The sequence below is a fragment of the Canis aureus genome, chromosome 28 (assembly GCF_053574225.1).
Source record: "Canis aureus isolate CA01 chromosome 28, VMU_Caureus_v.1.0, whole genome shotgun sequence".
NCBI classification, from domain to species: Eukaryota; Metazoa; Chordata; class Mammalia; order Carnivora; family Canidae; genus Canis; species Canis aureus.
In genome coordinates, this window is record NC_135638.1 from 30825130 (window position 1) to 30969308 (window position 144179).

A 144179-nucleotide genomic window follows, 5' to 3' on the forward strand; every position below is an offset into this window, starting at 1 on the left:
ATTCTGTTTCTCGTCATTCTTTTGCCCACATTTAGCATTCATTAATGACTCCTATCTCTAACAATTCCTGTGGTTTTGAGGATTTTCTGTTTACATTATGCCTTCCAGCTCTACTAACTGGTATTCTACTATAAGGAAAAAGTGCCGCTTTCTCACATTTCTTTATGCAATTATTCATTTATATAATGGATGTTTATTTTATCCCATAGTTTACAATCCATTACTAGCATGAATTATTTTTTGCAAAGCATTCCAGATTTGGCCATCAGAAGCATTAAGTTGGCTCCTGAGTACATTTTATGAGCACTCTTTTTTTTTGTTTTTTTGTTTTGGCATCACAGATGTTCCAGACTTGTTTTAAAATTTCCCTGCCCCGGCCTTAAATCAACCATTTCTCCAAGGAGCTTCGGTTCCTTTTATAGGGGAAGGTATTTAGAAACCAGTATCTGTACACTTGGTGTGCTCACTGCTGCTGGGGTGTCTTTACTTTTAGATCTTCCTTTCAGTAGACAAAACTAGGAAAGGTGTACACATATTCTCACTCATCTATCTGTATTTCTCTACACACCCGTACATATAAAAACCATGAGTTCCGGGATCCCTGGGTGGTGCAGCGGTTTGGCGCCTGCCTTTGGCCCAGGGCGCGATCCTGGAGACCTGGGATCAAATCCCACATCGGGCTCCCGGTGCAAGGAGCCTGCTTCTCCCTCTGCCTGTGTCTCTGCCTCTCTCTCTCTCTCTCTGTGACTATCATAAATAAATAAAAATTAAAAAAAAAAAAACAAAAAAAAAAAACAAACCATGAGTTCCTAACACCTTGAATATCAATCCACTACCACATAGTTCATTCTAGTCTTTCCCAACCTTTATTTGTAACTCCTTTTTTCCATAATGAAAACAGATTTTCATTATGGATTTTTCATTATCCACAATACATTTATTTGCTCAATCTAAATACACAAAAGCTATTTTTATAATTGCTAACCCATATCTCTTTACTAACTACAGTGTAACTGTGTATAGTTCATTATGTTTTTAGCTTTATACAGCCATATCTTTTCCAAAGTTGCTGGTTGTTCGCTAGTTTTCTTTCCTGTCCCCTTCATGGTGATAATGTCACTCGTTTATAATATAGGCAGGTTCATTCATTACTTTATATTCCATTTTGAGTCCCCTGAACATCATGGTTGATTTTAATTATTTTTGGAATACTAGAAATACTACTATGGTCCTGAGTCAGAGCTAAACAAAAATGTATACTGAAAGAGGGGGTCACTTGTCCCAAATACCCCATTCCCAATCCTTACTTTCCACACTGAACCCACTCACCCTCTTTTGGGTAACCAGTCTCATTAGTTTCTAGTTTATTCTTGCTGTTTTTTTTTTTTTTAATTTACTTATTTATTCATGAGAGACACACAGAGAAAGAGAGAGGCAGAGACACAGGCAGAGGGAGAAGCAGGCTCCATGCAGGGAGCCTGATGTGGGACTTGAGCCCAGGTCTCCAGGATCACACCCTGGGCCAAAGGCGGTGCTAAACCACTGAGCCACCCAGGGATCCCGATTCTTGCTGTTTCTTCTGCACAAATGAGCAGATACATGCCATCTTTTTATATTGCCTTCTTTATTACAGGATAGTAACCTGTAGACTCCCTTGCACTTTGCTTTTGTCACTTAATATATTCTGGACATAGTGACATCCATTCACAGAGCTCTTCCTCATACTTTGTACAGCTGTGTAGGGCTCCCTTGAGTAAACATATCAGTTTCTTCAATCATCCTTATGTATAGACATTTAGGTCATCTCCAATTATTTTGCAATTACAACCAATATTGCAGTGAGCAACTTTGTGCATATGTGCTTTTGTACTGTTGGAAGGGTATTTTTCTAGAAGTCAGATTGCTGGGTCAACTAGTTAAGTGTATTTTGATTTTATTAGGTATGGCCAAGTTCCTCTTCAGAAAGGTAGTACTTGTTTGCACTTCCATGAGCAACATCTAAGAGTGTTTCACCAATAGAATCTGTTGTCATACTTTATTAAAGTTCCAATCTCATAGGTGAGAAATGATATCTGCTTTAATCTGAATTTCTGTATGTTTGAAATTTTAAATTATATTTTGGGAAATTTAAAAATCCATTTTGGGTGAACTAAACTGGCCCTTTAAAGTTTTCCATCATGACTTCAACCAAGTACTATTATCTAGTAAATACCAATGCATGGGGTTAGGTTCCACTTTCATTTGACCACGAAAGCTCATGTAAACTCTTCTAAGAAACACAGGTTGGTATTTCAGTTTGTCTCTGTATAGTCAATTCTTGTTTACTTTGAAACAAGATTTTCTTTGTATTATTTTTTAGCTCATATAGTCAACAAACCCTATGCTGTCAACCTTAGTACTGAGTTTTGATAGGGTTCAACTACCTATGAGAGAATGAATAATGTATTCCAAAGCCAGACATAAATCACTGCTTGAGTGATTATTAGGCACATTTCATTATCATTTACATTCCCACCCTTTTTACTATGAGAAAATAAATGGGGGCTATTTTCCTGCTAACAAGCTATTTTAAAATTAAAGGCAAACTGTGTATGAAGATTCAATTCAGCTCCCATGTTGTTTGAATTACATATCAAATTACATGTCACTCTTTCAAAAATGTGCTCCTGGTTCAGTTGTCTTAAATTCAGAAGACAAATAGTAACACTGTCTTTATGAAGATTAGAGCTTTGGAATGTTACATGTTAAGACATTGAAAGTTGTATTTAGGGCAGCCCGGGTGGCTCAGCGGTTTAGTGCCGCCTTCAGCCCAGGGCGTGATCCTGGAGACCCAGGATTGAGTCCCACGTCAGGCTCCCCGCACGGAGCCTGCCTCTCTCTCTGTGTGTGTGTCTCACATGAATAAATAAATAAAATCTTTAAAAAAAAGTTGTATTTAGCTTTTTAGTGACTGATTTCCTAGCTCTTAAATGTCCCACAGATGCTGCAAAAATTGATCAAAGATGAATTAAGGACTCACAGCATTAAAGATTAAATACAGGTGCCAATATTATAGTATTTATGATAGGGATGATAAAATAAGCAAAGAGTACAAACCAGACACTAATACTGCTTTGTCAACTGACATAAAGGATTCATCACATGTACTCTTTAATGGTAGATGAGATTTGTTGAGAAAGTGGAAATGAATTATCAAGACCCCTGCAACCAAGATGGAAGCAGATTAAGGTTGCTGTGGTAGGGGCTGTAGGAGGGCTCCATCTTTTCTTAGGGCATTAAAATACATACGATAGACTTTTTTTTTTTTTTTTTTTTTTTTACCATTAGCTTCTCCTCCTATACTTGATTTTTACTTTTTTAAAAGATTTATTTATTTATTTATTTATTTATTTATTTATTTATTTATTTATTATTTATTTATGAATGATAGACACACACACACACACATACACAGAGAGAGGCAGAGACACAGGCAGAGGGAGAAGCAGGCTTCATGCTGGGAGCCCGACGCGGGACTTGATCCCGGGACTCGAGGACTGCGCCCTGGGCCAAAGGCAGGCGCCAAACCGCTGAGCCACCCAGGGATCCCCTATACTTGATTTTTAAAAGAATTAGGGGAGAGAGCATGGAAAAGAAACATTAAACTTCTGGAAAAGTTAACAGTGGCTTAAAAATAACAATTTCCAAAGAATCCTCCCCTTCCTGGTATAGAGCAGAACAAGTCATAGCTGTCCAAGCCTTTTCTACTCATCATTAATGACAGTGGTAATATGGTAAGATAGTGAATTTTATATAACCACTTTAAGGAAAGACAGGTTTATAATGACAATACTCTTGACTTCCTCTCACCTTTCCCTCTGGCCTCCAGGAGCTAGTTAAAACAAACCTAAGATAACATTAGGTGACTTTCCACAAGAGTAATGTCAAAGCTTTGACAGAGTATTGCTGAATCTCTAGGGAAGATCCACAGAAGGTTGAAGTTGGTGGGTAAATTGAAAGTAGTTTCACACTTAGAACTTCTTTATAAACGCTTCTTCTCCTTTTTCTTCTTTTTTGTTAAATATTTTATTCATGAGAGACACACAGAGAGAGAGGCAGAAACACAGGCAGAGGGAGAGGCAGGCTCCATGCAGGGAGCCCGATGTGGGACTCTGGGACTTGATCCTAGGACCATGCCCTGAGCTGAAGGCAGATGCTCAACTGCTGAGCCACCCAGGCGTCCCTATAAACCTTCCTTATAGTCTAAATGCAATGTGCTCTTGCGCTCTTTGAGAAGTAGGAAATACCTGCTTACATCAACAGTAACAAAAAAAATTTCAGTATTGTGAAGAACGCGATCACATTTAAGGAAAATTTTTAAAAAGGGTGTTAAACATGCTGACCTTTAAAAAAATATGCTCAAATAAATATATGTGAAAGCTGTGGATGGACTAAAAAGGTACATTTAAAGAAATGATGTGGTCATAATAAAAAAAGAACACTTTTATACATAGGATTTTATTTTGCACTGCTGTAACAATTTCATTATAGACCAAGGGAGAGAGAGAGAGAGAAAAAAAAAGGATAAAACCATCACACTGAGTAAATTACTAAAGCTTTTCTACTTTTGACAGGATTTTCCATCTGGTAGATTTATTGTCATATCCCCTTCAAAACAGACAAGATGCTTACCATATTTTAAAGATTATAGGTTGCCACTGAAAGAAAAATTTTACACAGTCACTGTACATCAAGGTTGAAAAACTGTCCTGCATGAAAAATATACTTAGAAATCATGTGAATAAAAGCAAAAGAAAACATTATTGTGTTTAAGGAAAGATTAAAGTCCTCATAATGTGCCATCTAAATGTGGACATTCATTCTTCTTGGAGTCGCTTAGGTGTAGGGAGTTCTTGCTTCTGCCCATTTCACTCATTATACTGTGTTTCTACCCAACAGTATTCATTAAGGCAAACAAATCCTTTTCTGAGGAGGTCTTAAAGAAACTGTGGACATATAGCAAACTTTTGGCATTAAAACAGGTTAACACATACATAGCCTTTAGTAATGTACATTAAGCATATTTTCTTGGACTAGTGACAAGAAAAGATGAACATGCTTGTTAACAATGTCAAAAAGTTTAAAATTCAGTGTCCAAGCAATTCCTAACAATGCTTCTGTAGCTTTAAGCTCTAAACAGTATAGAATTTATGCAAATGCATTAAAGAATTCAAGCTTGGCAAATTACACCCAAGCAGGTTAAACTGTATATACAGAAAGTAAATGATAAATACAGAATTAAAAGAGTCCTTCTGGTTTTCCTTATAGCCTTGAAAATTGACAAACTTTTTGAGGACAGTTCTAGAATATTAAACATTAGGTCCACAGGTGTCGGGAAACCTAACCACACAAACTGATTTAAAATACTCAAGATGACTTTGTAGTGTTTAATACAGTTCAGTTCGTAGGTAAGGGCACAAGACAACATTTAACAAAAATAATCACATCAATTGACCTAGAAATCAAATGCAAATAGATATGAATACAATCTCCAAAATCTGTCTTTTTTAAGTGAACATTAACCATTTATTCAAAGTTATACAAGAATTTCGAAGGATTAGAGTCTCCTGTGACATAAAGCCATTTCAAATAGTTTCATGTCTCAGCTGAGCAGGAGAGTGAAAGAGGAAGTGAGGAGCCACATTTGGGCAGCGAGACGGTAAAAACGGACTCAACAGCAGCCTCCCCCGGCCTGCTGTCCTCCCTGATTGCCCGCGTGTGTGGCATTAGTAGCAGCGTGCTGAGGGCCAATTTTAATGCCGTTTGCCTGAAAGGAGGAAGGGGAAAGGAATAAAAAAAAAATGTTAAAGGGACCCGACCAGTGCGGTTTAACTAAATTTAAAGAATTCCACTGAATTCTTAATGACATAATTTTACCGAACAACTTCAGAAAAACATACATGAAACAGATGTATACGACAATTAAAGCAGTGTCTCTTAGGGGACTGTTCCTTTCTTTTTAAAAAATAATCCCGTGGAAATATTTCTGAAAATAATTCTTTATCACACCAGGTACTTAGGAGGCAATGAGACCCAGGCAATGCTGCTTTCCAGGGCATTCTCACTATGGAGAAATTGTTTAGAACAATTACTGCAAGTAATCTTTAAAAGATAAAAACATGCACAGCCCGGTACTGCTCTAATACAACGTAAAATCTTTTCTCTAGACAGCATTTCTGTTCCATGTTGAATCAGCTGTACAGGCTAAAGGCATATGAGTGTTCTGTGTCATCAATAATTTCTATGATCCCCAAAGACATGGCAGCTTGCCAAGAACCCACACACAGAGTAGTTCTTTCATTCATCAAACTCACACTTCTGTCTTAACCCTCACTCCCTCAAGTGGATTTTACCTAAAAATACAACACTTTGAGAAAAGTAATACAGTAGCTTCAGAAATTAAGCTCTTAAGGAAACTTTACGTCACAGTAAATCTCAGATTTATAGTGCTTGGCAGTTGTTCTGCAACAGTAGTAGCCTTGGGGTTTCTGGCACTAGCTCAGTATTGACAGCAGCTGATGTGGTTTCTTTTCGCTCTTTTGACTCCTCTTTAATAAAAAGCATGCCCTATGGCTCATTGGTTTTGCCCCCTCTGGGCTGGTAGCAACTTCTTGAGGAATCAAGGAGTCAGACTTGGCATCGGGCCAAATAAATCGCACGGCCTGTTGGCTCCTGACAGCACATTACAATCAAAGCTGCACCCAGCCCAGTAAAGCAGTCAGCTACTATATGAAACCAGACAGAAACGATGAACGTGCCCTTTTAAACAGAGGCCCAATTACTGTTCAATTTATATGGCATTAGTCTCTGAAGGGCGTTGTCTTTAACTCAAAATCTACCGCCATAAGGCTAGAGGACAGGATTTAGAAAATATATTACTCTAAATGAAAGAGAAATGAGAATATCAAGTACTTTTTGGAAACCTTAGGCAAACGGTTGTCTTAGCAGAGAATATCGAGGGAGATATAGAAGAGCCTCGTTTATGGATAGGCCGAGAGGTACATGTGCAATAAAGGATTCCTAACAACGCTTTCCTAATTGCAACTGTGGGAGGAATAGGGGTTTTTCCCTCAGAAGCACAAAGTCTTAATATGGAATGGCAAAAAAATTTATGTAAAAGTAAATAATATACCATACATCCACATAAACATTCTGAAATAAGTAAATGCACAGCAGGGATTTAGGTCAGAAATAATAACCTTTGGTAAACACTCTGAATTACATGCTTCAAAGCTGTTTTATCCTAATCATATTCATCAAATAATTTTACAAAAAAGACAGAAACAAAAACAATGCCAATTGCTAATTATATATATCAGTCTCCTGAAAACATGCTATACTGAGAGTAATTTCCAAATTGGGTATTTTCTCTCTTTCATACTAGACAACAGAGAGAGCATCTTGCATCAGTAACATAGTTCGTGCATTTACACACTAGAAAATTATTCCCCAAAGCAGATGACACCATATGGACATGTGGCTGAAAGTGGATTTTCTTCTCTCTTTGGAGGGTTTATTTTTTTTTCTTTTTGCATTGCTTGCAATAAATGGTCACTTATTTTCACAAAGTGCTGCTCTACTAGAACATAAACATTTATCTATTACAGAACATACAACAAATTTTCAGTTAGAGGATTATCAATTAATCATACATTTACTGACCTCATAGACTCATTTTATGAATTAAAAAAATGTAGAATGACGAATCCATGTAGTAATTAAAATTCAACTCTAATATTAGCCAACATTTGCTTATCTATCTATCTATATATATATATATATATATATACCTCATTATTAATGTCAAAGACTCCTTCTTGGATTTTCTCATAAATTTCTTTTGCTGTATTAATAAATGCCTGAAATATAAAGTAGAGAAATTGATTAGAATTATTTAAAACTGCAACAGTAAAAGAACATTATATAAAAACTGTAGAATATCATAAGGTTCTGTATAAGAACTCAACAAATATAATACAGAATATTAATTAATAAGGACAAAACTGTATGATCACTTCAATAGAGGCAGAAGCAGCATTTAACAAAATCCAACAACCTTATGATAAAAACACCCCACAAAATAGGACTAGAAGGGGACTTCCTCAACAGCATTTATGAATAACTCACAGCGAACATCATACCAAGTGGTGAAGACTGAAAGCTTTCCTAAAGATCAAGAACAAGGCAAGGACGTATACAAATGTTCATTATTAGCATCAATAGCCAAAAAGTGGAAACAACACAGATGTTTATCTACTGATGAATGAAAACCAAAATGTGGTTTAACTTTATAATGCAATGTTAGTCATAAAAAAATGAAGTATTAATTCATATTAAAATGTGGATGAACCTTGAAAATATTATGCTAAGTCAAAGAAGCTAGATGTAAAAGACCACACATAGTATGATTCTATTTATTGAAATATCCTGAAGAGGTCAATTCATAGAGAGAAAAAGTAGATTATTTGTTGCCAAGGGTTAGGGAATGAAGAGTGACGACTAATGTTATGGGGTTTCTTTTGGGGTGATAAAAATGTTCTGGAATCAGATAGTGGTGATAATTGCATAATGCTGTGAATACACTAAAACCCACCAAACAGTACTCTCTAAAGCGTAAATTTTATGGTATGTGAACCATATCCCAGAAGAAAAATTCATCACTGGAGGGGGTGGGGGGGAGAGGGAACGGGGCAGGGATACCATAATGTGAGAACAGCACACATGAGAAAAAGATGTCAGGTCAATAAACTTCTGTGTTGAAACTAGCTTACTTTTAGAGGCTACTGTTCCACACAGGATCCTTTTTGCCAGGACAATGTATTACTTAATACACAGTTTAAGGGGGAAAGACTCAAAGGATGCTTATGATAAAGAAATAAAAAGCAGCCAAACTTCTTGCCATGTTGAATAAAGGCTTATCCTTTTTCCATATAGCATACTACTAGATTGGCAAAACAAAACAAAACAAAATCAGTATTAAAACCTAATCAGGGATCCCTGGGTGGCGCAGCGGTTTAGCGCCTGCCTTTGGCCCAGGGTGCGATCCTGGAGATCCGGGATCGAATCCCACGTCAGGCTCCCGGTGCATGGAGCCTGCTTCTCTCCCTCTCCCTATGTCTCTGCCTCTCTCTTTCTCTCTCTCTCTTTCTTTCTCTCTGTGTGACTATCATAAATAAATTTAAAAAAAAATTAAAAAAAAAAAACCTAACCAAATTAAGCTTCTAAATATCAAATGAATCCACAAGCATTCTCTATGTAAAATATAAGCTATTAGGGGGTGCCTGGCCTAGTCAGTACAGCATGTGACTCTTGATCTTGGGTTCATGAGTTCTAGCCCCATGATGAGGGTAGAGATTACCAAAAACACAAATAAATAAGAATAAATATTAAGATGTTTTATACAAATATTGCCAATGTTATAGAAGGTGTTTATAAACTCATGTTCTGATGATCCCATCTGAGAGATCACAGGTAATAGCATTAATATTACAAATCAGGTCCTCTTCAGTGAGCACTGAAAATTCACAAAATAAGGCTATTCTCCACTAGCACTGATAGTTGTAATTCCAAATTTAAAAAGTAAACAGGTTCATGGAGAGGAACCAATCATACCTTGCGTCTTTTCCACACTGGAAACATTTGACTGCTGAACTTGCCACCAGAGCTTTTGTTTCCTAATTAACAGGACTGATATGTTTCCACCTTTAAGGGCCTTACAGCTCCCCAGAGTAATCAATCTACTGCAGCTCAATTACTGCACCAGGAACATACCGGTCAGCGAAGGAGACGCGCGACTGCGGCAGGAGCGCAGAGATATGAATATGCATAAACTCTAAGTGGCTGATCGAATCATCAGAGAGGGTCATGAGAATTTGCAGCAAAATAATGAGAAGAATTAATCACTGCAGATTCACAAGACACTTAGGAGGTGAGTGCGCTTTTCGTGTGCGCAGGAGTTACAGTGAAGGAGAAATTGGCTTCCAGCCAGCTCTGAATTGATTCACGTTCCTCAAAATTGAAGTTATTACCCTTATAAATAAGGAAAAACTTAACTTTATTTCCAATAACATGTCAATTACAGTGATGGCCTTAGAAACCAGGCTAACTAAATATTGAAGTCAACAGATTCATAAATTCACAGGGCTTGAAATCCTTAAAGGGGCACCTGTATGTGTACATCTCCCTAGAACATCAGACGGAACTACAAGATCCCATAAACGAGTTATAAACTTCATATATACAAGCACTTATATTATAAAAGCCATTAAACGTGCCGATTTATGTAAACAGACTTTTTTTGTTAATTTGTTGATGCATCATTTTAAAAAGTGGCTCAAGAAAGCTATGCTGGGGGCACCTGGGTAGCTCAGTGGTTGAGCATCTGCCTTTGGCTCAGGTTGTGATCCTGGGGCCCTATGATCAAGTCCAGCAGCACTGGGCTCTCGGCAGGGAGCCTGCTTCTCCCTCCGCCTGTGTCTCTGCCTCTCTGTTTCTCACGAATAAATAAATAAAATCTTAAAAAGAAAAAAAGAAAGAAAGCTATGCTGCATGAAATTTTTTAAGTCACTACTAATTTTATGACTTGATAGTACTTAATACTTTATTAAGCGCCTTTAAGAACAGTTGTATCCAATGGACTTAAGATGTATTTTGTGGGGATCCCTGGGTGGCGCAGCAGTTTAGCGCCTGCCTTTGGCCCAGGGCGCGATCCTGGAGACCCAGGATTGAGTCCCACGTTGGGCTCCCGGTGCATGGAGCCTGCTTCTCCCTCTGCCTATGTCTCTGCCTCTCTCTCTGTGACTATCATAAATAAATAAAAAAATTAAAAAAAAAAGATGTATTTTGTGTCTGAAAAAACATGTAATTAATTCCATTACAACTGAAGTACATAAAATGATTTTCTTTTTTTTTTTTTTTTGATAAAATGATTTTCTTTCATAATTCTTATCATCTCCATGAAATAGTCTTTGGACAATGCTATATTTACTTGCCATCCAACTGAGGATTATATGTTGAAAACACTGAAATAAAAATATCTTCCATTCTCTGGGCATATTATAAAGAGAATATTATATAAGTGGGTTATTTTATGTATCTGATGGCAAAATTAATTATATTTAATATTATCAAATAACTAACGATCAATTTTAATGACTCCTCAGTTTAAAACCCAATGTGACAAATGCAGACATTAGTTCACATGTTTTAAAAGCCCATGGCTATCAACTGAAACTACTGAATTCCCAAAAATAATGAACATTAACCAAATACTGTTAAGGCTTATTAGAGATAAAATGAAACTTCTAAGATAAGAACCTTGGGTGTTACAGACAATATCTTTTCCCTAAAGCTGCAAGCATTTCAAGAACTTGGAAAGACTAGAGATATCTCACAATAACTGGCTAGAATCTTAATTGCTCATTTCACTCTAGTCACTAAACTCCTCAAAAATATTTTTAATGTAGAGACCTAACAATGTGAAATACCTCTAGAACACAGACAACAATGATGAGCAACAATTTAGCTCGATACAAGGCCTTTACATTAAAGCTATCACGTTTTCATAGGACAGCTTGAAATTCCTTCCAATTCTATTTTTTTAAAGATTTTATTTATTTATTCATAGAGAGAGAGAGAGAGAGAGAGAGGCAGAGACACAGGCAGAGGGAGAAGCAGGCTCCATGCAGGGAGCCTGATGTGGGACTTGATCCCGGGTCTCCAGGATCACACCCCGGACTGCAAGCAGTGCTAAACCACTGTGCCACCAGGGCTGCCCTCCTTCCAATTCTAAACATAAAATGAAACCAGTTTCATTTTTTCTATTTCCCAGGCTACAGAAACAAATTCTGAGAAGGGGGCAGGAGAAAGTAAAGGGGAGGAGCGCTTGGGTGGCTCAGCCAGTTAAGCGTCTGCCTTTGGCTCAGGTCATGATCTCAGAGTCCTGGGATTGAGCCCCGTATCAGGCTCCCTGCCCAGCAGGGAGTCTCCTCCTCCCTTTCCCTATTCCTTTCCCTCTGCACTCCAATCCCCATGCTCTCCTTCTCTAATAAAATAAATAAAATCTTAAAAAAAGAAAAGAGGGATGCTCACTGGGTGGCTCACTGGTTAAGCATCTGCCTTCGGCTCAGGACATGATCCCGGGGTCCTGGGATCAAGTTCCACGTTGGGCTTCCTTTGAGGAGCCTACTTCTCCCTCTATGTCTCTGCCTCTCTCTGTGTCTCTCATGAATAAGTAAAAATCTTTAAAAAAAAAAAAAAAAAGGAAAGGAAAGGAAAGAAAAAGGAGCACATGTGAGGGCAAATCTGTTTTGAGTGGTAGGTGGGGATGAGCATGTGTAGTGTTAGGGCAGTGGCAATGGGGGAGCCTGCATATGGTGGCAGCTGTGGGGATAGCCAACTAGGGGGCATCTCACAGCTCCTGACATGGAGTACAAGCACTAGTGACAATGGTCCGTATCATTCAGGAGAGAGGCTGTAACCTGGGAAATTAATCTATCTAGAATACTTATTTATTATCAGAAAAATGAAGCAAGTTGATGGCACACCTACAGGAAATTGTTAGCATTCGTGCAATACTGTCAAAGCATGACAACCTAAAGATTATTGTTTGTGACACATAAGTTAGAGCTATAAGCAAGTACGTTATATACTTCTGTATTCTACAAATACGGTCAAATCTGAACATTAATAAATAGGTTATAGAATAGGAAAAAACATTTGCCGGAAAACCAGTATCAAAAGATTTCATTATTAGCACTGTGAAACTTACAACATCTAGGCAGATCCACAATTATGAAGTATAAACAGATTTCCATGTAGCCAACTTAATTTGGTGAGCTGCTTACTTTCCCATGCGGGAATCCACTCCAGTATCAGAGGCTGGACTTCCTGACTCCCTCTTCATTTTACCATTAGCTCTCCCCCTTTGCCCTCCTTTGATTAATTGCCATGATCGGTTCTTTACCTTCATTAGCCATTAACTGCCTTCCACCTCAGACACTAATCTTTTAGCCCTTGGCAGTAGTTATCTGAATGGTCCTAATACCTGAATTTAAGTCAGTCTTCAACAACTTCCCTAGCAAAAATGAAAATAAATATAACTGGCTAAGAACTATATACTCATTACACACAAGCTGATGCATAACCTGTCATTTGTCATTCACCCAAGGGCACCTCTTAAATTGTTACCTTAGACTCAGCATTCCCCTAGGTTCAATGGAAGACACAGGGAAGAGGCAGATATAGTTCTTACTGCTGCTGAACTAAAACAACTTGGTGGGAGAATCTAAGCACAGGACTTAAATCTCTGTTGAAGAAGCAGGAAAAAGAAACTTTCTGCACTGGCAGAGGGAGACGGCATGCAGGGCAGGACTGAAGCAGGTCTGGATGGAGGCCAAGGACAATGTGCTAAGAGGGGCCTGCCTTTGCAGCCCATGAGGGAGAAGAGAGGCAAGGGGAAACCCAGAACAATGTTTCTCTTTCTTTTTTTAAAAAAAGATTTTATTTATTTATTTGATGGAGAGAAAGAGAGAGAGGGAGAAGCAGGCTCTATGCTTAGCAGGGAGCCCTGATGTGAGACTCTATCCCAGGACCCTGGGATCATGACCTGGGCCAAAGGCAGATGCTTAACTGACTGAGCCACGCAGGCGCCCTCAGAACAGTGTTTCATTTTTATTATAGTTTATCAGTTTTTAAAACAAAATACTGAAAATGGTCTACAATAAAGATTTAAATTATTTCTTTATGTCACATGCTGCCACCTGGTGGCAAGAGAAAAAGTGTAACATCTAATAGGTAAGAATTCAAAATACATCCAAGTACCTTAGTTTTATCTAAACATCTTGAACAGACGGGCACCTGGCTGGCTCAGTTGGTGGAGCAGGCAACTTCTGCTCAGAGGGATGGGAGTTCAAGCATCATGTTGGGTGTAGAGATTGCATAAAAATAAATCTTAAAATAAACAAACATCTTGAACAGAGAGATGCTACACAGTAAAGTACCCTGATTTCACAATCAGTGACTCTTCAGTTTTGCTCTTAGAACTAAGAAACATGAGGTAACTTAAATGCTGTTTAACTGTCTTCTAATTTCCTAGTCAACGCTATGAACATCACATGTGTCCAGATGACAAAGCTATTAATAACCAATATTTACTAAGTACTCACTAATGGGCCAGTCTATATGCTTAGTTAATTTGCAGAGGTATTCATTATTTCTGAAAGAAATTCAAAATATGTATAATAAGGAAATTAATTTTTTCATTTGCTTCCAAGAAAATCTGTGGGATGAAGTTATGCCTGTAAGATTAGCAGAATGGCCAAGGGTAGAGTTCTAGAAACAGACTGTCTAGGTTCAAACTAGTTCTACCTCTTACTAGATGTGGTGCTTTGGACTCCTACTTAATCTCTCTGTAGCACAAGGATAACAATGGTGCCTACTACACTAAATCGCTGGTAGGATGAATGTGGAGCACTGAGAGCAGCGCTTGGCAAGTAGTAAGCGCTCACACTTGTTAGCCTTCCTCATCATGAATGTGGAAGTGCAATGACGTGTGGGGAACAGAAGAGGGTACACATGTGAAATGCGAATGTGCCCTGGAACACTGCAGACAGAGTAAAGGAGAAAAATGGTGATCAACACTGACTGGTAAGTGAATTAAAATACCTTGATTAAGTAAAAACTAACTATTAAAAAAAGTAAATTAACAACATAAAGCGTGTTACAGTAAGCCCTGAAGAATAAAATACATTGAGATAGGCTTAATATGATGCAAAGAAAGAAAAGTCTTGTGAAAAGAACATCAGACTAGAATTCAAGATTAGGCTGTTTAAACACAAACTCCTTCAAATTCTATGGCTTTAAAATGTTCTTCGCCTATTTGGTTTAGTTTCAGTAAGAGAATTCCTACATGTATCATCCAATACAATGGCTTTCAAATTGTATTTCACGGACAAATTGTCAGGACCACCTCTTGGGATGTGGTAGGTAATAGGAAGAGCCCAGTGAAAAGGAGAATGAATCTCTTCTTTCCCCCTCACTTTCCATGGCATCCCATTCTACTTTTCTTTCTTTTAGTTTCCTGTGTTTCGTTAGAAGAAAGAGAGCCGCTGCTAAATCTACTCATTTTATAGATTGGGCTGAACTGCAAAAGGAGAAATGACTTGTCCAAGACCATGCAAACTGCAGCAGAAGCAATGAGCAGGATTAACATTCTGCCTACCACATTTATCTTTCCTTTATCAGGATCACTTACTTCTAACACAACTCAGGAATTTTCATTTATTTTGTTTTCAATTTATTTTATGATGAATTTTATAAGGAGGCAAGGTTGGCAACAGGGATACCTGTAGAGAGGCTAAAACAATAATCCAGGTAAGAAATGAAGACCTGAGAAATTAACAGTGGCAACAAGAATGGAAAACAAAGATCAAATTTAATATCTACTTTGGAAAAATTAAAAGGACGTGGTAAATAATAGGGAAAGAATGGTAAGGTGTTTAAGGGTGACTCCATTTTGGCTGAAGTGATTGATATGGAAAGGTATACTGTGAATTGATATAAATAAAAAAGGGGGACACCTGGGTGGCTCAGTCAGTTAAGCACCCAATTCTTTGATTTCGGCTCAGGTCATGATCTCAGGGTTGAGATCAAGCCCGAGTCAGGCTCTGCACTCAGTAGGGAGTCTGCCTCTCTCTCTAAAATGAATAAACTTAAAAAAAAAAAACAGAATTATTCTCTCCCTTCAAAGAGAGAATAAAGATATTTTAAACACATGAATTCTAATGTTTATGTCAAATACAAGTGGAAAAGCCTTGGTAGTTGATCTAGATAACTGTGTGCCTCTATACGAGTATGAACTATAGAGTAAGTATGTGATGTGCACATATCAGCATGACTTTCTCCAGTAACATTTAACTACTTTGGTTTAGTAGAGAAAGTGGATGTAACTTTCAAAGTTAGTTAGGCTTGGATGACCCAAGTTCCACTGGGTGATGGCCAAATAAAGGGTGGAAAAATTGATCCTAGTCAGCAAAATCTTCCAATTAGAGAAAGGGAGTAATAAGTATTTATTAAACACCCCTTCAAGGATGCTGGAAACCTGATTAAGGTCAGGTCAAATTTCCAATGAAAAGTTGGTGGTATCCTTAACACTGAGAACAAGGTTAAGCGGACAAGAAAGTCTTCAGTTTGTATCACATTCCAGCTCTACAGGAATACCTGTTCCACCACGTAGAATATAGCCCAACGCAAGTTAAGATGTCCTCTCAACACAAATTAAATCTGGAGGTTTTCAAGTACTGGGACAGGACACAAACATTAGCAAGGGGCCGTGAAATTGGTCTTCTTAGTTACACAAGTCACATGTTTTCCCTAAGAAACAGACATCCACCTATCCTGTCAGGTTAGATGGCTTGGCAAGCTATTGCAATCTGTCTTAGGGCTAGTTGACTGTTTTCAGCTATTATATTCAGTATATCTTTTAGTACTTTAGCAGCTAAACCAGGAATTATCAGCCTTGATTTTTCAATAGTTAAAGATGTTTAAATATTTTGTTTATTTAAGTCATCTCTACACCCCAACATGGGGCTTGAACACATGACTCCAAGATGAAGTCACATGCTCTTCCAATTGAGCTAGCCACGTGCCCCTAAAGATTTTAAATAATCTCTATACCCACTGTGGGGCTAAAATTTAAAACCCAGAGATCAAGAGTAGTGTGTTCCACTGAATGAGCCAGCCAGGCACCCCAAAAGTTTAAGATTTAAAAAAAAAATTCATTACAGACACACATAGGGGGCAGAGACAGGCAGAGGGAGAAGCAGGCTCCCGTGGGAAACCTGATGCAGGACCCGACCCCAGGACCCCGGGGTCACGACCTGAGCCGAAGGCAGATAGATGCTCAACCTCTGAGCCACCCAGGCACCCAGTTTAAGATTTTAAAAAAAGATATTTTAAATTACTAAGACTTTTGCCTTAAAAAAAATTTTTTTTAAAGATTTTATTTATTCATGAGACACAGAGAGAGACACACACACACAGGCAGAGGGAGAAGCAGGCTCCATGCAGGGAGCCCGATGTGGGACTCGATCCTGGGTCTCTAGGATTGTGCCCTGGGCTGAAGGCAGCACTAAACTGCTGAGCCACCTGGGCTGCCCACCTCAAAATTTTTTGATGTTTATGTATTTTTCTGGTTTTCCATAAATTTTTAATTTTAAGTAAAATTTATGAACACAGGGAAAAATAACCTGTCAAATGGCTAAGAGAGTGAGAATATTTGATAAAGAGACAATTGTTAAGCAAATGGCAAATTTAACCACAATTCACAGCACAATCATCTTTAGTTCCTAGAGGGAATATAATACTATCAGTTTTGATAATGTACAACTCTGAGAAAATGGAATTTTATTTTATAGAAAAAAATACAGAGAAAAGACGGAAGGATATATATAATTTATATAGTTATAACTACATACACACACAGTTACATGTATAATTATAAATACAATCATGTATCACTTCTGTGGCATTTTGAAATCTTCATAAAGTTAGCATGAAGCTTTTGGGAAGAGGTCTTTTTCTTAGCCTGCTGTAATCTTTGTGACATTCATTCCTGAGTCTAAAAAAAATCTTTTCAAACTACTAAGACACTAGGTCGCTACTGAAGGAAACTCCTGATCAAAGGACGAGCCAATCTGTTCTTTTGGGTTTTCAAAAAACTCATGGGTTTTAGAACGCTTAGGGCAAAGACGGTTTAAGACAGAATTTCACCTACATTTAACAAGTGGGACCAAAGCATAATTTGATTAAAGACTGAGGGAAAAAGTACAAGATTGAAGTAATTAAATAAATATGTAACCATCCAAATATTTTGTTATTTACTATGCAGGGGAGAAACTGTGCTAGGTGCTGGGGATGCAGAGATGAAAAGATAGTCTGTGTTTTCAAGGAATGCTGCCCTTATGTTGAACCAACATGAAAAACAAGTGTCATGCATAAGAGTGCTAAGATAAATTTCCTGCTCAGGAAGATACAGGAATGAACACAGAGAAGAGAGCATATAACTTCTATGTGTGCATATGACGCGTGGTGAGTGGTAGATGGGGACACAGAGGGTGTGTTGTGTGTCACGGCATTCCAAGAGGAGGTATGAGACTTCGTTATAGGTAGGAAGAAAGGGCATCTTAAGAGCAGAGAACACTTTCTGTGGAAGCCAGTTTAAACAGTACTACCCAGATGATGAGCTCTTATTTTAATATAGAGAGCACGTTGTATGGAGTTGGCTAATAAGGGAACTTGTCTTCCAAGCTGATGAGTTTGATTCTGAAGCTGTGGGGAACCCACTACACAGGGTTTTAATAAAATTGGGGAGTGACATTCAATTTTCATTTTTTAAAAAATTTATTATTTATTTATTTGTTTATTTACTTATTTACTTACTTACTTATTTATGATAGACATAGAGAGAAGGAGAGAGGCAGAGACACAGGAGCAGGGAGAAGCAGGCTCCATGTCGAGAGCCCGACATGGGACTTGATCCTGGGACTCCAGGATCGCGCCCTGGGCCAAAGGCAGGCGCTAAACCGCTGAGCCACCCAGGGATCCCCTCAATTTTCATTTTTAAGAAGATCTGAGAGGCAGCAACACAGAGGATAGAAAAATGAAGGCAGAGAATCCAATAGCAATGACAAAAGAGAACAACTTGGGGAGGTAAAAATAACAAGACACAAGTGAGAGCAATATGTATTTACTGAATGTGAAGGGTAGGGAAAAAGAATCACTCTAGGACATAGGCCACTGAAGAGTCAAATATCCCTATGGCCTGTTAGGTAAGAACAGAAAAGCATTTATTAGCATAGCAATTAGGAGGTCCAGGGTAACCTTGGCCATGGTAGAAGAAGTCAACCTGTAAACTGAGGTGTGGAAAAAAAAAAAAAGAGGAAATGGAGATGGATCTTACTAGACGATAGAAGAGAACAAATTCAGAACTGGGAATGACAGGTTTTTGTTTTTAAAATGGTTGAAACTGGACAGCCCGGTGGCCCAGCAGTTTGTCGCCGCCTTCAGACCGGGGTATGATCCTGGAGACCCGGGATCGAGTCCCCCGTTGGGCTCCCTGCATGGAGCCTGCTTCTCCCTCTGCCTGTATCTCTGCCTCTCTCTTTCTCTCTCTCTGTCTGTCATGAATAAATAAAATCTTAAAAAAAAAAAAAAAAGGTTGAAACTCGATTATGTAATTATATGCTGAGAGCTAAGAATCACTAGAGGAGAGGATGAGATCGTTTAAAGGATTGTTTCTGAGGAACAGAAAAAGATAGCAGTCTCCCAGGTTGTTCTGTTAGGTAACAGAGCTGAAGGAACTTCACGGTCTCTATACTCCTCAGAGCCTGCCCAGGAGCAGCAGCATCAACACTAGACAGACAGTTCCAAAGGCAGGTTTTCAGGCACACCGTGGACCTAAAGAATCAGAATCTGCATTTTAACAGGATTCCTAGGTGATCTGAGTGCACATTAATGTTTGAGAAGCACAGTTCTAAAAAAAAGAAAAAAAAAAAAAACTTTTTTTTTTTTTTTTTTTTTTTAAAGTAAGCTCTACATCCAACGTGGGGCTTGAACTCATGACCCTAAGATCAAGAGTCATATTCTCCACTGAATCATCCAGCCAGGTTCCTCTGGAAAAAAATGTTTCTACAAGATATTGTGAGCTGGGGCACCTGGTTGGCTCAGTGGTTGAGTGTCTGCTTTTGGCTCAGGTCGTGATCCTGGGGCCCTGGCATCAAGTCCCACATTGGGGTCCCCACAGGAAGCCTGCTTCTCCCTCTGCCTGTGTCTCTGCCTCTCTCTGTATCCTTCATGAATAAAATCTTAAACAAACAAACAAAAACCAACCAAGATATTCTGAGCTAAGGAAAAAGCAGTCTCCACACCCTCAACTGCAACCTATATGTTACCATGAAGAGAATAAGCAAAATAAAAAAGACCTTAATCCTTCAGATACCACATTTTCCCTACCCCAATTCCATTTTTGGGGAGAATGATTAAATCATACTGGGACACCTCGGGGTTAAAAGTGCCCAAGTTTCTTAAAAGGGGGTTCTCAGGGACACCTGAGTGGCTGAGCAAGATCATGGTCTGGGGATTGAGTCCCATATCGGGCTCCCTGCGAGGAGCCTGCTTCTCCCTCTGCCTATATCTCTGCCTCTCTGTCTCTCAAGAATATATAAATAAAATCTTTTTTTTTTTTTAAAGGGAGGGGTTCTCAGAAACTAATAAACTATTGTGAATTCTGGTTATCTACAAGGGGGATACATGCAGATCCTCCTAAACATGTTTGACCATGGAATCCTATGCAGAGGTGATCATTTTAATTAATGCTCCTCAAAAGACAGAATAATCTTCAATACTGCTATTCTCTACTGTGTGGCACAGTAGAAAGGGGATAACATATGAGAAAGAACTTTGACAACATGCCATACAAATATACAGCAGCATTATTTCAGGTACTTGGCATGTTTTAATTGCTTGCAAATTCTTATGAAACACATTTTCTACTTATGGGACTCTCTTCTAAATGCTGACATCACATGTGTGCAATCAACATCACTGGATTCCAGTGACAGAAGGAGGTTCTTATAATCTTCATTATCAACTCCTCAGTTTGTCAGAGGCCAGATTTTCCTGGGACACTGCAGAGTAGGACACTAAACAAATCTGTGGTTCTATTTTTTTTTTTTTTAAAGATTTTATTTATTTATTCATGATAGTCACACAGAGAGAGACAGAGAGGCAGAGACACAGGCAGAGGGAGAAGCAGGCTCCATGCACCGGGAGCCCGATGTGGGATTCGATCCCGGGTCTCCAGGATCAGCCCCGGGCCAAAGGCAGGCGCCAAACTGCTGCGCCACCCAGGGATCCCCAAATCTGTGGTTCTAGAATGAACTGCCAGAGGGCGGCAGCTGGAGAGGTGTTTCTGTGAGGAGCCAGCACAGTTACCAGGTCACATGATATCTTGGTGTCCTCAGTGGCCTTCAGGTCACTTGTTGAAAACAGAAGTTAAAACTAATATTCAAAAATATTTACTGCTGGTCACATAGTTGATTCTTATTTTCCTATCAGTAAAATCTTTAGTAAAATGGAAGTCAAAGTATTTTTTTCTTTTTTGTCAGTCAGAGGTATAAAAGAGCCTAAATCTCATTTTCCTAAAATGTAATGACACTATAAATGCTCTGCATACTCAGCAGAAATATTACTTGAATAAATGATAGGCAACTAAATGGGTTTTCCCCTCTATATGCTATGCACTCAAATAGATGGGTATAGCATCCAAATATCATGTTTAAGAGATCACTACTAGAAACTGTAAATGTAAAGAATTAAGTTCTGGTCTCCTATTACTGTGGGAATACCATCCAGACAAAACTATTTCAGTTGAAATTGTCTATTTGATTTCATTGACATTTAAGGAGATGAATTATGGGGTGTATTTCTACTATCACATTTATGGGTGTATTTCCTCAGTGAATAACAAAAAGGATAAATGATAATAGCACGTTTAGAGCCATCCCAAGTTGTATAAAAGTGATTAAAATCCATTTCATAGGAAGGATGAAGTCCTTTATTATAACTTGTAACTCAGAAATTATAACTTGCAGTTTGGAAACCAACATACTTAAATGTAATACTATGGTAGTTTGCTAATACAGAAATGTTTTACATGGAGAAAGCTTTCTATCTTTGTGTGTAAATAACAAATGTTTATATGTGTGTGGTACTGTTATATATGATTTTATAAATAGATCTTGTCTGAGGAATTCTCATCTTTGTGGAGTAATATCCAGTTGAGGCAGACTAACATAATTTTATCTTTATGCTCTCTAGAAAATAATTTGAATTTTTTTTTGGGGGGGAAGGGAGGGGAAGGGCAGAAGGAGAGGGAGAGAAAGAATTCCAAGCAGGCTCCATGCTCAATATGGAGCCCGATGTGGGACTCAATCTCATGACCCTGAGATCATGACTGGAGTCAAAATCAAGAGTCAGATGCTTAACTGAGCCACCCAGGTGCCCCCCAAAAATAATATTTGAAAGTATAGTCTTGGTTTTGTTTTAAATTTAAGATCCCAGCTGAAGATCAGTAGAATAAATTCAGGTAAGAGCAAAATAGAGGGTACAGGAGAGGCTAGAGTTAAGGAAAATACAAAGTTCAAGATACTGTAAGTAGAGCAGTGCTGAATGATGGTGACATGGAAGGAGAAGGTCATTAGGGTTTAGGGATGGATGAATTGGATCTAGGTGTCAAAATCACCAGAAAGATGTTGAAAACAGCTGAGGATACTCACTGAAGAATTCACAGCTTAGAAAGAGCCCATCAAGTAGAAGTGGTGTCATTTCCTAATAGCATTTTCCAGTCTTCCCCCTCTCCCCTAGATTGTCATTGAAATAAAGCACTTTCTAAAGAAGATTTTATTTATTTTAGAGTGAGCAAGTGAGAGAATCTCAGGTAGATTCCTCACTGCATTTGGAGACTGACGGAGGGGGTAGGCCTCAATCTCATGACCCTGAGATCATGACCTGAGCTGAAATCACGAGTCAGACGCCCCTGAAATAAAGCATTTTTAAGGTCATCATACACATCCCACCTACTTCTAAATGAATAGAGAGGAGGCATGTACTATGTGGAGTTGCTGGTGCTTCACTTCACTGATTTTAATTGTATCCTGTTACTCTGGCTCGGTGTTTTTCAATCTCAATACTACTGATATTTGCATCAGATAATTTTTTGTTGTGGCAAGCTATTCTGTGCACTTTTCTCTAACACCAGTTTGGCTGTTCTTCCCCTCAAAAGATCCTTCATGGATGAAATCATTAAGCCAAGTAGTAAATCAACCGATCCACAGATAAATAGTAAACTTACTTCCAGCAACAGCTCAATAATGCTGGAAAAATGCTGTCATCTGATGCTGCAAATTAACCAATCTGTTCCAGGGAAGTTCAAAAGTTAAAAATTTCATGGTCTCTATTTGCATTATAGTAACTAGAACTTGATTAAAATATAAAAACAGATTACAGCATAATAGCAAAAGCCAATAGGTCTAGTAATAAACATTAAGGAAGCATCACTCTATCAGGTTTAACCTTAATGAATAATCATGTAGTTTTAAATTTCTAAAAAGAACCTTTATTTTTTTTTAAAGGTCCTTCCTTTTTATTTTTTTTAAAGATCTTATGTATTCATAGAGATACACACACACACAGAGAAAGAGAGGCAGAGACACAGGCAGAAGAAGCAGGCTCCCTGCATGGAGCCTGACGTGGGACTTGATCCCGGGGCCTCCAGGATCACACCCTGAGCTGCAGGCAGCACTAAACCGCTATGCCACTGGGGCTGCCCCTCAAGAGAACCTTTAGTCAAATAGTCCATGATCAAGACAGTGGTATTGTATAAATCATTTTTTTAAAAAAGATTTTATTTGTTTATCCGTGAGAGACAAGAGAAAGAAAGGCAGAGACATAGGCAGAGGGAGAAGCAGGCTCCCTTTAGGGAGCCTGATGTGGGATCCCCACGTCCCAGGACCCCGGGATCACGACCTGAGCCAAAGGTAGATGCTCTACCACTGAGCCACTCAAGCATCCCCATTCTTTTAACATACTGTAGTCTCCCTTTATCTGTGGTTTGGTTTTCCATGGTTTTTGTTACCCTCAGTCAACCATGTTCCAGAAACAGATGATCCTCCTTTTGATGTATAGTCAGGTCAATAGCAGCCTAACGCTATGTCACAATGCCTAAGTCATGCATTTCATCTCATAACACAGGAGTTACATCATCTCACATCATCACAAGGGTGAGTACAAGATGATGTTTTGAGAGAGACCACATTCACATAACTTTCTGTATGTTATACTGTTATAATTGTTCTATTTTATTAAGTTATTGTTATTAATCTCTTACTGCACCTAATTTATAAATCAACGTTCACTGGTATGTATATATAGAAAAAAACAGTGTTATATAGGGTTTAGTGCTACTTTGCAGTTTGAGGCATCCACAATTAAGAAGGGGAGACACTACTGTAATTCTCTATTTTATATATATAAAAAAAAGGCTTTTAAGAGAGTTGTCTTTTAATGCAGGGGCTCTCCAACTTCCTCTCTATACACTATAGTCTAAGACTGGCTAGGAATTGAGTACTTCTCAATAGATTATACAAAAAAGGTTTAGCGGGAATGCTTGGGGGCTTAGTCCATTGGGCATCTGACTCTTGATTTCAGCTCAGGTGGTGAGCTCAGGGTTGTGGGATCAAGGCCTGTGCTAGGCTCTGTGCTCTATGTTGAGCTGCTTGACATTCCCTCTCCCTCTCCTGTTCCTCCCGCTTGAGGATGTGAGGGCACAGACTCTCAAATTAAAAAAAAAGGTGTGTGTGTTTGGGGGGGGCGGGGGGAGAGGATAACGACCTTCTGTGAGCTGCCCAACAACCATTCTCACTGGGTGAGTAGGATATGTCATTAGGATAGCTGTCTTACTCTTAAGCCTGACATGATCCACTCTCCCAGAAATGGGTCCTCTAAGGTTAAGCAGTAAGCCGAAATAAATTCTGTCTGAGCTCAGAGTCTGAGATGCTACCCATTGTGCTAACCTGCCTCTCCCATGGAGGATGGCATGACAAGACATAGTACTTAGAACATATCTCCCTGAAATTAATTCCTGTGTGCTCCAATGCCAAGTCTAAGCCACTGAGAACCTATAAAACTAGCATATTTACCTCTTATTCTTCTTTGGATTTAATTCTAGCAGGCTAATTCTTGCTTAATTCCTGGAGATCATAGATTCCAATTTTATGAGCTGTATACTTTCCCATTGAGGTACTGGCTCTCCTACCCAGCACTGGGCACTGGTGCTGAGTGCCCATTACAAGGCAGATGCCTAAAATGCTGAGCTCTCCTCCTTTCCTCTTCTCAACGCAGAAACAACACCTGTTAGTCATTTCTGACCTCAAAGAAACTAAGTACTTATTTTCCAACATTAATTGCTGAATGAAATAAAAAAGGGGATGCTACTCATACTTGATATCACATATAATTATGGAATTACTACTAAGTTTGTTATGTATAATAATGGTATCATGGCTGCATGTTTTTAAATTATTGCCACTGACATATTTATAGGTAAAATATTTCTGGAATTTACTTAAAAAACAGAGGACATAATAAAAAGAGATCATCAAAATGTCAAAATGGTGATAACTTCTGAAGCCAGATGACGGATATATAGGTTTACCTTTTTTAAGCGGTGACAACTGTTTAAACTGATTTAAAATAGTTGCACCATCAATTTTATTGTGAGCTGACCAAAATAGCTTTAATACAGATAATGTAGAAAAATAAACTAATGGATAAACATATACAGTCATAAAAATGCTCTTTGCTTAATGATGTACTTAATTGGGTTTTAAAGTCTGACACACACAAAGGTCATAAATGAACTCAGTTGTTAAAAAAAAAAAAAAACTAGTTTATATGGAAGTGCAAAAAAATCTAATGTTTAGCTCAATTTTAGAATTCTCCCCTTAGTTACTCTGCTACATGTAAAACTCATCCTTACCTAACCAGGTCTTTCTTATTTCATATAGCTCGGCTGTCTCTTTTATGATTAACAGTGTAATTTCGAAGGAGAGGAAGAAAAAGACTCCATGCTGAAGAGGGAGCCCGACACAGAGCTCAATCCCAGGACCCCGGGATTATGACCTGAGCCAAAGGCAGATGCTTAACTGACTGGGGCACCCAGGAGTCTCTAGGTTTGTCATTTCAAGAAAGTGATATAAATGGAACCATACAGTATGCAACCTTTTGGGATGGACTTTATTCACTAAGCTTAGTTTTCTGGAGACTCATGTAGGTTGTTGCATGTATCAATAGTTCATCCCTTTTTATGCTGAATAGCATTTTCATGGTGCGGAGGTACTATATTACTTTGTGTAACTATTCATCTGTTGAAGGACATCTAGGTTGTTAACCAGTGTTTGGCTATATTGCGAATAAAGATGCTATGAACATCTGTGTATTGGTTTCTGGGTAAACAGAAATCTTCGTTTCTCTGGGATAAATGCTCAGGGGAACAACTGCTAGGTAGTGTGGTAACTGAATGCCTAGTTTCTTTTTAAAATTTTACTTACTTACTTATTTATTTCATAAACTCTAGCCTCAATGTGGGGCTCCAACTCACAACCCTGAGATCAGGAGGTTGCATGCTCTGCCGACTGAGCCGGCCAGGCGTCCCTAAAAGATAAATAGCTGAATGTTTTACATTTAACTCCATGATCTATTTTGAGTTAATTTTTGTATAAGACTCAGGTTCATTTTTTTTAAAAGATTTTATTTATTTATTGAAAAAGAGAGAGAGAGAGAGAATGAACTAGCACAAGTAGGGGGAGTTGCAGCAGGAAAGGGACAGGCAGGATCCCCACTAAGCAGGGAGCGTGATATGGAGCTTGATCCCAGGACTCTGGGATCCTGACCCAAGCTGAAGGCAGATGCTTAACTGGCTGAGCTACCCAGGCACCCTGACTCAGGTTCCTTTATTTTGTCCATGAAAGTGCAATTGCTAGAGCACCATGTATTGAAATGGCTATCTTATTCTAGAAGTTGCTTTTGTACTTTTGTTAAATCACTTGGGCATATCTGCGTGGGTCTATTTATGGATTCTCTGTTCTGTCCCACTGCTGTTATGTATCCATTTCTTTACCAATATCACACAGTCTATATTAAAGCTTGAAATCAAAGAGTGATTCACCTAATTTATTCTTTTTCAAAATTGTTTTAGCTATTTCAAGTCCTTTGTCCTTTGTATTTCCTAATATTGTCAAATATCTACAAAAAAATCTTACTGGAACTTTGATAGGAATTGAGTTAAACCTCTATCAATCTGTGAAGTGACATCTCTATTAGGTTTACTCCAAACAATGAACATAGTATATCTCTTCATTTATTCAGATCTTTTTAAACTTCTGTCAGCATTTTTCAGTTTTTAGCATATATGTCCTATCCTGTACATGTTATTTTTAGATTTATACCTAGGTATTTCATTGTCTTTTTGTGTGATATAGATTGTATTGTATTTTAAATTTTGGTGTTCATTGCTATATACAGAAATATAATAGTTTTTTTAAAAAGTAAATTCTGTGACCAACATGGGGCTCAAACTCATGACCCTGAGATCAGGAGTCACATGCTCTACTGACTGAGCCAGCCAGGAGTGCCATAAATACAATAGATTTTTATGTATTTGTCTTGTATCCTGTAATTTTGTTGAACTCACTTATTAACTAGTTTGTGTGTAAATCCCTTGGGATTTCTTACAGAGATAATCACGTCAGCCACAAATAAAAAGCTTATTTTTTCCTTTCTGAATTGTCTGCCTATATTTGCCTTTCTTGCTTTATTGCACTAATTAGAACTTCCACCAGTATCTTAAATAATGGTGAGAGCAGACATCCTTGCCTTATTCCCAGATCCAAGGGCTAAAGCATTTAACCTTTTGTCGTAAGCATAATGTTAGCTGTGGGTTTTTAACAAGCTGAGAAAGTAGTCGTCCCCCCCCGCCCCGTTTTTTTTAAAAAACATGTATGGGTGTTGAATTATGTCAAATGCTTTCTCTGCACTGCTATATTGTGGTTTTATTTCTTCACCTAATTAAAATGGTAGATTATATTGACTGGCTTTCAAATATTAAACCAGCCTTGCATCCCTGGAATAAATTCCATTTGGCCATGATATAATAACGTATTTTATGTAGGTACATGTGTAGGATTTCATATACTGTTGAAATTCTATTTGCTAATATGTCATTGAGAAATTCTGCCTATATATCCTATATATTAAGAGGCATCAGTCTGTACTCTTCTTTTTTGGTACTTTCTTTGGTTTTGGTGATCAGTGTTACCTTCATGTTACCTTCATAAAATAAATAGGGAAATGTTAAAATTATGAAATGAATTTCCTTAATAACTATACAGACTATTCAAAGTAATCTATCTCACACAAGGTGAGTTGTAGTAGTTTATGTTGTATTTTTTTATCCATTTTATGTAATTTATTATATTTATGTATTGTTCCTTTGAGGTCTACAGATCTGTAGTTTTATGTTCTCTTTTGTTCCTGATATTTGTAACCTCTGAATTTTCTATTTGCTTCTTTGTCAATCTTTTTTTTTTTTTTTTTTTTTTAAATTTATTCGAGGGGGGTGCAGAGACACAGGCAGAAGGAGAAGCAGGCTCCATGCAGGGAGCCCGATGTGAGACTCGATCCCGGGTCTCCAGGATCACACCCCGGGCTGTAGGCAGCATTAAACCGCTGTGCCACCAGGGCTGGCCGCTTCTTTGTCAATCTTGATAGAGGTTTGTCAGTTTTATTGACCTTGAAAAAACAGTTTTTTATTTTTCTCAAATGTCATTTTCCTGTTTTCAATTTCACTGATTTCTGCTCTTACCTTTATTATTTCCTTTCTTCTACTTGCTTTTGGTAGGAGCTAAGATTCTCGACTTGAGACTTTTCTTCTAATGTATGCATTTAATGTTATACATTTCCCTCTCTGTACTGCGTTACCTCTTACCTACAAATTCAGGGAAGTTATAGTTTCATTTTCATTCAGTTCAATGTATTTTTAAGTTCCTTTTAAGATGTCCCCTTGAAACATTATTTAAAAGTGTGTTGTTTTAGGTTCCAAGTCTCTGGAGATTTTTCTTCCCCTGTTATCGCTTACTGAAAACCAGAACTAATAGAACTGAAAAGAGACAAATCCATAATCATAATTGAAGACTATTACTGATTTCTAGTTTAATTCCATTGTCTAGTTTATTTCCAGTTTTCTGTTGGTGTTTGCTTCACGTATCTTGCAGCTCTATTGCTTGATATATACACATTTAGGATTGCTAAGTCTTCCTGGCAAACTCTTTTTTTATTACTATACAATGTTCCACTCTGTCTCTGGCAATTTTCTTTGCTCTTAATTTTACTTTATTTGATATAAATAGAGCCACTCTTGCTTTCTTCTGATTGTTTGCATGATATATCTTTTCTATCATCCAGTTCACTATTTTCCTTTGTCCCTTTCATTCTGCTGTTAACCCTATCCACTGAGCCTTTTTTATGTTATTAAATTTTTTCAGTTCTAAAATTTCTATCTTGTTCTTTTTACTTATATTTCTTCTGTTGAGACTATTCTTCACTTGTTTCAAGCATGCTAATTGTTTTTGAGGCATTTTTATGATGGTTGCCTAAATAATCTAATAATTTTTGTTAGTTCTAACATCTCTTGTCATCCTGCTCTATGTATCTTTTCTTTTTCTTTTTTTTTTTTTTTTTTGCATTCGGTTTGAGATCTTCCTGGTTCAGGGTATGAAGAATGATTTTCTAGCGAAATCTGGAAATTTTGAGTACTGTGTTATGAGATTCTGGATCTTATTTAAACCTCTACTTTTGCTGGCTTCCTCTGGTATCAATACCACAGGAAAACAATGAATGTGGGAAAACTTGTTAAAGCAAAATGACGGTAGAAGTAGCACCATAATTTTTTCTGCTATGTTTGGCTGTAGTAGAATGGTTATTTTCTAAGAACTTTCTGTCTTGTTAGGCTTTCTTGGTCCTTTGGCTAGAAAGTAGGCTTTTTTCCCCCCTGCACCCGCTGGCCTTTCTGGATTGCCAGTTTTGCTAGAACCCAATCTGAGGAAAACCAAAGGAAATCACTGCTATGTCATTTTCCTCAGATCCCAAGGTCTCTTAAGCTGGTTGGCCTTCTTTTCCCTACCTTTCAGCCCTCTTTTAATTGTTTTACACATAGTATTCAGAGTTTAACTGTACTTGGTAGGTGGAAGAGGTGAAAGGAAGTCTACGACATTTTCCTAGATATTGACGCCCTTTGGTTATTGCTTTCATGTTCAATCAGTTCCTAAGTCATGCAGAGATTCAGATTTGACTTTGCCCTTTGTGGATCAGAGAATGGTCCCTCTGCCTTCTCAAAATACTTGATCATGAAATATTTTTAGCTTGTAGATAAAATCTTATGGATGATTGTTATGTAATGCCTGTCTATGAATCTTTTAAGAATGGAATTTAAAAAGATTATTTCTTAATATCCTTGGTTTCTAGAAGCAAATTAATATACATAATTAAGTTCTCTCATGAATATAGGAAATTCCTGCCCAGATCAAATTTAAACAATTTATTTTTATTATTAACACAGATTTTCTGTAATAAGTGCTAATAGAACATTAATAGAAGTGTTCAGCAAATGACAATAGTAATTTGCTGCTTACACATAAATACCTACTGTTTAATTATTTAAAAATAAGGAAAATGAACACAAATGAATCAGAAAGAGAACTAAAGGGGCGCCTGGGTGGCTCAGTCAGCTAAGCATCTGCCTTCAGCTCAGGTCATGATCCTGGGGTCCCGTGTCAAGCTCCCTTCTTAGCAGAGAGTCTGCTTGTCTTCCTCTCCCTCTGCTCCCCACCACCTCATGTGTGTGCACTCTCATGCATATAAATAAATAAATCTTAAAACAAACAACCCTCCTCCCCCACCCCAGAACTAGAAATCTAGGATTACTTTCCAGTATTTGATTCCTTGTGATCTGACTTCATAGTATGTTTTTTTTTTTTTCTGGTAAATTTTATTTTATTTTTTTACGTAGTCTCTATACCCAACACGGGGCTTGAACCAATAACCCAGAGATTAAGAGTTGTAGGCTCTTCTGACTAAGCCAGCCAGGCACCCCATAGTATGGGTTTTTTAATTAAAATGTACACAATTCTGGCTTTAGGGTTTTCAAAATCAATGAGAAAATCAATAATCAGTAAGGATATGTTTGAGATCGTGAAATCTTCACAACACATTGGCTCTTATAGTTTCCAAATACAACACCTCTAATAAAGGAGCGCCTCCTGAAATAGCTTTATCTGTCTATTTTAGGTTGAACAAAGAGGCAGAACAAATTTCTCTCTGGGTTCACTGTGCAAAGTGCAGTATTACTCTTGTATGTTGTAATTACTGGCAACGAGAAGTAAAAAGCATTAATTGGTGGCTGTAGGAAATGCATTAAGGGCAGTCACAGAACACCTCATTAAATATAGGTAAGTATAATATCTTACCTAACAAAGAATTTTCCAGTGAAAATATTAATGTTGCTGAATTACTGTAGTCAATTTCTGGCTTCAAAAGTTAATTAAAAGAGCTCCAAGTACATTCTTAATAATATTTACTCACTGTTTAATATGTCAAAGTCATAGTGTTACCTGCTGCCTAGCATCTTATTCTTGGCTATCCTTAGAAAAATGACGTTCTTAAATCATTTATTTTCTAGAATAACTTTTTGTAGCTGCTGCTAAGATTCTCACCCAGAAGGTGGGAACTACAGCATTACCGTAGGCAAACTACTTATTTTCTTAGCCTCTTTCCTGCCTTTTATAAAATAGAGTGTAGCAATACTTTTAGAGAGAATTAATCATCTAACTCATCTATGTATAGTACATAAACACCATACCCAAATACAGAAAGCATAAGAAGAACATGATGTGTTCACAAAACTTGTAGCAGTTTAGGCTGAGCAATGGAAATAATTGAGTTATTTTAAATTTTATTAAAGATGGTAGAACTCCCATGCTTTGTGTAATGATACACAGAAAGAATACCTTCCCTATTTAAGTAAAAGTAGATACAAATAGCTACAAATGTTTTGTATCTTGATACATTTCCAAATTTCATTAGTGTTCATTTTTCCTCTCTTAGGATAAATATATACAAAGATGTGTTAAAGCATTTGGCTTCAAGAGAAGGCTCAGAATACAATTTAAGAGTCTGATTTAAGATGAATGTTATAAGGCAAGGTATTTCAAACAGAAGAAATCTTCCTACTCTATGATAATCAAAGACTAAAGAGCTTATGGAAGATAAACCAGTTAATGAATATTAAAGTATATAATACATTTCAATTAAGTAAAAAGATGATGAACATTTAAAAGGACCTCTTATTTACCTCTTCTACATTGGAAGCAGTCTTAGCAGAAGTTTCCATGAAGATAAGTCCATGTTCTCGTGCAAAAGCTTCACCTTCTTCTTTTTTTACTTCTCTTCTTGATTCTAAATCACTAAATATGGGAAATAAAAGGCCATATTATTAACCAACACAGTATAAATACAGGCATCTGTGCAGAGTGTACAAAAAGATTCAAAGTTGGGGGATCCCTGGGTGGCGCAGCGGTTTGGCGCCTGCCTTTGGCCCAGGGCACGATCCTGGAGACCCGGGATCGAATCCCACATCGGGCTCCCAGTGCACGGAGCCTGCTTCTCCCTCTGCCTGTGTCTCTGCCTCTCTCTCTCTCTCTCTCTCTCTCTCTCTCTGTGACTATCATAAATAAATAAAAATTAAAAAAAAAAAAGATTCAAAGTTGTGCTATTTTTTCAATTAATTTTTAACACATAACAATCAACTGCATTATTCTGGGTATTATGAAGGTCAAATGGTTAGTGCACAGTGCTTTGTTTCAAAGAACAAACAATCCAACAGGAGAAGACTCTGAGTTAAGAGTCCTAGAACACTAGAAGAGAAACCAAAATGGAACATTTACCTCACACCCTGCTTTTGAGGATACTGGGTTCCAAAGAAGGGAATTGTTTAACTCAAAATAATTCAAGAGAGTAGAGCTACACTAGTCTAATCTTCCAGACTGAGTTTCTATGAATATGATTAAAAAATAAATCACATAATTTTCAGAAGCTCTAGGAAACTGCTTAACAAAATCCAACAAACTAAAGAAACATTAATTAGATTATTAATCTCACTTGGTTTGATTCCTAGTAAAACTGTGAATAAAGAGAGGGAGAAAAACAAGTCTTTTTTATTTTATTTTATTATTTTTGAAAAACAAGTCTAAGAAGGTTTGGGAGGGAAGCATGGTATTCATTTTTATTTTACAGGAACTGTATTAGTAAGGTGGAGAGAAAGTAGAGGTCTCTTTCAAGTGTGTTTTATTGTAAAAATTTTAATACCTTATTATGATTTTATTACTATAAAATATTTTAAGCACACAGAATAGGAGAATGGAGAATAGAATACCCATGTACTTCCACCTACCCCTGACATTATCTTGACACATTTATATCAGACTTTTTCACTGAGAAATAAAATCAAGTTATAGGTGATTCACCTCCTGTGTACCCATCTATTCCTAATCTCATTCTTTCCTCTTTCACCTCAAAGGTAACTTCTCTGTATTTGGTGTTTTCACTCTCATGCATGTTTTTTATATGTAAATTCATGTTTTTAGCCATACAGTAGTTTTTGCATATTAAAAAAATTCAGATGTAGTTATTCTGCAACTTGTTAATTTTGGTCAACATGATATTTTTTGGATGTACCAACATAATATATAGATATCAAGTTTTTAAACATTTTATTGCTATATTACATAGTCTACTGAATGAATGCAACACTACTTTCAACTTTCCATTTCACAGAGTTGTAACTTTTCGTTATTATAAACAATGTTACAATAAAAATTTATATGGCTTTTGGTGTACATGTGCCAAAAATTTTCCAAGGCAGTATTTTTCCAACTGTACTGTGACTCAGTGAATTAGAAAAAGGAATAGAATAGAAAATATCAGGGTGTATCACTTACTGTTTCATAGACTTTGTTTTTTTAGGTAGGTATACATATGTGTACTAGGACATTATATAAAAATGTATTTATTTTAAGTCAAATCAGAAAGCTCAAAAGCCATTGCACCTGAATATATACTTAGTACAAAGGTGCTTTCCAAAACAGCTGTATAATTTATACTCCTAGCACCAATGTTTGAAAGTTCCCATCACATCACAACCTCACCAACATGTGATAAGATCACACTTGTTAATATATGCCACTCTGATGAATGTGAATGGTATTGTACATTTATGTTAATTTTCCTTTAGCTTAATATTAGTTTCATAAATGCCTATTATCATCATTATTACATTAGAAATACAGAAAAAAAAACAAGAAAAGGAAGTCATTCCTTCATTCAACAAATATTTACTGAATGCCTTTCATTAGCCAGGAATTTTAGTAAGCACTTGGGATACATTAATGAACAAGTCAGACAAAAAAAGTGTACATTCCAAAGAGGACAGACAATAATAATGAGTAAAGAATATAGTATATTAGAAAGTGGTAAATGTGGAAAAGCAGAGTAAGCAGAATCAAGATTGCCAGGGAGAGGAGGAAGGTTACTCTATTAAGTGGCACAGTCATCCTAAACTTGACTAACTTGTAATTTCTTCTTAGTCCTGTTTTTCTACCCAAAGTCACCTTTCTCAGATATATGCACAACCCATGCTATATCTGCAACTCTGTGTCTGAATTTTCTTCACTTAATATTAGAATCTGTATCATTACATCCTTTCCACAAATACAACTTTCAGTGACTAATAATATCCCATCACAATTCACTTAACTAGTTCCTTGGATGATGAGTAACAGAATAAATCTAATACTGTGTGAATTATCTCACTGAATGCACTTGACTTGAGGAAATGGAGGAACAAAGAGGGTAAGGAAAACAACCAAGTTCACAGTCTAGGAACACCTGATGGAGTTGGGATCACCACCCCAGATCACTGTGCTATATAGGGATGGCTTTTTCTTTTTTTTTTCTTTTTTAGATTTTATTTATTTATTCATGAGAGATACAGAGAGAGGCAGAGACAGGCAGAGGGAGAAGCAGGCTCCATGCAGGGAGCCCAACGTGGGACTTGATCCCAGGTCTCCAGGATCACACCCCGGGCCGAAGGCAGCGCTAAACCGCTGAGCCATCCAGGCTGACGAGGATGGCTTTTTCTGATAATAATTGAAGAGGTTTTTGTCAAATATGGAAAAATGCAAAGAAAAACTACCCATAATTTCACTTCCCACAGGTTATTAATGTCTTGAATACAACTCTATGTTACTCCTTTATTATTGTCTATTTCTTCTTACTGGAAGATGCTCATACCCACTTCCATATTTTGCCTTTTCTTCACTCAACTGTATATTGTGGACCATTTTCCCATTTTGCAGTCTTCTACAATATTATTTTTATTGAGTGTACAGTAAAGAATGGTGGTACTTTATGCAAAATCCACATCACATGAATTAGGGATAAAACCAAAGATGTTATCCACCTAATGTAAAGTCTCATCTACCTAATATCACTGTTTCAGCTTTACAAATTCAGCAGGAATTAGATACCATTAAAGCTGGCTGACCAGATAAGCTGTCAATTATGTTTACAAAGTTGTAACTTAGCTCATTATCAGTAACTGCTGTTTATGAAATTGAAACTTCTGAGTGATTTTGTAACTTTCACAATTGTTATGCTTTAAAAATAATTTATAACATGTCATCCAAGCATTTAGTGGTGCAAGTGCTCAAAAAACACTCCTAAAAATCTGAAACCTAGTTTGATATAAAATATTACAAACATGGGGTGCCTGGGTGGCTTAGTGGTTGAGCTTCTTGCCTTCAGCTCAGGGTGTGATCCCGGAGTCCTGGGATCCAGTCCCGCACTGGGCTCTCTCTGCAAGGAGCCTGCTTTTCCTTCTGCCTATGTCTCTGCCTCTCTGTGTCTCTCATGAGTAAATAAGTAAAATCTTAAAAAAAAAATTAAAAAAAAAATTAGAAACAGAACCACAAGGACGTGTCATGCTGTTTAAAGGCCCATGCTATGAAATATCAGTGGTAAAATGAGCATAAAAAAGGCAAATTAAGTTTACATATATTACTTTTTTTTTTTTTTTTAAAGATTTTATTAATTCATTTATGAGAAACACACACACACAGAGGGGGGCAGAGACACAGGCAGAGGGAGAAGCAGGCTCCATGCAGGGAACCCGATGCGGTACTTGATCCTGAGACTCCAGAAATCATGCCCCGGGCCAAAGGCAGGCGCTAAACCAGTGAGCCACCCAGGGATCTCCCAAGTTTACATATATTGGAGCATAGGCAGGGATAACATATCTAACTATAATCTGAGGGCCTTCTGTCTGCCAAGCCCTTTCCTACATCTGGGGAGAGGCCACTTGTAAAACAGACAAAAATCCCAACTTTCCTGACCTCGTGGAGCTTACATTCTAGTAGAAATAAAAAATGGGGAGAAAACACTAGCAATATTGATGTGGTTACATGCTCCTGGAATTCAGCCCCCTTATCTGACAGTCTTTCTTAAGGGAAAATCAGCTTTTAATTACTCAAATTCTTCAAGAAAACACCTTTACCCTTAAGTATCCCTTATCCCCTTTTAAGCATATGCCACATCTTATTTAAACAGTATCTTATTTGGGGATAAAATTACTGTTTTCTACTAGCACTATCTCTGATTATATTTGCATTTGCAAATGTTATTTTAGGAAAGAGGGTTAAAGATATGTACCTTTGAGGGATTGTTAAAAAAAAAGGGGGGGTGGGCAGCCCGGGTGGCTCAGCGGTTTAGTGCCTGCCTTCAGCCCAGGGTGTAATCCTGGAGTCCCGGGATCAAGTCCCATGTCAGGCTCCCTGCATGGAGACTGCTTCTTCCTCTGCCTGTGTCTCTGCCTCTCTCTCTGTGTGTCTCTTATGAATAAATAAATAAAATCTTTAAAAAAAAAAAAAAAGGAAATGGCATTTAGAAATGCATGGTTTTTCTTGTTATATACCCTTCTTTATTTTGCTTGTTTCCTCAGTTTTCCAGGCATAAAAATCATACTGTTGTCTTTGACTTTTCACTCTATTAATCCTCTTTAAATTGTTTTCATTACTTAATTATCCTTCTTTCCTAAACCATTCTCTTAATTCACACCCTCTTTTTGTTTAGGGTTTGTATTATAATCCTTGACTATTAAGACTTTTTCATCTTTGTAGAGTCTGCTTCCTATTTCTTGTACAACCAATTTAAAATGCCATAGTAAGAAAAATTTGTGTCATCTGTCACTCTGACTAGGTCAGTGCCCTTCTCAAATCCCTTCACTGGCTCCCTACTGCTTAATGCATCTAATTCAAAAATTGCCTATTCCCTGTTTCCATGTCTACCCCAATTCACCTCATCTAATAATAATCACCTCATTTATCTCTGTTCATCCCTATTCACTCTTTGCACGTCATACATTCTTTGTTCCCTTCTCCTAGTTTCTTCCTTAAAATGTCTTTCCATTGCTACTATGCTCTTAATTATAAGCGCCACCCATCTATAATCATTAGAAACACCTCTTGTATATAGTGTGCTTTTCCTTTTCACATTTAGACTATAAGCTCCTCATGGGCAGGAACAAAATTTAAGCCACCAGTAAGTTGCCACCCACCACGTTTGAGACACAAGGAAAACATTAGTAAGATTAAAAGTATGAAATTCTCTTTATTCTCCAATAGTCTCCTCTTATTTTTTCACACATCACCACTGAATGGTAGTATGAATACTTCTGTATCACAGAGACTAAAGTTTCCCTAACAATAGCTTTAATCTTAAAAGCCTTGAGATAATTTAAATGAGGAAAGAGTAACAATGAAAGGTCTTAAGCAAAGGCCAAGATGACAGATCTCTAGTTACAAGGAAGTAATCAATAATTGGCCTTTTATAATCGAAATATTACAAGTAAATATTTTCTCTTAACAGCAAACTTTGATTTCTATTAAAATAACTCTTTCTAGGGCAGCCCTGGTGGTGCAGCAGTTTAGCGCCACATGCAGCCCGGGGTGTGATCCTGGAGACTGGGGATCCAGTCCCATTCGGGCTCCCTGCATGGGGCCTGCTTCTCCCTCTGCCTGTGTCTCTACCTCTCTCTCTCTCTCTCTCTCTGTGTCTCTATGAATGAATAAATAAAATCTTAAAAACAAATAACTCTAAAATTAAATCTATACAGTATGCTACTTGCTATCTTACTATTTTTACAACTTTACTACAACATAATTAATCTAAAATAAACCACACATTTAATATAAAATGATGAGTTTGACATGTTTACTAGTGAAGCCATTCACCTCCTATGGATTTCCTCACACTCCACTGTAATCCATCCTTTCCTCCCACTTTACTGCTAGGCAACTAATGATCCGCTTTCTAAATTTTCCAGGATTTTATATAAATGGGATCACATGGTGTATCTTCATTTTTGTCTAGGTCTTTTCACTCAGCATAATTGTTTTGAGATTTATCCATTCTGATGCATAGTATCAATAGCTCATTCTTCTTTACTGAGTGGAATATATTCCACTGTATGACTATATCACAATTTACGCATTCACTTATTATTTGAAATGTGGGTTGTTCCCACTTTTGGGTTATTACAAATAAAGCTGCTAGAATATTTGTGTGTAATTCTTTGTGTGGCCCTATGAAAACATGCTTATGTTGGATAAATACCCAGGAATGGAATGCCTACGTAGTACGGCAGATGTATATTTATTTTCTAAAGAAACCACCGAATTGTTTTCAAATGTCATTGTATCATTTTACATGCCCCAAAGCCATACAAAGGTTTCAGTTCTTCTATATCCTTGCCAATACTTAGTATGTTAATCTTTTTAATGTCAGCCATTTTAATGAGTGTGTAATGGTATATCATTGAGGTTTTAATCTGCATTTCCCTCATGACTAGTGGTGTTAAAATATTTTTTATGTGCTTCCTTGCCAACTGTATATATCTTCTTTAGTAAAGTGCGATCCAGACCTTTTGCACATTTAAAAACACTGGGCTGTCTTTTTATTAATGAATTGTAACATTCTTCATTATTCTAGATATAAACATTTTGTTGGATATAGGTTTCATGTGTTATAATATTTTCTCCTAGTCTTTTGCTGTTGTTTCTAAGATTTTATTTATTTATTCACGAGAGACACACAGAGAGAGAGAGGCAGAGACATAGGCAAAGGGAGAAGCAGGTTCCTCCTTGATCGAGTCCCACATCGGGCTTGAGTGGAATCCAGGACTCCAGGATCACGCCCTAAGCCTAAGGCATACACTTAACTGCTGAGCCACCCAGACTTCTCTGAAACTGTCTTTTGAAGAGCAAAACTTCTCAATTCTGTTGACCTTGAGCAACATGGGTTTGAACTGTGAAGGTCCATTTACATGTGAATTTTTTTCAATAAATACAGGACAGTACTGGGGTGTGCCTGAGTGGCTCAGTCAGTTAAGTGTCTGACCCTTGATTTCAGCTCAGGTCATGATCTCAGGGTTGTGAAACGGAGCCTGCTTGGATTGAACATGAAGCCTGCCTAAGATTCTCTCCCTTCCTCTCCCTCTACCCTAATCCCCTCAAATTATAGTACAATACAGCAGATGTATTTTTTTCTTCCTTACCATTTTCTTAATAAGATTTTCTTTTCTCTATTGTAAGAATACAGTATTATAAGATATACAACATACAAAATACATGTTAACTGACTATTTGCTATCAGTCAATAGTAAGCTATTAGCAGTTAAGGCTTTGGGGAATCAAAGTAACATTAGTTTTTGACTGTGTGTTGTTTAAAAGTCAAGTATATAGTTATTTTTTCCCCCTTTATGCCTTTTCTCTGTCCCATGTAAAAAAAAGTTTGACAAATCAACAAACCTAAAGGGAACCAATGGAATGGGAAAAGATACTTGCAAATGACCTATCAGATAAAGGGCTAGTATTCAAAATCTATAAAGAACTTACCAAACTCCACACCGCAAAAATAAAAAATCCAATTGTAATATGGGCAGAAGACATGAACAGGCATTTCTCAAAAGAAGACATACAAATGACTAACAGATAATATGAAAAATGCTCAATATCACTTATCATCAGGGAAATATAAATCAAAATCACAAGGAGATACCGCCATACACACTGGTCAAAATGCCTAAAATTAATTACTCAGGAAAAAATAGATGTTGGCGAGGATGTGGTGCATCCTCTCTGCAAACTGGTGCAGCCATTCTGGAAAACAGTATGGGGGTTCCTCAAAAAGTTAAAAATAGAACTACTCTATGACCCAGCAATTGTGCTAGTCGGTATTTATCCAAAGGATAAAAATATAGTGATCCAAAGGGACATATGCACTCCAGTATTTATAGCAACAACGTCCACAATAGGTGAAATATGGAAAAAGCCCATATGTCCATTGACAGATGAATGGATAAAGAAGATATGATATACACACACACTAAAATATTTTTTTTAATTAATTTTTTTTTTATTTATTTATGATAGTCACAGAGAGAGAGAGAGAGGCAGAGACACAGGCAGAGGGAGAAGCAGGCTCCATGCACCGGGAGCCCGATGTGGGATTCGATCCCGGGTCTCCAGGATCGCGCCCTGGGCCAAAGGCAGGCGCCAAACCGCTGCGCCACCCAGGGATCCCACACACTAAAATATTAATCAGCCATCAAAAAGGATGAATCTTGTCATTTGCAATGAGGATGGAACTAAAGGTTATTATGCTAAGTGAAATAACTTAGTCAAAGACAAATGCCCTATGATTTCTCTCATATGTGGACTTTAAGAAACAAAACAGATGAACACAGGGGAAGGGAAGGAAAAATAAAATAAGATAAAAAGAGAGGGAGACAAACCATAAGAGACTCTTAACTACAGGGAACAAACTGAGGGTTGTTGGAAGGGAAGGTGGGTGGGGGGATGAAATAAATGGATGATAGGCATTAAGGATGTAATAAGTACTATATTCAAGTGATGACTTATCAAATTCTACCCCTGACACTAATACTACACTACATGTTAACTAACTTGAATTTAAATAAAATCTTGAAAGGAAAAAAAAAAGATAAACAGTGTCTGACAAAACCAAAGTCACTAAAATTTTGTTTTCTTCTAGAATTTTTTTTTAATAGAATCATTTACATCTTTTTTTTTTTTAAGATTTTATTTATTTATTTATTCATGACAGACAGAGAGAAAGAGAGGGGGCAGAGACACAAGCAAAGGGAGAAGCAGGCTCCATGCAGGGAGCCTGACGTGGGACTTGATCCTGGGTCTCCAGGATCCGGCCCAGGGTTGAAGGTGGTGCTAAACCACTGAGCCACCTGGGCTGCCCTCTTCTAGAATTTTAAAATATTTTTTTCTCTTACACTTAGGTCTATGATTCACTTCTAGTTAACTTTGTATATGGTGTGAGGTAAGGGTCAAGGTTCATTTTTTTGATACATGGCTATTCAATTGTTCTAGCATCATTTGATGAAAGGATTATCCTTTCCCCTAATTAACTGTCCTGGAACCTTTGTCAAAAAATTGACTATATATACATATATATATATATATATATATATATATATATATATATATATATATGATTATAATAAGTTCACTCTGGTATTGGCATAGGTAGACATAGATAGGGAACAGAGTAAAAAGTCCAGAAATAGACTCATATATATATATATACGTCTACCTATGCCAATACCAGACTGAACTTATTATAATACCTTTACAATAAACTTTGAAATCAGTAGAGCGGAGCCAGTAAATCCCCCAACTTTGGCTACTCTATGACCTTTGCATTAAATAAATTTTTTATTTATTTTAAAAAGAGAGAGAGAGAGAGTGCGTGCATGCCCATGAGTGGGTGGATCAGAGGGAGAGGGAGAAACTTAGGCAGACTCCATACCAAGTGCAGATCTCACAACCCTGAGATCATGACCTGAATCGAAACCAAGAGTTGGATACTCAACTGACTAAGCATCCCAGGTGCCCTGATCTTTGTATTTTCATACAAATTATGAAAACAGCTTATTAACTTCTACCTCCTTAAAAAAAGCCTAAAGAATTCTGATTGGGATTAAAATGAATCTTGAGGCAATTTGGGAAGACCCACCATCTAAAAAATATTTAGTTTTCAATCAATGAATTCAATATATCTCTCCATTTACTTAGGGTTTTATTTTGGTTTTTGTTTGTTTGTTTTGACTGAAGACTCTACATTTAAGAAAGTAGTCATTTCACAAAGGAAATTCAGGAAAGCCATGTTAACTAGAGCTTAGAGTTGGGGATCAAATAGCTATGAAGAAAATACTTTCTTAAAAATTGTTTAGGGATTATTTATTTTTTATTGAGATATAACTGACATATAACATTGTGTAAGTTTAAGGTGTACAATGTGTTGATACATTTATATAACACAATACGATTACCACCATTGGTCTTAGCTAACACCTCCATCATATCATGTAATTATCATTTCATTTTGTAGTGAGAAACACCTTTGTACATATGCTTTTTCATATTGGGACTATAAGGTCCTCAAGTGCAACAACCAGTTTTAAGCCACAGTAAGATGCCACCCACCATGTTTCAGTCACAAGGAAAACACTGGTAAAAGTATGAACATTTGAAAGTGCTCATTTTAGTTGTTTCTACTGTAATTTTCTTTCTTATTTTTTTATTTAAAGATTTTATTTAGGACACCTGGTGGCTCAGCGGTTGAGCGGCTGCCTTTGGCTCAGGAGTGATCCTGGAGTTCAGGATTGGGTCTCACATCGGGATTTTATTTATTCATGAGAGACACAGAAAGAGAGAGGCAGAGACACAGGCATTGGGAGAAGCAGGCTCCATGCAGGGAGCCCGGTGAGACTCGATCCTGGGACTGCAGGATCATGCCCTGAGCCAAAGGCAGGTGCTTAATCGCTGGGCCACCCAGGCATCCCTCTACTGTAATTTTCGACTAAAATTAGTGAAAACTTTCCTACATTCTAAATTTAATGTTCAGAGAAGGTATGTCCAAGAAATTGTTTTCCCATGTTCTATTATTTTAAATGTAAAGCACAAGGGACAGTCACTGCAAATAATGGTCCCTAGAGAGATTAAAAAAAAAATCAACATTAGGATGACACTAATATAAAGCCTTAGAAATAAGCTGAGGAACACCTGGGTGGCTCAGTGATTGAGCATGTGCCTTTGGCTTAGGTTGTGATCCCAGAGTCCTGGGATCAAGTCTCACATCAGGCTCCCCAGAGGGAGCCTGCCTTTCCCTCTGCCTATGTGTCTGCCTCTCTCATGAATAAATAAATAAAATCTTAAAAAAAAAAAAAAAAGCTTAAAAGTATTAATGTGATATCTAGTAAACAATACTAAAAATGTTTCAGGACTTTAAGTGGAAATACACTTGATTAATAGATGTATTGCATGAACTTGTAATGAACATTTAGTCATGAAAAAGAGAAAAAATATTTTTCTGAGTTCTGTACACATATTTATTTCTACTGTAAAGTATTTAAAAAATTTGGATTAAAAAAATTAATTTGGATAATTATTTTTTTTATTTGGATAATATTTGACAGTGATTCACCCTCCAAATAAATCAGATTACTGATTAGTCAATAATTAGTAATAAATAATTACTAAACGATTTCTCATGATAATAGTAATGATGATTATAACAATTTCCAACAAAGCTTAATATCTGTATTTTAAAAACCAAAAGAAACAGTCTTAGGATTTTCAAAATTTTGTAATTTAAGAAACCAATAACTTACATTTAGACAAACATGTAAGATGAGCACTTTAACAATTATCACATAAACAGCTATCCACAGCCTCCTTCATCATTATTGCAAAAAAGCTTTAAATTAGTCTTTTTACCTTTTATTTCCAATAAGCATAATGACCATGTTGGAATTGGAATGCTGGCGGGCATCTTCTAACCAGGTTGTCAAGTGGTTGAATGTATCTCTCCTAAATAGAAAAGAAAATTTGATCACTATTTCCAGTGTGTTCCCCTAGCAGTGTACAACGAACAGTATACATTCCATTAAAGGTAACTATTTTCAGCCATATCCACTTATGTAATGAGAAACAGCTCTCAAGTACAGTATCTGGAAATAAAGTGTAACCTCACTTTGGAAAATTCCAGTGTATAAATAATATTACCAAATTGATTAACCTGGAGGTGCTTATTTATAGAAGAAAATAATTTAGTTGCAGATTTCTGCAGTAAATTTAAATTTAATTAGAGACACACAAGTTTTAAAGTCAAACACCCAGGGCATAAAGGCAAAACCATACTTTTATAACTGGCAATCAATGTTTATTTAGAGAAAGTCTCTGCATTGACCAAACAAACGGATACATTTCCAAGTTCTCACCTTGTAATATCATACACTAGTAAAGCCCCTGCTGCACCTCTGTAATATGACCTTGTGATGGAACGAAAGGACTCTTGCCCTGCCTGTGAGGAAAGAAAAGGTTGAGAATTTTCTTTAATAAACTGTTCTCTACACATTTTCTTTTTATTCATATAGAATGTGGGGAGGTAGGGAATGAGCATGTAAAGGAAAAGAAAACTTCACCAGTCTTAGGAAAAAGTCACAAAATACCACTATTGCTCAAGTCAACCAGACACACACGTACCCCCCCCCCCCCCCCCCCCCCCCCCCGCCACACACACCCCAGACCTCTAAACCTTTTTTGGCAATCCCTGACAACCCAATTTACTGAATGGCTTCACAATACATGAATCATTATTAGAACACAGAATGGACTCCTAGCAACTAAGCTCTGAAGACAAATTTGAAAGGAAGCAAATAACCCAGAGCCTCACATTTGAATTCAATAACCCACTCCCTGGGGCAGCTGTTGACACTAGAATAAATAAAGTCCATTGTAAATAAATGATGAATGACATCTTTACGCCCACCATCTGCTGGTGTAAAGGTTGTTGGAAGGCCAAGGATGCAGATTTTATCAGTTATATCATAAACTGCAGTGAGCTTTCAACAGTCATCAGATGGAATTCTTTGAGCAATCATTTTATTATGAAAAACAGAAAATGGTTCTGAATTTAATTTATATAATTTTTTTCTCCACACTTAATCAATTTCCTCTGTATGTGATATATAATGCTTGTCAAACAGCAACAGGATGTAGAAGTCATCTTTATATCCACTTGTGAAAACAGACTTCAGAGATTATGCAAAATTAGTTCATTTTTCTCTCTTACTGGTGCACTAATATTCTGGTTTTTAAGAAGGCTGGTGAGGGATATACATACGGCCTCTGAGTTTTAAAAATGAGAAAAATGAAAAGTATTATCAGAAATACTTGTGCATTTTTGATCACTTCTATAGCTTCTGAGGAAAAAAAAACTATCTAAATTAAATAAACACCAAGCCAGTTTTCACAATTTCTGTATTCAAAATCTACTAACTTGAACAATATTCTTGTTTGTATGCTGAGTTTTGATCTTTCAGTGTAACTATACTAAACCTCAGAATTCACACAGACAGCTTAAGTTTTGCCTTGTTCTAACACTCCACACTACAATTCCTTGTACTTCTTGGCCCTCACAATATATATATATGGGCCCTCCCTCCCATGCTCTCCACTCTGAGTGCCTAGCACTGGGTCTGGCACACAGCAAACATGCAGAGAAAGCCTTTAGAATAAAAGAATGAATCCTAATGTCTTAATCGAGTGCACAAAACGGTCATTACTCCATCCCACTGAAATAAGTAGACATCAGTAAATCCTAACATGCTAAAAGATTCAGTAAAAATAACTTCTATGTGGAAACTAAAGATTAGGCCTTCTCTCGGTAACTTGCAAGCAATTCTAGCACTTTGAATGTCTTTGGCCAAACTGAATCCTGAGAAAGCCATCACACAAAATAACTGTACAAATAGCTGATTAATTTCATATAGTTCGAGGTTAAAACATTAGATAATACTAGTTGGAAACATGAAATTCATTAAAATTACTTTTATATAATTTATTGAGATGTATCTTTCCAAAAAAGTTCTTTTAATAAACCAAAATATAAGCATAATGGGAATTTTTAAAACTGCTTAGCACAGGAAAACTAAGGACTATATATATTTAAAGATTTTATTTATTTATTCATGAGAGACACAGAGAAAGGCAGAGACATAGGCAGAGGGAGGAGAAGCAGGCCTCCATACAGGAGCCTGAAGTGGGATTCAATCCAGCAACTCCGGAGGCAAAGGCAGATGCTCAGCCACTAGGCCACCCAGGCGTCCCCAGGACTATATTTTTGAGAGATTTCTTTCACTTTCACTGTGAATTATATATATCAAGGAAGGAGTCTTGGTAATAATATAAAAAAGATATATATATATATTAGTTAAAAATCAGGTTTAGAGCTCTAAATATTGAGAAAAGGCAAAAGTTCTTTAGAACAATCTTGCAGGGACTTTCTGTGGTAGGAGTTAAAATGAATATACCATTAAGAGGAACACCACTATATGATTTAAAACTTCAGGGTTAATAGCTCAGATAAACAGTAAAAGGGAAAACAAATTTTTACAAAGGAAAAAAAAAACCCACATGCCTGTACACCATTCTCACTCCCTTTGTATTGTTTTACCAAGAACAACATGTTATAATATGGAAATACTGTTTTTAATGCATCGCTTTATACTGAATCCATTCAATCAAGTTTTGCCTACCATTACAATTAAAGACTCAAGCAAATAAAAACCCAAACATTCCAAGTGAGGTCTATGAACATAACCATGCATCTTAAAACCTATGCTTACTTTAAAGATCAGTATTTAGTATTTAGAATAGTTTCCAAATTCTTGAGATGTCACTGGTAAAGACATCTCACTCATTGGCCTAGTCTCTGTTAATGGGATTCATAGCCTTAAAATAAATCTTGCCCAATTAAGTTTTTTACTATGACTTCTTTATACACAAACTGTCCAACAACTGCATAAAAAGCTAGTCCAATGTTAATTATCTTGATCACATTAAAGCAATCTACTTTTTAAAAAAACACCTTAATATAAACATGGCCAAATGATGGTTAACCTGTAATGTTTTACATGAAAAAGAATGTCAACTTAGGAAGTATAGATGTTATCTTTGATCATCTTCAATACAAAATGTTGGCTTAAGGAGTTTTAGAAGCTTGAAACTCAACAGTATAGAGAATTACCTGCGGTAAGAGATTTCTAATAGTGGCTGAGGGTATTAAAGCAAAACACATTTAATGAAAGGAAAATGACTAGCTAAGTGAACAGCACCAGAGAAACCTGGTTAGGAGAGACCAGAGTGGACCATAAGCTTATCAGTTCATAATATAACTGTTCAAGTTCTGCAAAAAATCAGCAAGATACCCAGAGTGCAAAATGTAAAAGACAGCAAGTCAGCCTTGCCAGATAATGGAACATGTTTGTTCTCAGTGATGCTTTGTATTTGAACAATCAAGTCATAAAACCTCTGTGAGAAAAGAAGCTTTATAGACCTCTGTTTTCCATGTGGGGACTGCTAAATCAAATAAATTTGGTTCTTTAGCCCATCATTTGCTTATTTGTTTATTTTAAAATTAAGTACAATATACCCCTAACATGGAAATCGAACTCATGACCCCAAGATCAAGAGCTGCATGCTCTACTGACTGAGGCAATCAGTCACCCCTAGCCCATACCTTTAAAAGTGACTTCCAATCGCCAGATGAAATACCCTGACTTGACTTCCCTACGTGCCTAAGTCTTTCTGTTGCCAATAGTTTTTGTGATAACCACGCTGGGAATTTAATTCCTCTTTCTCTTCTGTTACCTCCATAACATACAACTTTACACACAGTAAGCTACTGCTCAAACATTTCTAAATACCCTGGTTTTAAGTCTTAAAGCTTTTGAGAATCTGATCTCTATTTGTTTCTCTAGAATTTTATCTTCTTATTCAAGAAAAGTCTTGTTCTTATAGTCAGTTTTTTTTTCCTGCTGATATCCTGACCATATTCAGAATATTCTTGCTTTTGTGCCTATGTAACTTTGCCTGAAGAACTATTTTCCTCCAGCTACCCAATTTCCCTTCCCTTTGAGGACCTGTCCAAACCTCCAGATTCTCTCACAAAGCTAGGAAGCTTGTCTACCATAGCCCATAGTTATCCATTTCTCCTCACACACCCAAGAGCACTTCCATGTGATCATATGGTTCTAGTATTATTGATTATATAAAAGGTACATACTCTGCTCAAATGCTGGTTTGTTTCCACCTTAGTTCTCTTTGAGGGATAGCCTAACTCGGAATACTGAAGTATATACAAGTATGCACTCACATTATGTTATCTTGACTAATCTCAAAAGACCAATAAAGTTAGAAAATTCAGATCTGTGAGAATCAATATTACAGTAATACCTCTACTTTCATTGTTAGTCATTTATCTAACAGTTCCCGCTATATAAAACTCAGTAAAGAACCAAAAAGAAGAAAAGGATTACTAAGTAGCCAAAAAAGTTGTCCAGTGTCCAAAAATGAAATCTCAGGTACTTACTAAAGATTCAACTTAAAAATCTCAACCTGTGATCAAGGAACTACCATCAAGAAAAAAAACAGATTCTGAAATCTACATGCATGAACAAGACTTCTGTTTTGGATGACAGTAACATCAATAAAAATCAGAGTGATTTTTAAGGCTGTCTCAGTGTCCACAGCAAGGACACTGAAAAAGTCAATCTGGACTATTTAAGTCTAGGCTTTTTAAGGGAGTCTCCTAGAGAAATGAAAGTAGATCATCTTGAGAAGAGATACAGGGTTGTAAATATCTAGAAAGAAGAGGGATGTTAAATTCCTTAAGAAATTAAGACTATTTACTTTGAAAAAGAGAGGATTTCAGATTCTTTTAATGCTGCCATATAGGAGAAACTGGAGACCACAGGTGGGAGGTAAATATTAGAGTAGAATGAAATGTCTAACATAGCTTCCTGGCCTTGTAGTTATTCAAGAGAAGGTTAATGAACAGCTGCCATAGAAGGCAAAAGCCTCTCTACTCCTGGGGTTGTGGGGATGAGAGCAGAGAGGAATGGAGGCAGAACTGTTTCCTGGTACTTGGTTTCAGCCCCTTTCTTTGCTCCCACTGAATTGGAGGGTCATCCATCATTATACCACCCCACTGATAAATAAAAACACTCATTTGGGTAAGAAGTTGGTTATAAGAATGGACACATTTTACAAAGAACCAAAAAAATGCCTGTGATTTGCTGAAAAGGTACTTTCAGCATGTAGGCTGCATGTGAGTGTTTTTTACGTAGTTCCAATATCTTCCTTGGGGGAAAAATATTTGTGAATTTAAAACCTCTCGAGGGAAGTTGAGCAGAAACATGGACTTAAAACACCCATACTATAAATTTGGGAGGAAGAGAATAAAATTTATTTGGATCAACTGGGAAGGCAAAAAGCAAAAAGAGGAGTAAGAATAAAAAAAGGAAGGTAAAGGCTGGATGAGGGTCTAAGACTGAGAATGGACTTCTTCTTACACTTCCCTTTCCATCAGTCAAGGAATAAGAAGTGGCAGCAAACTGTTTTCTTGACTCATCCTGACAGAGACTAAAAATACCACATATTTGACTTCTGACAAAAGAAAAAAAGTTACACAGGGCCAAAGGAAAGTGCTTTCAGGGCGGTTGTGACACACTGTCATCACTGCTTGCAGCAAGGCCTCTAGGGAGTATCTGTTGGCAACTATACTTACTATTTTCAAAACAAGCAAAGATGCTGGATGGTAGATATGGAAATTTTTAAAGGAAATTTCCTTATTTTTATTTTTTTGTGAATGGAAATGGATATACAATGAATGACAAACATCCTAAGACACTGGGTCTTGGGGGAAAAAATAATTTCTTTAAGGCTGATGAAACAAATAATAATAATATTTGGCAAATTTTTTCCTGAAGGACTCTAGGATGGTTTTGTAAATGGCCTGGGGCAGGAGAGACATGATCCTTGCTACTAAAAATGTAGTTTCCTGCACTGGGAGCCTTTCCCCTAAGATCAGGAACAAGACAGGGATGTCCACTCTCACCACTGCTATTCAACATAGTACTGGAAGTCCTAGCCTCAGCAATCAGACAACAAAAAGACATTAAAGGCATTCAAATTGGCAAAGAAGAAGTCAAACTCTCCCTCTTCGCCGATGACATGATACTCTACATAGAAAACCCAAAAGTCTCCACCCCAAGATTGCTAGAACTCATACAGCAATTCGGTAGCGTGGCAGGATACAAAATCAATGCCCAGAAGTCAGTGGCATTTCTATACAATAACAATGAGACTGAAGAAAGAGAAATTAAGGAGTCAATCCCATTTACAATTGCACCCAAAAGCATAAGATACCTAGGAATAAACCTCACCAAAGATGTAAAGGATCTATACCCTCAAAACTATAGAACACTTCTGAAAGAAATTGAGGAAGACACAAAGAGATGGAAAAATATTCCATGCTCATGGATTGGCAGAATTAATATTGTGAAAATGTCAATGTTACCCAGGGCAATATACACGTTTAATGCAATCCCTATCAAAATACCATGGACTTTCTTCAGAGAGTTAGAACAAATTATTTTAAGATTTGTGTGGAATCAGAAAAGACCCCGAATAGCCAGGGGAATTTTAAAAAAGAAAACCATATCTGGGGGCATCACAATGCCAGATTTCAGGTTGTACTACAAAGCTGTGGTCATCAAGACAGTGTGGTACTGGCACAAAAACAGACACATAGATCAGTGGAACAGAATAGAGAATCCAGAAGTGGACCCTGAACTTTATGGGCAACTAATATTCGATAAAGGAGGAAAGACTATCCATTGGAAGAAAGACAGTCTCTTCAATAAATGGTGCTGGGAAAATTGGACATCCACATGCAGAAGAATGAAACTAGACCACTCTCTTTCACCATACACAAAGATAAACTCAAAATGGATGAAAGATCTAAATGTGAGACAAGATTCCATCAAAATCCTAGAGAAGAACACAGGCAACACCCTTTTTGAACTCGGCCATAGTAACTTCTTGCAAGATACATCCACGAAGGCAAAAGAAACAAAAGCAAAAATGAACTATTGGGACTTCATCAAGATAAGAAGCTTTTGCACAGCAAAGGATACAGTCAACAAAACTCAAAGACAACCTACAGAATGGGAGAATATATTTGCAAATGACATATCAGATAAAGGGCTAGTTTCCAAGATCTATAAAGAACTTATTAAACTCAACAGCAAAGAAACAAACAATCCAATCATGAAATGGGCAAAAGACATGAAGAGAAATCTCACAGAGGAAGACATAGACATGGCCAACATGCATATGAGAAAATGCTCTGCATCACTTGCCATCAGGGAAATACAAATGAAAACTACAATGAGATACCACCTCACACCAGTGAGAATGGGGAAAATTAACAAGGCAGGAAACAACAAATGTTGGAGAGGATGCGGAGAAAAGGGAACCCTCTTACACTGTTGGTGGGAATGTGAACTGGTGCAGCCACTCTGGAAAACTGTGTGGAGGTTCCTCAAACAGTTAAAAATAGACCTGCCCTACGACCCAGCAATTGCACTGTTGGGGATTTACCCCAAAGATACAAATGCAATGAAACGCCGGGACACCTGCACCCCGATGTTTCTAGCAGCAATGGCCACGATAGCCAAACTGTGGAAGGAGCCTCGGTGTCCAACGAAAGATGAATGGATAAAGAAGATGTGGTTTATGTATACAATGGAATATTACTCAGCTATTAGAAATGACAAATACCCACCATTTGCTTCAACGTGGATGGAACTGGAGGGTATTATGCTGAGTGAAGTAAGTCAGTCGGAGAAGGACAAACATTATATGTTCTCATTCATTTGGGGAATATAAATAATAGTGAAAGGGAAAATAAGGGAAGGGAGAAGAAATGTGTGGGAAATATCAGAAAGGGAGACAGAACATAAAGACTGCTAACTCTGGGAAACGAACAAGGGGTGGTAGAAGGGGAGGAGGGCGGGGGGTGGGAGTGAATGGGTGACGGGCACTGGGTGTTATTCTGTATGTTAGTAAATTGAACACCAATAAAAAAATAAATTAAAAAAAAAAATAAAAATAAAAATGTAGTTTCCTAACTAAATGTATCAATACGTTGAAAAACATTAATGAGGGTAGCCCGGGTGGCTCAGAGGTTTAGTGCCGCCTTCAGCCCAGGGCATGATCCTGGAGACCCAGGATCAAGTCCCATGTCAGGCTCCCTGCATGGAGCCCGCTTCTCCCTCTGCCTGTGTCTGTCTCTCTCTCTCTGTGTCTCTCATGAATAAATAAATAAAATCTTAAAACAGACCAAAAAAAAAAAAAAAACATTAATGATATGGGAAACCAAGTGTGGAACCAAACTGTATGTGTGTCAGATAACGTCTATTAAAGAGTTTTGGAAGTTATGTGAAATAAGAAAACCTATGACAATTAGAGAAGAACTTCTAAGGCAGAGACTCAAAAAGCAAATTTCAAAAGTAATAAATTAACAGAGTTTTTTGAACATTCTTTACAATCTGAAATGGGCTATTTATTGGTCCTAGCACCCTCCATGTGGAAGCCCTGGAATTCTTGGGAATCATGATGTCTTTGAAGATACCAGTCTCTCTCTTTTAGAGACAGAAGAAAGAAGACTCCTCCTCTACCTTACTAGAGGAAGGATGAACAAGGTTTTGTGGTTTTTTTCCTATTTCCCTTTCATACTGGTCCAAAATAAGTAATTACTACAGATTTCTTCTGAAGCATCACTGCAGTGTAAAATAATCAACTCATAAGTTAAGAAAAAAAAAAGGGCAGGACTAATTAACCTACAAAAGAAACAATTGGGGAATTAATGACTTGTTCAAGTTTTAAAAACTGGAGGGGATTAAGAGAACACCTTAAGGATAGAAGAACAAGTGATAAACTAAGACTACAATGAAGTGGTTTGTGCCTCTGATGTCACAATATTTTCAGTACAATATCAGTCTTCCCTTTGGAACTACGTACTTTAGTTAATGGGGTCTCTTGGACATATCCAATGATCCTACAAGCTGCTTAGAATGAGATGCTTTACTTATTCGTTCAATGAAATTTACCACTTAACCAGTCAGCAATCTATGAATATAAGACACAATGTTAAGCACAATACAATGGTCGTTTCCCTCATGATTTCTGAGGAAGGTAAACAAACAAGTAAAATAACAGGATCAGAGCTATAACAGAAATATAAAATACTATGGGGAGAATGAGCTATCCCATGGGTATCAGAAAGGTTCCACAACAGCTGACATCTGGGCTGGTCTTAAATGGGAAAAGGGGGTAAAGTATTTTAAGCAAAGCAAGTATTCATGCAGTACAAGGTATGAAAAATGTGTTTATCAGAGAATAGCAAGTAGTCTCGTTCACACTACACTGTGCTGCATGAGTTTATTAGCTAAGTTATTAGCAGAATTTATGCAAAACAGTTCTGAAAAAGGAGACTCTTCAAATATAGAAGTAAAAAATACTTCATTTTGGCTGGAGAGCATTTATTTTAAATCTCTAGAAAGGGACTTTGCATATTTCGTTTTTCTCTTTTCCATGCAGTTTTGAAATCATGTTGCCTGGGAGAAAATAAATCAAAAAAGTTATGAGACACTACAGGCTCAGGGTGGGGGAACCCTAAGAAACAGTAAAAGCGTAAATCTTCCCTTAAAAAGAAGAGGTAAGATACCACGAGAACCTAGAGTCCAATGTATAACTCTGGGACAGAGCAAGATAGAGATTTAGGGTTTTCCATTTCAGGGACAATTACGTGATAATATAGGAGCAGTCAGGATTGTAGTGCTCATGACAGCCTGCAGCAACTTGCTTGGTCTTGGGAATCCAGTCTGTGAGACTGAATATTCTCCAAGGTTCCTTCCTTCAATAACTATTATAGGTGACAGGTAAGACTCAAGACTGAGTGACAAGAGAAAAAAGAAAAAAACAGGGGTATATAATGATAAAATTCCCCATATTTTGTATTTCATTTACTAGTTTAGAAAATATGCTTTTTGTCATAACAGCTGACCTTTTGATCTTTCTCAATTGGGATTCTGTGAAGAATTAAGTCCTAATTGACCTACGGCAGTAGTTCTCAAAATGTGATCTCCGACTCTTCCAGGGTCCATGAAGTCCTCCATTTCCCAACTACCTATTTCTGTGAGGTTGTATTTTCTTCATACACTCCAACTAAATAACACACATAAGACTCAGTGAAGAAGCAGATATGGGAATCCAAGCTGTTTTCTATTAAGCAGATAGTGAAGAGACTTTTCAAAATGTAACAAATCGACACTCTTCTCACTAGAAAAATAAAGTTTTGTTTTGGGAAAACACAGTCAATTTCCATAAAAACTGCTTTGTTTAGCCTAACATATAATGAATTTATTATATTTTTTAAAAGATTTTATGAATTTGAAAGAGAACATGTGCATGAGTAGGGGAGAGGGGCAGAAGGAGAAGGGGGGAAACAAACACCCCACTGTGCAGGGAGCCCCATGAAGGACTCGATCCCAGGATCCTGGCCGTAGGCAGACACTTAACTGACTGAGCCACCCAGATGCCCTTATTACGCTTATTTTTAAATGACTTAGTAATTGGATATTTAATAAGTTTCTCAGTTTGGAGGCACCTGGATGGTTCAATTGGTTAAGTATCCCACTCTTGGATTAGGTTCAGGTCATGATCTCAGGATCATGAGATGGAGCCCCATGGTGGACTCTGCAGTGGACAGGGAGCCTGCTTTAGATTCTCTCTCCCTCTTCCTCTGCTCCTCCTCCTGCCTCTCTTTCTCATCTCTTTAAAAAAAAAAAGTTTCTCAGTTTTGATTTCTAATATGGTATAGCTATAAGCCACATAAACAAAAGCTATAAGCCACATAAACAAAAGCTCTTTGGGGTCCTCACTAATTTTTAAAAGTATAAAGAAAGGGATTCTGAGACCAAAAAATTTGAGAACCACTACTTCAAAGCATCTACCATATGTAATAAAGTAACTCCCCTTTTATGTATTTAAGTTGGGAGAACAGAGAAAACAGTCACTCAAATCCGGTGCGGTGGTCAAAATGACAAACTGTTATTAAACACTATACAGCATGGCATGGAATAGGTATTCAATGAATCTAAGTGAGAAGGAAAGTGGCTTCAAGTGGTTGGGACTACATCAAACTTTAAAAAAATTTTTTTTAAAGATTTATTTATTTATTTGGCAGAGAAAGAGATATAGAACACAAGTAGGGAGAGCAGCAGGTGAAGGGAGAGGGAGAAGCAGGCTTCCCATGGAGCAGAGAGCCCTATGTGGGGCTTGATCCTGGGATCCTGTGAGCATAGGCCAAAGGCAGACATTTAACCAAATGAGCAACCCAGGGGCTCCTCAAGCTTTTATTTTTAAATCAAACTTTTAAAATTAATAAACTTTCAGATCAAGTGACTCAATGGTGTTTACTTTCATATTTTACCTTGTATGTGTACTTTAGATATGCTATTTTCTTAAAAACACAGTTTAGCACATTTCCATTTAGACGAATAGCCTGAGCATTTGTTCAGATATGTTTCACTAACAACCAACACCTGCGGTCTACCTGGTGAAAACACTGCGAAAGAAAACCTAATCTTTTCTGGCACCACATTTCATCTCATGGCTGTAAGGGTATTTGTATCCAACAAACCGTAATAGGCATAGAATGACATTAAAACAAAACAAAACATATACTGCACTTTCATAAAACAACTTTATTGAGGGCATACAGTGTATTCATTATACTCACCGTATCCCATATCTGAAGTTTTATCTGTTTCCCATCAATAGTTATCATTCGAGCACCAAACTCTACACCTAAACAGACAAAAAAATGATTTGTTACACAAACAAGAGGAACTGTATTTCACATTTAAGGATCTATTTCCAGGACATACTACACCAGATGATACACAGATGAACTTTAACAAATATAGCTCTTACCACTAGACAACATATATATAATCTAAGGCAGAGGTACTAAAAGGCATAAGCTGAAGACACAAAATATTAAGATATTCAAGTCTAGTATAGTTAAAAAACAAACTGTGGTCTTCCTGTTTCACAGGCTTAATAATATAAAAACAACTAGAAATGAGATAATAAAATACCTTAAAAACTATTAATATGATATTTTAAAAATCACTGAAAGGGGCAAATGTACTTTGAAATCATAGTTTTGGTTCCCAGCGTGGATTATCAATTAGAAAAGAAATCTCCAAATCTACCCACTAGAGAGATAACCATTGTTCAAACATACTTCCAGACATTACTCCATAGGTAGCATATTCTGTGTAGAAACACAGAAGTACCAATTTACATAAATGGAAGCATATAAATGTTGTTCTGCAATTTGCTTTTCAGTCAGTAACATAAACATTATTCTACATCACAAATCTCATTACAAACCAATAAATATATAAAACGATGCCATTATTTCTGATGGCTGCATAATTAGCCAACTTTACTTAGTTGGTACTCTATTTCTACAAATTCAGGTCATTCCCAAATTTTCACTGTTAGTTAAAACTGAAATGAACTTTCTGCATACATTTTCAGCTAACGATTATGATTTTAGGCAAATTACAGGAAAAAGAATTGCAGGTCAAAGAGAGTACACTTTACACTTATAAGTTAACTACTTGAGCTTTTTCCCTTCATTTATCATCTTTTTTTGAAAGCACACAGGAAATCATCAAAACAGGAGGAAAAAAAAAGGGGATAATTTCAGAACAGCACACAGCTGTGAAGGAGACTCTGAAAGAAGTCTATCACTTATATTACACCAAGTCATTACTGCTTGGAGTGTGCTCTATCAGTATTTAGATCAGAGTCAGGGTGAAGGGAAGACACACATGGTCCTCAGAAACCAGATGTCACCCTGGCAGCAAAACAGCTTCTAGTTGCCCAGGGAAGGGCATACTGCCCAGTGTCAGAATTCCATTTCAGCATCTCCTATAATTCCCCAACCAGGATCTGGAGGATCAGAAACACAGGTAATTTGTCCTTTCATGATATGTAACCTCAAGGTTTTACTCTACATTTTAAATACTGATTCCATCCTAGGGACATAGTCAATACCAAAAAACTAATGGTATGTTTCTCAGATTCAGAAATAAAGAAAAGCTGGAGACCCAGCAGTCATGATGTACTAGAATGAAAAATGCAAAATTATGCCATATAAAACCATTTTCACATCTACTTATGTATTCATTACAAATACATATAAATATATACATACATATATATTCACATGTATTCTGCGCCACCAGGTAGGAAAAACACAAAACAACCACCCACCAGCTTACCATTAATGACATGGAACCAGTAATTAAATATTATACAAATGTTCTTTGAAGTGTCAGTATTTAAAAGGGATGTACTAATGTACAAAATTCTAGATAGCTAAATATTTCACTAAGTGGGAGCCTTTCATGACTCTATTACTTCTAGCCACAAATCAGAGACAGAAATCCTGTTTTTTCTTTCATTGTCATGGGTGGGCTTTTAACCACAATCCAAAAATGCTGCACTGTTCACTGGGATTAAAGATTTCTTCAACTGGATGCGTAATGTCAAATTTGACAAAAAACAACTAAAAACTAGAAAAAGACCCTTGGACTGATACCAAGGCTAGACAGGCAAGGCAAGCAAGGGCAAGCAGATGCCTCTTCTAAGAAACTGTCATCTTGTGCAGAGAGAGACACAGATACGAAGAGGGACCTGTATGCATTCTATTCTGTCCCAGCAGATAAAAGGCTCAGAACAGCTCTGCTGTTTCAGGACAGCTCCTGCTTCCTGGAGCCTCAGAATGCTTCATTCCTGCCTACTCCCAAGTCCAAGGCTTCCCTCTTCTGCAGGTTCTATATAAAACTCCAAGTATGTATCTTTCCTTTGGTTAGCCTAGCCACATTTGCATTTGGTACATTTATCTCTTTATTCAAAGTAATAAAGGTTTTTTGAAATGAAACAAAAACAGAATCTAATTTCAGCTCTAGAACCATAACTCTTTCTAATTTAGTTACTTGTAACTGGGCTCAATGCAGGTTTTACCTTTGTAGACTATGTGGCAAAAGAAAACATTGAAACCTAAATGTCCTGTGAGGCTGGGTAACACAAAAAACCTAAAAACCTTTTTCTCCTGCATTATTAAAAAATTTTAATCTTTTGCAACTTAAGTATGTATGTATGCTTGAGAATCCCATTTAGAACGACTTCCCTATCTTTTTTTCAAGGGATAAACCATCATCTCCTATGCCCTTGAGGCTCTCTTCCCAGATATATTTTCAATTAACAGCCAATTTGGCTGCCAGAGAAATTGTCTGTGGAGCCAAATATAAGAAGGCCTCATTTACCTGACATTGTTAGGGAGCAAAGCTGATTTTTTCAGATATGTTATTCACTTGCAACCTTCCAGAACAAAATACTCTGAATGCAAATACATACACTTTTTAACTCTCTCTAGATCATTATCATCCTTATACAGTAAGAACCTGAAACCTTGCAGAACAACCATTTGTTGAGCATTTAATGATCAATACCTACTAACTGTGGGACCATGGGCAAATTGTTAAATCTCTTCTGTGTCATAGTTTTCTTATCTGTAAAATGGTATCAATGACATCCATTCTCTTAAGACTTTTTTTCAAGATTAAAAGGGTTATTACATACAAAATACAAGAGTGCTTGGTGTACAGGAAGTACTCAGTATGTGTGAACTATTTTATCATTCCATACTGTACACCAACATTTCTAAACCACCACTCACATAACTAAAGATGACAGCCTGTTTGAGAAAGGGCCACTTATCAGAGCCTGGTGACTGTGGGGCTGCCAAAGCAGAGAGCAGAGGTAGAGCAGAGGAGAACATTCGGACTTGTTTGGGCACCTAGATGTCATGGAGGCTCACAACAGAGACTTGAGGGAAGAAGGCTTTATTCCCCTAATTCTAGAAATAAGGGGGGAAAACTAAATATTAAAGAGTAATTTCCCCAATTTTCTATGAAAAATGAGTAGTACATGCCATACTTAAAAATACTAAAAGAATTCAAATTATAGAGAAAATGATTATAATGCCCTTGACTTGTAAACTACTCTAGAGATTTTGATCATAAATTACAAAAACAAAACTAAAAGGTACAAATATCAGCTAAGGAAAAAATTATGACTTACAGATAAGATCAGTCTACTCACAGCATGCAAAATAATTAAAAATAATGGTGAAAAAAAACTCCTATCCATAATAGTAACAAAATCTATTAAATATCAAAATAAACTTTAAAAAAGACCTGTATGAAGAAAATTGTAAAACTTTACCAAAAAGCATTTAAAAAGTTGTAAAAATGAAAATACATATGTATATAAATAGATGACCTTAATATACTAAAAATATAAATTGTCTTCGAATTAACCCATAAATTTCATAAAGTTCTCAAACTTTAAAAAAGCCTTACTAAAAATTTTGTGATTTGGCAAACTGAGATTAAATGTCATTTGGAAGAAAAAATTCATGATACTGATCAAGAAAACCTAGAAAAGGAAAATGTCAATCACATATTAAGTATACTACACAGTTACTAAAAATAGCAGTGTGATTAAAAAAAATAGCATGTGATATTTTCTCATGAAATAGAGGAATAAAAACCCCAAAACATAAATGGAAGAGATTGAGAGTACCCAGACTTGCTTACATATGCAGATGTAGCATATGCAAAGGTAATAGTTCAAACAGGAAAGAAAGATGGCTTATTTAATTAATGAGTGGCATGGGGCCACACATTATACACAAAGAAAATTATATACATGGCCATATACCAGATAGGGTACAAATTTATAGTATTCGAAGAATATTTAAAAGAACATTATATAATTTTTGTTTTAGGGAGCCTTCCATAGTAAGGTCTGAAAGCCATGAAGAAAAACATCAATGTATCTGACCAAAAGAACAAAAAACAAACTGGTATTAGAAGAGGCAAAAAGATAAAAACAGATAATCCAAAGAGAAAAGACACACAGTAGTTCTTAAACATGTTAAAAATGCTCAGTCTCACTACAAATTCAGAAATTGCAAAGCAAGATAACCACTTTTCTCTCTCCATTTCACAAAGAGTAAAATTCTAGAATCAGCAATGAAGGGCAAGGATGAGCAGAAACGGGTACTTGGTTTAGTACGCAGGTGGAGGGAGTGCAGATCAGAACAGCTTTGTGTGTTTATGAATACATTTTAAAGTTCTAGAAGGCGACATACACACCTGTGGATGCAGGAGGGCCAAAGGCAAGTCATACAGAGAATATAACTTTCTCTGGATTTTTAACAATGTTTTCAAAATAACCACACCCCATCATTTACATTTTATTATTCAGGTAATATTGACTTTGTGAGATCTAAATCAGATGTTCACAGGTCTCTTAAGCTAACTTCCTAGTTCTTGGCCATGTTATTCTAACTAACTCGAGTTATCTCAGAAAACTGAATCCCAAATAAATGAGGTGTGTTTTTAATTTATTTGTGGGAATGCAGATACAAGAAATGATGCTTCAATTTTACCACCTTTTCCCTCCAATGACTCTTCACAGTCATTTCTTACAGGATGACTAGTGTAAGGACATGGGGGAAATAGTTAGGAAGGTGGTATGAACATATAAATGGTGTTTGTTGAATTGTCCATTAGTAGGTAGTCAAATAAATGTAGTGGGAATTATTGGGCTGTAACTAGAATTATCTCTACACAGTGTAATTAAACAGCATTAAACAAATGTGTGCATCAAGCACTGTACTGTTTAATGTTACTTTATGAAGCTTTCTCCCCACATGGATAGTAATATTAATTTAGAAAACATTTACAGAGTCTTTATATGTGCTAGGCACTGGAGATACAGCACTGAACAAAACACTGTACCTTCATACTGGTGAGAGACAATATTCACTTATAATCGCCTGAATAAAAAATTGAGAAAAAAAAATCCAAGCAAGGGGATGGGTATGAAGGTGTGCAAGTGCATACAGGTACACTTGTGAAGATCTAGGAAGAAAAAAAAAATCAGGAGCTATTTGGATCAAGTTAAGTTTGAGATGCCTAACAGGCATCTAAGAGAAAGGAGATATTGCAGAAGCAGCTGGATATGTACACATGGGGAGGAGAGAGCCTAACTGGAGTAAATTCAAAAAAGAATGAGGGGAGGGGAAAAACCAGAGATAGAAAATATGAACAATTCTTTCTGAAGACATTTGCTTAAAGGAAATAAAAAGATTGGAAGCTGGAACAGATAAATCGTGAAAAATGACAACCCCAGGAAAAATGAGTAATGTGTGGGAGGAAAAAAGAAGTGCTGAAGCACTGTTCTTGAGTAGGCCATGGCAAACAACTCTCAGTTCATCTACGGTAGCAGGGAGAAGGCAGAGTTTATGGGCGCAATGCAAGTAGGTGGGCCTGTGCGCTGATGGAAACCTGTGAAAATGCTCTTCTGCTTGCCTCTATTTTGAAATACACATCGAGATTATCACAGAGTGAAGATAGGAGAGGTGGTGCATGCTTAAAGTGCAAGAAGGCATAACAGTTGGGCAGGAAAGTGGAGAATGAATGAACTGGAAATAAAGTGCAATTGTCAAGCAGTTAGAATTCAGTATCTAAGAAATTTTTTTTTAAAGATTTTATTTATTTATTCATGAGTGACCCAGAGAGAGAGGCAGAGACATAGGCAGAGGGAGAAGCAGGCTCCCAGGATCCCAAACTGAGCCAAAGGCAAACACTCAACCACTGAGCCACCCAGGTGCCCTGTGTCTAAGAAATTATGAGATTAGTTAGCATGGTTTTGTGGGGTTTTTTTTCCAAGCAGGACAGAGTAGGTAGTTGGATTTAACCTGTCGGTTAGCCGTGAGACCGTGATGAAGCAAAGGAGAGGAGGAGGACTGAGGGTGCATGCAAGGGTGATTATAACGACACAATTACAGTGGTTAGAGTTAAAACTGGGTAAGGAGGGATATTTCCACCACCTGAGAGGTGAGAGCAGGACAGCAGGATCAGTGGATTATAGGACTGATGGAGCAGATAAATCATTATTGTTAGCAACTTGAGGGTGTGAGCTAGAAGGAGGACAGAACAGTTAAATGGCTAGATGTATGAAACTAAGACGCTGGAGTACCTCCAGACACTGGTAATGACCAGGTTTGACTATGGGAGTGAGGAGCTGAGTTGAGGGGAAGCAAGATCACAGGAGGAGAGGAAGTAAAGCAGTGGAAAGGCTAGGATGTGTGTGGGAGGTGTGCTCACATGCACGCACAAATCAACAATACAAAACATATTCCTAGGTGGGTAATCAATATTTACAAGCCATTGCTCTAATGCAAAATCTGACTCAGTAGACTCTTTAACAAGCTCCCACAGAATACTGATGCTGCTGGTCAGTGGGACAGTGCTTGAACACACCCTCTGAGTAGCAAGGTTCTAGTCTAGACCTTCAGTGTAACTGGACCCAGAAGCCATTTGTAAACTGCTTCTTTGATTCCTATTGTTAACAATTCTCACTGAGATAGCAGTCAAAGGGTACGGATTATTTCATAGGCTCATCCTCATCTTTTACTTCCTCTGTTCCACCGTTTAATACTTCCTAATCATGGCCCTACCTCAGCCTTTTCACCTTGCTCTATTCATCAGGCAAAGAAAGTATGCAGCAGAATCAAGGTACTGTCTTACACCTATTTCACCAAACATTCCAATGTTCCTTTAAAACAAATATGTGCTAATAACCTGAAAAATAAATAGTTGTGATGGGTATCGTAAAGTACAGAAGTCAGGGTCCAACCAGAAAAACCAGAAACTATATTTAAATATTTAAAACAGAGAGAATTTAATGTAGGGAGTTAGCTACAGGAAAGAGTGAGCCAAGAAGTTCAAAGATGGGATGGTAATGAAGCTGAGATATTAGCAGCAGCAGGCAAGTGCTACCATCCCGAAGCTGGGGCGACAAAGAGAGAAAGTGAAGTTAGGAGAGCTTAGGAGTCAGACCATTGGTTGGCCTGTCACCACCAGAGTTGGGGCTAGAGTCTTGGAAGATGTACAGTTAATCCAGGCAGACAGAGAAAAGAGAACACTTGGCATTCTTTTGCTTTCAGCCTCCTACCTCCCAGAGCCACCCACCAGCAAACCCAGGGGGAAGGCAGCTGGTACAGCTGAGTTACAGTTTCAAACAACTTCCTTTGGTCCATCTCCTTCCCTCTCTCTACAAGGATAAGCCTTGCCAATTTCTGACAGCACGCTTAGGCCCATCTATTACCTGTGCCATAACACCTTAGAAATGTATACGAAGCTTCATGAAAAGGGAGACACTTTTGTTTAGTTCCCTATCCTAAAACCAACCATGTGGCTAGTTGTTTCAGGACTGAGGCAGGCCAAAGAGACAGCCCCAAGGTTTAGAGCATCTGGGCAAAGAGCAGATCCTACACAAAATTGAACTCACCAAAGTTAAACTATGAATGAGGACCAGCATGAAACAGTAGTACCTGTTTAATCCTTCATTACTGTATCACTTAAAACTATAAAAATTAGAATCTGAATATTCTCAATGACAGTAGCTACTTGGGAAAAGATTTCAATATATCCACAAAGTATATGTTGCTTGGCCAAAAACTATTAATTCATTTAATCATTTGATTAACAAACTCTCTGATTTGGTATTTTAAAAATACACAGGACATGAGAATCAACTTGCTATTAATGATGATTGAAAGGTATCTATAGTGGGCTAACGGAATTTAAACTTAAAAAAAAAATAAAGATATCTGTAGAAAATAAGCAGTCACTGGTTGAGACCTGATACACCAAGCTATCAGTGGTGAAATCCAAGTAGATTTCAGTCTAACAGTGACTAGTAACTGTCTCGTTTATTCTCTGCAACATAGGACACTAAAAATGGCTGCTGGCAGTTTTTCCTCAATTGGTAATTATACATAAACCTAAAGCATCTACCATGTGGCCAGGCACTGTTCCAATGTTTCACAGTTATTAACTCATTTATTGCTCACAATAACTTTGTGAGATTGTACCACTATTATTTTCATTTTACAGATAAACTGAGGCATGGAGTGGTAAAGCAGCTTACCCAGCTAGTTAGTGGCACAGCCTTGATTTGAACTCTGGCAAGGTGGTCCCAAGTCTCTGCTCTTGTCCCTATGCTATATTGTTTGGCAATCATTTATTTAATAATTAAGTACAATCAAAATCCTAAATATTTATGACTTCTTTCCCATTTTCTGACCACTTTTACAAAGTTGGATAATATTTTTACCATACTCATATATTTTTATTTTTAAAAAGTGGTGACACTAAACTCAGTAACAAATTTAGTTTCACTGATTCTTTCCGACCCATCTGGAATAGAATGGACCCCCGTTAGCACATTCCATTTCTACTACACAAAACTTCTGAAGGTTTCTCATCTCTTGTATAAAACTTACCGATAGTCAGGTCATGCACTGGCTGAAACCTCTTGTCTGTAAACTGTAGCAATAAGCATGATTTACCAACACCTGAAAGTTAGAAAAAAAAATAATGAGACATAACTCACAATAATTAAGAAACACTTTACAAAGTACCTAGGAAAGAGGCAGCTAGCGTTTCTGGTGCTCTGTGAACAGTCTACCAGAATTTCTCGGTGCTCGAATTTCTTGAGAAATCACAAGATTGATGATTTAGGTGGAAGGTGTTTGACAATCTAAAACACCTTTTCATCCTTTGTTATTCATTTGACATTTTAATCTGAAAGGTAAAACTGGCAGGAACTCCTGCGAGACAACCAAACAGGTCCTCCCAGTAGCCCCTACCACAGTACTCCAGCAGTTAAGAGCTCAAGCGCTTTGTTTTTTGTGTAGTAGTGAGAATACTTAAAAACAAAGTAATCTCTTTTTGTAATTTACCTTACTTTCCTACAAACAAACAAACTGGCAGTTAAATGTGTGGGATCTACTTTGCTCTATCTTCTGGCTAATTCATTTCAGGATCAACTCTACTCCTTTTTTTTTTTTTTTTTTTAAAGATTTTATTTATTGAGGGGGTGGGGAGAGAAATGTATTTATTTATTTATTTGTGCTTGAGCAGGAGGAGGGGCAAAGTGAGGGGCAGAGGGAGAAGCAGACCTCCTGCTGAGCAGGGAGCCAGGTGTGGGGCTCCATGCCAGGAGCCTTAACTGATTGAGCCACCCAGGCTCCCCAGGATCAACTCTGATCTGAACTGCATCCCTTCCCTCTGCCACCTAATTTCACTTCATTAATATCATGAATAACTTCCACAGTCCTAAATTAAGGACAAATTTTCTGTATTTATCTTACTCATCCTCTGAGAACTGGTTACTGAACACCACAGCATCTTCCTACTCATTTTCAGGCCCTCATCTTCACATTAGACCAAGTCGGCTTCCTTGACAGCATCCTGCATTTCATTCATTCTTTCACTCAAAAGGCTTTACTGCATGCTAACTGTGCTCTGCACTTGGGACTTGAAGATACAATCATGTGGAACGCTTCCTTCCTTATAGTAGAGTACAGGCAGAGAAATTAAACAGAATGAATGCCAAATAATCTATACGAACTGCAACTTGAAATAATTATAGTAACTGCCAGTTGAAAGAAGAGAGTACTATGAGGAGAGTAACAAGATTGATTTAGACTGAAGGGCTGGAGAAGGTTTTTCTGAAGAAGTGAAACTTAAACTAAGCTGTTCAAGGTCTTCCAGATTATAAACTCAATGAGAGAAGTATGATGAATATCTTGCTGTCTTAAGGCAGAGGTAAGGCAGTTAAGAATTTCGCTGAATGATGGGCCCTAGTGTCAAATGTTACAAAGACTATCAAAATGCCCATTATACAATTCGAAGAAATGTGTGTGCATGTGGTTATGTTTTGGAAAATACTTTATTTGTTCAGTTTCCTGAATGTTTTCACTAAAAATAAACTGGAATTTCAAAACATTTGACCTTAGTTTTCTTTTTTCTTTTATTCATGATTTCTTTTTTACATTACAAAATGTGTAAAGCCAAACTCATTTTATCATATTTCTAGCTCCTCTGAATAGACTCTCAGATCCAGGATAGAATGGGAAATTATTTTTTAAGTGTAAGAGTACAAAATAAGTGAACATTTGAGTATGAATTTTCAGGGTTCTTTTTTAAGCTTTAAAAAATATTTTAAGTACAATCAACCCCTCAATGTGGGGCTCAAACTCATGACCCCAAGATCAAGAGCCACAGGCTCTACCAATAGTCAGCCAGGTGCCCCAAGGGTTTTGTGTTTTTTTACCCCCTAGAGAGGGAAAGGGGGAGGGGCAGAAGACGTGGGAGAGAGAATCTTAAACAGGCTCCAAAATCCTGAGATCAGGACCTGAGCCCAAATCAAGAAATGTACACTTAACTGACCAAGCCACCCAGGCACCTCTCTTCCACCCCCCAGCTTTTTATTTTTTAAAAATATTTTATTTATTTATTCATGAGAGACCGAGACCCAGACAGGCAGAGACACAGGCGGAGGGAGAAGCAGGCTCCATGCAGGGAGCCCGATGTGGGACTTGATCCCGGGGCTCCAGGATCACACTGCAGGCCAAAGGTGGTGCTAAAACGCTGAGCTGCCCCCCCACCCCCCCGCCCAGCTTTTTAAAACAGACTTTAAGAGCAGTTTTAGGTTCACAGCAAAACTGAGCAGAAAGTACAGCAAGTTCCCATCTACTCCCTGCCCCACAGGAGCACAGCCTCTTCCATCATCACTATTTTCACCAGAGCCACAATACTTGCTATAATCCACGAACCTACACTGACTCATAATTATCAAAGTCCATAGTTTACATTAGGGTTCATGCTTGTTATTTATTCTATGGGTTTTGACAAATGTATAATGTATTTACCACGATGGTATCATATAGAATAGTTTCACTGACCTAAAATCCCCTATGCTCTTCTTACTAGTCCCTCTCTTGCCCCCAATCCCTGGCAAACTACTAATCTTTTTACTGTCTCCATAGTTTTGCCTTTTCCAGAACATCAAATAGCTGAAATTAACAGTATGTAGCCTTTTCAGATTGGCTTCTTCACTTAGTAACATGCACTTAAGATTCCTGTGTCTTTCATTTGTCTTTTTTTCTAAAGATTTTTATTTATTTGAGAGAATGAACAAACAAGAGAGAGAGGGAGAGCACGAGTGGGGAGAGGAGTGGAGGGAGAGGGAGAAACAGACTTCCCAGTGAGCAGGGAGCCAGCTGCAGGGCCTGATCATGATCATGATTGCAATCATGATCATGACTGAAGCCCAAGGCAGATGCTTAACCGACTGAGCCATCTAGGCACCTCTCTTCATTTCTATTTGTAACATCCAAAATTTTCCCATATGGTATAGAAAAAAATAATAATTAATTAGAAATCAGGTATTTATTACTGAGAGACCTCAAGAATCATCTAACAGACTGGTAAATCATTTAAGTGATACGAGAGCCTAAAAATCTTTCTTATCTTACAAAAGAATGTATTGCTTTAGTGATACTAATAACACTTATTCTGAGCAAGTGCTAGTTAAATATAGAAAGGCTAGCTGTTTGGTTCTTCACTTAAAGATTCCATTTCTTTCTATAGGTAAACAAAATATCTTTCAAGTTAGAGGGTTTTGGTAATTTGCACACTTTGTAGGACATCCTTTAATATTTATCCTTTCTATAATATAAAATTGGCAAAAATTTCCAAGGTTTCTTTCACCAATTTTCCTACGAGTCTCTCTTAATCCTTTGTATCAGATAAGTTCTTTAAAGGCATCTTCCATATCTTTCCTCTTCTTCAGCTGTTTATTACCCTAAATATCAGATCCCCACTCGTCAATGGCACTATATGGAATTCAAGCAGTGCTCCAGTATTTACATATTTTGCAGGACTTGTAACTGATTCATCCTTCATTTTCATAGAGAATGACAGTCAAATATGTTGATTTTCCTGAGGGGAGACACTTAGAAAAAAATAATTGAATGAGGAATAGTTTAAGTGGCAAATGAGTATTTTCATGTTATTAAATGATCAAAAACTCTGAAATCTTTAAAATTTATGATTCCCAACAACAGATAAACTTACATAAAGGTACTCTTGTGCCAGGTATTGTTCTAAGCAATTTACACATGTCAGCTCATTTAATGCTTAAGAATGGCATTAACATAGCGGTTACGATTTCTGACTCCAAAGACATACCACACTCCTTGGGTTCCAACCCCAGCCTTGTCAATCACCATCAACAGAACCTCAACTTAGTTATCTTCTCAGTGCCTCACTTTCCTAATCTATAAAAAATAGGATAATAATACCTATTTCAGATGTTTATTGGGATTATTAAATGACTTAATACATTAAGTGCTTACAGCAATATCTGGTACATAGTAAAATTCAATAAAGAATTAAAGAAATGTTTGTTATTACAATTAAAATTACTTTCACTTATTACCATGTCTATGTATACTTCAAACTCCCTAAAAGAAGTACATTTTATTCATTTTCAGTTTAACAACATGCACTTTCATTGCATACCAAAATTCAAACTTTCTAGAAATATTTGAAGATGTACCATGTTTTTTCTAAGGCTAAGAAACTGGGATATCAGTAAACAATAAGATAAAGGCCCTTGCCCTTCTGGAGTGAGAAGGGACTATGAAAAAGCTTTAAAAAAAAATATATATATATATATATATATGTGCATGTTTGTATATATGTGTATATACTGGGGGAGGTGGAGGGTACAGATGGATGAAGAGGACACAGTAGTGTAGAGTGTAATGTGTTAAGGTACAGAGAAAAAGCTGAGCAAATATATGGGACCTGGAATGTTGGGAGGAGGGGAAGGAAAAAGAGTGTGGTGTTTAAATGAGGTGGTCTCTCACTGGGAAGGGGAGATTTAAGTAAAGACTTGAAGAGGTGAGGAAAGAGGCAAGTGGATTACTGAGAGAAGAGCACTTTAGGCTAAGGAAACAGCTAGAGGAAAAGCTGTGAGGGGATGTTTGGAGAAACTGCCATGAGGCCAAATCCAGCCATAGCTCAGAAGGCAGGGGAGAGCCCTTGCCCCTAAAGAGGTAAGGTTGCAGACATCACAGGGCCTTATCACATAGACCCCACAGGGATTTTAAATTTTACTTGTGATAAAGTAGGTGATTCATTGGAGGTTTTGAGCAAAAGAGTAATATAATTTGACTTAAGTTCTAAAATAATCATTCTGGCTGCTACAATGAGAGTATAAGCAGTTGGTTAAGAAGGCTTTCTCAATGAGGCAAGAAATGGCTCTTGGACCAGAGCGGTAGCAATGGAGGGGTTTGAAATGATTGAATTCTATATGCAATCTGAAGCAGAGCCAAGAGAATTTGTTGATAGTGTGGATGTGGGTTTTGAAAGAAAGAGAATTGCATTCAGAATGGCTCCAATATTTTTGCCTGATCAAACGGAACAATCAATGAGGATGGGGAAAATTTTAAGTGGATCAGGAAAGACTATCAATTTCACTTTAATTATTTTGATTTTAGATATTTATTAGACATCCCAGTGGTAAGGCTGGGTAGGCAACAAAATATATGAGTTTAGACTTCAGGAAAGATGTTGAGGTTGGAGATATAAATTAGAACTGTCATCATAAGATGCTATTTAAAGCCACAGAAAGAGAGGGAAAAAAGACATGTTTGTTTTATATAATAGCAGAATTAAGCAGAAACACAGCAAACGTAAAAGTGACCTCTCTCAATTCTTCTACCACTGGTTTTCATTTTATACCTGGAATCTCCAAGGCCTTCAAACATCCTCTTCTATCTCTCCATGCAGACAGACTCCTAAGGCTGGTTTCTCATCATCACAGATGCCTTCCTTCCCTGACCATTCTATGTGAAGTAGCTCCCAATCACTTTCTACCCATTAGAAGTTTTTGATCTTTACCAAAAAATCCCCAAATCCCTATTAGGTCTCAACCCCAGAGGTTCTGACTGAATTGTCAGCATTATGCAGTGCTTAAAAGCACTATCTGGGTAGCCTTTGATGAACCACTGACCTCTGTGGGCTTTTTGCTATGTAGAAGCTTTTTGGTTTGACATAGTCCCACTTGTTTCTTTCTTTCACTGCTTTGCTTTTGCTGTCGGATCCAAAGCTCATCACCAAGACCAATGCCCAGGAGCTTATTGCCTATGTTTTTTTCTGTAAGTTTTATGGTTTCAGGTCTTACATTCAGGTCTTTAATCCACTTTGAGTGAATTTTTGTGTATGATGTAAGATAGTAGTCCACTTTCATGCTTTTTTTGTATGTGGCTGTACAGTTTTCTTAACACCATTTATTAAAGACACTGCCCCTTCCCCCATTGTCATAAGTGGCTCCTTTGTCATAAGTGAGTTTGCCATGTGTGTGGTTTATCTGGGCTCTCTATTCTGTTCTACTGATCTTTGTGTCTGTTTTTATGCCAATACTATACCATTTTGATTACTACGGCTTTGTAGTAACACAGTTTGAAACCAGAAGGTATAGTGAAGCATCCAGCTCTGTTCTTTCTCAAGATTGCTTTGGCTATTCACTCTTGATTAATACAAATTAGTATACTCAATAACGCTACTGTTAGAGTTCCTACCATGAAGTCACCTCAGCTTTTTCTATTTTTTTTTTTAATTTTTATTGTTTTTTTAGCTTTTTCTTTTACTTTGGATCCACATCACCATCTGCTCAGACAATACTGTGGTGAGACCTGAGTAACTAAATACCACATGAATGCCGAACAATTACAAGTAATACTCATTAAACTGCATTCCTAAAGCCTCACCCCAGAGATTCTGATTCAGGAACTTTTTGCTTGGACCCAAAAATCGAATTAATAAGCCCTCCAGTGATTTTTTTTTTTTTTTAGGCAGTGTGTCCTTCACAAGTAACAATGGCTTAAGTGCCAGGTATTCTACTTAAGGTTTATTTTCTTAGTCCCAAATTGACTTCTACCATTACAAGGTAATTTTTAAAATCATAAAACATACAGATTTTATTTAAAATAAAAAAAGCAAAGGTATGAAAAGTACCAGAGCCAATTCTTAACCACCAAAGTAGAGTTTTGTCCAACTATCATGAAATTGTGGCTGCATATCTTCATCTACCACACTTGACTCTCAAACACCAAATACAACAAAAGTTCCATGAATGAGTGACCTATCTCATGACTAAAAGTAACCCATTGAGGAACCTAGATTTTATCTTTCTCATTTTGTTTGTTTGAGCGATCTCTTTTGAGGAATCTGGCTAAAAGTTTATCAATTTTGCTGATCTTTTCAAAGAACTGGCTTGGTTCACCAATCTGTCCTATTGTTTTTTTTTTCATAAGAACTGTATGTTTTAAAGTCATACCAAAAAACTGAAAGACCTCCAACACAGATCATTGAGATGTGGTGAGCTGGCTAAAATATTAGTTTATTTTGCAAATATAGAAAATTTTATTCTTCTTTGCACTAATTTTCCAAATTGAGAAACGTAATGAAAAAACAAAGTCTGCTCTTTTTAAACAGAAAATTAATAAAAATCAGCATAGTATATTAGAAAGAACACAAGGTGTGTTCTACAGTTGAAACACCGGTGTTCAATTCCATCTGTATCATTTCATGACCTGTGAACGTGGAAAAACTAGATATAGAAACTGCTCCATTTCCACATTTCTAAATTGGGAAAAAGAAAATAAAATACAGTATTCCTACTTCAAAGGAATATCATAAAGCTCAAATGCAAAAATTTCAAATTTTACAAATTCAAAAGTTTTAATAAAAATGTTGAGGATTCTTCAAGATGAATGCAGCTAACGTGCAAATCTCCAACCAAACCCATCTGATCTTGAGTTCAAAATTTTAAACACATCTTTTCTAAAATTAACTGAAGAAAATATATAATATTTACAAACCTAAAATTTTCTTATAAATAAAATGACTCAGAGTTGTTTTTACTCTACTGGTTCTCCATACATTGTCCTTCCTTACATCTAAGACAACAATCCTTTCAAATATTTCAATTAGATACTGATCTGGTTCCTTACTATAGAAGGTTAAAGAATGGCCCCCAAGGAGATATGTCCAAGGACTAACCCCTAAGAACCTGTGAACGTGACCTTATGTAGAAGAAGGATCTTTGCAGATATAACTAAGGATTCTGAGATAATTTCAGTCTGGATTTTGGCTGGGGCCTAAATCCAATGACAAATGTAGTCATAAGAGAAAGGCAGGGGGAGACAAAGACAGATAACACAGGTGACAAGAGTACATGAAGACAGAGGCAGAGACCGGAGTTATGCTGTCATGAGCCAAGGAACACCCAGAGCCACCAGAAGCTACCAGAGGCAAGGAAGGATTCTCCTTGGAGCCTTCAGAGGGACAGCCGCCCTGCAGATACCTGGATTCTGGACTTCTGGTCCCCAGAACTATATATAAGAGAAGTTTTTGTTGTCTTAAGCCCTAAAACAAGTTTGTGATCATTTGTTACAGCAGCCCTAGGAAACCAATACACTAATGAAGACTCATCTTTCATTCCTCCTCCTCCTGGGACTAGTATGTTGTTAGTCTTCCAAGCTTGTTGACTTCATCTGTAATAATTCCTACTGTAATTAATAAAGGGCCTCAAATGCCAGAAATATTAAGAGCAGTGAGGGAAGTGGAAGCAGGGAATATAGAGCATTTATCTGAGAAATGTCAGTGAAGGCTAGGAGGAAAGGTTAGAGATAGTTACTCAAAAAGTACTTATGAAGTACTTAACTATATTCCAAGCACTACTAAAAATAAATTAGTAATAAAAGTAAGGAAAATAAAGTTTCCAAGAGCATGTAGCTTTCAAAACAAAAGACATCTTTTCCCTGAAAATGGAAGTATGGAAACAAGTATGCTGACAAGGCTGAAGGAGTTGCTTTAAAGAATCAATAAAGTAAGGTGTAACTGGTAGGGTCAGCCGGTTGAATGTCAGACTCTTGATTTGGGCTCAGGTCACGATCTCAGGGTTGTGGGATAAAGCCCAGCATAAAGATCCACATGCAGTGGGGAATCTGCTTCTCTCCCTCTGCCTCTGCCCCTCCTCCTATGTGCCCCCTCCCCCTGTGTGCACAGGAGCGTGAGCAAGGGCAATCTCTCAAACAAATAAATCTTTAAAAAAGGAAAAGAATCAATAAAGTGAAAAGGAAATAGGAAGTTGTGGGAATACAGCCCTCCTTCCCTTGAAGCAAATCATCTACTATCACTTCTGTATCTTTAGTTTACAATATTAAAGTACACCAAGTAATTTAAACTCTTATGGGATAAGACCAAAACCATGAAAATGACTGAAGCAGATAATGCAAGTATTTATTACACATCTGGCTGTTTGCACATATTTATTTAGCATACTTTAAGTGTTCTTTCCACAATACTCAGTGACTTTTTTTTCCACTTAGCTATTAGCTACTTATCTTTACAACTTAACTCAAGTGTCATAACCCCTAGGAAGCTTCTGTGATACATACTTATCTTCACAAAGTGAGCTAGGTATTCTTCTGATTTTAAAATATAGATTTTCCAGCTGTGTGTATAAAATAATATAACTGTCTGGTTTCAGGGGAAAAAACAGTATCTTCTGCTATAAATACTAGATGCCGAGAAGCACTAATGGCCTTCTTTGATGATCTCACTTGCCCTGGGTATGGCACAGACACTAGGAAACCAAATCTAGACCTGAGCTCAAGACCAACAGATGAAGTCAGGCCTCAATGAGAAGCAAAATTCACTTTTAAAAACAGGTTTAGGAACAGCTCCAACCCTATTATTTGTTCAGCCACCATATGCTGAGGACCTATGATGGACATAGCATAGTGAATGAAGAAGCCTTAACTTCATAGCTTATTCCTTACCCTGCATTCTTTATGAAACCTCTTTGCTTTTACCTCTCCTAAAGATTTTTTTCCCCTTGTTTTTCACCTAATGTCCTTTTTCTGTCCCAGGATCCCATAGAGGACACCATACTACATTTGGTGATGATGTCTCCTTATGCTCCTCTTGGCTATGACAGTTTCTCAGACTTTCCTTGTTTTGATGACCATGACAGTTTTGAGGAGTACTGGTCAAGGCATCGTAGAATGTCCCTCAAATGGAGTCTGTCGGACCTCCCCTCCCCCATGACTGACTGAAGTTACTGATGTTTGGGAGGAAGACCACAGAGATGAGTAGATTTTCTCGCCTGTACAAAGGTACCTACTATCATAACAAGGGTACATAATACCATGGATATGGCTGACTACTGTTGATCTTAACCTTGATCACCTGCCTGAGGTAGTTTGACAGGTTTCTCCATTATATAGTAACCATGTTTCCTTCTCTTTCCATACTACATTCTTCAGAAAGAGGTCACTACCCATAGCCCACTCCTTTGGGGAGTGGACCTTACCAAAGTTTTAATCACTGACCTGTTTCTCTTTGTTTGTCATCTTTCACCACCATGTCCCACTGCCCCTAGCCAATCTTCTGCCTTTACACAGTGCCTTAACATTATCATGTATATTTATTACTTTTATACTTAAAAATAAATGAAAAATTGCCTGTATTTGAAGTACTCTTCTGAAATGGGAAAGTGCCTGAAAATTACCTTCATCTTTAATTTTTTCACTCTCTATAACATCCTTCCCCTAAGCCTTGTTAATTCCAACTCTCACCAGTAACCACCCCTTCATTTTCACTATCACCACCTTAGATAAGGCCTTTATTACCTCCTACGTGGACCACTAGAATAACCATCTAACTATACTCCACCTTCCTAATCTGTCCTACATATGACTGCACCAGGGATAGATGAGAAAAGAAGGCAGAAGGAAAGGACTGAATTTAACATCCAGAATGTCTCTGCCACTGTATTATAATATGAATATATACACAAGTGTGTGTATTTAGCTTCTAATGTAATCATAACTCTGGTCTTGTACTCTTTTCTCTTAAAAACTTCTACCTTTTCTACTGTCTACAGAATAAATTTCAAATTCAACCGGCCTCTATCACAGCATAGGTCCAATACATTTAATGATTTTATCTTCCCAGTCTTATTTTTAGTAACTGTCTGCTATGAGACTATACTACAGTTAAACTTGATGATTTACACTGAGGAAGGTACAAAGTGTGGCACTTAACAGATGTACGATAAATGACAACTAACTTTTCCCATTTTTACATTTTGTTTATGATTTCTACCCATTTATTCTAAACTCTACCCATTTTTCAAGGACCAGCTCAAATTCTATCTTTTTTTAAATTTCTTTTCTTTCAATGCTCAAATTTTTTTCTTTCAAATGTCATCTTACCCTAAAGTTTCCAAGAAGGAGGACAGGTATTCTGGATTCTGGAATTTTTTATGGAATTTCAGGCTTTCTCTAGTACCTCCCCATCAGTCCTGATCACATCCTATCAGCACTGCTAGACTATACACCCCTTAAAGGCAGGGGCATACCTAATTCACTTTTTAAATCCTTCACAATAGTACCTAGGCCTGTGCTTTATGCTTGGAAACTTTTTTTTTTTTTTAATGCTTGGAAACTTTTATGGTAAAGCCTTCTGCATTTCAAAGTATGCCACTAATTTAGGAGATTTGGATCCTATGTGTGATACTTGAAGGAAAAGCTATTTAAGGTCTCCAAGACTGTGTCTGCTTCTTTGTTTAATGGTAATCATACAACCTACCTTATTCATAAGGCTATTTTCAGGAATACAAGAGATAGCACGTAGACCACATGTCTGTGCTTCTTTTTTCTTCCCCAGGGCCTGAAGGCAGTCTGATACTTTATCCCATGCTAAGGCGATAGTACTCTATACATACTTTATTAAGCACTTATCACATTATTCTTTTATTAACAGTTTACTGTTTATTATCTACTCTCCTCCCTCAGGAACAGCAACATTCACCTTTTTGTATTTTGAAAACCACCCTGCACTGTGGCCCAAGTTAGAAGGCAGATGCTCGGTCAATAGTGGATTAATGTACCACACACACTCACTGAAAAAGGTCATAAAGTGAGACGAGCCTTTTCTACGTAATGATGAACTCCAGTCTATATTTAAAAAAAAAAATCAATTTCTCAAAAAAATAACTTACTAATGATAAATTATTTTATTCAACAGTGAATTTTTCATAGATGAAAATGATGCTAGAGGATGAAAACCTTACTGTGCTGAGTTAGAATTCTATCTCTGCTTATCATTCACCCCTGATTATCATTCACCCCTAACTTAAGTTTAATTTTCCCTTGAAAAATTTGGCTTTTTAGTGTGTACATGAGTTATCAATCAAGTGCCTCCTCTCTCCAAACCTTCATTGCCCTGCTGGAGAGACTAGAACATTTCTCCCTTGCCAGCTGGCATGACGGTTAAGTGTCAGCAGCAGAAGGCAGCACTCCGCACCTCTCCACAGCCAACTTCCCTCAGCACTCCTTCAGGCTGCTTCCCATGAAGGTCCCAACACAGATCCTCCTCATGGAAGGCTTCCCACAGCACACAGACGGCAGCTTTCCAATCCATCACAGCCCCTCAGTGAAATTCTCTGCCACTCAGCAGGCCTCAGCCATGCTCCTCCAAAGAGGTCTGGATGCCAGATTGGCTCCTTCCTTCCGTGCTCTGCCTGGGTCTTGGGGGAGTAGCCATGCTCTCTATGTGCTGTTACTGTACTCTTTAGAGTTCTCTTTATCTCTGAGCCAATTCTCTGTTACCCTAAATCCATGGGATAGTTAATGATTCTTTTTTTTTTTTAAATTTTTTTAATTTTTATTTATTTATGATAGTCACAGAGAGAGAGAGAGAGAGAGAGAGAGGCAGAGACACAGGCAGAGGGAGAAGCAGGCTCCATGCACCGGGAGCCCGATGTGGGATTCGATCCCGGGTCTCCAGGATCGCGCCCTGGGCCAAAGGCAGGCGCTAAACCGTTGTGCCACCCAGGGATCCCATTAATGATTCTTTATATTAGACTTTCCTTGTTCAAATTTCTGTGTGGTTTCAGTCTCCTTGCTGGACTCTGACTGATCCAATCAGTATGGTTAATAGGTCCTTCATTAAGAGAAACCATATTTAATTTGGTGAAGTGGAGGGTTTTTGAATATAAGCCAAATTTAGATTTTCTTAGGGAAGGCCTACTTTTTCTTTAGTGCAATATTTAAAAAAAAATACAAAGCCAGATATAACCTAAATTTTTAAAAACTATAAAGTACAATGGAGCATTTGCTAATTTCCATAGAGAATAAATGATAAAATATTAACTCTAATAGCAAGTAAGATAGCACAATGTGGTAAAAATAACATACCTTTCTTTTCTTCCTCCAAAATGCTGGGACTTTCCCTCACTTGTTTTAATGGTGGAAAACGGCTGGAGTGTTTGAGAAGAATCAGAATGAAGAAAACTGATGTATAACTACCTCTCAGAATCTTAAGAGTCACAATTTGCTGGAAACAGAGTTTTTTAAACAGTAGACTGTAATCATCTAGGTCATGAAATCAATTTAGTAGATCATAACCAGTATAAAAAAAGACCTAGAGAATAGCAAATTTAGATTGCGGGTACTATACAAGGGTAGGTACTGTTTGGAAACTTGTATTTTAAAGAGATATATGGACATAAACATCTGAATGCTGGGCTGTAATCAAATATGTCCTTATTACTGTGACTTGCAAAAACAAACTTGGAAATTACTCTCTAGTGTCTAATCCAACCACCTCCAATGAAAGAATTCATCTGTGACACTTTTGCTAGCATGCACGGAAAAATAAATCAACTGAAGAATCCAGTATACTTATATTCTCTTTTAACTAACGTTTAAAAAGGGCAGCCCGGGTGGCTCAGTGGTTTAGCACCTCCTTGGGCCCGGGGCCTGATCCTGGAGACCCAGGATCGAGTCCTGCGTCGGGCTCCCTGCATGGAGCCTGCTTCTCCCTCTGCCTGTGTCTCTGCCTCTCTCTCTCTCATGAATAAATAAAATCTAAAAAAAAACAAAAAACAAAAAACCGCAACTAACGTTTAAAAGGATAGAGATCAAGGGTAAAATCTGATTGAATTGTCTGTTGGCAATTTAATGTACCTATCTATTCAAATAAATACAACATAGTATCATGCGTCACCCACCAGGTGATCATTCTATTACAGAAACCTCTTTGTAAAAAAGATTTTTCCATTAGGTGAAATTAGGATGACCCTAGATACACTAGTTTGCCAGGGAAGGCTCAGTAACTCCTGTTTTCCCGATAAATTATGGATCAACTTGGATAATAAATTATACAGTTTCCCTAAAGCACTGATTGTCAAAATACGGTCCTCATACCAGAAGCTTCATCATTACCTGTAAACTTGTAATGCAAATGATCAGCCCCATCAGCGACTTACTGCATCAGAAACTTTGGGCTGGAGCCCTGCAATCTGGGTTTTGCCAAGCTGTCCAGGTGATGCTATTGTGCACTGACGTTTGAGAACTCTTGGCTTAGATATAACCAACAAAAATGCTGGTGTCAGTGTCCAATCTTCTTCATTCTTCAGTTTAGTTTTTCAGCTATAACTAATTTAAGCCCCTACATGGTTGGTATAACACAAATAACTGAAAATACTGGAGATATATGTTTCCCCACAGTAGAGGTTAAGTTATCCTGGTTTCCACTTAGTATCTTTTGACAATTATCTGGCTTAGAACAGCTGGACTACATGCCACCTGCCAAATACCCAAGGATCCACTTTGATACAGATGCTCTTTTTTATTGCATCTAAGGAGTCCTGTAATCAAGTTATGCTAATGTACTTTTGTCTTATTTAAAATATCTGCATGGCTTTTGATAGTTAGAAGGTGAAAATAGACTCCTTCCTTGCACACAATGTTATTTGATCATAAAAGTAAGTCTATGAGGTCGGTAAATAGGAATGATAACCTAATTTTAAAGATAAAGAAACTGAGGTTTAAGTGATATGCCTCAAGTAAGAGGCAGAATTGAAACTCCAAATCAGGTTTTATTATTACTATTATTTATTTTGGAGAGAGTGAGAGAAAATGAGTGGGGAGAGGGGCAGAGGGATAGAGAAACTAATAAGCAGACACTGCCCTGAGCATGGAGCCCAGTGCAGGGCTCAATCTCCTGCCCCTGGGATCACAACCTGAGCTGAAATCAAGGATCTGGTGCCCAATTGACTGATGCACCCAGGCACCCCTTAAATCATTTTTCCACTATACCATCCAATCTCAATTTGTTCTCAGATACACTGCAACCAATACCTTTCCTAACTAAAAATAATGGTATCTACTTTCCAGGTATTATCAGTAGCAGTGCCAAGAAAAAGGAGGGAATACTTTGTAACTAAATGACTCTGATAGGGCAGAATGTAATAAAGGAAGAAGGTTAAAAAAAAAATATATGATTTCCTTGACGCTGACTTTACTCCAACATTTCAGTTAATATATCGATATATTATACTTTAATCTGACCATTTTCCTAATCTTTTCAAAAGCAAGGATTCCAAATAAGAACTGCAGCCATCTCAAAATCACATTTCAATGAAGCAGCTTGCAGAGGATACTTTTCCATGATGTTATGGAAGGAAGAAGGTGTTTGGGGATGTAAATGTACACTATAATTATTATACAATAAATCTGTGGTACATGATTTCTAAGTAGTAAGCTATGATATAAATGATATCAAAGTTAAAGGCTGCAAGCAAAAGAACTATTTCATGCAGTTGCTAGATGAAACTGGCAAGAGCCCAAGGAAGCTCATGATAATAGTAACTAAACCAAACTGCTAAATTCCTAAACACAGACTAGGCATCAGTTAACACAATGTTGAGATTAGCCTGTTGAATGAAGTACACAAAATATATACCATACTCAAAATTAGATATTCTTTCTAAGTCCATATTTTTAATGAAAGGTGCTTTGCAGTATCTATCAAAATACAAATATAAATCCTAGTTGGCCAGAGATTTTCCTTCTTACACAAAACCACAAGAATCACGTTATACTGTGTAACAATATTCATCAAGGAGTCATAGGTGAACATTTGTTATTTCTGGCAACCTAGCATCAAAGCATCTTTCTTTGAATTCCCCAGCAGCGAGGGTATAAACATGTGACCTAGACTCAACCTATCAGATGCTCTTGTCCAGAATCTAGAATCTTGAGGGACTGCTCCATTATCAGGGACCATAAGGAGAGAATCCACGGTGGCTACAGTGATGATGAGACCAGTTACATGTCTCCAGCATCTTCTTCAGCAGGCTGTACTGACAGCAGGAATCTGGCTGTGCCTTGCCTTCCTTGGTTTTGCCATTTTCAAGCTGGATTATATTGCTTTTCTATCAATCTATGAATATTCAATCTTCGTAATAAAATCTTCTGCTTAAATTAACCACATAGTAGGTTTCTGCTGTTTGCTACCACAGACTAAGAATAACAGAATCAGTAACTGAATAAATTATGGGTCATCTACACAGGTGTTTAGAAAGAATGAGACAGATTTATATATATGTTAATACTAAGACATACCCTCAAAAGAAAAAAAAATGTACTAAGTGTATAATCCTATTGGTAAAATCGGGAAACACACATACATGCAAGCTTACAGACAGAAAATTTCTGGAAGGATATACAAAACCATTGTTTACTTACATGAGGTGGTATTTTCATTTTTTATCACGAGTATTTATCACTTACACTATTAAAAATATATATATGTGTATATATATAAAATTTTCAAAGGATCTATTTTAATTTTATTTGGGGGGTGGGGGGAAGCACGAGCCAGGGGAGGGGCAGAGGGAGAAGCAGGCTCCCCAATAAGCGGGGAGCCCGAAGCAGGGCTCAATCCCAAAACTCCAGGATTATGACCTGAGCTGATCGCAGACACTTAACCAACTGAGCCACCAGGTGCTCCTCAAAGGATCTATTTTAGCATCAAACACCATATAAGCAATACTTTCATGGGCCTCATCTAACAACGTCCATATTGATGTGGCTTTTAAATAACTAGTAAAACCTTGTGTGGCCAAAAATAGTTACATTAAATGTTGGTCTGTGAAGAAAATTATGACAGTCTGTGGGTAAAATAATGTGCTATGAAAAGGATTTTGATCTCTTTTTTTTTTTTTTAACTCCTAAAAGCCAGTAAAGAATACTAATAAGTCGTACTTTAACAAGATTTATTCATTCAGTTAAGGCTGAAAATTCACATATTCATGCTCAAATCCAACATGGTTTTTCCATTTCTCAGGTAAATTCTCCAAGAAAGGAAACTAGAAGCCAGAAAGAATGAGGGAGAAAAGGCCCCAAAAGAAAGAAAAGATTTAAAGGTATAAAGGGTTTCCCTAGCTCCTGCCAGAAATCTGAGTTAAGGGTAGAAATTTATACCATTCAGAGATGGGGAATAAGGTTTTTCTGATCTATCCAGAGGATAAACAAATCAACTCTTTTTGCCACACAATGCTCTTCACAGTATAGTCCCCAGAGTTCCTTTAGTCTTAAGCCCCCACAAAATCCTGACAAGAACCCTATCATCCTGCCACACTCTGTATAATCTATGGGTAGCTCAGCTCAATTCTCTGTTCTCCACATAACATAAAAGTAGGAACAAAAGCACAAACTGATTCTACAGGATTGTTACATGGGGAAATTATTCAAACAAATGAGATCACGTCTAATAGTATCATACCTGATATATAATTTGTAAAATGGAGTAAAGAGGTACCTAGGATTACTATGAGAACATATATGAAAGCCAAAGCACAACCCTCAATGTTTGCTGAAAATCTGAGTACGTTATGAGCCATTCATTGTAGTTAGAATGAATCCTCTTGATGCTCCTTCAGTACTTTGTACCTGTTGCTATTCTATTATCTTTTAATCCCTGTGGCAAATTGGTCTTCCCAATAGGACAGGATAGTCTTGTTCATTTTTCTAACTCCAGGACTGCCCACATAGTATCTTAAATTTATTTAAAAACAAAAACGAGGGGGGTACCTGGGTGGCACAACCGGTTAGGCATATGACTCTTGGGATTTCAGCTCAAGTCATGATCTCAGGGTCATGGGATCCAGCCCTGCATGGGGCTCTGTACTCAACATGGAGTTTGCCTGGGTTTCTCTCTCCCTCATATAAATAAATAAATCTCTTAAAAAATAAAAAAATAAAAATAAAAACAAAATGAGGGGTGCCCAGGCAGCTCAGTTGGCTGAACGCCTGACTCTTGATTTCAGCTTATCATGATCTTAGGGTTGTGGGATATAACCCAGCATCATGATCTGTGCTGGGTACAGGGCCCCGCTTGGGATACTCTCTCTGTGCTCCTCTCCTGTCCCCTACCACTCCTGTGCGCACCCACACTCTCTTCTCTCTTTCTTTAAAAAAAATCAAAATCAAAACCAAAACCAAATCCAATCCTCTAATCTTTGTATAAATTCCATCCTCCAAACCCTATTATATGTCAATCAAACCTGTCTGAACAGCTCCAGTAACAAACCAACTCACAATTTAACAAGCTCTTTCTTTTTTTCAAAAAGTTTTTGTTTTTAAGTAATCTCTACACCCAATGTGGGGCTTGAACTCATGACCCCGAAATCAAGAACTGCATGCTCTTCCAGCTGAGCCAGCCAGGTGTCCCCTCCTTCCATTTCATACGAAGTTCAAATCTCTTTTACTCATGGTTTTGGTTCTGCCTATGAAAAGCCAAAAAGGGTAGTTTTTTTTTTTTTCTAAGATTTTATTTATTTATTCATGAGAGACACACACACAGAGAGAGAGAGAGAGAGAGAGAGAAGGGCAGAGACATAGGCAGAGGGAGAAGCAGGCTCCACACAGGGAGCCCCATGTGTGACTCGATTCCGGGCTTCCAGGACCATGCCCTGGACTGAAGGCAGGCACTAAACCTCTGAGCCACCCAGGGATCCCCTCAAAAAGGGTAGATTTAAGTCTCTTGTATTTGACAGTCACCTAACTATTTAAAAGTCATTATTACATGCTCCTTTAAATCTTCTCTCTTTTTTTTTTTAGGTTAAAATGTTTCCATTGTATCAGGGTAGGGGGAGGGAAAATTTAAAAAAAAGTTTGAGTTGTTCCTACAGTGTCATGGTTGATATAGCCCTCGTACTATTGGTCTCTTGAGCATAGACTCCAATGTGTAGATACCCCTCTGAAACAAGTTTCCATAATTGAATTGTAGAGTAGAATTATTACCTGCCTCATCTGTACACTATACCTTTACTAACCATCATCACATTTATTCCTTTGTTTTTAATTTTTTTTTAAGATTTTATTTATTCATTCATGAGAGAGACAGAGAGAAGCAGAGACACAGGCAGAGGAAGAAGCAGGCTCCACGCAGGGAGCCCAACGCGGGACTCAATCCTGGGTCCCCAGGATCACACCCTGGGCCAAAGGCCGTGCCAAACTACTGAGCCACCTGGACTGCCCACATTTATTCCTTTGTTGGCTTTTTTACTTATCTGACTCATACTGAACCAAGTCATGTAAAACTTTAAGAGCTGGATATATATTACTTACCAGTTGACCTCCATCTTGTATTTGTATGGTTGTTTTACTTTTTAGAAAGGATTTTATTTATTTCAGAGAGAAAGAGAGAGAGCACACGTGTGCATGGGCAGGGGGAGCAGCAGAGGGAGACGGAGAAAGAGCATCCCAAGTGGACTCCACACTGAGGGTGGAGCCCAATGCAGGACTCCATCCCATGACCAAGAAATCAACATGACCTGAGCCAAAATCAAGAGTCGGATGCTCAACTGGCTGAGCCACACAGGTGTCCCTGTAATGATGGTTTTTAAAGTAAATATAAGGCTTCAATTTCATTAATTTACATTTTGCTAAATTTAGCCAATTGTTCTGCCTGTCAAGGTCATTTTGGATTCTATCTGGTATAATCCACAAATTAGCTCTCTCAATCAAATTGGATTTTATCCAAGTTGTTACTAACGTGAAATGTAAAAAAAAAAACAGGACTAAGCAGCAGCTTGCTACCTCCAGCTTGCCTACAAGGGCAGCCCATTATGGATATAGTTATTCAACCACTTAAAAATCCGTCTAGCTGGTAAACCAGGAGAATTTCTTCATCTTATACCAAAGGTTATATTGAAAAAATATAACAAGTACTTATACAACCTTTACTTAAAAGGCAGATGAATCAATTCACCAAGTATTATATTATAAATCACAATTATTGCTTTAATTTATAATTAATTCATTTCTCTATTTATTAATTTTTATGCCAAGTGAAGTAAAACCTTGACCATCAATGATTTTGGAAACGTGTACTTTTACTTTGACCTTTGAAACAGTAAGACTAAACTGAACTAACAATACTTTCTCCAAAGAGATAAAAAGATTACCTTTGATCAACAGATTCATTTATACTGAAGACTTCTGTAGACCTAAAAAAGCCTGCCTCTTTCCAAGGGGGTTCAAAATCAAGAGAGGTATCTCAAGGTACCAAAAGTGGGTACAGAAGAAATCGAGGAAACAATTATTGATCTTAATACATCCTTCCTGAAGACTAGTGAAAAAGGGCACCTCCTACTTGATATTATTCTCAATCTCAAGTGGCCTGTGAGGATTATCTGAGATAGGAAATAACTTTCCTTTATGGAATCCAAAGAAAATCTCAGGATCAAAGAATTGCCATTTTGCTGATTAATATGTGATCTTATTCCTTCAACCCAAGTAATTACAGTTCGCAGTCAGCAAAATGAATAGCTTTTTCTATCGACAAGACCTCCCTCACTAACTTAAAGATGCTCAACAAATCAGAAAAATTATCTCTAAGATATTACTATTAATAAAGCACTTTGCAGCTTACAATAAGGTACCTGCACACATTTTTTTCACTTCAAATACAAAAATCCTGTGAGATAGATATAAGCCAGGCATTCCTGCTGTCTTTTCCAGATGAGAAAATAGAAGTTGAAGAGGTCTGAACTTCACCAAGGGAACAAGCAAGCAAAGGAGTCCTTGCACTAATCAAGATATTGTAATTACAAATACTAGGCTCTTGGAAAATTTTCAAGAGTGTTGTCTAAGCTAAAATAACCAGAGAGGAATTAGATTAACATATTACAGTCGACCTTTGAACAACATGGGTTTGAACTGTGCAAGTGCACTTATACATGGATTTTTTTTTTCAATAAATACAGTAGAGTACTATCAATGTATTTTCTTTCTTATGGTTTCCTTAACATTTTTATCTTTAGCTTACTTTCTTTGTAAGAATACGGTAAATAATACATGTAACATAGAAAATATTTGTTAATCGGCTGTTTATGTTATTGGCAAAGTTTCCAGTCAACAGTACACTATTAGTAGTTAACTTTTTGAGAAGTCAAGGTTGTAAGTGGATTTGACTTTGTGGGGGTTGGTGCCTCTAATCTCCATGTCATTCAGGATCAAGTGTATTTGCCTTCTATCCTAGATGCATAGGAATTATTACTAAAGTTGGACAAGTGCTAAAGGAGGAGTCATTCATCGATATTAACAACACTGGGGGAAGCAGAACAAGCATGAATACACCACTTACGCTGACATATCAACTGTAAATAAATGGAGGGAAACAAATTACTGACACTTGAATTTCAAAGACAGCTATAAAGTTTGAAAAGAACAAAAACCAAAAACGTATAGCATTGGTGAACAAGCCTATAGGGTACACTTGGCAGGTAATATATTAATTTTACAAGTAGGAAACTCAGGAATTTTAGTTAATTGTTCATGTGCACAATAAGAATTAGTAATAAGTATCTTCTTTCCATTAGACTCTTTCCACATTGTCCTACAAGGAATAGGTCACATTACACATGCTTGGGAAATCTGACTACCATATTGCTTCCTATGTGGGGCATAGTAAGCCAAAACAGGACATAGTACTTGCCTTCTCCAAAAGCCCACGGCAAATGGGCATGCTTGCGACCTATGCCTTGATCCCTGCCCATGTGACTGAGCAAGGGTGGGGACCTGACAGTATAAATTAATTCAATTTGGTCAATGACTGGGGCACCTGGGTGGCTCAAGAGGTTAAGCGTCTGACTCTTGACCTTAGCTCAGGTATTGATCTCAGGGTCCTGAGTTCAAGCCCTGCAATGGGCTCCACTTAAAATTAATTAAATTAATTCATCCATCAATGATTAAATTATCCTAATAAAAGCATCTCAGACCGAATCTTTTAATAAAATAGCAATGGGCTTTATAAAAAACAATGGGCTTTATAAAAAAGTGAAAAAATAAGAATGAGAGTTAATTGATAACTACTCCGAAGAATGACTACTCTGAAGAATGATTTAAATTCACAGCTAAAGCAGATGTGCACACCTCGTACCCACAATTCCACTCAAAGGTTTATCTCCAGAACTTTAGCAAACATGTTCAAGGAGGCAGGCACAAAAATAATCCACGTAGTATACTGTCTTTTAAAACACCACAGACAATCCAGCCTAAAATTTCTTTTTTTTCCCCTTAAGATTTTATTTATTTATTTAACAGAGAGCACTCAAGCTGGCGGAGCAGCAGGCAGAGGGAGAGGGAGAAGCAGGCTTCTAGGAGCCAAAGGCAGATGCTTAACTGACTGAGCCACTCAGGCAACTTGGCCTAAAATTTCCTTAGGCGAAAAGAATGGGAAAATTGTGGTAGAGTCAAACAACAGGATATAAGTAAAATTAAACCAACATAATTTAATTAAAATTAAACCAATCTAGCAATTAATATCAATAAGATAGAACAAAATGTATGAATACCGATAAATCTCCCAAAATAATGCTGAACTAAAAAGTCTGAGTAAAATTCCAATATAAAGTTGAAAAAATATATAAACAATTGTGCACTGTTTACAAATACACACATACATATGTAGTAATCATCTAAAACCTTTCATACAAATAATAAACACCAAATTTAGGAGAGTAGTGAAGAGTATAACAAAGTGCTTCAACTGTATCTGTAATATTTGTTTCCTAAACAAAGCACAAAAATAAACCCTTGGGTCCAAAGAAAAAAGGAGAAATGATGAAAAAGTACACACACTAAGCAAATATGAGCCAAAATAAAAAAAAAGATTAAAACACTTGAGAACCCCAAACTACACTACCAAATAAACAATACATAAGAAACAAAACAAGACAAAACCTCACAGTATGTAAAAGTAGAGGATAACTTAATGACAAAGAATAACTCTTAAAAAAAAAAAAAAAAAAAAAAAAAAAAAGAATAACTCTTCAGTGAGATGCAAAGACCTGAGCCCAGGGGGCACCAGTGGTAGAGTGGCTGCCTTCAGCTCAATTCATGACCCCTAGGTCCTAGGATCAAGTCCCGCATCAGGCTCCCTGTGGAGAGCCTGCTTCTCCCACTGCCTTGTCTCTGCCTCTCTCTCTGGGTCTCTCATGAATAAATACAATCTTAAAAAAAAAAAAAGAAAAAAAGACCTGAGCCCATACACACTTTACCAATTATCCCTAGAATTTACTGGGGGTATAATCACTCTGACAAAACTAAAAACAAAACAAAAATAAAAGCATTGTCATAATAGATGTTATTTTACCCTAAAAGTCAAGACACTATTAAGAATATACAGATATCAAGTCTGATCTGGTGAACACGTATGGAACCCTGAACCAACCGCATACACAATACACTTTTCAAGCACACACAGAATATGTATGTACACATACTGACCAAGTAGCTGGCTACAAAATTAGCTTCAAAAACTAAAGAATCAATACACACAGTCTACATACTCTTACCTATGCAAAAAAAAAGTCAGAAATAGATAATAAAAACACTGTTAAAAAGAAAAAAAAAACATGTTTAAAACAAAACACACATGAGTGCCTGGCTGGCTCAATCAGTAGAGCATGTGACTTTTTTTTTTTTTAAGATTTTATTTATTTTTTCATGAGAGATACAGAGAGAGAGGCAGAGACACAGGCAGAGGGAGAAGCAGGCTCCATGCAGGGAGCCCGTCATGGGACTCAATCCCCGGTCTCCAGGATCATGCCCTGGGCTGAAGTCGGTGCTAAACCACTGAGCCACCCCAGGCTGCCCTAGTAACCATTTCTTATTCAAGTCACTATGACATATATTATCTCATATATTCATTCCATTTTATAGATGAGGGCACCAAGGCAGATTAAAGATGTTGCCCAAGTTCATATAGCTGATAAGGGGCAGAGAAAACACTTTATTCTTGTTTTATACAGGACTTTACTATTTTCTTATCCTTTATACCCATTTTGCATGAGTGGACGTGATGTCTGTTTTAGTAAAGGGGACTGAGGGACTATGTACTTCCACTGCAACTCAACAAAACAAGCGGTTGTTGGTAAGCCAACAAAAGACGTCTATACAGGGTGCCTGGGCAGCTCAGTTGGTTAAGTGTCCGACTCTTGATTTTGGCTCAGGTCAATGATCTCAGGGTTGTGAGATTGAGCCCCATGTCTCCACTTGTCACTCAGCAGGAGTCTACTTGAGATTCTCTCTCCCTCTGCCCCTCCCACTCATTCTGTCTCTGGAATAAAAAAATAAATCTTAAAAAAAGAAAAAAATCTGATATGGAATTTGTAGGAATCAAGAACTACCTATGATATGGGAGAGCATGGACTTTGGAGTCAGAAAGACTTGGGATTAAATTCCAAATGTTAGTCAGTTACTAGCTCTGTGATGTGACAGTCTTCCTTTCCTCACCTGTAAAATCAAGCCTTCATCGTGAATTATTACTGCTCAGATTCAATGAGCCACACCATTAGAAAAAGCCCTTTATGTATAAATATCCTGGTTGTATATTTATATTCTTTTTTTTTTAATTTTTTAAAATTTATTTATGATAGTCACAGAGAGAGAGAGAGAGAGAGGCAGAGACACAGGCAGAGGGAGAAGCAGGCTCCATGCACCGGGAGCCCGATGTGGGATTCGATCCCGGGTCTCCAGGATCGCGCCCTGGGCCAAAGGCAGGCGCCAAACCGCTGCGCCACCCAGGGATCCCGTATATTTATATTCTTCACTACACTACACTGTAGTCTTTTAAAGAGGAATCAGAGGAAAAACGCTTTTCAAGACCATCAGGAATGATTAAGTATATGCGTACATGCTTTAAAAAAAATAATGCGTACTATAATTAAGGTAAACAAGCAGGGTTCTCTCTTTGTATAGCTTAATACAGTGCCTACTTCATAAAGGTGTATACAGAGTCAAGAATTAATATTGCTTCAAACTTTCAATTTACAGTTTCTCCTTAGCCCCCTGTGGTAGGCAGAATAATGCTACTCCCCCCATACAAAAAACTGTACACTCTCATCCCCAGAACCTATACATGGCAAAAGGCTCTTTGCAGATGTGATTAAAATGAGACTTTGAGATGGGATTATCTTGGATTATCCAGATAAATCCAATCTAATCAAACAAGTCTACACACAGAGAACCTTTCCCAGCTTTGGTCAGAGAGCTGAGATGACCCAAGAAGAGTCAGAAAGACGCGACACTGGAAACACCTGGCCTGCTGTTGCTGGGCCTGAAGACAGAGGATGGAGGATGGGGGCCAGGGACCAAGGAAGGTGGGTGCGGTGAGCTCTGGAAGCTGAGAGCGTCACCCAGATGACAGCCAGCCAGCAAGAAAAGGGAGATCTTAGCCCCATGGTGGCAAGAAAGTATATTCCACCAATAACCTGAAAGAGCAATTCGAATCCCTCTAGAAGGGAACCCAGCCCTGCTGAAACCTTGATGTTGGCCTGCTGAGAAACACATCAGACTTCTGACACATGCTGACATGTACATGAACTTACATAACTGTAAGATAATAAATCTGTGTTCTCTGAGCTCCTCTAGCGCATGGTGGTTTATTATGGTAGCAACACAAAACAAATGTACCTTCTTTCTCCCATTTGAAGGAATAAAACTATCACAAATTTTTATATAAATGTCATTAAATCTTTCTTGAAACAAAAAGAAATCAATTAGCCAATGCATGTAGCCTACCCAGTGGAGGCTACCTAGCACAAAACTCATGATTTTCTGAAGCACCATCTCTGTGCCAGGCACTGTCTTGCTCCAAGAGCTTCACTGCAGTATGCATCTATCGACATTCATTTTCTTCCCTTCTCTCTCAGATATGACCAGAAACACACTGTCAGCCACACCCGAAAATTGGAACATTTTGAAGAGCAAACTGAGAGAAAACCTAAAGAGCTACATCATAGCTGTGAAGAGTAAAAACTTAAAAGGGAAGAAATACATAAGTAATTGCCCCAAACGACACTGCTCAGTTTCTTCATCTATAAAATGGTAACCTCAAATATCTTTTGAAGCAATAAAAAACGAAGTTTTGATACCATGTACAAACTATAAGTCTGAAAAATGGCTCATGAAAACCTACTGCACAGATAGTACCCAAAACTAATGTGATGAAGAATTCCATATAAATTCGGCCTGGCTATAACTTACAGATTAACTTAAAAATCCAGAAAGCAGAAAATCTGACAATAGGAATAAAAAATACATTCTAGAAAAATATACACAAAGGCCCATGACGGACCTGCAGATGAATGTCATCATACTACCACTAAAAAACAGTGCTTTTAAAAAATATAGATGTCCAGGACCCACTGCAGGTCTTCTAAACAGCATCTCAAAAAGGATAAGACCCAAGTTGTTTTCATTGAAATATACTGTACGAATTAAAAGGGGGGTGACTACAGGTGAATGACAACAGAGGGAATCTAGCATCTTTTTGCCAGATATCTTTTCAAGTAAAGAACAGCATATATTCTAAAACTTACAAATAAACAAGGCTGATGAACCAAATGGGAAAGTTTCATGGAAAAAGTAAAGTTAGAAAGGGGGACAAGGGAGATCAGTACGTGGTTGCATCTTTTGTAGCAAAGGACACAGCCTCACAGATCAGGATGAGGAAAAAATAACAAAATGGAGCAAGCACAGCTGGGCCAGAGTGAGGGGGAAAACAGCTGAGCTGGCAAAATTTGGATCCCTCAAAAACCCAGCAAAATTACTGGCTACTGCAAGAAATGGAGAGCTGGCGAGATAAAATGGGGGAAGAGGGATCAGAGGGGCAGAGAGAGGAGAAAACTCATTTTGTGTTGGAGCAGGAGCGGTCAAAGAGAACAAAAGGGACGAGCACTGAGAAAGAAGAGAGGGGGGCATTATTTGAGATGAGGACGCAGGCTTATCAGGAGAGATGAAGGGAAAAAGGATGAGACCACCACAACCATGCCTCTATGATTCAATACAAAGTCTTAGTAGCAAGAATTATAATGTTAGGGGAAGCAAGTAGCAAACAAACTAGTTAGGAGAGAAAGAGAAAAGGAAAAGGGCTAGTCACAAATCCTAAAATCAACTACAAATAACATGCATAAAGCAACAACTTAGGTAGACCAGAATATATTTCTAGGGGCACCTGCACCTGTATGGTGCACTCAGTTTAAACACCTGACTCTTGATTTCAGCTCAGGTCATGATCTCAGGGTCCTGGGATCAAGCCCAGCAACCAGCTCCACACTCAGTGTGGAGTCTGCTTGAGATTCTCTTTCTGCTCCTCCTGCTCATGCTGTCTCTTTCTCTCTCTCAAATAATATATAAAATCATTTAAAAAGACTATACTGTCTAAATTCTAGATGATGTTAAAAGGTATGTTTCAGACATATTTTAGCTCTCTCACTAAACAGGACTAATACACCTAAAAACAGACAAAACGAAACAATATAGAGATGCAAAAGTTCCGGAACTATGAAGAAAAGCAAGAGAAGAATAGAGAATTCAAGCTGGTGGAAGCCTGGGAAAGGAAGTAAGTGATGAGGATCTGTGTTTCTTTAGCATGGATATGTTGTAATTCATTACTGTTCCTTAAAACTATTCAAGTATACATAGTATGTACATACATATGCAGGCTACATTTCATCATAAAATAAGTGGAATTTTTCTACCTTCCAATTTCTCTGTTTTTCCAGTTTGTTTTCTGAAGATAATCTAACAAACTTGCTCATATGATTAAATAAAATGGTTGATGTTTCTGGCCTCAGGTTTTGCAACAAGGAGCTCCATCTCAGACCTAGTAAGAATCTCTGGGGGTTGGGCCACTGAATCTTTATTTAAAAAAAAAAAAAAAAAAAAAAAAGAAGAAACCACCATAAGTGAGTCTCAAGAACCTAAAGAAACTCAAGTTTGTGTCTCCCACAAGACAGGCGTTCTTCTGTCACAGCTCTAAAGCTCTGGAGAATCTAATGCCACTCTTCCCCAAGTGCTCTGGGATTCTGCCTCTATGTTGTAGGTTTTTGATCTTTCAACTTCTCCCCTATCGTCGCCCACATACACACACACTCAACACCCCTTCACATTCCTGCAAACCTGATCTTGGTGTCAACTCCACACGTCTCCCTCCTTCCCTCTCTTTCACCGTCTTTGGTAAAATGGCTCCCACTAAGGCTCAGTAGTTAACTTAAAAAAAAAAACAAACACCAAGAAGTAGTATATGTGAGATTGTCTGATCGAATGGCACACATGTACTTCCAACTACCTGCCAGACATTTCCCACATGCCCACCTGGCAAATCCTTACACATCATTCCAATTTCAGCTCAAGTATCATCTTCCAGGTAAAGCTTGCAGCACCTCCTCCAAGGGCCCCATTACTTAACTACTAAAAATTTATTTTCGTATACAGCTCTTAGCCTCAAAAGATTTTTTCTTTTTAGATCTATCTATCTATTTATTTATTTATTCATGAGACACATGGAGAAAGGCAGAGACATAGGCCGAGGGCAAAGCAGGCTCCTTGCTGGGAGCCTGATGCGCGACTGGATCCTGGGACTGGGATCATGCCCTCAGCCGAAGGCAGATGCTCAACCGCTGAGCCACCCAGGCGTCCCATATCCTCAAAAGATTTTAAGAAAAAGAAGAAAAAAACTGTGTGGGAGTGGGGAGAAAAGGGACCAATGAAGGAAGGAAGAGTGGAGGGGATGAGTATGATGCAGCAGGGAGTAATGCGGTTTGTTAACAATCTTAAAAGAACAGGACTTGGTCAAGTGGAAAAGTTTTGACCTAATCTTTCATCGTTTTTGGGTGGGGGGCAAGGCAAGAGGGTCATTTCAGATAGAACACAACTGGTTTTGAGCTTTTGTGTGCCTAGCTGAGTGGCAGAGAAGGGGAAGGAGGGCTAGTGATCAAGTTAGAATGGGAAGCAGTTGCCAAAATTTTAGGAGCAACAATAACAGGTTTATTACAATTTTTCTCTTTCTGTATTTGGTAACTGTCTGGTTATGCTATTAGGCCATGCTTGTTAAAAACCAATTTCCACTTTATATCTAGATTTAAATGACACATCACCTAAATAGTTTCTCAGGAACATGACAGCAGTACCAATGAAAACATTTAAAACTGCATTTTAACTGCATTTGGCCCTAGAGTTAAGAAAACAAAGATTTCAACAGTATCACCATGATGGCGTAAAAAGTCTTTAAAAGTCTCTTCTAGGGCAGCCCCGGGTGGCCCAGTGGTTTAGCGCCGCCTTTGGCCCAGGGTGTGATCCTGGAGACCGGGGATCGAGCCCCACATTAGGCTCCCTGCATGGAGCCTGCTTTTCCCTCTGCCTGTGTCTCTGCCTCTCACTCTCTCTGTACCTATCATGAATAAATAAATAAAATCTTAAAAAAAAAAAGTCTCCTCTATGAAGCAGGAAGTCTGAAAGACAAAGTGTGCGTGGTACTTTTACATTTGTTCTCATTTTATCTCATTACTGAGAGAAAAAGGAAAGGTTAAAAATGATAGTTTATTATAAACTAGTGAAAGTGATAAAAAGGAAAAGTAGCAATTTCCTTCACCCTAAGACACATATTTTTCATACTATGACTTTTGAAGAAATCAGGATGGATATCACACTACTAATTTAATACCATCTTTTGGTGGGGAGACAACATTAGGTGTACCTTATAACTATGCATATATTTTGAATTAAGGAAACACGGTAAAGGATTTTGGCCCAAGTCAGCGGCAGAATTGTATATTTAAGTTTTTAATGTATATAAACATGAACATAGTGGACTGTTTGGCTATGCTTTCATTAATTTAATTAAATGTACATGGCCTTCTACTAGGCACTTCTTGAAATGCAAAGCTATATTAAACATCTTTCCTGCCCTCCAGAGGTATATAATCGAATACAGACGTCTACACAAGAATCTATAAAGCAGTCTGGCATTAATATAAGGACAATACAAAGTATGATACATCCAGATAAAGGAGTAGTACTCACTGCTAGCCAGGATACCAGAAAAAGCCTAACACATCAAAAGAGCTTAATATATTTTGACTTTGAAAGCATTATGGAAGACCTGGATTAAACTTTGAAGGACTGATAGAATTTCCACCGAGAAGACACTCTAAGCAGAGGGAGCAGAAGGAACCACGAAAAAGCACAGAAATCAGCCACTGAGCCTCACTGGCAGAAGGTAGGGAATAGTGGGAAAGAAGGCCAGCAAAGAAAACAGAGGCTAAAATAATGGAGTTCCTGGAAGGTGAAACTAAAGAACGTGAACAGACGACCAGTCTCCTAAGAGCCAGGTATCACCAAGATTAATCTGACAGGAAACTACATGGGCTGGAGTGGAAAGAAAGTACTGCTGTATACAGTCTGCCATCAAGTGCCTGAACCTAGGTGATAACAATAGCAATGGCAAGAAAGGAGTGTCTTCCCTATAAACTGCCTGGGGGTTGTTTTCCAATGAGGGCAAATTCCAGGAGCACAGAGCACCAGTTTGCGTGATTTGTAGCTCCAGTACTCCCAGCACAATACCCTACCCACAGTAGATGCTCAGTAAGTAAGCGGAAAATCTGCATCTTCACCACTGCTAAGTCTATTCCCACCCTTCTTTGTACTTCTCAAACATATTCATATCATAGTTAACATAAATTCCCTCTCCAACTTGGGTTTACTGCCTAAATAAAAATTTTCCAGTGGGCTTTAGACCCAATTCCTTCTCCTTTAAAACATGCCACAGCTTTTTTTTTTTTTTAAAGTACATAAGCTGGCCACTAAACATCTGCAAAACACTGCTCTACCCAAGACTTTACATAGAAAACCATCCAGGCTCTGTACAGGCACGCCTGGAAAAACAAAAAACAAAAAAACAAAACAAAACAAAAAACAACCCTGCTAAAAAGCTGTATTTACAGCAGCAAGTTTTTCTAGGAGCCGGCAATAAACAATCAACGTGATTCTTGTGTTACTTACTGAATTCGCCACATCACTAGTGCAACCACAAGCGGCTGCTTACATTTCCAAAGTTGTGCAAATGGTCCAAAGTTGTGCAAGAGTCCTCACTGAAACCAGACTCTGGTATATAAATAGTTACAACACTTGAACAAGCTTTAGTTTTATTATTAGATTCAAAGGAATGCCAAAATCACAGGTATTAAAAAAATATATCACGAGTTTGTTGACTGATCTGCGAAATATACTCTGATGTTATCTCAAGTGAGAACCGCTGAATTCCTTTCTGCTTCAGACTGTCTATCGTGTCACCTGAAAACTGACAGTTGCCACCCGGAATCTGATACATCCAAGAAATCACAGTGCCCCCAACACACACACAGGCACACGCAGAGCACGGGCCGGCCTTGCATCACTCCCAAATAACCCCAGTTTACACGTGGCAAACTCGACACAACTTTCACGCTTTAATGACCTCGAAAGGAATTCCCCGGCCGCCAAGCGATGGAACACGACTAACTCTGACTTGGGATTTGAGGGTGTTAAAACAAACAAACAAGCAAACAAACAATTTTTCCCCTTTAAGGCTCCCTTCTCTGAAGCCTTCTCAGCCGCCTGTCCCACGCGAGGAGCACCCTGCCCAGCCCCTGACAGGTGCGTGTAGGCTGGGAAAGGTGGGACTGACCGGGGAGCCCAGGGCCTCCTCCCATCACCTTCTGCTCTCATCTGCCTCCCATCTTCCTTCTCGAGGGCGGCGAGGAGGCCCGAGGTGAGGGGCCGCGGCGGGGCGTGCAGTCCTCCACGTCAGGCCCCGGTGACCCCCGGCCGGGCCGCCCCTCCCGTCACACGGTTCCCAGGTCCCAAGTCGCAAGCGGCTGCCGCGGCCCCCAGCTGCAGGGCTGCCCGGGGCGGGGGCGGCGGACAGGGCCCGGCCAGGCCGCGGCCGCTCGGCTCGCAGTGCCCACGTCACCAGCTCCAGCACTGCGGAAATGGAGCGGCGCGGCCGGCACGGAGGGAGGGAGGGAGGGAGGGAGGCGCCGTTGGCGCCCGCGCCGCTGCAGACGCCGTTTGCCCCTCAGCCCCGGCCGGGAGGCCGCCGACGTTTGCCTGGCCGCACCCCGGGCCCTCACCTGTGTCGCCGATGATGATGTACTTGAAGAGATAGGCGTACGCCATGGCCGCGGCCGCTCGGTGCCAGGGCACACGGCTCCTCCTCCCGCTACTGCTCCTCCTCCTCCTCCGCGCCCCTCACCCCGGCGCCACTCGGCCTCGAAACGCCAGGCCCCGCCCGCCGCAGCCGTCGCCGTCAGCCGCCGACACTTAAGGGCCGAGAGGAAGCAGGACGAACCGACACCCGCACAGCCGGTGGAGACAGCTCCCGACCGAGCTCAGGCGAACAATAACAGCCGCCGCGGCACCTCCGCCCCGCCTCCGCGCCGACCCGGAAGTGCTGCGGCCGCCGGCGCCGCCGGAGGAAAGGGGAGGAGCCGCGCACGCCGGCCGCGCCCCGCACGCCGGAGCCCCGCCCCCCCGGAGCCCCGCCCCCCGGAGCCCCGCCCCGCCCGGCGCAGAGCCGGCCGCGCCCCGGCCGCGCCCCGGCCGCCGAGAGCCCTGCGCCTCCCGGAGCCCGTCGTCCCGGCGCTGCTGAGGGGCGGCCCCGGCGGCCGGGGGACGCCGGGGGAGGGGAAGGAACCGGAGGGCCGGGTCCCCGCGCCGCCACGCGCATGGGCGCCGCGTCCTTCCGCCCTGCCGGGGGCGCGCGGGCACGTGCGGGAGACGGAGGCCGCGTTCGGCCGCGTTCGGCGCGGGCCTGGCCTTGGGCTCCTGGAAGGTGCTTGGGGAGGCGGGAGCGCCGCGGGGTGCGCCGGAGGGCGGTGGTGTCCCCGCGTTCGGAGACCCGGGCTTGACAGGGCGAGTCGCTCACCGTGCGTCAGGGGGCGTGAAGTAGAGTGTGGTGTGCCCTGTGGTCGAATATTACGAGGCTCCGACAGAGAAGCCTCACATGCAAAAACAAGGCGCAGAAATCGGTGTAGACGTGTGTATATATATATATATATATTTTTTTTTTTTACAGATTTTATTTATTTATTCATGAGAGGCAGAGACACAGGCAGAGGGAGAAGCAGGCTCCATGCAGGGAGCCCGACGTGGGACTCGATCCGGGGTCTCCAGGGTCACACCCCGGGCTGCAGGCAGACGCTTAACCTCTGAGCCACCCAGGCGTCCCTAGACATGTATATTTATGTTATATGCATTACTTATGTATATGAGATATATAACAATTATATGCTAAATATGCTCATATGCTTACGAATTACATGTTATTGTCGTATACATTATATATATGTATCTTTACCATTTTGTAAAAAAGAAAGCATGTCAAGGGTGGACTGAAATAGCGTCTGTTTGTAGCCATCCTGAAACACAGCTGGCATCAAGGGGAGGGCGGGTGGGAACGGAGGACACATCTGCGTTTCCCTGAATCTTTTATGTGCGGTTTGAACTTTTTTGCACTGTTCCTGAATTACCTACTGAAAAAAAACATAGGTTGAAAGGAAAAAACAAAGTATCTTTTTTGTTCCATTCAACCAACATTTATTAAGTACATACTATGTCTCTGCATTGCGCAGCGTTGCCACGGAGGGCGGACGCTGTTGTGAAGGAACAGTTTGGGAAGAGGAGGCCGTAGAGTTCGTGGAAGTGTGAGGATGTGTTACCGGGAGAAGGTGATGTTTGCATCAAGAATATGAATGATGGGGAAGAGTTTGTGCAAAGGACAAAAGTTGGAGAATGGGAAATGAAGTTTAGGCAGGAGAAGCAGAGTCTGCAAAGTTCGTGGCTCCATTGAAGGAATTTAGAGTTGCAAGAGGAAGCTCATTTACCGAACCAAGGCAATGGAAGGACCATCTTTGGGGCGGGGGGGGGGGGGGGGGGGTCACTGGGATTTAGTGACCCTGGTTCCTCTTGCCTCACGTTCTCTCCCCTTTGGGATCTCTCACTATATAATTCTACTGACACCTCCATGCTGAGCTGGCTAACGTGGGTTAGTACATGCTTTGAGTGGCCTTGCCAAGTATGAACTCATTGGTGGTTTCTGGAGTATTTGGAGGGGATTTTACCAAGGTTTCAGGGATAGCACGCAAGAATTTGACACAGAAAGTTACCTGGAATTGCATAAACTGGTTCACTCATCTTTGCTTTGGGGGAGGGGAGGTCCCTGCCCAAGACCTCCTAGTGGCCATTTTGTCCTTCCTGAGTGCCTTCCCTCAGGTCTTTCATGAGTGATAGATATCTAGAATGTTCCCTCAGTTGTTTTCTACTCTCAGAGACATGGCCTTTACTCAGAGCCTCAGCAGGACAGCTCTATCAAGATGACACACAAAAGCTGAGCATCCTTATGAGTCAGGAGCGTTCCCATACTGTTAGAGGAGGTGAGTCGCTGGAAAAGTCACTAGTGCCAGGTTATGCAAGGTCTTGTAGCCATGTCAGTATGCATATAGTACTTTACCAGGTGGACCCAGGGGAAACAAGAGAAGATCAGACTTGGGCATGTAAAAAAAAAATCATAGAAATGAATGTAGAGCTATAGAGTAAAACAAAACCCAAAAACTTCGGAGGCCTGGCTTCTGGGTGTGGCCCTACCATTAACTGGATGATTGTGACAGATCATGTGGCCTCTCAGAGCTTCAGTGTACCCATCTGTAAAGTGAAGGAGTTAAATGTTGTTACCTTAAAGGACTAGTCTGAAGCTAATTTTAGCTAAGTCTGAAGTCTAATTTTATGTCTCTCCAACCTCCAGATCTGAAGCTACCTGTAAAGTATCAGTAATCCTCTCCTGACAAGGGCGGGGCCCCATGAGTCAGATGTATACTATTCTTGCACAGAACTGAGTGGCATCACTCCATTCCTGAGATGCACAGGAGCTGTAATGATCGCTTGCTGCCTGGCAGTGTAATCTAATGAAATGAGCAAAGACTCGATTTTCAAGTCCTTTGAGCCTCATTTGCCTTATTTGGAAAATGTAGATAATAACTGCCTCACAGTCAATTTAGGATCAAATAAGATATTGTGTGTGAAGATATTTTATAAATTATGAAAAACATATACTTAATACATAACTCTTAGTACTGAATAATTATTTTAAATTACCTTGAAGGAGAAAAGGTGTAGTCACCATATGAGTCATATTTTTTTAAGATTTTGTTTACTTATTTGATATAGAGAGAGAGCGAGAGAGCATATGAGTGAGCACAGTGCTGGAGGGGCAGGGGGAGAAGCAGATTCCCTGCTGAGCAGGGAGCCAGACATGGGGCTCAATCCCAGAACCCCAGGATCATGACCTGAGCCAAAGACAGATGCTTAACTGGCTGAGCTACTCAGGCACCCCATGAGTTCATGTCTTAAAATCAGCTCCGTTCCTGGCTTTATTTTATGTCACTACCTTTATTTTCTTTCTACATTTAATTCATAATATTTTGTTCTATTTTCTCTATGCCTATATGCTGTCTTAAATCCTCTTTGAAACAATACAGGACATAAATAAAAGCCATACAAACCTCTTTTGAAACATTTGACTTAGCCCCCAAAATCCAAAAATATTTTTCAAGAGAAATTCCTCAGGCAAAATGACAGAAATATACCTCTTTTCCCTAAGTGGTAGTACACTTCCTGGGATTTTCCATTCAGTTTGATTTTCAGTTATTTCTCTCTCTTGGGGATGAATTCTGATAACCTCATCTCTCAGTCTTACATCATACATGATCTGAAGGTCAAAACTGAAGTTTAAAGATTGTTAGACTACATTCTCTAAGATCCCCTCACTGAAGTGCTCCATGACATTTTAAAATACAGTATTATATTGAAATTTTGCGTTTACTTTTCCCAATCAAACTTTTCATGTGTTTAAATTTTCTCTGGTTTTTGATTGCTCTCAGACTGTGGAAAGAAGGAGCAATGGGGTGGATGGGATGGGAGAGGAGTGGTGTGAAATACTATAATCCACAGTCTTTTTTTTTTTTTTTTAAGATTTTATTTATTCATGAGAGACACAGAAAAGCAGAGACATAGGCAGAGGGAGAAGCAGGCTCCATGCAGGGAGCCTGATGCAAGACTCCATCCCAGAATTCCTGGATCATACCCTGGGCCGCCGAAGGCAGGTGGTCAACTGCTGAGCCACCCAGGCTGCCCTCCACAGGTTCTTTAGTTTCCATGGTTCCTTGGCCAGTCCTTGAGTGCACTCTGGAGGCTCTGTGATCCTCCAGAACTAGTATGCAAAATGTTCTATGTGTTTGCATTCATGTAATTTTATGGGAGAGATTCTTCCATAGGCCTATGACCCAGAAATCATTAAGAACCACTGTGAGGGGCACCTGGGTGGCTCAGTGGTTGAGTGTCTGTCTGCTTTTGGCTCAGGTCATGATCCTGGGGTCCTGGGATCCAGTCCTGCATCCTGCTTCTCCCTCTGTCTATGTCTCTGCCTGTCTCTCTGTGTCTCTCATGGATAAATAAATAAAATCTTAAAAAAAAAAAAAAAAGGCTGTGAAAGGTTTTCTTTCAGCCATTTGTAAATGCCATGATGGAACTACTTTTCCAGCAAATACTTAATCAGCTCAGTACCAGTGTTGAAGAAAGAAAGAACTAGGTTCAATTCTTGACTTTACCGCTTATCAGTTGATAAACTGATAGGTTAATTACTAAACACTCTAAGCCTTAGTTGTCTCATGAGATGACATAGAGTATCTAGCACAATCTCAAGCTCATAGTAGACATTAAATAAATATTAAAATTATTTCCCCCTTCCTTTCATCCTTTCCTTATTCTCCACCTCCAACCTGTCACTAAGAATAGTTAGGAGTTTAATGAGCCCAAGGAAGACCCTGACTTAAAGTAGATAAGAGTTTCCTTGTGCTAAGTCATGGGTAGCTTTGGCCTGATGAGGTCTACAGGGAGACAATGTGTCATTCAGAGGACAGAATTTTGTTCTGGGAAATGGGAGTCGATTTTTTACAGAGGGAGAGCCATTTAAGTTGGGCCTTAAAGGGCATCATCTTTTATAGTTACTGCTTTAATTGATTCTTTTCAGACGCTCCAACAGCCCCTCCCCCCATCCCTTTTGTACTCTGGTCACCTTACCCACCTCATCTGCCATTTGTATTATAGTTGGGTAACACACTTAACATTCCCTGTTTTATTTGCTATTTGTGGCCTATTTCTGACCACTTGTCCAAGCCAGAAATGGCTGTTGTCTCTCTTCTACTTCATTCTGCTTATCCTTCAAAAGCTGACTTGGATAGTATAAATTTAATGATCACAAATTCATACCTTAGTCAATGTTTGAATGTAAGTGTTTGAAGAAACCTTCTTTTATATGTAGGCTATTCATTTTACCAATGCTCATTATTTGTAATAGAAGAGACCTACAGAAGTGCACAGATGTAAGAAAGTTAATATTAGAATAATAAGCTCATGTTATAAAACAGTAAAAAGTATAACTACATAAAATATTTTGAATTAATTTTAAAGAACTTTGAAGTGAGTTAAAACCCAGGGTAGTGTTCTTAATTAATTATTTTTCTAAGTCCTTTACATTTGTCTAGTGCTTTCAGCAGAGAAAGTTGTCTAGAGAAAGGCCCAGTGTTGAATTCCTGGAGGCCTGAATTATATTCTTCTCTGCTACTAACTAGCTGATTTCAAGAAAATCCTCTTCAAACTTTTTGTCATCTGTTCAATAGAGATAATTCTAGCTGGTTACGTAATAAAACTGCTGAGAAGTAGATATGAGAACACTCTGAAAAGCATGTCAATACCAGGAGCAAGCATATATACCAAATTGCAGGTGAATGATTTTTTGCAAATGTATGTAATAAAAGACCAACTCCTACAGAACAGTAAAGCATCAGCAGTATTTTATTATCTGCAACGTTAGTCTTTTTGTCAGCAGAAACTAAAGTATGCAATTGCTTCAGACCCTACTACTCTCCACTTGTCTCTAATGTGTTGTAGGTCTTGAGTTAGCTGGTAGGTGTTCTTTGTTTTGGAAAAGTTGGGGTTGGAATGAGAATGGGGATGCATGAGGTGTGTATCTCACATTGTCTGAAGACAGAACCACTTCCTGTCCCGTGAGTGCTTCAGTTTCTTTTAATCTTTATTACTGAAGGTCTTCAAATTTTGATAAAGAGAAATCAGTTTTCTCTCCGTTTTTGAGGAAATTATAAACTGGCTGTGTCCCAGGGGGAGATGTAAACATAGAAAACCTTCTGTCCTGATTTCCTTTGAGTGAGAAGGGAATCTTAGAAAATAACTGGTACAGGGAACTGTGAGATCACATTTCAACCCTCTGCTATCCCCTCCCTCCTATGTACTCTTTATCTCTGCTTCTAATGATCTCACTATCAGAATTTTTAATATATGGAGTGAAAGAGAGGAAAATGGCCACCACAGAATCATATTTGACTTGTAATCTGGAGAAAACAGAAGTATATTTTCCCAAATTTTCTGATTTTTGACAATAAAAATTATTAAAAGAATAAATATGTTTTTCAAAAGTGAGATTATATGTAAAGGCTCTCACATTTAAAAATCTGCAAAGCTAATTTAGGCTTGTGCCAAGAATCACTGCTGCACTTAGGCTCATTTAAATTCTCAATTTGAGGCGCATCTGGGTGGCTTAGTTGGTTAAGCGTCTGCCTTCTGCTTGGGTATGATCCCAGAACCCTGGGATCAAGCCCCACATCAACTTCCCTGCTTAGCAGGGAGTCTGCTTCTCCCTCTACCCCTGCTTGTGTTTTCTGTCTCTCTCTGTCAAATAAATAAAAGAAGTCTTAAAAAAAACATAGAATAAAAAATTTTAAAAAATTCTTAGTGTGAGGAATGTAGCAATCAATCCTCAAGAGCCTCTGCAGGTGGGACACCTGGGTGGCTCAGGTGGTTAAGTGTCTGACTCTTGATTTCAGCTCAGGTCACCATCTCAGGGTTGAGGGATCAAGTCCTGCAACAGGCTTCATGCTCAGTGTGGAGTCTGCTTGAGATTCTGTCTCTCCCTCTGCCTTTGTCCCTCCCCCTGTTGGTGTGTTTGTGCTCACACACACACTCTCTCTGTCAAAATAAATAAATAAAATCTTTTAAAAAAAGAACCTCTTCAAGTAAACATTATGAAAAAGTACAATACAACCTTAAAATTGCAATAAACATTAATTCTCATACTGTTTTTGTGCATTAGAAGTCTAGGAGCAGCTTAGCTGGGTGGTTCTGGCTTGGGTTCTCTCATGGGGTTGTAGTTAATCCTTCAGCCAGATCTGTAGTCCCATGAATAATTGACCAGGGCTTGAGGATCTACTTCCAACTGGCTCCCTCCCTTTTGGCTGTTGGCAGAGGCCTTATTTCTTTATGACATGGACCTCTCCATAGGACTGCTTGAGTATCCTCATGACAGGCAGCTGATCACAAAGCCAGAACCTCAATCTCTTTTATCATTTAGCTTCAGAAATCACAACACCATCACTTCTGTATTCTTTTGGTCCCGTGGACACACTATGATAAAAATGTAGGAAGAGACTACACAGGACGTTAACTCCAGAGGCCAGGATCACTTACAGTTACCTTAGAAGTCACCCTAGAAGCAGCATAACCTGAAGAGATCAAGGAGTGAAAACAAGGATCTAATAAATATCTCACCATCTGAAATCAGATACATTTGGGATCAAATCAGGTCCATTTAACCTGTCTACTAAAAGCTTGCTATGAATGGATGCATCAATAAAGTTTATTGTGGTTTTGACACTTCTAAAAATAATTTAGATTAAAAGTCTGATAAATAATTTTACAGTCAGAAAAGGTGGAGAAAACATTTTTTCAGTTTTTTTAAAGATTTTATTTATTTGAGAGAGAGAGTGCACCAACAGGGGGGAGAGCAGAGGGACAAGCAGACTCCCCACTGAGCAGGGAGCCTGACGCAGCTCCTGACATCATGACCTGAACTGAAGTCAGATCCTTGACTCACTGAGCCACCTACGTGCCCCGAAAAGTTGTATTTCAAGGCAATCGTTTTGAGGACAGAACATAATGATAAAGTAGCTCCCAAATAGGACTTTTTTTTTAAGTTGCTGTTTGCTTCCTTTCCAAGTCCTTAAGAATTCATGTGTTTCAACAGAATAAACAAGATATTTCCAACTTCTCATTGGCTTCTTTGAATAATTTTATGGGAACTCAATATTTTTCTACCTATGAAAATTCTCGTATCCAAATATTACAGTGGTTGATTATTCATTTTAAATTTCAAGTTAAAAAAAATCTAGATTAAGCAGAGGTAGGGGAAGCCTTTAGTTAAGCAGGTTTAAAATACAAACATGTAGGGATGCCTGAGTGGCTCAGTGGTTGAGAGTCTGCCTCCGGTTCAGGTCATGATCCCGGGGTCCTGGGATCGAGTCCTGCATCAGGCTCCTTGCGGAGAGCCTGCTTCCCCCTCTGCCTAGGTCTCTGCCTCTCTCTCTGTGTGTCTCGTGAATAAATAAATAAAATACAAACATGTAGAAGTTCGACTCATCATCTTATTCCCTATGAGTAGTCTTTTCTGGTATGTTAGGTTAGTAATCTTCATTAGAAGAACTTCAGGCTCGGTCTCAGCCTCGCCGCTGCCGCCCAGAGACTGCTGAGCCCTGGTCCGTCCGCCGGCACCCACTCCAGACCTCCAGTCATGGATAAAGTCGAGCTGGTGCAGAAGGCCAATCTGGCCGAGCAGGCTGAGCGATATGATGACTTGGCAGCCTGCATGAAGTCCTTAACTGAGCAAGGAGCTGAATTATCCAAGAGGAGAGGAATCTTCTCTCAGTTGCTTATAAAAATGTTGTAGGATCCCGTAGGTCATCTTGGAGGGTCGTCTCAAGTATTGAGCAAAAGATGGAAGGTGCTGAGAATAAACAGCAGATGGCTCGAGAATACAGAGAGAAAATTGAGACCGAGCTAAGAGATATCTGCAATGATGTACTGTCTCTTCTGGCAAAGCGTTTGATCCCCAGTGCTCCACAAGCAGAGAGCAAAGTCTTCTATTTGAAAATGAAAGGAGGCTACTACCGTTACTTGGCCGAAGTTGCTGCTGGTGATGACAAGAAAGGGACTGTGGATCAGTCACAACAAGCATACCAAGAAGCTTTTGAAATCAGCGGAAAGGAAATGCAACCAACACATCCTATCAGATTGGATCTGGCCCTTAACTTCTCTGTGTTCTATTACGAAATTCTGAACTCACCGGAGAAAGCCTGCTCTCTTGCAAAGACAGCTTTTGATGAAGCCATTGCTGCACTTGATACATTAAGTGAAGAGTCACACAAAGACAGCACGCTAATAATGCAATTACTGAGAGACAACTTGACATCGTGGACATCGGACACCCTAGGAGACGAAACTGAAGCAGGAGAAGGGGGGGAAAATTAACTGGCCTTCCTACTTTTGTCTGCCTCATTCTAAAATTTACACAGTAGACCATTTGTCATTCATGCTGTCCCACAAATAGTTTTTTGTTTACGATTTATGACAGGTTTATGTTACTTCTGTTTTAATTTCTATATTTCCCATGTGGTTTTATGTTGAATATTAGGGGAGTAGAGCCAGTTAATATTTAGGGAGTCACCTGTTTTCATCTTGAGGTGGCCAATATGGGGATGTGGACTTTTTATACTAGTTATAAGTGTTTGGCATAGTACTTTTGGTACATTGTGGCTTCACAAGGGCCAGTGTTAAAACTGCTTCCACGTCTAAGCAAAGAAAACTGCCCACATCTTGGTTTGTCCTGGTGGGGAATAAAAGGGATAATTGGTTCCAGATACAGGTGTAGTTATTGTGGGTACTTTAAGGTTTGGGGCACTTACAAGGCTGTAGTAGAAAGGGTATCCTATAGATATTAAATGTGAACCACGAGTATCTGTGGAATACTCATTCTCGATGTGCACACCTTTGACTACAGTTGCAGGAGTGTTCCTTTAGTTGTGACCCAATTTACTCTGGTTAAGGGCAGAAATGGTTCACATTCCATTATTTGGAAAGTTACCTGCTGTTTGCTTTCATTATTTTTGCTACACTCCTTTTATTTGTATTTAAATGTTTCAGGCAACCTAAGAACAAATGTACAAGTGAAGACGCAGTAAAAATGAATTGCTTGATATCCATTACTTTATGTATATCAAGTATAGCAGCAAAACAAAAATCCCATGTATTTAACCTTTTTGTTAGTTTTTTTTTCTGTTTTGTTTTGTTTTGATTCTTTGCTCTTGTGATTTTTTTTTTTTTGATACTTGCCTAACATGCATGTTCTGTAAAAATAGTTAACAGGGAAATAACTTGAGATGATGGCTAGCTTTGTTTAATGTCTTATGAAATTTTCATGAACAATCTAAGCATAATTGTTAAGAACACATGTATTGAGTAGTTGTAAGTGGAATAAAAGTTTTGTGAATGGACTTTTCAACTACTTTCTCTACAGGTTTTCATGTAAATTAGATTCTTGGTTCTGAAACCTCTCTAAAGGAAATTGTACATTTTTGGAAATTTATTCCTTATTCCCTCTTGACAGCTAATGGGCTTTTACCAAGTTTAAATACAAAGTTTATCATAACAAAATACTACTAATATAACTACTACTGTTCCCAACCATGTCCTGTATTCCTCCCCTACCCTGAAAAAAAAAAAAAAAAGCTTTTTTTCAGAGACAGGGGATTGATTGGAAAAAAGTAATGCGTTCCATTTAAAATTTTGGTATATGGGGGAACCCTGGGTGGCGCAGCGGTTTAGCGCCTGCCTTTAGCCCACGGCGCGATCCTGGAGACCTGGGATCGAATCCCACGTCGGGCTCCCTGCATGGAGCCTGCTTCTCCCTCTGCCTGTGTCTCTGCCTCTCTCTCTCTCTCTCTCTGTGTGACTATCATAAATAAATAAAAATTAAAAAAAATTTAAAAAAAATTTTTGGTATATGGTATTTTCTACCTTAGGAAGACACAATGTTCTTGGCCCATCATGACATTGGGTAGCATTAACAAAGTTTTGTGCTTCCAAATCACTTTTGTTTTTAAGAATTTCTTGATATTGTTATAGCCTGCCTTCAATTTTGATCCTTTATTCTTTCTATTTGTCAGGTGCACAAGATTACCTTTATAGCCTTCTGTCTTGTCACCAACCATTCCTACTTGGTGGCCATGTACTTGGAAAAAAGGCCACATGTTCTTTCTGGCTCCACTCAATGTCTAAGGATACCTTGCTTCCTTTGCTTGCATCCCACAAACTATTTCCCTCATCCTATTTACTGAAGCAAATCTCTCCTTAGTTGATGAGATTGTGTTTATGTCCTTGTAAACCCTACCCATCCTGAATGGTCTGTCATTGTCTGCCTTTAAAATCCTCCCTCTTTCTCTCTTTAAATAATGATGGGACTAAGTTATACCTAAAGCTCACCCTACAGACTATTTCCTCAGTACCTTGCAGAAAACACCAAACAAAAATACCATTTTAAAAGAGGTGTATTTTTTCTTCTTTTAGAATGTAAGCTCCTCAAGAGCAGGGGCAATGTTTTCTGTATATTCTATTGTGCCTAGTACATTGTAAATGCTCCATAAATATTGATGATGGTTAAAAAAAAGAAGAACTGCAGACTCATATTAATTTTGGAATGGTGTTTGAAGTTTCCATTACTAGACTTAATCGAGAACATTTTTTATTCTTTTTTTTTTTTTTTTTAATTTTTTTTTTTTTATTTATTTATGATAGTTACAGAGAGAGAGAGAGAGAGGCAGAGACACAGGCAGAGGGAGAAGCAGGCTCCATGCGCCGGGAGCCCGATGTGGGATTCGATCCCGGGTCTCCAGGATCGCGCCCTGGGCCAAAGGCAGGCGCCAAACCGCTGCGCCACCCAGGGATCCCCCATTTTTTATTCTTAATAAATAGGTATTTACATTTTCTTGAAACCACATTTGATATAGATTACACAAAACTGTTAGCAAAGACAGATTATTTGGCATTGATATATTTTTTTGTTAATTTTTCCTTTTGAAAAATTGATTATAGGCAGAGCCCTCTTTGGGAATAGAGGGTTCCTCTCTTTAATCAACTGAATGCATTTCTGGAAAATTATCCTTCCACATCACTCCAAAAGACATTAAATCCAAACACGAAATATGATATTGTCTCATCTGAACCCAGAGATAAGCCATTTTGCTTATTTATAGGACAGACTGATTACTAACTACTAATTAAAACTCCCAAAATGAATTACTTACCTTTTCTTTCTTGAAAACAAGCAGAGATGAGGAAGTAAATAGATATGTTTTATTATGAGTGACCCAGGATACAGGAAATAGAAAGTACACTCAGTAGACAGGCATTCCTCAATTAACATTTATTCACTTAAAATTTTGAAGCCACTGAAGTAAACAACTATTTAATGATTAATATAGCTGCATGAAAAAGAATTCATTGAGACTTGCCATTTGTATACCAGGTACTAAGGATACAGAAAGAGAGATTTACCATGAAGCTAATAAAGCTTAAGTTCAGTGTCCTTTGGGATCCCTGGGTGGCGTAGCGGTTTGGCGCCTGCCTTTGGCCCAGGGCGCGATCCTGGAGACCCGAGATCGAATCCCACGTCGGGCTCTCGGTGCATGGAGCCTGCTTCTCCCTCTGCCTCATTCTCTCTCTCTCTCTCTGTGACTATCACAAATAATTTTTTTTTTTTAAAACAGGCTTTTTTTTTTTAATTTTTATTTATTTATGATAGTCACAGAGAGAGAGAGGCAGAGGGAGAAGCACCGAGAGCCCGACGTGGGATTCGATCCCGGGTCTCCAGGATCGCGCCCTGGGCCAAAGGCAGGCGCCAAACCGCTGCGCCACCCAAGGATCCCTATCACAAATAAATTAAAAAAAAATTTTTTTAAGTTCAGTGTCCTTCACTTGTGTGAAACCCTTCCAAGGCTAATATGTTCACATGGATAAGTTTCTTTTGGGAGGGGGTTAAAATTAGCAAAAGTAAGGTATTTAAACAATCAGTAAATTCAGTTATCACTCTTCACTCAGACTTTCTATTTGTCACATTTGCCTTTGTGTTGGGAGGTACTAGATTATCTACAATTATTATTATTATTATTATTTTGGTACTGATTAAGGGAAAGTTGAATTGGGACACATTTGGCCTCAGAGGACACACTTATATAATCACATGTGTGTATAGTCGAATTATTGCTGGTTGTCCATTGTACAAATGGCTTCCAGAAATACTGCAGTCCCTATTGTGCTGATTCACATCACATTATATAGTGTAGAGGTTGTAGCTCAATATAAACTATAGATCATTTTTATATTACTGAGTAATAAGAAAACAAATAAATCTTAGTGGCAAAAATTAATACGGATTAACTATGTTACAATTCCACCAGGGCAGGGATCTGGCCATGGTGCAGAGGCATTCTCGAGCTCAAGGTCTCATGAGGCCAAAATCAAGATGTTAGCTTAGTTGCATTCTCATTTGGGGTTCTTTTCCAAGCTTACGTATTATGGCAGAATTAAGTTTTTGCTGTTGTAGGACTGACATCCCTATTTCCTTGCTGGCTCTTATCTAGGCACTGCTCTTAACAGCTAGCGCTGCCTGCATCCCTTGCCACAGGGCTGACTCCATCTTCAAAGCCACCAATAGAGAATCTGCTTTTCATTTTTTTTCTTTTTAAAGATTATTTATTTATTAGAGAGTGAGAGAGCTCGAGCAGAGAGGAGGAGCAGAGGGAGAGGGAGAAGCAGACTCCCTGCTGAGCAGTGGGGCTCCCTGCTCCTGGGATCATGACCTGAGCTGAAGGCAGATACTTAACCAACTGAACCACCCAGGCGTCCATGCCTTTCATTTTTAATCCCTCATGTTTTGCATCTATTTTTGTCAGGAAGAGCCTGTTCCTTTAAAATACTCAACTGATTAGGTTTGGCCCACCAGCATAATTGTACTACCTTGAAGTCAACTGACTTGGGACATTAGTTACATCTGCAAAACCCCTTCACTGTAGCACTTAAATTAGTATTTGATTAAACAACTGGAAGAATGTTTGTGTATAGGAGAGAGTGAGGCTTGAGGGCCATCTTCGATTTCTGCTTATCATACTTACTATGCCCAGCACTGGACATAGGAGGGTTAGTAGAAGGTGTACCTCTTATAAAGCTGTTTTAAAAGTTAATTAATTTGTTATTTAACGTTGGCTCCACACCCAGCATGGAGCCAAATGCAGGGCTTGAATTCGCACCCTGGAGATCAAGACCTGAGCCGAGATTAAGAGGCCAGGTGCGGGCAGCCCTGCTGGCTCAGTGGTTTAGTGCCGCCTTCAGCCTAGGGTGTGATCCTGGAGACCTGGGATCGAGTCCCACGTCAGGCTCCCTGCATGGAACCTGCTTCTCCCTCTGCCTGTGTCTCTGCCTCTGTGTGTGTGTGTGTGTGTGTGTGTGTGTGTGTCTCATGAATAAATAAATAAAATCTTTAAAAAAAAGAGAATGTTCTGGCTCATAAAAAAAAAAAAAAAAAGAGTCCAGGTGCCGCAAAGGTTTTCAACTCAGAATATATATCTTCAAAGACTTGGAAGAAAAATTCCAGCATAAATAAAGTGAAAACTTATGCCAAAAATTGACATAACTCTAATATACCATTTTAACTGCGATGTTTTGATTAAAACTAATATAAAATTACAGACTCCTAATTTATTTATTAGAAACCTAGAGGTTTTTACTTATAAAAAAACAAAGCATTCATAAAAAATTAACAGACTGCAATAAAAGTAATAAAGATGAGTGATAAAATTAATAAAAAGTATCCTGTCATGGAGAATTGAATCGTAATAAAGGGTTATACAGAACACACAAGTTGTTCATTACAAGGAAGAAGTAAATTTTGAAAAGAGGTAATAAGTAGGCTCAGTGCCTGTCTTGGACTCAGAGGAAAGATCTGATCCCTCTGCTTGAGAGTACCTTGCACATTACAAACACTGAAGCACAGGGGCATCTGAGTGGCTCAGTCTGTTCCACGTTTGCCTTGGGCCCAGGTCATGATCCCAGGGTCCTGGGATTGAGCCCAGGACCTGGCTTCCTGCTCAGCTGGGAGTCTGCTCCTCCCTCTCCCACTGCCCCTCCTCCTGCTCATGCGAGGGGATGTGCACACTCTCTGTCTCATAAATAAATAAATAATTATTTTAAAAAAACAAACCAAAACAAAAAAGCAAATACTGAAGCACAGAGATTGTGAAGGTTTTTTTTTTTTTTTTTTTTTTTTTTACCCCATAGGAAAGTTTGGTAACCGGCAGAGAAACAGATACTATGAGGAGAGGATGTGTAAGGAGGTGGTTCCCGAAGCCAAGGAGAGTGACAAAGAGCAGAAGAGAGTGTTTGGGTTAGGAGGAAAGCTGCAATCTGGCCCATGGAATGGGGAGCTGCTTCCAGTTGGTCACTCCAAGTCACCCAGGTGGGTGTCTAGGCAGATCAGTGTCCCTAACCATTTGCTCTTTTCCCCCTATCTTCTCAGTTGGGGTAGCTTTGAGAGGTGAAATTCCAGAAGGGGATGGGTCTTTGTGAGGAAATAGAGAAGGCAGGTGCCCATCCTGGCCCCCTGAGGAACTTAACCAGGTCACTCCTGTCTGGCTTCCAGGTAGGTCCAGGCACCACCCAAGAGTTCAAGTCTAGCCAGCCCCTGCTCACGGACACAGTATATATGGAAGTATATATGGGAAGGAGAAAAATTAAGCCCAGTTTCTAGGTAGCTTGCCTGATGAACAAGGTAATGCAATTAATTGAGGTAGAAGGCCAGGCATGTGGACAAGAAGGGAGAGTCAGACTTCTGTTTTGGGCATGTAGAATTGAAATGCCAATAGATATCCAAGTGGAGATGTCCAATGAGCAACTGGACATTTGAGTCTGGAGCTTCTGGGGAGTGGTCTGAGCCAGAGACAGAAATACCAAATAGCTGGTACTATTGTCAGGGGCAAATGTTTTTGTCAAGTACTTGATAGGCATTTAGAGGCCTTCCATTGCAGATTATATATTTATATCATCTGCTACTTATTTTTTTAAAAGATTTTATTTAATTATTCATGAGAGACACAGGGAGAGAGAGAAGCAGAGACACAGGCAGAGGGAGAAGCAGTCTCCATGCAGGGAGCCCGACATGGGACTTGATCCCGGGGCCTCCAGTATCAAACCCCGGGCCGGAGGTGGCCCTAAACTACTGAGCTACCCGGGCTGCCCATCTACTACTTATTTATCTATTAATTCTCTGACAATTATTGTTAAAAATTCCTATCAGCTTAATACCATTGAAAATATGACAAGTCAAACCAAATCACCTCATCTGCACAACAAATTTGATACAGTTTTTTAGATCTTTATTTCATAGAGAAAGAGATGGAGGCTTAAAGAGATTAAATAATTTCTCATGTCATGACAGCTAGTAAGTGGTGGTGCGAGATGCTGGATATATGGGTCTAATGAGAGTTCTGACCTCCACACACAAATTTAGAAGTCATCAGCACGTAACACCTAAGAAAAACGTATTTGTCCTCCACAAGAAGGTGATGGACGCTTTCTGCTCATGAAAAAGGGATATATTGGGTCTCCCCAGAGAACTCACAGGATGGTATATATAGTAAATCAGGATTAGAAGCCTGATTTCTCTGCACGTCAAGAGTGAATCCATCTTTCAGGAATGGACTCCCATTAACCTAGTTTATGCGTCTGGTTTTTAAATGCAGAAAGTCAAATTGCGATAAGAAATCACTGTTCCAGAAACAGGAAAATATGAAATCCACGCAACTAGTTTTTTCTTATCCTGGACAACAAATAAAGTTTATGGAAATATTTAATGACTTTAAGCTAAGAGGTCATGAGACATCCGTCTCACTTTTGGGATAATCTTTTCAGGGAAAAACATCTGGCTTATCAGTTCATCCACTCTCTCACTTCATAATCTGATGGTCTCTCTCTGACCTGCATGATGTATCAGTTTGGCCTCTGATGGCATTTATAACCCTGGCCCAATGGTCTTAACCAAGTACCAAACACTTTGATGAATGAAAAACTCCCCCAAGTAGTATTTCAATAGAGAATGCCAGTTTTTATATCTAAAGATCTTCCTTTTTCAAGCCTTGAAGGCTGGCCAACGTCCTTCTGGTATATAGTCACTTCAGACACTTCAACAAATTCAATCAAATTACCTTCAAGCTATGGCCCTGAGACCAATATGGATCTTTAGGGCACTCCCATAATTTTATTTTGCTGTATATTAAGCACTCAGCCTCATTAATTACTGACCATGTGACATAGCCAAGTATTTGATTCCATCTATATTTCAGTTTCTTAATCTGCAAAGTGGGGAAGTCAGAGGGTCACTGTGCAGTGCCCAGGATGTGGGAAGCTTTCAGTATAACTTCTGATATTATCATCATTATATGCTGAATTTCTACAGTGACTCTCAAGATACAAATGTATTTCTAGGTTCTTAGGTGAACCTCTGCTGTAAAATCCAGTGACTATGATGGCAGTCATAGATGGTTTTGAGGCTAAAAAAAATGGGACAGTGGCTTTGTAATATGAGCCACAAAATTGAATAGAGAAGCAATTAGAGAAATTTTTAAAAATTAGGCAGGAAACGTTATGTGATTTTTTTCTCTTTTATTCTTCCCATCTCTCTCTTTCTTTCTTTCTTTCTTTCTTTCTTTCTTTCTTTCTTTCTTTCTTTCCTTTTCTTTTCTTTTTTTTGTAATTGCAGGATTTTAGCAGTTTGGTAAAGTTCATGGATGCCTTCTCAAAATAATGATTTTAAATGTACAAAATAGGAGTGCCTGAGTGGCTCAGTAGGTTGAGCATCCAACTCTTGATTTCAGCTCAGGTCATGATCTCAGGGTTGTGAGATTGAGCTCTGTGTTGGGTTCTGCATTCAGTGGGGAGTCTGCTTTTCTCTTTATCTCCCCCTCTCTGCCCTTCCTTGTGGTCACGCTCTCTCTCTTACTCCCTCTCCTCAAAAATAAGTAAATCTTTAGAAAAAATACAGGTACAAAATACAATACAGGGATTACAAAAAATTAAATTATATTGGAGTTATTACACAAATATTCCCTAAATTTGTGTTAGAGTAATATATGAGCTTCTTTATTAATATATTAATTAAAAAATCTACCCAGAGGTCTAACAATGACCATAATTTAGCAGTTGGGATGAATTTAAATAATATGACAAGATAGTTGTACCAATTATATTGTATAATGAAAATATCTATGTTTCTATTGGTGAAAAAGCCGTAAGTGCTACTAATACCACTATGGTTTGTTGATCACAATCATAATTGAAGAAGGTTAAATTTCAGCTAGAATTAATAAAAATAAAGATGCAATTTCTCCATTTCCATGTGGTTCACAGACCCCATGTTAGGAAATGATGTATCAAAAGGGTGGAAGTACAGACACTAAAAGAAGAAAGAATGTTTTAAGGAGAACCTGATTAATGCACTTAGTGGGAAGAGTAGAAATTATAAAGATGAAAATGCTTATTGGGTTTATCATGTAGTCAGGATCATCAGCCAACAAACAGTGTAGCTTCATTAGAGCAGCCTGGAGCATAAACCAGGTAACAGTAGTTTAAGGATGAGTCAGGGAGGGGAGTGCAAATAGGAGGCAGGGGAGAGATAAATGTAGACATCACTTTTAAGGCACTTGGCTGTGAAGGACTTAAGAGGAAGTGCCATAGATAAAAAGTGCATTAGTCTCAGGGAGGGCTAGGTTACTAGGAAAGAGGTCTGGACATATAGTGTGTGTCTGGCACAAAGAGCTGGAGAAAGGGAGAAGTCGGAAAGTCGGACAGTCAAGAGAGGGGAAAACACATGAGAGAGACGTCTGAGGAGGCAGGAGGCATGAGGACAAGAGGGCAAGCAAAGGAACCCACCCTGGATGGAAAATGGCACACTGCTTCCCCTGAGGGTGGATGCCAATGCATCTTCTCTACTTTTGGTAGAGGCAGTAAGACCTAAAAGCCTACAATTTATATATCAGGTGGGATATTGTTGACCTCTGGAAACAACAGAAAGCCCAGCATTTGGGATTTATTATTTAGTTTCATCAGTTTAAGGAATAAAGGTGATTTCTTGGCTCACTCAATTGAGAAAGTCAGTTTTAGCATAGCTGCCTCTCTAAGAGCTTTGCAGCTCTGCTTGCCTGCAGGATTCGGCTTCATCTTCAGGCTGGCAGCCCCATGGCCGAAGAGTTGTAGGGTGCACCACCATACAGGAAAGGTTCTGGGGCAAGCAAGCTGTTTCCTCCAGGTGGGCTCTTTTCTGAGAACTCGCTAGCAAAGCTCTCCCTACATCCCACTGGCCTAAAATGCATTACCGTTTTTGGACCATGGCCTGTGGCAGAGAAATTCTGTTCTGGGCTTGGCTTACCCACCACTGGGTAAGTTCCTGAATCATCACCAGCAGAAGGCACTGTATTCCCTGTAACACAGCCATTGTCAAGCAGAGCGCTGACACACAGGTGTGTGTTGGATACTTGCAGTTGTTAGGATTCCCAGTGGAAGCCAAGATGTAAAACATGCTAAGATGTGTGGCACAGTCCTGCAGAGTAAAGAACCGGCCGGCTTAAATGCCAGTTGTGGTTAGGGCTGTAGACAAAGGAGCCCACCCTTGAATTTCACTAGCTTCATAAGGAAGTGCAGTAAGATAAAACATATATTTGATCTTTGTCCCTTCATTCTGGCATAGAGGTCCTAAAACCCTTGGAATTTCCTGAGCAATAGGAGCGTCTTGTTTTTCGTTTTGTTTGTTTGTTTTTTAATAAGGAGCACCTTATATCACACTTGATAATGCTAATTGATGCAAAATGTTGGGATCCAAGAGCTAATGACAAAGAAAGAGTTCTTGAGATGTCTTTGGTGTGAAAAAGATGGTTTTATTAAAGCATGGGGCATGTGGGCAGAAAGAGCTCCACTGGGGTTGTGAAGAGCTACTGATTATATACTTTCAAGTTGAGAGAGGGTTAGGATAGTGTAAGTCTCTGAGGAATTTGGAAGCAAGGTTTCTAGGGGTCATTTACTACTGTCTAGTAAAACCTTAGACAGGTGACTTTTCAGATGTATATCAGTGGGCTGTAAGTTTAGAGGAAGATTGCTAACATATATCTTGGGGGTGAGTGGGGGTAGGGTAGAGGTAAAGGAAGTCTCCAAAGGGATTTTTATATGTTAAGGAAGACTTACAGGATCCTGAAGTTTAGGCTAATATCAAGCTAAGGCTGCCTTTTGTCTCTAGCAAAGTATTAAAACACAGAGGCAGTTGAGTTCCTGGAGGAAGGTCACCCTGCCTGTCCTAAGGACTTGTCACTGGGCTGTAAGCTGTAAGGAAATTTAATTTTTTCTCTATTTCTTTTGCCTTTGTTCTCCACATCACTAATGAGGTCACTTAAGGTGGGTTCCCTACATGGCCTCAGGATGGGGCTGGTCACCAGAAAAACCAAGTGATTGGGGGCTGGGGATATCAAGGTCCACCTACCAACCTCCAGGAAGGGAGGAGGTGCTGCAGAGTAAGCCCTATGAAAATCTTGAACAAGGAGAAATCTGATGGGCTGCTGGGTTGGTGAACATGTGGAGGTGCTGGGAGCCTGGTGTGTCCTGAGAGTGAATCTCTCTCACCTGGGTCTTTCTCAGTAAAGAAGTAAATGCAAGTGAATGTTTCCCCTAGCTTTGTGAGACATTCTAGCAAATTGTCAGCAATTCAGGTGGCCCCTGGGTCTTGCAATTGGTGTCTAAAGTGGGGGCGGTCTGGTGGGTCTGAGCCCTCAAACTGTGAGATCTGATGGTATCTCCAACTCGATAGTGTCAGAATTGAGTTAGATTTGTAGGACACCCTGTTGGTATCTGCTGAGAATTGCAGAACTGCTTGGTGGGGTTGAAAACACCGAAGGAGGATATGGGTATCTGAACAAGAATCTGGAAAGGGGCTAAGCAGGTGCAAGGGAGGCAACCAACAACAGCTACTGTAGGTACCACAGATCTCAGAAGCAGGGGGCCTAGTGTTCAAATCCTGACTACCTCTTTGCAGCTGTGTGATCTTGGGCAAGTTCATCAATCTTTAAAAGCCTTATATCTTTAATAAGAAAAACTAGAATAACAGCTACCTCATAGATTACTGAGTGGGTTAATGAAAGAATGGGTGCAAAGAGTCTTAAATATCCTGGGCCACAGAAGGGACTCAATGCATGTTTCCTTTCTTCCTGTGCTTTCATGCATTAGTTTACAATATAGCCACTTGATAGTATCTGAAACGATCAGCACTTTGCTGGTTCCAACAAATGTTTTTTGAGGCGCTAATATCTGCTAATGAGAGCACGAGCCATCGTTGAAACCATTAGATCAGGAACATTACAGATGGTCCCTGCACAATGTGTTCATGCCCCAGATGGTTTGCAGTAGCAAATCTGTATTAATAAGCAGGAATAGACATATCAGTTTTAGCTTTGGGCTTTTATTTCTTCTTAAATATACTATTGCCATATAAAATAAATAAAATATGTATGTACACATATGTTTGCCTTTCTATATGTTTCACAATTAGGTAAAGATACATAATGCCCTTCATTCTAGTGTATCTTCTTGCCTTTCAAACACAGGCCTTTGTGCATTCTGTTCTCTCTGTCTGGAAGATAACACTTCCCTTTCAGAGTCCATGTAAATCCTTGAATTTTCTGGAAGCCTTCCCAATTTTGCAGACTAGATAGGATCCTTTGTTTTTGTTTTCCTAGCCTTGTATTTTTGTTATTGATTGCTGGGTTACTAACCACCCCGAAATTCAATGGTTTCAACATTAACAGCGTTATTTCCCATGATTCTTTGGATCAAGTAGTTCTTCTGCTTCACATGGTCTTGACTGAGATGCAGAGATAGCTGAACAAGGCTGGCATATCATGCTGGCCACCAACTGGGAGTTCAGAGCCTTTAGGTATCCCCCATGTGGACCATGCAGCTAGCTAGTGAGCTTCTTCACAAAACGGCAACTGAATGGCAATTGGCTTCTAAGAAAGTGCATTCCAAGAGGTATAGTCCCATTGTGCATGTGCACATCAAACCTCTGCACCATGTTTGTAATATCACATTAGTCAAAGTTAGTCACATGGCCAAACAAATGTCAAAATGGAAGGGAATGTTGCACACAGGAAAAATACCAGGAGGCATGATTCCTTGGGAGCCACCCAAGTCAATACCATCCAGTGAACCTTTCCTTCATAGGACTCATTATTATTTATAATTAGATATTTATACATGTTATTCTTTTCTTTCTCAACAAACTCTAAGACCCAGTAAAACAGTGTTTTTTTTTGTTTTTTGCTAACTGTTGTGAAGCAGACCCTTAAATAAACTTTAAGTATCACAAATCTCTTTTAATTAAATTTTTTACACTTGAAAAGTTTTTTTTATAAAATCTTTTTTTTAAAGATTTTATTTATTTATGAGAGAGAGAGACAGAGGGGGAGAGAGAGAGAGAGAGAGAGAGAGAGAGAGAATGAGGCAGAGACACAGGCAGAGGGAGAAGCAGGCTCCATGCAGGGAGCCTGACATGGGACTCGATCCCGGGCCTCCAGGATCACTCCCTGGGCTGAAAGTGGCACTAAACTGCTGAGCCACACAGGCTGTCCCACTTGAAAGGTTTTGACAAAGCTCAAGTGACTGGGAATTTAACCATAGGTGTCACCATGCAGGACTTACAAATGAGATTGGTCCAAAGATGACCTGACCATTGCTAGCTGATTATACACCACTTCCACACTATTCAGGGGAGAGTTGCAGGTCTTCTTGTGCTCCTGTCATGGCTGAGGGGATGGAGGGGTGCTTCTCTCTCACCTCAAGTCTAGTTACAGGGACTTAAAAAACTATTTGGAGAACATAACATGCGATCCTTGGATTCGGATGCACCATCCATGCTAACATCTCATTGTTTGTGGGCACCAGCCTTGTTCCTAGACATCAGATCCTGCCAGGCTTTCCCTATGAATGGAGGAATGGCTTCCAGAGAAATGTCTATATGTCTTGGACAGATACCCAGTGACGTCTTCTGCTAAGCAACATGAGTTCCCTTTGCTGAGTTCTTTCCATGTACCACGGATGTCACGTATATTATTTCTAATTTTATGACAATCCTGCAAAATGGGCAAGTTTCATTCACATTTTCCAGATAAGCGCACTGAGGTTTTCCAAGATCACACAGCTAATAAGTAGAAGAGCTGTACTTTGAATCAGGTGGATCAGTCATCAAAATTCACGTCCTTTCACTAGTGTCCCACTGTCACAGGTCAGGCAGACATGGAGAAGATATGTCTTCAGGGGAAGACACAGAGACCCAGTACTCCAATATCTTTGGGGTACAAGGTATTTACTAGGGTTCAACACTCATGAAAGGAAGGGGAGAAGCAGTATTAGGCAGATGGAGAGGCTGTGCTGGAATGAAGGCCTCAGGGATCCCACAGAAGCCCTAGAACAAATGTCCATGAAGGGTCCCCTTCAGGCAGAGAGTTGGGCCTTACTCTTCTGTGTCACTCAGGCACAGGAAGCAGGCAGCCCTGGTATGATGGATTATTCGTGTCAACTTGACTGGGACATGGCGTGCCCAGGTATTTGGCTAAACAGTATTTCTGGATGTATCTGTGGGAACATTTCTGCCTGAGATTAGTATTTGAATTGGTAGAGTGAGTGAAGCGGACTGTTTTGCTCAGTGTGAGTAGGCATCATCCCATCAGAATAAAAAAAGAGGGAGATGCCTATCCTTGGGCAGGGTGGCTCTCTGTAGCTGAGACCAGCCCCAAAGTGGCTGACAGCTAGAGGCCGTCTGATGACTGTACAACCCACAGCTGGCAGCACATCCTTCCGTGAAGGGCTCTTGGCCATATACCTCCCCATGTCTACCACATACCTCTGAGCTATTGATTTTAATTTTCCTTCAGTATTTTCATTTAAAAATTACACTATATTTTTATTTGTTTTAATAATAATATTATTGTGAGATCCATTTAATAGCTTATCAGATTGGAGTATGTGACTCCTATGTTTAAAATCTGGCACCGATTCAAATAGGAAACTTGATGTGTACATTTTATCACAATAAAGAAAGTCTATGCCTGCTACATATTACCTGTGTGAGAATCTACAGGATCTACGGAACCTATCAGAATTAGGTCTTAAACTGAATTTACAAGCTTCTGCTATTGATCACTGTCCTCCCCCACTCTTAGCCTCCCATCTCAGACTCCCTCGCTTCTGGACAATGCTTCAGCAATACTGAACTTTTCACTGATTCTAGAATATCCCATCTTCTGTAACTACTCAGTAGTTTCGCAATTCCCAGATTATCTGCATCATGCTTCCTTGACTTCTCTATCTGATGAAATCCTACTGATCCTTCAAGATAAAATATTAAATATATTTTTACTCTCCTAACAACTTTTTGTTGTATCCCTGTGTTTTCCCATTATGTAGCTTCTAAAGTATTCTTGATTTACATGTACATGCATGTGTATGATTTGGTTATTCATACAGTTTTTTCATCATTGCATTGTGTTAGGATGATTTTGGCTGCAGGTAATAAAAAGATAGGTCTTGCCTCTCTTTTGGCTCCATCCCTTTAGCCTATAATTCTATTTAATATAAGTAGACATTGCAAAATCCAGTGGATATGTTTCGGTTCTTAATTTACTTGACTTCAACTCTAGTGATCCATGGCTGTGTGTAGTGTAATAACAAATGTGGATTTTGTCTCAGCTTCCAGGCATAGGGCTTCAAAAATCCTTGGAATTTCCCATGTGATAGGAGTGTCTTTGTTCTGCTAATGAAATAAGGTAGGATGGGTGCCCTAGAGAGCTTCTGGATGGGGGCTTGCCACCAGAAAGAGCAACCACAGGACTGGAGATGTAGGACATTCAGCCTGCCCCTAGGGAGGGTGACTGGAGATTGAGTTCAGGCATGTGGCCAATGATTTAATCAATTGTGCCTATGTAATGAAACCCCAATAAAATCTCTGGACACAGAGGTTTGGATGAGTTTATTGGTTGGTGGACATATTGATGTGCCAGGAGAGTAATTGCCCTCATCCAATGGGCCCAGGGCATAGAAGCTGCGCATCTGGGACCCTCTCAGACCTTGTCCTACATGTATCCATTATAATAAAACTGTAAGTGTTAGGTAAAGCACTTTCCTGAGTGCTATGAGTCATTCTAGTGAATTATTGAACCTGAGGGGGTCGTGAGAACCTCTGGATTTGTATTCAGTTAGTCAGAAGTGAGCGTGGCCTGGGGACTTCTTGAGACCTGCAGCTAGCATCTGAAGTGAGGGCCAATTTGTGGAGAGCTTTGCCCTCAACCTGTGGGATCTGTGTCTCCTCTGGATGAATCATGTTAGAACTGAATTGCAGTATACCCAGATGGAGTTGAAATGAAATACCACATAATTAACTATCCAAATACCTTGTTATTGAAAATAATTTAAAAATCACAATCTTTCACAGTTCTGCAGGTTGACTGAGCTCAACTGATCAGTCCTCACCCGAGGTCTCCCACACAGGTGCGGGGAGAAGGCAGCTGTGGCCTGGGCAGATGTCCCTGGGCTGGGCTGTTTGGGCATTTCTCTCTTTGGCTGACTTGGTCTTTCTCACAGTGTGGTGATCTCAGGAAAGTCAGACTTCTGCATGCTGGTTATATTGCAGGATTTCTTTTCCTTCCATGTCCACTGGTCTTGGTCCACTGCTTTGAAGAATGAAGAGATAGACCAGAAGAAGGGTGGTGAGCAGTAAAGCAAAGTTTACTGAGCAATAGTACAAAGCTCCCAAAGAGGGAGGGGACCCGAGAGGGTAGCCACTGGAGTTTCTAAGTCTAGGAGTTTTTATGGGTTTGTTGGTGGGCTGTTTTATTCTGTTAACCCTCCATGCACCTGTCACCCAATCAGGTTTTTGTTATCTACCTACCATATGGGAAAGAGTGGAAGGCTCCTTCCAGGGTAGTGTAAAATCCTTTTAAGTGGGTTTCCTCTAAGTGTGGGTCCCCTTTTTATCTCTCCACCTTTCTTCCAACTATTCTTCATTATCTGGCTTCCCCCTGATGGAGCACCGTAAGAGACAAGAATTGGAAACTGTTGGTCTCTTAAAATCAAGGGCAGAAAATGGGCACAGCACCACCAGCACTGTATTCTGTTGGGAAAACAGTCACAAAACCCACCCAGACTGGAGTAGAGGGGACATAGAACATCATTCCTTGGTAGAAGGAGCATCATAAATAATTTTTAAAGGGTTTTATTGATTTACTTATGAAAGACACACAGAGAGGGAGGCAGAGACATAAACAGAGGGAGAAGCAGGCTCCCTAAGGGAAGCCTGATGAAAGACTCGATCCTAGGACCTTGGGATCATGACCTGAGCCAAAGGCAGATGCTCAACCACTGAGCCACCCAGGTGCCCCCAGCATCATAAATAATTTTGTAGCCATCTTCAATCTGCCTCATCTTCTTTTCTACATTTGGGACAGTTCACTACAAATGATATGGCATGTCCCCTGGGTTTTCTTTGATCTTTGACTAGTTTTCTCTAGCCTTTTCCAGTGCTATCTTCTTTCCCCTACTCTCACTTGAACATCCTTTTTTTTGTTTTTTTCACTTGAACATCCTGTTGCCCTTTCTCTCTCTCTCCTCATTTACCTTGACAATCATAGCCACTCATATGATCATTACCACCTTCAGGCTGATGATCCCCCAAATCTCTGAAAGCTACTCAAATGTTCTGACTCATATATCTAAGAAACTGTTATAATACCCTGGTCTGAACAGGCTTTGTGCCCTTAGTAGGGCTCCTACCCACTCACAGGCAGAGCCACAAGTTTTATCATAAAGCTGGCTGGGTCTTCCTTGTTTTGTTTTCCTGAGAGTCTCCTGCTTCTAGCCAACAGTAACACATTCATGGCAACCTGTACATTTCCAGGATGACCCAGGTAGTAGACTCCCCAAATGTCCAAAAGATATGGGAAAGCTAACTAGCTGTTTGAACAAGAATGATTTACAAGACCCTTTAAAATATTTCACTGAAGAATATGCACTCAGTAACGTCCAGGTCACTCAGTCATAAGAAGTATAGATGTGGTTTTCATGTTTCTATTAACTGCATTTTTTCATAATTACACTTTCATAGTTAAGAAATGAACAACCCGACTCATCAATTCATGATCCACAGCACGCATTCCTACAAAAACAATTCCAGTTGGACCCTTTCTCACAGACCATGTGGACATGGCATTCAATCATAAAAAAAAAAAAAAAGCTGGTAGTTGTCCCTGAAAACATACTTAAAAACAGATAAAGATCTAAAAGATCTGTTCACTTAAAAAGAGAAAAAGAAATGGACTACGTACATTGTTTCAATAAATCCTAATTTTGTTTTATTTATATAACAGTTTTTGTTAACTTTGTTGTATTCACACTTGAGTTTTGTGTTAGAAGACCATTTCTGTGATGCATCACTTATGAGATCCAAGGTGTAAGGACTTATGTATGGATATGGGTCATCGATGTGGTTTCTTCCTTATAACTGGTCCAAATCTGGGACTGATCTTAGTAATCAGCCCACTATGCAAGTATTCCAATTTGTGGATATACCAACATTTGGCACCCTCAATCTGATGTCATCTTCAACACTTAGCAAACATCTGTAAGGCACCGTGTTCTGTGCTGTGGAGGATATAAAGCCTAAAGAGTTAAGATCAATGAAGGAGAGAGGAGTTCCAGACAACTGACAAGACAGTGTATCTAGGTGAGAGTGTCAATGAGGAACGGGCTTGTTGTAGCATGCAGGGAATTAACTATCGCTTTCCACTGGAGGGAATAAACGGATAAGCATTCCAGACAGAAGGAACAGAGCAGAGGCACGGATCAGGAAAGATCAGGCTGTGGTTGGGAATGGTGAGTAAGCCCTTTGCTAGGGCACAGAGTACGTGCAGATGGGTACTGTGGAAAAAAGTTGAATGAAAAATTGGGGTGGCTTCACTCAGAGAGAGATGAGTCATGGAAGCTTTCGAGCATAATTGGGACTTGCTCCCAACATGTTTCCATTATTGTGTCTCTCAGGGAGTGTCATGTCCGTGTTTGATTGCACAGGTGCCTTGTTCTCACTCTTCCCTGATAGGAGAAGACTCATCTTAAAAGAAAAAAGGAAAACCAAACAAAAAATCCTGTCCTCGAACTGAGGTCCTTTCTGATAACTTCCTCCCTAAATAGCAAAGCCTGTCAAAATAGGCTAGAACCTGTGTCTCGATGCCCCCTCCTGATAGGTTTTTAAAAAACCTTTGACCCATCACCAGCAACAAAAATCCACTTTTAAAGAAATTACATGAGACACGTACTTACTGAAGAAAATTTAGAAAATACATATGTCCAAAAATATAAAATTAAAATTCACCCATTAATCAATGCCTCAAAAACAACTGTGGTTGAAATGTTGGTTTCATATGTTCTTCTGCTCAATGTATTATATATTATCTCTCTATGCATAAACTGCTTGACTTAAAAAAATTATATGGCTTATTTTATAATCTGCTTTCTTAGCTAATTAACACTACATGACTAGTAATCCATATCATTAAATATTTTTCTACAACTTCAATTTTTTAGGTCAGATTTATTAAAGTATAATTTATATGCAGTAGACTTTACCCTTTTTTAAGTGCTTAGTTTGATCAGTTTGAAAACAACGTACACTCATTTAAGTCCCACAAAACCAAGATATAGAACATTTCTGTAAGCCTCAAGTTTCTTTTCCAACATTTCAACTATAGTTGTGATAACCCTTTGTAATTTTCCTTTGTGATATTCCCAGGTAAAATAAATTTTTCCCAGTTTTACTTTGGTCATAGCACTTGAAATATTGGATTTATTTACATAAATAGCATGTAAATAAATGGCAAGTAATTTCCTACTAGATTGGGAATTAATTTTTCACTTTTATATTCTGGGTACTCTGCCAGAATAGAGTTTGAGGATCTATTGTACAACATGGTGGCTACAGTTGATAGCACTGAATTGTACAATTGAAATTTGCTAAGAAAGAACTTAAATGTTCTCACACAAATATATAGTATACATATTCATATATATGATGATGAATGTCTTAATTTACTAGATGGCCAGAATCTGTTCACAGTGGATACTATGTCAAATCATCACGATGTACACTTTAAATATCTTACAGTTTTATTTGTCAATTATGCCTCCATAAAGCTGGAGGGACAAAAAGAACACTGTTCTTGGAGTTCAGTTACATGAGTCTACTGGCTCAAACACTTGGACAAGTTAACTTGCCTTGGACAAGTCCCTAACCATCTCGCAGTACAGGCAGCTTTGGGATTTGCTGGAAAAGAAATGGTAAAAACAGTAAATGATGACAGAGTGGCATACAGATCATACTGTGAATGTCATGAGTTCCCCTAAGAATTATCTGCTACCTGGGCAGCCCTGGTGGCACAGCGGTTTAGCGCCGCCTGCAGCCTGGGGTGTGATCCTGGAGGCCTGGGATCGAGTCCCACGTCAGGCTCCCTGCATGGAGCCTACTTCTCCCTTTGCCTGTGTCTCTGCCTCTCGATCTCTCTCTCTCTCTCTGAATAAACAAATAAATAAATAATATAAAAAAAGAATTATATGCTACCAATACTCATTCCAGTACTAATACTCATTATTAGTACCAATAATCTACACTGTGCTGATGTCAAAAGGTTTGAAGGCCTAAAAAAATTGAAGCGAAGAGTATCTCATGCTGCAAAAGTAACACAGATCTACTTCCTCCTGGGTCTGGACAGCGTGAAAGGAGAAACCCTGGGGAAACCAGAGTCAGGGAGTGATGTCCAGCTAGTGGGGAAACTGCCATGCACCTCCATACCACACAATTTGGCAACTGGTATAGGACTGAGAAGGGAAACCCCTTGCCTCCCACACATGCTACACGATAACCAGGCTGCCCCATTACTGATGTTTTTTTTTTTTTTAAATATTTTATTTATTTATTCATGAGAAGACACAGAGAGAGAGAAAGGCAGAGACACAGGCAGAGGGAGAAGCAGGCTCCATGCAGGGAGCCCGATGTGGGACTCGATCCTGGGTCTCCAGGATCACACCCTAGGCGGAAGGCAGGCGCTAAACCGCTGAGCCACCCAGGGATCCCCCATTACTGATGTTTAATCAGAAACTCTGGGTGGCAGTTGTATTTTCTGAATCTATCTGGGACTTTCAGGAAGAATCCTGTGCTCAAGCTGGCTTTCACTCAACCACTGTAAAAAAGCCAATGAAAGAAAAAGTAGGATTCTATTTTTTTTTTTTTTTAGAGACGTATTTATTTGAGAAAGAGAGAGACCAAATGCAAGCACAAGCAATAAGAGCAGAGGGAGACAGAGAGACAATCTCAAGCAGACTGCATGCTGAGCGTGGAGCCCCACGCAGGGCTGGTTCTCAAGGTCCTGAGATCAAGACCTGAGCTGAAACCGAGAGCTGGACACTTAACCAACTGCGCCACCCAGGCACCCCAGAAAAAGTAGGATTCCTAACTAATCTCATTTTAATTCCTTTTTCTTGATGGCACAATTTCTCCGAAAGGTTAAAAAACATATTCTTCTTGAAGCATGGGTCAGAACGTTCCCTTTCTTCCAGCAGTCCCCCATGTTAAGCTGACATGTTTCCAGGACAACACCAACAGAACAACAACGATAACGGCAGAATGGCAGCAGCAGCTACTGTTTGGTGGGCAGATACTGTTTTCCACCAGGCTCTGTGCTAGCCATTTGGCCCATGTTGCCTCATTTAATATCTGTGATAACCCTGTGTGATAGGTACTCTCATTATGCCCACTTTACAGATGACTAAGTAAACTCAGACAGATTAAGGGACTTGCCTAAAGCCGCACAGCTCATAAGTGGCAGAGCTAAGAAATGAATCCAGGTCTGTCTGACTCCAAATTCCTCTGAACTACAGTCTTCTCTACTTTTCCTAAACTACTTTGATTCTATAGCAAATACTCAAAAATTGATATTAATGATTTCCTATTCCTTGAATTCAAACCTTTGAATTGATGGAGTAGAATTAAATGCATAGTCAAGTACAATTAGAAGAGAACTTATGGGGCACCTGGTTGAGTGCCTGCCTTTGGCTCAGGGCGGGATCCCCCAGTCCTGGGATGGAGGCCTGCATAGGGCTCCCCACAGAGAGCCTGCTTCTCCCTCTGCCTGTGTCTCTGCCTCTCTTTCTTTCTGTATGAGTAAAAAAAAAAAAAAAAAATCAGAATAGAACTTATGACACCTTGAAAATATATCGATTCTAGGATTTTTCTTTTTTTTTTTTTAAAGATTTTATTTATTTATTCATGATAGTCACAGAGAGAGAGAGAGAGGCAGAGACACAGGCAGAGGGAGAAGCAGGCTCCATGCACAGGGAGCCCGACGTGGGATTCGATCCCGGGTCTCCAGGATTGCGCCCTGGGCCAAAGGCAGGCGCCAAACCGCTGCGCCACCCAGGGATCCCTCTAGGATTTTTCTGATAAGAGAAAGAAAAGCCAGACTAGCCAATCAACCAAAAAACCTCTTGTGTCAAAAACTTTATCCTAGACAAAATGCATTCTGAATATTGGCAAAGCCACGGGTTTACAGATTTTTAAGTCAGCAGTGAATAATTTTTCTCCTCTAATGTGTAATCAATGCATTCCCAAATACCTCATCAGTTAAAGATTAATGCACAAACTCCAAAAATCTTAATAGTTATTCACTGTGGGTCTTTACCTGCTCATCAGCCGAATATTTTCCCCATCTACAGTTCCGACCATTCACTGCTTCAAATACATTATATTTCCAGTGATAATGTTGTTCATTCCCTACTCCTATGAGTTCACTGCTTCTGAGTCCTGTCTCCTACCAGATGCTTCTATTAAAATTTTTTCTTGTGATTAATAATCCTTCACTGCTAACTGTTGTGATTCATAGGCAATGACAAGTCTAGAAGGTGAAGGAAAGACATTCTTCTTTTTACCTTGGTGTGGTTGTTCCAACATTGAGTTATGGTATCATCCCTCCCACCTTCACCCCCATACTGTGAGGACATCTGATTGTTTTCTGTTGGAGTCATAAGATCTGTGGGTTACAGAAAAAAGATTAAGCTCATTCCCTGTCTAAACACTGCATCGGTTGAAGTAGAGACCATTCGGCTAAAAGGACCTGACGGGGCACATAAACCATAAGGGCCAGCTATTACTCCTCAGTGTGGGGAATCATAGCTAAATACCTCTAGGTTGCAGATACTCTTGACTCACCTTGAAATTGGTAGCCACATTCCAGACTCCTGCCATCCATGCTGACTCAGAATTCCCACAGGACACAACCTCAAAATTTGCTCCCAAGCAGAGCCATAGCTAGCAGTTTTGACACTCAGAGCCAAGAGGATAGAACTTTCTTCAGGTCGACCTTGCAGTTTTAACTACTCATTCTTGCTGATTAGGTGCTAACATTTATAAAGTCATTATTAAATTTGTGGGGCCTGGGACAAGCTTTGTCTCCCCCTACTGCTTGTGTGTCCCTGTGCTGGGCCACCCCAGTCTCCTTTCAGGAAGAGGGGATTTGTGTCCTGGCTGCTGGGTGGGCTGTCTGCAGCCAGCCCTCTGCTGTCAGCCCCTTTGGGGAGCCCCTCAGCTGAGGAGAGTTGCCTTGCCCAGGATCTTGCTCCATCCTAGTGTGGTATGTATCTAGTGACTGATGGATGGCAGGGTGTGAAGGCAGGCTCTCTCACCCCTCTCTGAGACTGCTCTGCAGGGCCACTTTGTTTCCAGAGCTCCCCTGCGGTTGGGAGGTCAGCTGAGGCTGTTCTCTGCCACTGGAATGGACAGACAGCTCCCAGACAGCTCCAGGTGAGAGGGCTCCTGCTAGTTTTCTGGAGAAGGGCTTTGACGAGCACAGCGCCGGGGATGGTGGATGCACCTGCTTGGCGAAGGGCTCTGGGTGGCGTGCCAATGCCCTCTCCAAGAGCAAACAACAGCCCACTGGTATCCCTGATAAACACATAGGGAGAATCTGAATAACTGGTTCTTAAAGGGTCTCTTGAGGCAAGGTAGGAACATAGGACAAGTGGAATTCAGTAAATGCAATTCTGTTGATGCCAAGGTGGCGTGACAAAGTATAAATCTCAGTGGAAGCCGAATCTGGCTCAGAGACATAGTTTAGACTAAGAAATGGATGGACCGCTTCCTCTTTAGACAAGCTTCCTTGGACACGAAATCTTACACCTATACATTAATATGGAGTGAGCTGCTGAGAGTTTGTCCAGAACTTCAATTAAACATATTTAACAATGCAGACTACAGTAAATCCACAGGCTTTGAAAATAAAGCCCAATTACCTATTTATTCATGACTTCTGTGTCATCTCCTTTGTGCCAGGCACGTGTCTAAGTGTTGTACAAATATTAATTCATTCAATTATCTTAACAACTCTGTGGTGGGTTTTATTGCTATTCCTATTTTATAAATGAGGAAATTGAGGCACAGAGTTTAATCGCTCAAAGCACATAGTTAATAGTTTAGGCCCTTCACTAAGTAAGGTAAAATCTAATTATGACTCTTACGATGCTTAATTAGGAGTAAAGCCAATTAAACTTTGCATTTCTAGTTCCATTTCAAACTGATCCATCAAGACTATGCAGAGGCATTCAGAGACTTCCAAGGAATACTGAAGCCATTGTCTGCAACCAGTGGAACTGTGTCAGATGGTTAACACAGTTTGTTCATCTTTGTGATTTATCAAATGTTTTGCCTTTAATGTTACAGCCAACTCTCAATTAAGTGAGTAACAGGAGGTCATAGATACACTGAAATTATAATTAGAACAAAGTTAGAGGAAAATTTTTTTTAAGTCCCAGAACCATATGACAGTCTAATGAAAGTTCTAGATTTCTTTCCCCCCAAAATGTACATAAAGATATAAAAATTTTTTTCCATACAGTTTCAGGAACTTACAGATTCTTTGAAACATCTGGGATTTTTGAAAGAATCTTTAGAAATTGATCTATTAGCTTTTTTGGTGACACCAAGTCCTGAGAGAAGCCAGGACAGTGATATTCCCCTTTATAGTGGCCCCAGGACACTTGCAGGTGTGCAAGGTGAACCTGAGATTTATTGAACTGATGGGGCTCTCTGGGATCATATGTGGTAATTGGCCCTCTGAGTTCATTCTTGGGGAGAATAGTTAATTATGTATCTGTCTATACATCCTTACTCAAGCCTCTTGGTGGCAGAGACTAAGCTTGCTTATCTTTTTAGAATCCATAAGAGTTTATCAGCACCTCACCGAGTAGGTGAGCAGAATGACAATATGACATTTTAATGCAGAAGTTTTGAGCTGGGGGGAACATTTGCATGCATCAAAATGTGAATATGATTTTTTTTTTTTAACAAGCAAAATATCACTGACTTTCACACTCTCATTCCACTCCTGAGCCTTGCAGCATCCTCCAGGGAGAAGATATCTGCTATGCACAATTCTTGGCAAATAAATACACTCTAAAAGTTAAATGATTGATATTTACCAAACAACCCCCTCAAAATTAACAGAAAACTATGTATTCTTCTTTATACATTGAATTGACTCATTGGCTTTAGGCACAATATGGGTTCTATTTATTCACATATTCCAGTTTCCATCACCATCTACCTCAAATTAATACCTGACTTAATCCCTCAAATTTCCCACTCAGCGGTTATAACTTATCTCCAGGGGTCAAGAAGTAGTTAAATGGCAACGCTGTAGGCAGTCAGTTAAGTTTCTGTTGTAATTGGAGGAGATTACAAGTGCAAGATAGTATGACTATCACTGTAAAAGTTTATTGAAAATATCCTGTGAGGGCAGCCCCAGTGGCTCAGCGGTTTAGCGCCGCCTTCAGCCCAGGACCTGATCCTGGAGACCCGGGATCGATTCCCATGTCGGGCTCCCTGCATGGAGCCTGCTTCTCCCTCTGCCTGTGTCTCTGCCTCTCTCTCTCTCTCTCTCTCTCTCTCTGTGTGTGTCTCTCATGAATAAATAAATAAAATCTTAAAAAAAAGAAAGAAAAGAAAATGTCCTGTGAACCAAATGTTCATATCATCACTTAATTTAGCTTTGCCTCTGAGATAGGATATATGCTTTTTACATTTATTAGAAACTTTCAGTTTTCTGAAGTGGTCACATTATTTTACACTCCCATCAACAATGTGTAAGAGTTTCAGTTCCTCCCCATCTTAGCTGACAGCTTGGCATTATCAGTCTTTTTAATTTTAGCCGTTCTGGTAAGTGTATAACAGTATCTCACGGGGCTTTTTTTTTTTCTTTTTTTTTAAGATTTAATTTATTTATTCATGAGAGACACAGAGAGAGAGAGAGGCAGAGACACAGGCAGAAGGAGCAGCAGGCTCCATGCAGGGATCCCAATATGGGACTCGATCCCAGGACCCTGGGATCACCGCCTGAGCCAAAGGCAGATGTTCAACCAGAGTCACCCAGGAGTCCCTCTCATGGAGCTTTCATTTGCATTTCCGTATTGACTAATGTTGAGCACCATTCTCCATGTCCATTGGTCACCTACGTCTCTTCTTTTGATGTCTAGAGTAGACTTTTGGACATGATCTTATTGGCTGTTTGATTTCTTTTTATGAATTTGTGGGAGTTTTTTATATATCATATCTTCTGGATATGGGCCCATATATATGTGTATATACAAAATACTTTTTCCCAATGTGGCTTATGACTTCATTTTCTTTTTCTTTTAAGATTTTATTTACTTATTCATAAAGACACAGAGAGAGACAGAGATGTAGGCAGAGAGAGAAGCAGGCTCCTCACAGGGAGCCGGGTGTGGGACTCGATCCCGGAACTCTGGGATCATGCCCTGAGCCAAAGGCAGACGCTTAACCACTGAGCCACCCAGGCATCGCATGACTTTATTTTCTTTCTTTTTTTTTTAAAGATTTATTTATTTATTTATTTATTTATTTATGAGAGAGAGAGAGAGAGAGGCAGAGACACAGGCAGAGGGAGAAGCAGGCTCCATGCCAAGAGCCCGATGCGGGACTCGCTCCCAGGACTCCAGGAATGCGCCCTGGGCCAAAGGCAGGTGCTAAACTGCTGAGCCACCCAGGGATCCCCGTGACTTTATTTTCTTAATGGTGTCTTTTGATAAGATGTTTTAAACTTTGGTATTGCAAAGTTTGGTATTGTTTGGTATTGTATGGATATACCACATTTTGTTCATTGATTCATCAGTTGATGGAGATTTGGATTGCTTCTGCTTTTGGGCTGCAATAAATAATACTGCTATGAACAGTCATGTGTTATTTTTTGTGTGAGCATACATTTTCAGTTCTCGTGGGTATATATCTATGACTGGAAATGTTGGGTCATATGTTAATTTTATGTTTAACTTTTTGAGGAACTGCCAAACTAGCTACACCATTTTAAATTCTCACCAGGAATTTCTCCACATGCTTTGCAACACTTGTAATTACCTAATATCTGTCATTTTGATTAATAGACATCCTAATGGGAGTTAAGTAGTATCTCATTGTGGTTTTGATTTACATTTCCCTAATAACTGATGATGTTGAACATCTTTTAGTATGTTTATTAGCCTTTATATATCTTCTCTGGAGAAATGTCTGTTCATATCATGTGCCCATATTTTAGTCAGATTATTTGTCCTTTATTATTGAGAGGTAAGTGTTCTTTATACAAACCTGGTACAGTCTCTGATGAGATATATAATTTGCAAATATTTTCTCCCATGCTGGGGGCTGTCGTTTCACATTGATGAAAAGTAAAGAAGACTATCTGAGCTGGCAGTTCTTTCAGATTCTAATCACAGCATCGCTTGTGATCATCAAAGTTTAGCTAGGGTCTCCCCATCCCAGCAGCACTCCTCCACTGCCCCTCCCAGTTTCATCCATGTGTGGACCAGACAAACACACTCAAGGATAAAAGCAGCCCCATGTCTGCTCACCTAGAAATGGTCACCCTGCCCTAGAAAGGAGTTACTTTATACTTTGTTGCATGCACAGCTCTACAGTAGTTTTGGTGGAAAAAAAAAAAAAAAACACATCAGGTTTTGCTTTTAAAACAATACCTCAAAAAAAAAAAAATAAAACAATACCTCTACCTTATTTTAGTGGGAGTGGTGGCCTTTCCCCACTTTTTTTCTAGTCCTAACTGGCGGAAAATGCAAGCCTAAGATAAGCACTTTATTATTATTTCACTTAAAAAAAAAACTAACAACATCTCCAAAGTCATTCTTATTTTAGTGGCAGGTTTAAGACTTGCACCATATCTCAGGATGTCTGGGTGGCTCAGCGGTTGAGCGTCTGTCTTTGGCTCAGGGAGTGATCCCCGGGTCATGGGATTGAGCCCCACATTGGGCTTCCTGCATGGAGCCTGCTTCTCCCTCTGCCTACGTCTCTGCCTCTCGTTCTCTGTGTCTCTCATGAATAAATAAAATCTTTTCTTTCTTTCTTTCCTTTTTTTTTTTATTTATGATAGTCACACACACAGAGAGAGAGAGAGAGAGAGGCAGAAACACAGGCAGAGGGAGAAGCAGGCTCCATGCACCAGGAGCCCGACGTGGGATTCGATCCTGGGTCTCCAGGATGGCGCCCTGGGCCAAAGGCAGGCGCCAAACCGCTGCGCCACCCAAGGATCCCTCTCTCTCTTTCTTTCTTTCTTTCCTTCTTTCTTTCTTTCTTTCTTTCTTTCTTTCTTTCTTTCTTTCTTTCTTTCTTTCCTTTTCTTTCTTCTTTCTTTCTTTTCTATTTGTATGAACCCACTGGTTTAATTTTTTTTTAATTTTTTTATTTAATTATTTTTTATTGGAATTCAATTTGCCAACATATAGCATATCACTCCGTGCTCATCATGTCAAGTGCACCCCTCAGTGCCTGTCACCCAGTCACCCCATCCACCACTCAACCTCCCCTTCCACTACCCCTTGTTTATTTCCCAGAGTTAGGAGTCTCTCATGTTCTGTCTCCCTTTCTGATATTTCCCACTCATTTTCTCTCCTTTTCCCTTTATTCCCTTTCACTATTTTTATATTCCCCAAATGAATGAGACCATATAATGTTTGTCCTTCTCCGATTGACATACTTCACTCAGCCTAATAACCCTCCACTTCCATCCACATTGAAGCAAATGGTGGGTATTTGTCGTTTCTAATGGCTGAGGAATATTCCATTGTATACATAAACCACATCTTCTTGATCCATTCATCTTTCGATGGACACCGAGGCTCCTTCCACAGTTTGGCTATTGTGGACATTGCTGCTATAAACATCGGGGTGCAGGTGTCCCGGCATTTCATTGCATCTGTATCTTTGGGGTAAATCCCCAACAGTGCAATTGCTGGGTCGTAGGGCAGGTATATTTTTAACTCTTTGAGGAACCTCCACACAGTTTTCCAGAGTGGCTGCACCAGTTCACATTCCCACCAACAGTGCAAGACGGTTCCCCTTTCTCCACATCCTCTCTAACATTTGTTGTTTCCTGCCTTGTTAATTTTCCCCATTCTCACTGGTGTGAGGTGGTATCTCATTGTGGTTTAGATTTGTATTTCCCTGATGGCAAGTGATGCAGAGCATTTTCTCATGTGCGTGTTGGCCATGTCTATGTCTTCCTCTGTGAGATTTCTCTTCATGTCTTTTGCCCATTTCATGATTGGATTGTTTGTATCTTTGCTGTTGAGTTTAATAAGTTCTTCTTTATAGATCTTGGATACTAGCCCTTTATCTGATAGGTCATTTGCAAATATCTTCTCCCATTCTGTAGGTTGTCTTTTACTTTTGTTGACTGTTTATTTTGCTGTGCAGAAGCTTTTTTTCTTGATGAAGTCCCAATAATTCATTTTTGCTTTTGTTTCTCTTGCCATCATGGATGTATCTTGCAAGAAGTTGCTGTGGCCAAGTTCAAAAAGGGTGTTGCCTGTGTTCTCCTCTAGGATTTTGATGGGTTCTTGTCTCACATTTACATCTTTCATCCATTTTGAGTTTATCTTTGTGTATGGTGCAAGAGAGTGGTCTAGTTTCATTCTTCTGCATGTGGCTGTCCAATTTTCTCAGCACCATTTATTTAAGAGACTGTCCTTTTTCCAGTGGATAGTCTTTCCTCCTTTGTCGAATATTAGTTGATCATAGAGTTGAGGGCCCATTTCTGGATTCTCTATTCTGTTCCATTGATCTCTGTGTCTGTTTTTGTGCCAGTACCACACTGTCTTGATGAACATAGCTTTGAAGTACAACCTGAAATCTGGCATTGTGATGCCCCTGGCTCTCGTTTTCTTTTTTAATATTCCCCTGGCTACTCGGGGTCTTTTCTGATTCCACACAAATTTGATTTGTTCCAACTTTCTGAAGAAGGTGGAGTTTTCTGAAGAAAGTCCCTGGTATTTTTATAGGAATTGCATTAAATGTGTAAATTGCCCTGGGTAGCATTGACATTTTCACAATATTAATTCTTCCAATCTATGAGCATGGAATATTTTCCCATCTCTTTGTGTCTTCCTCAATTTCTTTCAGAGATGTCCTGTAGTTTTTAGGGTATAGATCCTTTACCTCTTTGGTTAGGTTTATTCCTAGGTATCTTATGCTTTTGGGTGCAATTGTAATGGGATTGACTCCATAATTTCTCTTTTCAGTCTCATTGTTAGTGTATAGAAATGCCACTGATTTCTGGGCATTGATTTTGTACCCTGCCACACTGCCAAATTGCTGTATGAGCTCTAGCAATCTTGGGGTGGAGTCTTTTGGGTTTTCTATGTACAGTATCATGTCATCTGAAAAGAGGGAGAGTTTGACTTCTTTGTCAATTTGAATGCCTTTTATTTCTTTTTGCTGTCTGATTGCTGAGGCTAGGACTTCTAGTACTATGTTGAATAGCAGTGGTGAGAGTGGACATCCCTGTCTTGTTCCTGATCTTAGGGGAAAGGTTCCCAGTGTTTCCCCATTGAGAATGATATTTGCTGTGGGCTTTTTGTATATGGCTTTTAAGATGCTGAGGAATGTTCCCTCTATCCCTACACTCTGAAGAATTTTGATCAGAAATGGATGCTGTATTTTGTCAAATGCTTTCTCTGTATCTATTGAGAGGATCATATGGTTCTTGTTTTTTCTCTTGTTGATATGATCTATCACACTGATTGCTTTAAGAGTGTTGAACCAGCCTTGCATCCCGGGGATAAATCCCACTTGGTCATGGTGAATAATCTTCTTATTGTATTGTTGGATCCTATTGGCTAGTATCTTGTTGAGAATTTTTTATCTGTGTCCATCAGGGATATTGGTTTATAATTTTCCTTTTTGGTGGGGTCTTTGTATGGTTTTGGAATTAAGGTAATGCTGGCCTCATAGAATGAGTTTGGAAGTACTCCATCTCTTTCTATCTTTTGGAACAGCTTTAGTGGAATAGGTATTGTTTCTTCTTTAAACGTTTGATAGAATTCCCCTGGGAAGCCATATGACCCTGGACTTTGTGTCTTAGGAGGTTTTTGATGACTGCTTCAATTTCCTCCCGGGTTATTGGCCTGTTCAGGTTTTCTATTTCTTCCTGTTCCAGTTTTGGTAGTTTGTGGTTTTCCAGAAATGTGTCCATTTCTTCTAGATTGCCTAATTTATTGGTGTATAGCTGCTCATAATATGTTTTTAAAATCATTTGTATTTCCTTGGTATTGGTGGTGATCTCTCCTTTTTCATTCATAGTTTTATTAATTTGAGTCTTTTCTCTTTTGTTTTTAATAAGGCTGGCTAAAGGTTTATCTTATTAATTCTTTCAAAGAACCAACTCCTGGTTTTGTTGATCTGTTCCACAGTTCTTCTGGTCTCTATTTCATTGAGTTATGCTCAAATCTTTATTAACTCTCTTCTTCTGGGTATAGGTTTTATTTGCTGTTCTTTATCCAGTTCCTTTAGATGCGAGGTTAGCGTTTGTATTTGAGTTCTTTCCAGTTTTTTGAGGGATGCTTGTATTGCAATGTATTTTCCTCTCAGGACTGCTTTTGCTGTATCCCAAAGATTTTGAATGGTTTTATCTTCATTCTCATTAGTTTCTATGAATCTTTTTAATTATTCTCTAATTTTCTGGTTGACCCTTTCATCTTTTAGCAGGATGGTCTTTAACCTCCATGTGTTTGAATTTCTTCCAAATTTCTTCTGTGATTTAGTTGTAGTTTCAAAGCATATGGTCTGAAAATATGCAGGGAACAATCCCAGTCTTTTGGTATCAGTTAAGACCTGATTTGTGACCCAGTATGTGGTGTATTCTAGAGAACGTTCCATGTGCACTTGAGAAGAATGTGTATTCAGTTGCGTTTGGATGTAAAGTTCTGTAAATATCTGTGAAGTCTGTCTGGTCCAGAGTATCATTTAAAGCTCTAATTTCTTTGGAGATGTTGTGCTTAGAAGATCTGTCATTTACAGAAAGTGCCATGTTGAAGTCTCCCAGTATAACTGTATTATTATCTAAGTATGTCTTTACTTTGATTATTAATTGATTGATATACTTGGCAGCTCCCACATTAGGGGCATAAATATTCATGATTGTTAGGTCCTCTTGTTGGATAGATCCTTTAAGTATGATGTAGTGTCCCTCTTCATCACTACAGTCTTTGGGATAAAGTTTAATTTATCTAATATGAGGATGGCTACCCCTGCTTTCTTTTGAGGATCATTTGAATGGTAAATGGCTCTCCAACTTTTTATTTTCAGGCTGTAGGTGTCCTTAGGTCTAAAATGAGCCTCTTGTAGACAGTAAATAGATGGGTCTTGCTTTTTTATCCAGTCTGAAACCCTGTGTCTTTTGAAGGGATCATTAAGCCCATTGACGTTCAGAGTTACTATTGAAAGATATTAATTTAGTGTCCTCATAATACCTATTCAGTCCGTTTTTGTGAACTATTTCTTTGTTCATCCTCTTTCTTTTACAGAGTCCCCCTTAATATTTCTTGCAGAGATGGTTTGGTGGTCACATATTCTTTCAGTTTCTGCCTATCTTGGAAGCTCTTTATCTCTCCTTCTATTCTGAATGAGAGTCTTGCTGGATAGAGTATTCTTGGCTGCATGTTATTCTCATTTAGGACCTTGAATATATTCTGCCAGCCCTTTCTGGCCTGCCAGGTCTCTGTGGAGAGCTCTGCTTTTAATCTAATACTTCTCCCCATATAAGTTAGGGATGTCTTGTCTCTTGCTGCTTTAAGGATTTTCTCTTTATCTTTGGATTTTGCAAGTTTCACTATTAAATGTCAAGGTGTTGAATGGTCTTTATTGATTTTTTTTGTGGGGGGGTCTCTCTATCTCCTGTGTCTGAATGCCTATTTTCCTCCCCAAGTTAGGGAAGTTCTCAGCTATGATTTGTTCAAATACACTTTCTGGTCCTCTGTCCCTTTTGGGACCCTCTGGAACCCCAATTCAATGTAGATTTTTCCTTCTGAGGCTGTCATTTATTTCCCTTAACCTTTCCTCATGATCTTTTGTTTTTCTTCTTTTTCCTCAGCTTCCTTCCTTGCTATCAACTTGTCTTCTATGCCACTCACTCTTTCTTCTACCTCATTAACCCTCATCGTCAGGACCTCCAGTTTGGATTGCATCTCACTTAATTGATTTTTAATTTTGGCTTGGTTAGATCTAAATTCTGCAATCATGACGTCTCTTGAATCCATTATGCTTTTTTCCAGAGCCACCAGTAGTTTTATAATTGTGCTTCTGAATTGGCTTTCTGACATTGAATTGTAATCCAAATTCTGTAACTCTGTGGGAGAGAGTACTGTTTTTGATTCTTTCTTTTGTGGTGAGTTCTTCCTTCTAGTCATTTTGCTCAGTGTAGAGTGGCCAAAAACAAGTTGTACTGGAAAAAGGAAGAAAAAAAAAAAAAAAAAAGAAAAAAGAGGAAAAAACAAAGAAAGAAACAAAAAAACAAAGAACAAAAAGCAAAAACAAGGAGGGGTATCCTCTGGTTCTATATACTGTAAATCCCTCGACTTCCCCTGGAGATTTCCAGCGCAGCTTGGTCCAGAACTTGCTTTTCCCCTGTCCTTCCAGCTGGTCTTCTGGGGGAGAGGCCTGCTGTGCTGATTCCTAGGTGTGAACACTTGGGGGTGCTGCTCAGCCCCCTGCCTGGTGCACGGCTCAGTGGGAGCTGTTTACCCCATGAGGCCTGTGTTCCCTGGTGGCCCTGCTCCGTCCCAGGCACAGGGTGACACCGGGAGGAACAATAGTGGCGGCGGCCAGCTCTCCAGCCCTAGAGTCAGCTCTTGCAGTAACCACCGCAGCTCCCAGTCCGCAGGGGCCTGGATGCTCCGGGTCGAAGGGGCGCCGATCTGCACAGCTTGGGGGTGCCCCACGGCAGGAGCATCCTTGCTGTCCTGTGCCCTCCCTGCCTCAGCCTGTCGCAGGATCCTGGGCTGGGTTCCCCGGTGCCCTGGGCTCCAGGGCCTGCGCCACTGGAATCGTGCTCCTGGGCCGCACAGTCCCCTCTGCGCGGAGCCACTGCCAGAGCTGCTCCCAGGGCGGGCTGGGTGCGCTCCAGCCCTTTAGGGAGCTCCCCCGGCGGGGTGTGGGCGCTCTCCCTGGGGCGCCCCTCCTCTGTTAGTGCCCCGGGGGACCTGAGGGCTCCACTGCCCCTCCTGGGGTCCTTCCTGAGCTCCCCGCGAGCGCCTCTCCCTCGGGGAAGATTGGTTAAGTTCCTGCTTTTCCGGGGCTGGGCTTTCCTGTTCTGGGGGCTCTGGCCGCCCCCCTTAGCCCAGCTCCTCATGGGGCCCCTCCCCCACTGGATTCTTTTTTTTTTTTTCCCCATCTTTCTACCTTGTTAGAAGCGCAAATTCTTCTCTCTGTAGCGTTCCAGCTGTTCTCTCTTTAAATCTCAGGCCAAATTTGTAGGTTTTCAGGATGATTTGAAAGTTATCTAGGTAAGTTGGTGGGGACAGGTGACTTGGGGACCCTACTCTTCCGCCATATTGCCCCGCCCCCCAAATCTTAAAAAAAAAAAAAAAAGGCTCGCTCCAAATCTGATTGCAAATCCTCTGTACCTCAATGTGAAAACATGCTGTACCCATAGAAGAAAGGATTTCTGCATGTTCAGAACGGGCTTTGGGCTATACAATCCGAGAAAATCCTTTACTTCGTTTCCTTGAAAAGTAGGATATCTTATAGAATCTCTCATATCAGCTACATAAAATGTTTGCAAACGAGATTTGTAGATAGAGGGGCTTTATTCAGGAAGCTTATTCAAGTGAAGTCGTATTCAGCATCTGTTGCCTGGTACAAACTTGTGCAATGATAACAGAGCAGAAATAGACTTGTGTGGAATGAGTTATAAATTAAAGGTGAAAAATCAGGCTGGGAAGAAGGAAGATCTAGCCCCAAATCAGAACAGACTCTTGGGTAACCCCTTCTGGTTAAGAAATTAGACCTCTTTGTCACTTGTATTTTCGATAGGCGTATACATTTAAGTTAATTGTTTAATAAGATTTCACTTGTTCATTTAGTCACTTGACAAATGGTGTATTTCACGCCTGGTATGTGCCAGTTATTGCTAAGAACTGGGTATATGTTAGTGAATAAAATAGTGTTGGGAATGTCTTCCTGACTTAGCATGTACATGCCTCGTTTACAGTGAGTTTTTCCTCTTTTTGTAGTTAGACCTGGTGCTTTCTTTATAAACCCCAACTTGATTATGTGCCATCTTTCTAGCCAGACTGTGAACTATTTGAGGGTAGGTATCCTGTAATTTTCATCGTTGTAAGCAGAGTCTAGCCCATGTGCTGCTCCTGGTAGGGTTCCAAGACACGTTTGTTAATGTGACTTATTCTCCGTTGGTACAATTTAGAGGAGTCACCTAAATTGGCTACACCCAACGTTTATAGTAGGCAAACTGTAAATCATGTTTCTTATGAAATAGGTGCACTTGTGGAACAGGTGGTTTCCTGTTATATGAGCCACCTAGGGGCAATAGCAATGCTCTGTATCCACGGGATGTCACTTATGTCATAGTTCATGGAAATGCAATACACAACTTGTTGGCTGTATTTTTTTTTAAAGATTATTTATTTATTCATTTGATAGAGTACAAGCAGGGGAGAGAGTGCAAGCAGAGGGGAGAGGGAGAAGCAGCCTCCTGCTCAGCAAGGAGGGGACTGATTCCATAACCCTGGGGATCATGACCGTGCCACAGGCAGACACTTAGCCAATTGAGCCACCTGGGCGCCCCCTGTTGGCTGTGTTCTGAGAAATATCTCGTCTGAACACCATCCCCCCAGTACTCCTTCCTGCCGGAGCCAAATAATTTCTGCTGGCCACTGTTCTATTATTACATGGTGATCTTTGCCTTTGACTCTGTTTTTAATGAATAGCACCAACTATTCAAAACTTTACTCTTTTTAAGTTATTGCCATTTTTATTCCACACTTTATCAGCATATTATCTTGTGAACTGTGAAGAATTAACATTACCCAAAGAGAGGTTTGCCCTTTACCCTCAGCTACTGGAAGGTGATCTGTAGGCCCTAAGAATGTCATACTCAATAGGAGTGTCTTTGTTTTCCTGGGGCCTTAAGCCGCCATAGAGTCTAACAATAGGATTTCTGTTGGGGCGTTGGGCCGTGGCATATCAGTTTTGTCTCTGGAGGAGACTGGCTGCAATGGTAATAGCTCGACCTCTAAGAGGTACTGGGCCAAAGGTCAACCACATGGGCAGTATGTGATGCAACCCCAATAAAACTGAACTGCAATGGCTTGATTGAGCTTCCCTGGTTGGCAGCACGCTGGGCATACTGTCACACGTGTACGTTGGCAGGGTATCTTGTCCATGCCTCAATGGGAAGAGGACAGCTCAAGTTCCCTGTTGGATATGAATGTTAAGTGTTCCATTATGGGAAGTACAGGGAGCTATAGCAACTTCCTGGGCCTCTCTCTCTGTAGCATTTGATACCATTGACTAGGCTCTGGTTCTTTTTTCTCCTGGATCTTCTCCTATTTTTCTATTTCTTTTCATTGCTTTTGCCTGCTCCTTTCTCTTTGCCCACACCTTAAGCCTTGGAGTTTTCTTGCATCTGAGTTCCTAGTTCTTCTCTCCTCCTTCTCTACCCTTTTGGAATAGGTCTCCTTCACTGTTACAGCTGTAATAACCACCTGTGTACCAGTGATTCCACGTCTGCATCTCTCAAGTAGGCCATACTCCTGAGTTCTAGGTAGAGATCAGCTACTCCCTTCTGGACATACTTCGCATGACTGAAATAGAACTTCAGACCTTTCTCCTCAAAACTCTTCTCCCTTCTGTGCTTCTTACATTGATGAATAAATAATGCTACCATCTACCTAGCAGTCAATGCCAGAATCCTGGCTGTCCCCCCTACTCTTCCTTACTTCTACCCCATCTCCTCCCCAAGTCCTTTGAGTCTACTGTGTTGTGGACACTTGTCATTCCAGCATCTGAACCCCAATCTCATTTGTGGGGGAATCTGCATCATCCTGTGAGACTTGGTAGAGTCAAGACTGTGCCCGCCACTTTGGAGGCCAGATTCTAGCTCTCTCCCTCCCTGGAAGCTGTGGTGCAGGCACATGATGCAAACTGGATGCTCTTTGGCTTACAAATTTGGTTTCTCATTCCACTCTTGCACCTCAGTTTCTTTTCCATGAACTAATCATTTAAAAATATATGTCAGGTCATGTCATTCTCAGCTCAAAGTCTTCTAATGACTTTCAGTCATATTTAATATAAAATTCGAGGTCTTTATTGTGACCTACAAGGTCCTACATCATCAACTACTGGCTAACATTCTGTGTTCACTGCCTCTTCTCCTTGCACATCCTGTTCAAGGATGCACATGCCTTCTCCTTGTTCCCACAAGTTGCCAAGCCCAATCTGGACTCAAAGACTTTGCACCTTCTATTCCTTTTTCCTGAAATGGTCCTTGCATGGAGTTGTATGTAGTTCACTCTCTTACTTAATACAAATCCTTATTCAAATGTTTGCAGAGAGGCTTCCTCTGACTATTCCATCTAAAATAGTCTCCCGTCTCCTTTTGTTATTTTTCTTATGGCACTTCCCACCATCTGATGTTATATTGTTTACTTATTTGTTTACTGGTCTGTTTTCTACCTCCTCCACCAGAACATAATGCTACAGGGCTCCCCAGGCCTTTTCATCATTTGGGGATGCAGGAGAAGTCTGAGACCAGGAGATGTCCTGACCATGCTGGTACCCTGATCCTGGACTTCCCATTTCTAGAACTAGGAGAGAAGAATTTCCATTGTTACCATTTTCTATTACCCAGTCTGTGGTGTTCTGTTATAGCAGCCCTAACAGGCTAAGGCATCTGACAACCAAAATTATGCAACACATTTCTAAATGTCTGCTTAGAGGGAAGGTGCAGCATGGCCCCTAGCTGAAAACCAGCATTAGAGGAAGTGAGGAGGAAATATAGAAAGAGTTAGATGCTCATATTTCCATTATGGCCTATAAGATGCTGTGTTTCAGCTAGTCATTCCACCCTTGGTCTCCCTCTGCTAGTCTGTGAGCTCTCTAAGGGTAGGAAGTATGATTCGTCCGAATGTATGTGCCCATTTGAATACATGAATATGTATGCACATATATATGTGTGTGCTTTATATTTATATCTTTTCCCTACTGGACTGCCCAGTCTCCACAGCCATATTCTTTTCAGACCCACCATTGGCCCACCTGGTGTCACTCAGGCAAGTGTAGTGAGACAAAGCTGGGACTTTTGACATCACACATTCTGACCCTTGTGTGTCTGCCTGGCCCCACCCTGAGCCAGAATCTGCTCCTGTTACTGCAGGTAGGATCATCTCCATTGTACAGATGAGGAAATTGAAGCTCATATTCTTCACCTGTAACTCATTGCAACCAATTAGTAACATCTCCAAAAGCCCTGTGTTCAGACTTAGGTCATGATTTTAAAGCAAAAGCTCCCCAGGTAGTAGAACAGTGTCATTGCTGCAGTTCAGGTGACCACGGGACCTGCATTGGCCCCCCCCTCCATGGTGAGGGAGAATGTCCCTTGAGTAGTACCAGCTTTCAGGCCTGTCAGTGCCTGCAGTCACTA

At 39.2% G+C, this 144179-nt stretch overlaps 1 protein-coding gene, 3 long non-coding RNA genes and 1 pseudogene across 7 annotated transcripts; 3 read left to right on the forward strand and 2 right to left on the reverse strand.

The window, feature by feature from the left end:
- Positions 1–4478: 4478 nt before the first annotated feature.
- On the reverse strand, positions 4479–96491 carry RAB2A (RAB2A, member RAS oncogene family). Of its 4 annotated transcripts, none has more exons than XM_077876853.1 (8): positions 96165–96489; positions 64270–64341; positions 55567–55634; positions 44135–44217; positions 43632–43724; positions 32060–32171; positions 7830–7898; positions 4479–5806 (listed from the first exon to the last, which is right to left on the reverse strand). In XM_077876853.1, exons 1-8 carry the CDS (start codon positions 96208–96210, stop codon positions 5711–5713), a joined length of 639 nt encoding a protein of 212 aa, XP_077732979.1. In that variant the 5' UTR covers positions 96211–96489; the 3' UTR covers positions 4479–5710. The 4 variants fall into 4 exon arrangements, with proteins under 4 accessions (XP_077732979.1, XP_077732981.1, XP_077732980.1 ...); XM_077876855.1 differs by lacking the exon at positions 96165–96489 and adding an exon at positions 95748–95902; XM_077876854.1 differs by lacking the exon at positions 96165–96489 and adding an exon at positions 95720–95875.
- LOC144300603 (uncharacterized) lies at positions 23894–32464 on the forward strand. Its single transcript, XR_013367380.1, has 4 exons — positions 23894–24013; positions 25662–25826; positions 30997–31157; positions 31813–32464. It is a non-coding gene; the product is annotated as an uncharacterized LOC144300603 (long non-coding RNA).
- Positions 76604–80437, reverse strand: LOC144300229 (uncharacterized). Its single transcript, XR_013366820.1, has 3 exons — positions 79777–80437; positions 78142–78278; positions 76604–77251 (listed from the first exon to the last, which is right to left on the reverse strand). It is a non-coding gene; the product is annotated as an uncharacterized LOC144300229 (long non-coding RNA).
- Positions 96492–96621: 130 nt separating the features above from the next.
- On the forward strand, positions 96622–97430 carry LOC144300230 (uncharacterized). Its single transcript, XR_013366821.1, has 2 exons — positions 96622–96865; positions 97109–97430. It is a non-coding gene; the product is annotated as an uncharacterized LOC144300230 (long non-coding RNA).
- A 551-nt stretch (positions 97431–97981) lies between these two features.
- On the forward strand, positions 97982–106484 carry LOC144300605 (14-3-3 protein zeta/delta pseudogene; annotated as a pseudogene).
- The last annotated feature ends 37695 nt before the right edge of the window (positions 106485–144179 follow it).

Coding starts and splice junctions, on each gene's coding strand:
- RAB2A (XM_077876853.1), bottom strand. CDS start 96,210: ATGGCGTACGCCTATCTCTTCAAGTACATCATCATCGGCGACACAG. Junction 44,218..55,566: donor AACTTCAGATATGGGATACG/GTGAGTATAATG, acceptor CTTTCCTCACAG/GCAGGGCAAGAGTCCTTTCG. Junction 32,172..43,631: donor ATGCTTATTGGAAATAAAAG/GTAAAAAGACTA, acceptor TCCCATATTTAG/TGATTTAGAATCAAGAAGAG.